General features: G+C 36.0%; 13 protein-coding genes and 2 pseudogenes across 29 annotated transcripts in view; 9 read left to right on the forward strand and 6 right to left on the reverse strand.

Annotated features, from left to right (window-relative positions):
- On the reverse strand, positions 3,939–12,879 carry LOC109707848 (ubiquitin domain-containing protein DSK2a-like). Its single transcript, XM_020229374.1, has 10 exons — positions 12,787–12,879; positions 11,499–11,605; positions 10,407–10,624; positions 7,150–7,875; positions 6,181–6,578; positions 5,993–6,106; positions 5,854–5,912; positions 5,401–5,429; positions 4,478–4,567; positions 3,939–4,389 (listed from the first exon to the last, which is right to left on the reverse strand). The coding sequence occupies exons 1-10, from the start codon at positions 12,877–12,879 to the stop codon at positions 4,244–4,246; spliced, it is 1,980 nt and encodes a 659-aa protein (XP_020084963.1). The 3' UTR covers positions 3,939–4,243.
- Positions 12,755–17,332, forward strand: LOC109707032. Its single transcript, XM_020228079.1, has 14 exons — positions 12,755–12,958; positions 13,068–13,146; positions 13,667–13,777; positions 14,255–14,352; positions 14,460–14,543; positions 14,646–14,782; positions 14,917–14,989; positions 15,087–15,132; positions 15,245–15,354; positions 15,442–15,549; positions 15,659–15,718; positions 16,046–16,107; positions 16,189–16,504; positions 16,658–17,332. The coding sequence occupies exons 1-14, from the start codon at positions 12,878–12,880 to the stop codon at positions 16,916–16,918; spliced, it is 1,626 nt and encodes a 541-aa protein (XP_020083668.1). The 5' UTR covers positions 12,755–12,877; the 3' UTR covers positions 16,919–17,332.
- LOC109707595 (cyclin-B2-1-like) lies at positions 20,808–25,228 on the forward strand. 5 transcript variants are annotated; one of them, XM_020228990.1, is made up of 14 exons: positions 20,808–21,115; positions 21,292–21,362; positions 21,476–21,566; positions 21,679–21,735; positions 21,814–21,859; positions 21,986–22,049; positions 22,083–22,150; positions 22,246–22,386; positions 23,257–23,346; positions 23,451–23,672; positions 24,002–24,100; positions 24,198–24,376; positions 24,543–24,629; positions 24,733–25,228. In XM_020228990.1, the coding sequence occupies exons 2-14, from the start codon at positions 21,302–21,304 to the stop codon at positions 24,875–24,877; spliced, it is 1,350 nt and encodes a 449-aa protein (XP_020084579.1). In that variant the 5' UTR covers positions 20,808–21,115; positions 21,292–21,301; the 3' UTR covers positions 24,878–25,228. The 5 variants fall into 5 exon arrangements, with proteins under 5 accessions (XP_020084579.1, XP_020084578.1, XP_020084583.1 ...); XM_020228989.1 differs by having other exon boundaries at positions 21,986–22,150; XM_020228993.1 differs by lacking the exon at positions 24,543–24,629 and having other exon boundaries at positions 20,812–21,115; positions 21,986–22,150.
- LOC109707596 (probable serine acetyltransferase 2) lies at positions 26,366–32,989 on the forward strand. The gene is made up of 11 exons (XM_020228995.1): positions 26,366–26,713; positions 26,823–27,062; positions 27,848–28,045; positions 28,157–28,216; positions 28,463–28,558; positions 28,682–28,706; positions 30,086–30,180; positions 30,406–30,572; positions 31,294–31,367; positions 31,470–31,520; positions 32,508–32,989. The coding sequence occupies exons 2-11, from the start codon at positions 26,850–26,852 to the stop codon at positions 32,531–32,533; spliced, it is 1,005 nt and encodes a 334-aa protein (XP_020084584.1). The 5' UTR covers positions 26,366–26,713; positions 26,823–26,849; the 3' UTR covers positions 32,534–32,989.
- LOC109707597 (protein GRIP) lies at positions 33,845–45,323 on the forward strand. 6 transcript variants are annotated; one of them, XM_020228998.1, is made up of 23 exons: positions 33,849–34,010; positions 34,179–34,303; positions 34,471–34,992; positions 35,298–35,413; positions 36,004–36,173; positions 36,932–37,025; positions 38,056–38,142; positions 38,282–38,362; positions 39,747–39,872; positions 40,301–40,409; positions 40,496–40,575; positions 41,222–41,350; positions 41,439–41,539; positions 41,940–42,073; positions 42,169–42,266; positions 42,355–42,474; positions 43,152–43,179; positions 43,276–43,334; positions 43,956–44,027; positions 44,093–44,140; positions 44,483–44,588; positions 44,707–44,765; positions 45,033–45,323. In XM_020228998.1, exons 3-23 carry the CDS (start codon positions 34,491–34,493, stop codon positions 45,087–45,089), a joined length of 2,376 nt encoding a protein of 791 aa, XP_020084587.1. In that variant the 5' UTR covers positions 33,849–34,010; positions 34,179–34,303; positions 34,471–34,490; the 3' UTR covers positions 45,090–45,323. The 6 variants fall into 6 exon arrangements, with proteins under 6 accessions (XP_020084589.1, XP_020084587.1, XP_020084586.1 ...); XM_020228997.1 differs by having other exon boundaries at positions 34,179–34,297; XM_020228996.1 differs by lacking the exon at positions 34,179–34,303.
- Positions 45,768–54,702, forward strand: LOC109707600 (protein LAZ1-like). Of its 6 annotated transcripts, none has more exons than XR_002215547.1 (11): positions 45,770–45,865; positions 46,289–46,555; positions 46,641–46,697; positions 47,417–47,525; positions 48,292–48,476; positions 48,557–48,645; positions 49,386–49,641; positions 49,879–50,127; positions 51,626–51,986; positions 52,407–52,511; positions 54,565–54,702. XR_002215547.1 is itself a non-coding variant. In XM_020229006.1 (10 exons), exons 2-9 carry the CDS (start codon positions 46,403–46,405, stop codon positions 51,962–51,964), a joined length of 1,437 nt encoding a protein of 478 aa, XP_020084595.1. In that variant the 5' UTR covers positions 45,769–45,865; positions 46,289–46,402; the 3' UTR covers positions 51,965–51,986; positions 52,319–52,818. The 6 variants fall into 6 exon arrangements, 4 of the variants coding, with proteins under 4 accessions (XP_020084596.1, XP_020084595.1, XP_020084594.1 ...); XR_002215546.1 differs by lacking the exon at positions 54,565–54,702 and adding an exon at positions 52,882–53,080; XM_020229006.1 differs by lacking the exon at positions 54,565–54,702 and having other exon boundaries at positions 45,769–45,865; positions 52,319–52,818.
- Positions 53,214–55,433, reverse strand: LOC109707602 (chitin elicitor-binding protein-like). Its single transcript, XM_020229009.1, has 4 exons — positions 54,582–55,433; positions 53,966–54,083; positions 53,637–53,830; positions 53,214–53,539 (listed from the first exon to the last, which is right to left on the reverse strand). Exons 1-4 carry the CDS (start codon positions 55,243–55,245, stop codon positions 53,445–53,447), a joined length of 1,071 nt encoding a protein of 356 aa, XP_020084598.1. The 5' UTR covers positions 55,246–55,433; the 3' UTR covers positions 53,214–53,444.
- On the forward strand, positions 66,199–72,075 carry LOC109707599 (uncharacterized protein At1g04910-like). Of its 3 annotated transcripts, none has more exons than XR_002215544.1 (11): positions 66,199–66,495; positions 66,616–66,681; positions 66,847–66,934; positions 67,218–67,294; positions 67,692–67,780; positions 67,877–68,063; positions 68,601–68,782; positions 69,312–69,414; positions 69,529–69,860; positions 70,264–70,866; positions 71,755–72,075. XR_002215544.1 is itself a non-coding variant. In XM_020229002.1 (10 exons), exons 1-10 carry the CDS (start codon positions 66,310–66,312, stop codon positions 70,712–70,714), a joined length of 1,761 nt encoding a protein of 586 aa, XP_020084591.1. In that variant the 5' UTR covers positions 66,199–66,309; the 3' UTR covers positions 70,715–70,867. The 3 variants fall into 3 exon arrangements, 1 of the variants encoding a protein (XP_020084591.1); XR_002215545.1 differs by having other exon boundaries at positions 66,847–66,922; XM_020229002.1 differs by lacking the exon at positions 71,755–72,075 and having other exon boundaries at positions 70,264–70,867.
- On the reverse strand, positions 72,687–82,683 carry LOC109707601. Its single transcript, XM_020229008.1, has 11 exons — positions 82,090–82,683; positions 79,378–79,469; positions 79,013–79,206; positions 77,073–77,112; positions 76,790–76,871; positions 76,226–76,303; positions 76,001–76,126; positions 75,258–75,379; positions 73,929–73,968; positions 73,228–73,302; positions 72,687–73,087 (listed from the first exon to the last, which is right to left on the reverse strand). Exons 1-11 carry the CDS (start codon positions 82,317–82,319, stop codon positions 72,922–72,924), a joined length of 1,245 nt encoding a protein of 414 aa, XP_020084597.1. The 5' UTR covers positions 82,320–82,683; the 3' UTR covers positions 72,687–72,921.
- On the forward strand, positions 84,899–92,416 carry LOC109707849 (probable polygalacturonase At3g15720). Its single transcript, XM_020229375.1, has 9 exons — positions 84,899–85,088; positions 88,456–88,535; positions 88,654–88,791; positions 88,898–89,071; positions 89,358–89,381; positions 90,814–91,021; positions 91,771–91,852; positions 91,971–92,079; positions 92,198–92,416. The coding sequence occupies exons 1-9, from the start codon at positions 84,899–84,901 to the stop codon at positions 92,360–92,362; spliced, it is 1,170 nt and encodes a 389-aa protein (XP_020084964.1). The 3' UTR covers positions 92,363–92,416.
- Positions 93,142–98,323, reverse strand: LOC109707850 (annotated as a pseudogene).
- Positions 111,682–113,493, reverse strand: LOC109707851 (annotated as a pseudogene).
- On the reverse strand, positions 124,563–125,244 carry LOC109707282 (auxin-responsive protein SAUR36-like). The gene has a single exon (XM_020228440.1). It carries the CDS (start codon positions 124,993–124,995, stop codon positions 124,708–124,710), a length of 288 nt encoding a protein of 95 aa, XP_020084029.1. The 5' UTR covers positions 124,996–125,244; the 3' UTR covers positions 124,563–124,707.
- Positions 128,790–129,189, forward strand: LOC109707283 (auxin-responsive protein SAUR36-like). The gene has a single exon (XM_020228442.1). It carries the CDS (start codon positions 128,790–128,792, stop codon positions 129,099–129,101), a length of 312 nt encoding a protein of 103 aa, XP_020084031.1. The 3' UTR covers positions 129,102–129,189.
- Positions 139,821–141,913, forward strand: part of LOC109707373 (lysine histidine transporter-like 8) — a 3,641-nt gene continuing 1,548 nt past the window's right edge. Inside the window, exons 1-3 of the mRNA XM_020228608.1 lie at positions 139,821–140,199; positions 140,958–141,091; positions 141,469–141,896. Coding sequence (XP_020084197.1) covers positions 139,883–140,199; positions 140,958–141,091; positions 141,469–141,896 — 879 coding nt within the window. The 5' untranslated portion in view covers positions 139,821–139,882. The remainder of the gene's footprint in view (positions 140,200–140,957; positions 141,092–141,468; positions 141,897–141,913) is intronic.

Genomic DNA, 141,913 nt, shown 5'->3' on the forward strand with positions numbered 1-141,913 from the left:
GTGACGTAATAAATCAATCAAAAAACTTTTTTTTAGAAATATATGTCCGATTATGATTATAAAAAAGTATTTTTATTATACTTTTATTTGAAAAGAAAAAATATGTTTGACTTGTTATTAATGACGTGGTGCAAGTGTGATAGTGTAGAATTCCTCACTCACAAGGAAAGGAAAAATTCTAGAATGCAATGGATATATTGGTGACGTGGCGTAACAAATCAATCAAAATTTTTCTTTTAAAAATATATGTCCCATCAAAATTATAAAAAAATATTTTTATTTTACTTTTGTTTGAAAAGAAGAAAAGTGATTGACTTATTATTGATGATGTGATGTAAGTATGATAGTGTAGAATTCCTCCAAGGGGAGGCATAGGATTGCGGAGACCACGCGAATGAGAGGAGGGGACATAAATAGATAACAATTTATTAAAGAAAGGAAAATGCTAAATATGGATGTAATTAGGCCAATTTACATAAAAAATTTATTAATTTTAAAATTTTGCTAAAGTAAATTACTTTTTTGAATTTTTCAGAAACGGACCAAAACATCATTATTTTTTTTCTCTCTCTCTTTTCTTCTCTCCGTCCTTCCTCCATCACTTCCGTGGTCATTCGCGACGGTAATAAAGGCAATGCCGCATCCTCCTCCTCCTCCGCCTTTACCTGTGCCGGAGGAGGACTCAAAACAACCATGAGTGAGACCGAAGCAAACAGAGTCGATGAGGTCGTGGCCGAGGCGGTACTCGCTGTCGCTTGTAAGGGTGAGGACGAAGATGCGTCCGCACTTCTTGTTCCAACAAGGGGGTGACTATGGTAGAGGGGGAGAAAAAATCGAACTATTTACCTATCTAGCCTCTTTACAAAAAAAATATTCCCTATCTAGCCTTCTTTTGAAAAATATTTCCCATCTAGCCTCATTTTCAAAGATTAAAGAAAAAAAGAGAAATTAATACCTTTAATATATATTAAGGGGTTAAGTGGGGGAGATTATCTTTTTTTCTCTCTCCTCTCCTATTTCTCGAGATCCCTTCTCACTCTCTAATTATTGCATATAATTTATCTCATATCGATTTATTTCAAAATAGAAAATTTTCATATAGCGCATCAACCAATTCCAAGTTGATTATAATGGTCCAGATCCAAAACTATTTGGATTTCTCGTACTTTAGGTTTTAATACATTAAAACGTGAAATTATAGGCCGAATGGGATCAAGATTATTTTAATATAAAAATTAATAGGAGAGGAGAGAGAAAAATATAATCTTCCCCACTTAACCCCTTAATATATATTAAAGGAATTAATTTCTCTTTTTTTCTCTAATCTTTGAAAATGAGGCTAGATAGGAAATATTTTTCAAAAGGAGACTAGATAAGAAATATTTTTTTGTAGAGAGGCTAGATAGGTAAATAGATTGAAAAAATCATGATAGCGAAAAAAAGATACTGATGGTATAAAAAAATAAAGAATAAAAAACGAAGAAAAATATTTTTTCTAAAAAAAATAAAAAAATTATAGAAAAAAAAGAAAATGATTAAATTGCACTGTTTCAGAAAAACGTTGCACTGTTTTAAATGAAAGTTATACTTTTGAGATACAAATTACATTTTTTGAAAAAAAAAAAAAAAAGTTGCACAGACAAATTTTACACTCTTTGGGTGATGTAATCTCCTCCTCCTCCTCCTCCTCCTTCCCCTCTCTTTCCTCGTGCTTTTTTCTTGTGCCCATCTTCTTTTCGCCCTCTACCTTTATCAGAGCAGATCTGCCACCTACCAAATCCACTTTTGGGGCCCTCCTCACCCGTCTAGCCGCTCACTTCTCCGGCGTCGCCACGCCCTCCTTTGTCTCCACTGTGTGCGTTGTCGTCCTTGGGTGGGCGCCGTGGGCCACATGCCCTCTTCCTTGCCGGCGAGCTTTTCGGCGGCGAGAATTGCTTTCTTTTCAGTGTCAGCGGCGGCAGAGGGGACGGCAAGTTCTCGGAAGTGGGTTCGGTGGGCGGCAGATCTGTTGCGGTGGAGGTGGAGGTGGAGGTGGAGGTGGAGAGCGAAGAGGAGATGGGTGCAAAAAAAAAAAGCATGATGAAGCTGAGGGAAAGGAGGAGGAGGTAGTAGAGGAGAAACGGCGTAATTTTCATCCAAAAAATATAACTTTAATCCAAAGAGTGCAACTTTTTTCTCAATAAGTGTAATTTTTATTTCAAAAAGTAAAACATTCGTCTAAAATAATAAAATATTTTTCTGAAATAATACAACTTTATTTTAATAGTACAATTTTATTTTTTTTCTTTTTCTTTTTGGTTCTTCACCTTTTTTTGTAGAAAACAAATATTTTTCTTCACTCTCTTTATTTATTATTATTTTTTTATATCATCTCTATCTTTTTTTTGCTATCGCGATTTGTCCTTCACCTTCTACCACGGCCGCCACCTTCACCAAAAGTGTTTCTTGAAGAAGCACGGGCACGTCTTCATCCTCATCCTCACGAGTGATAACGAGTACTGCCCCAACCACGATCTCATCGCCTCTGTCCGCTCCACTCTTACCCATGTTTGCTCCGAGTCCTCTTCGGCACCAATATTGGTGCCTGCGTCGGTAAAGACGGAGGAAGAGGATGCGGTATTGCTTTCATTACTATTGCAGTGGACTGCAAAGGCAGTGGAGGAGAGTTGGAGTGAAAAAATAAAAAGGAACAAGAATAGAAAAAAGAAGAGAGGAAAATGAGTAAAAATATTTGATCCGTTTTTAAAAAATCGGTCTGAATTTGCAAAATTTAAAAAGTTGACCTACTTTTACAAAATCTGAAAATTAGTAGATATTATTTATGCAAATTGGCCATGTAATTATTATTGCACTCAGATATTTTAGAATTGACAAAAATTTATTTGAATTTTAGTAAAAAAAAGTATAAATAAAAAAAAAAAGAAGGCTAGAGAGAAGAGAGGCCTTTGGACGAGTGCAGTATATATTTTATATCTGGTCTAGAGAGGAATGTAGATGTTTCAATTCGCACAATCAGAAAAAGAAAAAAAAAAAAAAAAAAGTAGAAAAAAGAATTTCTCCTAACGCATAATATGCCGTGACTATACTGGCTACCGACGGGCCGCGATACGAGGATCGCAATAATACCACGCATAATATGTGTTTTAAAGGCCCCATTTTTTTTCCCGTCCTCATAAAGCTGATTTGGTTTCTTCTGGCGAGTTATAAATTAGTAAATTGATCACCAAATTAATAGGAACAAAGAGAGAAAAAAAGAAAAAAAAGAAAAAAAAGAATCTTTCTTTTGGAAGAGAGAGCGAAATCACACTGCATGGCTCCTTGTGTACAGTAGGATAATCTTTGCATGCTCAACCACTCGTTATTTCTTCTTGGCCGGTACAGAATTTTCCTGAGCATGTTTATTGGCAAGTTGATAAACGTACACAGGTCTGTTGAAGAATATTATGAAATTAAGTACAGATAACCGACCTTTTTATCAAACCTCCTCAACAAAAGGCTCCCAAACTGTGAAGCAGATATTTGGGTCCAAAAATCACATTTCACCTACCCGCAGCAACAAAAGCTTCAAAGCTCATGTCATATTACAGCTTCCTAGACACCAAACAAGCACGCATTTTCAATTACAGCATCGATGGCTTTTAAGGCCCCATTTTGCCTCCCTTACCAGGAGAAAATGCCTATACTTTCTCTTTTTCCAAAATAATGCGAATTTGTTGAGTACAAAGGCAGTTCCAGAAACCAAGCCTCCATGGAAGTATTCGACTACTATTTTTGTATGATAAAGTTCCTTTTCTCCTTTTTTTTTTTCTTTTCTTTTCTTTTTTTTTTTTTCATTTTTTTGAGGGAGAAAAGGTTACAGCCTCTGATTCAGCGACAAAGGGAATGATTATCACGCTAAACAACAACAACAACAACAACAACAACAACAACAACAAAAATGCAGAAATCAAACTTGGTGCACATATAAAAACGGAGGACTTTAATATATGTATATACAACACCATAGTATAAATAAAAAACAAACATCGAAACTAAAAGGCACAAGAAAACCTCCACTATAGAAGTTCAAGTCTCTTCGACCAATCTCTCTATTTTTATTCCATGGGGGGAACAGAAGATGCATCTGTGATAAGACATCTTGGGAGCTATAAGAACGGCAAAACAGGGCTATCTTTGCACGCCGGAATGAAGGCTATCATAATATAGGAAAGGAAGACATGACCAATTCTTAAATATATATCTACTAACCGAGATTCCCTAGGAGCCGCTCAACTGCAGCATGTACATTACCAGAAGTAGCGGTCAGGGCTCGGATGTTCTCCTGAGTGTCCACGAAACCCATTTCCTGAAGCTGAGACAGCTGCGTCGCATAAAGCTCCTCTGGGGGCACTGAACAAATCATAATGCTTGTAAGTAGACAATAGAAGAAATATGATCATCCAAAAATGTAAGTACTTAGGGATGTGAGAGTGCCAACCGTTGGACGTATTAGGAACATTGAGACCTTCAGCCCCAAATGCATTAAACATGTTCATCAAGAATTCCATGCTAGAGTTTAATTGTGTGCCTGCATGACAAAAAAAAAAATGCACGTCTAGATAGGGAATAAAACTATATTGAGGAGAAAGATGAAGGAAAAGCAGATAGACTTCCTAATCACAACGCAAGTTCCGCTTAAGGCTATCGCAGAGAATATCGTAGCACACACCAAATTCTACAGCAAGTATTCATTGTAGTGACAAAGAAAGGAGAAGCATAACAGCATATGTATTGCAGATGAATAAAGAGCAAGACTGAAAAAAAAAAAAAAAAAAAAAAAAAAAAGGCTATTAAAAAAAAGAAGAAATAACGTGAACAGAAAAATAAAGCCCCAAACAGTGTGTAGCACACAAGTTGCTTAGCCTGGATACAATTTGCCTTGAAAATCCGATTTAACTTCAATTTATATTCCGCTCTAGGTATATCCATTGCATTTGGACCTATTTCAATCAAATTAGACAACTATTCCGCAATAAAAATTATTAGATACGACTCATCATACTGATGAAAAATAAAACAGGTCTCCCACATGTTGAGTTCAAATGGAGTTCTCTTAAGAAACCTATAACTCTCATTTATTCTCATTAATTGTGTGGTATTTTATTCAAGTCAGTAGTCAAATGATAGCAACAAAAAATTGGAGAACATTAAAAGAATTCCTACGAATTAGAAAATACAATACTGAGATACTTGGTCTAGCCCCAATGACAATTCATAGTTCCTAAGTAGGCTCAAATGCACAATCTGACAAATGTGTCGACATCAAAATCATTGAGTTTGTAAACATCATAAAGCCCAATAAAATGCCAAGAGAAAAGTAGATAATATTCCAAATAACAAACCAAAGTCAACAAATATTACCTGTTCCACCACCACTCTGGTTCTGTTCCCTGAAACAAACAGTAGTATCAGGTTTATCGCCCAAGAACAGCAATAAATAAATAACAGTGCGAATATGTAAATTAATATGTCACATTATCAGTAATACAAAAATCAAATGAATGAAAATAAAACTTTTTTTTTTACTATGTTAAGTAACATAGCTCCCAAAAAAAAAAAAGAAAAATGAAGGCGCTATTTTTGAACTCGTTGAGAAAATACAAACATATATAAAAGACTAGAGAGCAGGATATAAGTGAAGAAATTGAAGACAGAAGTTCGACATGGAACAACCAAAAAAAGTGGAAGGGTAATAATAGCCTGCCGCATGTGGGAAACATGGTTTTGATTTTACCTAAGAAATCACATTTAAATACAATATGCTGAAAAAGAGGGTACAACATCAAAGTAATTAGATGACACGTGATCACTTACTGGCTTGATTGCTGCCGCCCAAGCTGAGTAAAAAATGATTGTTGAAAGGACAGCATTTGCTGCAAGAAAAAGTTCATAAGTTCCTATCCAAGGCCCACATGTAAAATACCTAATATTATTCTATCAGATTAAAGGGTACCTGCAAGGTCTCAGGAGACATAAGTTGACGAAGAAATTCCGGATTCTGAAACATCTCTCTTAATTCAGTGCTAGAATCTAAAATGTTCCGCATATTGGGACTCATGCTAATAAGCTGGCAAAAATCATCAATTCACAGAATAAGAAACCTAAAATTATGGTTTCAACATATACGATAACTGCACCTACCCGGTTCAAAGCTTGTGGGTCAGTGAGGATATTCTGCATCATCTGCAACATAGCGGGATTTTGCCGGTTCATAGCTTGTGGGTCAGTGAGGATATTCTGCATCATCTGCAACATAGCGGGATTTTGCCGGTTCATAGCTTGTGGGTCAGTGAGGATATTCTGCATCATCTGCAACATAGCGGGATTTTGCCGGTTCATAGCTTGTGGGTCAGTGAGGATATTCTGCATCATCTGCAACATAGCGGGATTTTGTATAGCCTGACTAAGAAGAGATGAGTCCATACCACCGGTCATACTTTCCAAGTTGGGTAAACCGAGCCCTCCTAAACCTGCAGCTCCGGTCGCCCTCGCCCCACCAGCAGGACTCGGCCTGGTGCTCCCCGGCTGTGCTCCTCCGGCTGTTGAATTAACCTCTTAAGTGTTTTGGGAAAAGAAAAGGCAGAGACGGCAGAACAAAATGGAAGCTAGAATACAAACTTGGTATGGGTAATTCCAAGGAACCATAAACGAATGATATATTTGTGTAAAGTGAGATTCAGATGACTAGGGAAAAGATGAGAACAGGGAATATATCCCATATGTTACCTTATTCAATCAATCCATTGAAAATAAATGGAGAAATCAGGGTTTAAAGAAATTTACAAAAACAAGAAAGTTCCATGGTTCGTTTCAAATAATGGATCTTGCGAAGAAACTACCATTTATTCAAATATTGCTTAGCACATTTGTTCATTCTCCACTGGTGCAGATCTCATACCTTTCTCTTCAATTTGCTTAAAGCAAAGTACCAGAAAAGCCAACCCCCCCGTGTAACAACCAGGATTCGGGGAATCGACCAGTCTAGGCACCCCTTTCTACACCCCCCAGGTTGTTGGGGGCACAAAAAAAGAACTCAACTATAAATAAATATTTCAGCAATTAAATTAGGATTTGTGGTTTAGTATTTTGAAGTGGGTACATATAACTTACCATTTGTGCTCCAAGGATTGGGAAGTGGGTTAGTATTTGGAGCCGGAGACCCAGTAGTAGCTTCTGTGTTATTAGCAGGATGGTTTGCTGATTGATCCCTGGTTTGGGTTGCCCCCTGATTCCCCAAAAGAGCTGCAAATGGATTTGAACCTATATCACCTTCCCCAGCCATTGTCGTTGCATTCAGGAAAGGCTCCTGAACAGTCTCATACATACGCCTCAGCATGTTGAATCCTTCTGGAGAAGATTCAATGTTGCTCATAGCCCTGTCTGTGTTCCGCATCATCTCCCTCATGAGCTCGGGATTCCTCGCTGCTTCCAGAGTCTGCCGGAGGGTGGTTGGATCATTGAGGATGTGAGCAAGATCAGGGTTGCGGTCGATGATCTCGCGCATTTGAGGATTATTCATGATTATGTTGCGCATGATATCAGGATTGTTCAGAAGGCTCTGTATAATGGGGGTGTTCATTATTTCCCTCATCATGTTGGGGTTCTGTGTTAGTTGCTGCTGCATCTGTTCTAAGTCGGGAAATCCGCTCCCAAATAGGCCCGACGCCCCAGTACCGGACATCCCACCAAGGCCAGGAAATAATGAGCCGCTGCCGCCACCTGGCGGACTACTGTTTGGAGTTCTTGAAGCTCCCTGGTTCGTTGTAGTAGTTGGAGCTGGTGTGCTTGAAGGCGCAGCACCACGAACTAAGTGAATAGTATGATCCGACTCCACACCTACCATTATAAAAGGACAGGGAAAGATCAAAAAGCAGAAGCCATCAACACAAAAGATTATACCGCTAACACAATCAGTTCGTAAGTGCTGCATGTGTGCCCGAACATGTTCACTATGTCAATTAATACGCCCTAGGTCATAAGCAAGCCGAACTTGAACAAGGCTGAACATGTTCAAATTGAACGTCTACAGTAAATCAGAGCTCTACCTCACACATTTGATTTTGCACCAAACCTAATGAACAAGTTGATTAGTATCGCCTTCACCTTATCTTGCGAGTCTTTTATAGCCATATAGTTTGACCTCAGCTTTTTCATCGCTAGGTATTACATGCTTCTTGAGATATATATCACTCCAGAATGAGCTGTCTGTACGCTGCTTATAAGGCCGCATATGTGCATGTAGGCTAAGTAGTCCCTTAGCCCTAGACAAAGAATTTGCAGGGATCAAACATGATCTATATTTATTTATACCTAAAAGTTAGCCTTTGTCCCTGGTTTTTTTTTTAAAAAAAAAAAACCAAACCTGTCCAAGAGGAGCTGCTCTATATAGGGAATAACTGATGAATGTCCAAATTTAGCAATTAGCAAGCAAAATTAGTAATAGATGGCTCAAGGGTCATATGGAGTTCTAATTAGGCAATGACAAAAAAACATAGGCCAAGCAACAAATATACCAGCTTAGATATCATGGTAAGAATCAGACTCACGTGACTTGTGACATGAACTTACAATTACAAGGAGCACACTGTTCTGACACCACATTAGCCCAACAACTTCAAATTGCAATCCCGGTAAACAACCAAGGGAGATACTTTCCATTAAAAAAATATATAACAATCACATACTTTCTATTAAAAAAATATAACAAAAAAAGTAATGGTAAGAGATGAGCAGATTCGAATCTCAAGTTTGCCATCAATAACAAACTTAAAGATCCTAATTCGAAAAAATACTATAGAACATGAAGATATTAGATAAGAGGAAATATTACTGAGTATAAAATAGAAAGTTATCTGCAACAGTAAGCTCCTTAAAATGTGCATGGTAATGGGATCAGAGAAAAAGATACGGAAGAACTTACAAGACGGAAGAACTACAATAGCAATGAAATTTTACATAATAAAGACACTACTTAGGAGCTTGCAGTTACTAAGCTCTATTATGTTTCATATATAACAACAAACATTTCGATCAAGTTGAAAACCGAAACAAACTGTTAATGATGGACCATTCCAGACCTTACAAAACTCCTCGGAATAGATGCTTCTAACATTTTTCCACTTTCTATCAGTGAGGATGCCAGTTTGTCAACTCAAGCAATCAAATTACATACATATATCATTTAGCAAATGTACTTGAAAAAAGAAATGTCCATCAGTAGAATAACAGATATTGCCAATTATCCCACTAAGATGATTGAACAAACAACAAGTTCTTAACTTGAGAATGATAAGTCTAAGTCAAAGTCCAAGCCCAATCATTCTGAAGGAGGTGGGGGGAGCCCCTCGTACTTTCCGAAACTTATACATACAAGCACTAGACGACAGCCTAGTAATCTTTTCCTTCTTAATGGCGCCTCCAGTCGGCTAGTTTGAGATTGATAGGTCTAGCTTACGGTGGCGGGGGAGTCCCTCGTATTTTCCGGAACTTACACGTACACGCACTAAACGACAGACTTGCAGCCTTTTCCTTCTTCATGGCCCCCCTAGCCAGTTAATTTAATTGTTTTAGTTTTCTTTGAGATGCATGCCAACTTTGCATCACTTGCTATTGTTTTCACAAAAACCAAAAAGACAACCGGATTGAAAACTCTTATTTCAAACACATTGTGATATTCCCATGCTAGAACATTAGTCCATAATTATGCTCAGATTTATGAACTATGACTGCAATAAATACTACTCATCTAGTAGTCTAGTCTCCTAATAATATGTAAGTTATGCAATTTCCAGATATAACTGGGGAGTTAACTCCATGAACTCCAATTATCTGTGAGAAGCAAGCAGTCATATTCATTGAAAAGTTAACTATAATGAGATATGTTGAATAAGATCTACACAAAAGTATAGAAAAAAATTATGGAGGAAAAATAGCAGCTAAACACGGGATAATAGGGTATCATAATCTACAAGTCAATATTGGAATTTTATCTTTCATGCATTAAATAAAAATATTGTTTGCAGTAACTTGAATTTCCAGATATTCTTGCTAGTTCAGGATCTAGTAGGTTCTTTCAAAATGGATCAACAATCAGGAGGATTGAGCATTACGAAAATCACATGCTTCTTACATCTTACATCTGCAATTATTCCCAAAGTTCACGAAGGTGGGCCCCTGGCCAAGAACACGGCTATATCAATAGATCAATAGGCTCTTTTGCCAAATTTTTTCACTCATCAAACCAATGAGACCAAATCAGAGCAAGTGTTGGCTTCTTTAAGAGAGCACATCATGTAGAAAAACAGATCAAACATCAAAATTAACGGAGATTTCACAATAGCTGATGGGGAACGAGAGAAAGCGCGCACCGTAGCTAGCTAGGGTTTGATCGTCCTTCAAGATCCGGCCCTTGTAGATCAGGCGCTGCTGCTCCGCGGGCACGTCGCAGCTCCCGGCGACGACGCCCTTGAAGGCGCCGACGGTGGCCTCGAGATCCACCTGGACCGAGAACTTCGACCCGTTGGAGCACCGTATGTGGACGGTGACCGCCGCCGCCGCCGCGCCCTCGCCCCCGGCGCCTCCGATGCTTCGAGAAGGTCGTATTAAATCGCCCTTAACTTGTTTGGAAAGGGAGAGAGGAAAGGGATCGCGAGGGTTGGGACTTGGGAGCGGGGCGAGATGCTTTCGTTCGCCAAGCAAGAACGATTAAAAGAATAATAACGGCGAGCGCACGGCGAAATCCAATCCAAAGACCATCTCCACGACTCCTCTTCGGAGGAGATCGACACCGTCCGTTTTTGGTGGCCCCAGATACAAAGTCGGTGCGTGCGAGTTGATCTTGGGCTTTTTCTGTTGCCCTTGAATTTATCCAGCCAGGTAATAATAATAATAATAATAATAATAATAATGCTAATTAATTAAAGGCCCCCAAACGAGGGGCCCATGAGAGTTAAAAAAAATAAAATGAAACAGTCCGCATAAGATTATTTTGCGGGACACAAATCGGACCGTTGGTTGACGAGTTACAACGTAATCGAACGTCGGTGATGCGTTTGTCGATGTACGATGATGTTCATGCGATGCGACTTTGCGAGATAGGCCTGTTTTTTTTTTTACTTCGCGATAAAGTATTCGAGCTAATGGTGGAAGTGGGCCGAGGCGTAATGGGGCGAGCTTTGTAGACCCAAGATACAAATTTGGGCTATGTTTAGGGTTTTAAAATTTGTGCCCAAGTATTTGTTCCACGATTTATGCTATTATATTATTTGATTAATAATTTTTTATATTATTTTTTATATATTATAGCGCATATTATTTACATATTTGAATATTAATTTTTTATATTATTTTTTATATATTATAGTGCATATTATTTACATATTTGTATAGTAATATTTATATAGAATTTGCCTTCATAAATAGGCGTAAATAAGGCTTGGGAACTGGATTTGGGCATGGACCATTCGCCACTTTTGTGAAGCCCACCAAACTTGCTTGGACCAGGTTTTGAGACTGAGGTGCCCAATTCGAACCCCGCCTGTTTCCACCCTATGGTATTGAGCCTCATCTGAAAATTAAATATCATATACAAAAACAAATAGAAAAATTTGTATCATACTTTTTTATCGCATGTAACGTAATCTCTGTAATTCTAAATGGAGATTAAAACTTAGTTTGGTATTGAGTTCTATCTAACGCTAAAGTATATAGGGATATACTTCTGTGTTCTCCGGTGGGACCGTAGAAAATATATCGTAACCGACTCATCGCGATATGCAGAACGTAATATTATGTACGAAAATAAATAAAGTATTTTTCCAACGTACTTTCTCACTGTACATAACGGAATCTTTCTGTAATCCCAAACGAAGCCTAATTTGACTCTCTACGACGTGTAGAAACTTAGAATATTTTTAGAAACGAAAAAATCATTATAATAACTTGTGTTCCCATTCATAAGCTATACTGTACAACAATGAATAAATCCAAATTTCTACAGATGCTTTAACTATAACCCCATCTCTATTTATTTATTTAAATAAATAAGATACAATTATTTAAAAATGAATCGAATAAGTAATTTAGAAAAATAATTTTCAAAAGTTTCTGATATTTTATGGTTCTTTCACTCGCTAATTGCTGATATTTTTCTTAGTCATTCAGATTCACTGGTAATTTATAATAATAATATGAGGAAATTATGTTTTAATTGAAATTTTGACAGTTGAAACACAACTGCAAAAAAAGAAATATAAAAGTATGAACAAATAATAGTAGAAAGTAAAAAAGAACAAAAATCATTACCAAAAAATCTTTTAGGTGAAATGTTAAGTACATCACCCCAGCTATGTGCAATCAATAAAATAATTCTTTTGAGAGAAAAGTACAATTTTTATATAAATCATGATGAGAAGGATGAATGGGAGGTAATTTTAATTAGTTTTTAGGTTATAAATGTAGGATGTATCACGGGAGTTCGGTTACTCTATTTTTTATGAGTATAATTTTTTTTTTATACTCATAAATTTTCGACCACAAATTTTTTTTTTTCATAATTTTTATTTATTAGATTATACTATTAAACTAATTACTTACTCAATCATATGGTACCAGTATCATCCAAACTGTCAATCTCTTTATTATCCAATTTGCATAAAAAGGTATTACTTAGAAATTTCCGCCTTTTACAGTTATCTTTTTCGCTTAAAAAGCTTGTTTGGGTTTAAGCGAGCGCCGCGCGACACGCACACGCACAAGCACACGGCTCTCTTGTTCCTGTAAACAATGGGCGAAGCGGCGCAGGTTTGAGTGCTCATAAGATGACCTTCTCGCGACGCTCATGGCGATAAGCGGGCGCAACGATCCTCTTCTCTCTACCGCACTTTTCCGTCGCCTCCGATTCGTTCTCTCTCAACTCCAGGTCCGTTCCCGCCCTCCGCTCTCCGTGTTCCGTGTTCCGTCTCTCTCTCTTTATTCCGATCTCTCTGTGGCATTTCGTCGAACAACTCACCGGTGTGGTAACCACGCAGAGGTGGAGCCACACATCGGCGGGAGAGAACGAGAGCGCTACTCTCAGGGACTCGGGTTCGAATCTCCCACCGAAGAAGGGTAAAGTTTCTTCATTCCTGAAGCTTTTGGTTGAGAAGGTTTCGTTGAATTAGGAATATTTGATTTCATTTTGATGAACGATCTCTGTGTTTGATTTACATGCTGAGTGTTTTAATTTGTACATGAAGAAGTTTTCGAGATCTATGAAACAAATTACGATGACGCGCGTAAAATTCCTTATGCCATACAAAGTAGATTAGAACAGAGGCAAATTGTATTGTTTGGTTCATTTGGATTTAGTGCCACATTACATCATCATAGGGCAAAATTTGTATGACCTTTGGATGCACACTGAGGTTTTATTTGCTTATATTGAATGTGATTATTAACCTCCGGAAATAGATTGCATAATTTATGTTAATCACGTATGAGTATATAGAAAGTGTGTTAGTGTTAATGAGGCGGAGAAACTAAGATTAAAAGAATCTGAATATTATGTTGCGTACTTGCATTGCAACTTTCACTTTCTCATCACAACTCTAGATATGATTGTAAGTTGCTTAACATCTCTGAATTTTAGGTCCTTTCGATCCTTCAACTTGGAGGACTATGGATTCAAGGACTGTTGGTATTAACAAGTCGGCAATATCTTCTTCCACTTGGACAGTTTTGAAAGTTCTTCAAAAAAAAGGTGCATAAAATTTCCCTTTATATTTTTCTTTTCCAGGACTACTTTAATTAATATTTCCGCTTGGCCTATGCGGTTGATGATATTAAGTAACTTGAGGAGTAGAAGCTAGCTATGTTGCATAATTTGAGAAATGTTACTTTGTTTCTACAACATTTTTACCGTATAGTCCATGTTGTTAACTAAATGTTTTCTTTAACTTGTTGATGGTTCGTCGGTGCTTCGGTATATGCTTATCCTGGTTTTTTATCTGTCATGCACTGGCTAAACATATGCAGTTAGTATTAATACTTGTCAACAATACTTTTCAGTCTTTCAGATGAAAAAGAAGAAAAAGCACCTTATTTTTTTTAAAAAAAATACCAGATTGAACTTGGTATTTCTTTAGCTGATTTAGAGTAAACTGTAAATAGATCCTTGCGTTGTTTTTTCCTGCTATTTGATAAGGGTGCAATTTTTTTTGACAATTATTCTACGCAGGTTTCGAAGCCTATCTTGTTGGTGGATGTGTAAGGGACTTGCTTTTAAAGAGAACACCAAAGGATTTTGATGTGATCACCACTGCTAGTCTTAAACAGGTTCCAAATTCCACACTTATCTATACATCCATTTGGAGACATTTTTGGGAAATGTTTCTGACTAGTGAATATTCATTGTTATTGACATGATACTGCTACCATTGCAGATTAGGAAACAATTTCATCATTGTAGAGTTATAGGACGTCGCTTCCCAATATGCCAGGTTCAAGTTTTAGGCTCCATAATTGAGGTTTATCTAATTTGGCAACTATGCTTATTGGATCAGATTTCCTTCTGCTTTTGTTGTATGATAACCGACCTTGATTCAGTTACTACTTTCTCTTGGCACTAGGTTTCAAGCTTTAGCACCATCAATAAGAGCAACAAAGAAAGGCAACAAGTTGTTTTATCTGAAATATCAGATAATTGTGATGAGAAAGACATTCTTCGCTGGAAGAATTGTATGGAACGAGATTTTACTATTAATGGGTAAATTTCTGATGTGCTGGATCGTTTTCAATGGAAAGTTCAGAGATGCTTAGTTCATTTGTTGCACTTCCTTTTATTTCCTTTTAGTTGGGATTCAGCTGACCTATTCTAATATCATCTCTTTTGGGCAACAGTCTGTTCTTTGATCCCTTTGATTCTACCATCTATGATTATGTGAATGGAATAAGGGACATAAAGGCATCAAAGGTACCTGTTTATGCATGTTATTGTTATATCTTCCTGCATTTAGCAGTCACTATACAAATGCTTTGCCGCTATTTTGATTGTGAACTTGTATAAGCAGGTGTGCACTGTAATTCCAGCTCATATATCATTCAAAGAAGATTGTGGTAGGAATTCATTCCATGCAACTGCTTTCATAGTTGTCGTTCTTAATGGTTCAGACCAAGGTGATAGTTAATATGCCTTTTGACCAAGGTCTTATTATTAAATCAATCACAGCTAGAATTTTGCGTGGCTTGAGAATTGTTGCTCGCCTTGGTTTTCGATTTTCTAAGGAAACTGCAACTGCAATACGGGATCTTTCTTCATCCGTAATAACCCTCGAGAAGGTATTTGCAGTTTTGGCACATGTGAGCATGCCCGTCATCTTTATCCTGTTTGTCCTAACAAATGTATTTTTGTTCCTTGCTGTTTAGTCAAGGCTGCTGATGGAACTAAACTTTATGCTGGCTTATGGAGCAGCTGAATCCTCTATATATTTGCTTCAGAAATATCAACTCCTTCAGGTGTTGCTCCCTTTTCATGTAAGTATGCTCTGCTAGTTTCTTTGTGTTAGTCATTTTGATTGTAGTTGCTTGAAGCCTTGAAGCTTTCTCTCATAATTGTTCTACTAAAATCTGAGTTGAACTTCAGGGCGCATACCTGGCACATCAGACCGAAGACAAATCCACTGAAAGGACTAATATGCTCATGGTGAGAAGCTAATTCTTGTGAATATGTTGGTGATTATGCCGGTCCTTCTCTTCTAATTTGTGGCTTCTTTAAGTAAAAAAAAATCAGTTATATCCTGTTGGTTGCCTGCAATTCTGCAGTGTACTGGTAATAATGACATTACTTTTATCTTACTAAATTGATGACCATTTGCTGAAGCTGGCATGATTACTAACAATATATGTTGCTTATAGATTGTCGTTTCTTGTATTTCACTTTGATTCCTAATTTCCTATACTTCTTCTTTATAATTGTGGTCAACATATTTATAATGGCTATCTGATTCTGTGAATTTTTTACATTCTACAGAAGTTATTTTCAAATGTTGATAAACTATTTGCTGCTGACCGTCCATGTGACTGCACCTTATGGTGAGGAACTGTATATTAATCATTGTCAATTTGCAATTCTATCACTTATTGACTGATCAAAACTTTCAATGCCTTGAACAGGCTAGGACTGTTGGCCTTTCATCTGACGCTGGTAAATCACCCTCAAGATGCTCCCGTAGTTTGGGCTTTTGCCTCTATTATGTATTATGGAAGATGGACTAGAGCCATAGAGTTTGTAAGACAAAATGTTCAGTGTGCGGTTCAGTTTGTTCCTGAAATTCTACTGCCGGCTGAAACCAAGTCTGACGAGCTACTTCTAGAAGAAACATCACATTTTGCATCTTTGGTTAAGTCTTCTGTTGATGCTTTTACCTGCATAGACGCTCTTCAGAAGTCATTGGCTAGATATCCAGAGTCTTCTCCATGTTTAGGACTGGTAAGTATATATAATCTCTGTTAAATCTCAGCTCATAACTACTGTTTTCTAAAGACCTTAACTATTCCTCTTTACAATGCTGCTATGGTTTTCTTTGATATTTTCAGTCTCTTTTTCACTCCCGTGGAACACACATAATATTTAGAATTGCAGGTCATTGTGTCTGAGAAGATGGGAAAAAGTGTGTCCAAACTTTTTGATGGGCTGGAGACTGATATAACATCTTATGGTAAGAAAAGAGAAACATATGACATTAACTACGCTCTGCTCAAAAAGGGGGATCCTGATGAAACCAGATTTGCTATGGGAAAAATCATTATGGATACAATGAATGATGGGCTAAGTAACAGAGAAACTAGTAGTGGAATTTCCACGCATAGAGGCCATGTTCCACTGTCTTCATTATTTAAGTAGAGAAGATCTCACATATTTGGGGAAATTTCTGGAGCTAGTTTGGGCTTTGCTAAGGGGTGTTGAGATTAACTTGCAGAAGTTAGAGAAGGTCGGGATTAACCGTGCTTGCTCTCGAATATCATTCATCACCAGTTTTCAAGTAAGTTAGAGATTGTGTGGAGCTGCTCATAGGTTTCGCGAGAAGCATCCGATTAAACTGCATTAATTGTAAGTTAATGCATAACATGTGAGGACTAACTGAAAGAGTAGTTTATTTAGTCGTACACTGAATTGCTAGTTATCAACATCTAGTATTCTGTATATCGTGTTGTAGCCTCACTTACAGCATTGAAGAATGTATAATCAAGATCCTGGCTAATCAAAATTCTTTGCAGTTGTATGACTAATAAACTCTTTAATTTTTCATTGTTCTAATTGATAGATACATTTGGAACACAACTTGTTTGAAGTTAAATTTAAGTGTACTCAAACTGTACTAATAAAGTATATTTTATATATATATATTATTTCAACAAGTTGTTACGATTTTTTATTTTTGGTGGAGGGAAGTAAGTGACATCATTATCATTGTGCTTAGTTGGCCAGCCTTATATGCTCCTGAAAAATAGCCACACGTGCATTTGATACAATTTAGGATGTAAAAAAATTCCTTTCAATCAATTTGCTCTCTTAGGATCTTAGGACTTCTTTTATTATTATTATTATTATTATTTTTCCAATCACGCAGATATCTCAGGATGTAGGATCATTTTCTTCCATGTAAGTTTTGCCGACCCTTCACTCTCGATTTAGAATTTACTCTTGAAGGATAACAATATTTATATTGCTACAATCTACATTTACAGGAAATTTCCAACTCCGTTTCTTTCCTTGTTTTCTTTCTAAAATTTATGAACTTCCTTCGCGCACGTTGTGCACCTCCATGGAAGAGCCAAACTTATGGATATCTCCAAATATACCCGAGAGAATTCACTAATTACACTTTTTAAGTTACTTTATGAGATACCCTTGCAAATTCGCACAAGTCACATATTAGTAAGCTCCATGATCCCTGAGGCATCACCCATTATCGCCTTTAAAAGCGTTAAGATCATCTTGTAAACCAAAGCACGGTACCCAATTCAAAACATGCCAGAATGCATTTAACCAGTCAGATTTCAAATCTTACAAAAATCAACTCAACAATCAAACTTTGTTTTTTTTTATTTTTATTTTTATTTTTATTTTCGCGCCCCTCCTTCAAGGCCCTGACTGTCTCACCCATGTAGCTTAATTCATATTGTCAATGAATGAAGCAGGTAGCGGGCCACCTTTTCTCAAAAAAAACAATCGAACTTTGGGGTACCTTATACAGTATCCATTGCCACGGCACATTTCTCATTAATTAATAATAACCCTCCAACATCAATTGGTACACCTCATCCTGGGACGTCCAACGTTAAGATCGTTCAAATCAAATCAAACCATGCTTACCCATCGGTCAAATTCTGGACAGAGCGCCAGTAAAGCAGGAGGGTCTTCACTTGCTATTATTATTTTACTCCTAATCAACTCCAAAGGACCAAAACCAAGGAGCATTTTTTTTTTTTAATTTTATTTTTACACTTGTGTGTACGTGGCTAGGAAATACCCAACACTTTCACCTTGGACCCAATTTAAAGATGGTGCTCCTAATTATTGGAGTCTAAGTCGTGGTCCTTCTTTTGAGTGCCAAGGGATTTATTTCAATTTATTTTATTTTATTTTATTTTATTTTAATTACTGTGAAGTTGTCTCAGCACTTTAAATTTCAGCTCCGGCAATCGCACTCTACCATCTGCCGGCTGTCAGAACGGATCAAAATTATGGTCCCGACCAAAAAAATTATTGCATGCATGCGGTGTATTTTTACACTTCATACACCATGGTTAATATCTCATTATATATATATATATAGAATTCGGCTACTATATACTCTTAGGAGTACGATCACCCTCATACTCATAAATCGTTTTCGATGATAGAGCTTTCGAATCGACGATCCATACCGTTAAATATTATCTAGAGCATTTAAAACTTTTAAAAATTAAATTTTATAATTTTTTGACATCATTTACCTTACGATCAAAAGCTCACAAAATTGACACTTTTTAACAGTCGGTATGAGATATTTGGTAGTTTAACGGTGTAAAAGAATCGGAATTGGTTGAATTTTTGATAGAAAATTTTATTCATTACCTAGAAAAAGATCGATAACTCTGATTTTAAATAGAAAGATCCGATCATCCATTTTTAGGATGTCATTCGATTTCGACCGTTCATTTTATACCCACTTGATGGATTTTATTATGATTTCGAAAAATTACGAAATTTATTTTTTAAAAGTTTCGAATACTCTATATCATATTTAACGGTGTGGATCGTCGATTCGAAAATCCCAACATCGAAAACAACTTATGAGTACAAAGGACTCTATACTCATAAAAGTATAGTAGCCATACTCTCTCTCTCTCTCTCTCTCTCTCTCTCTCTCTCTTTCTCTCTCTCTCTCTCTCTCTATATATATAGAGTCCAGCTACTATGTTATTAATAGCACGAAGCATTTGGTGCTACCAAGTTTTTCACCGTTAAATCTACCATTTTGATCATTTTCATCCGTTAGATCATATTATTCAACCAACCACCCACTCAACCCTAGGGGGCTCACATCATCCTAACCGCACATCTTTTAATCCAATGGCCAAAAACATGTATATATGTTGAAGAAATTCGCATGATATTTGATGATTTGTGCTTTAACGTTAATGTTTAGATGTTAGATGTGATTTATAATATTTTAAAAAATCTCTTGATATAAAATTTAAATATTTTATTATCTAGATATTACATAGCTTTAAAATCATTATTATAGAGACGTACATGTTTCCTTTTATGAAAAATAAAAAGTATTATTAATAGATTGATGTCTGCATTTTGTAAATGACATATCTCATCCAGTAGATATAGTGAAATTCAATTAGCAATACATGAATATTTAAAATTATCTAGCCCTTTATCTATTTCATGCGTAAGAAATAAATATTCTCAATTTATGACTAACATTTACATCTTTTAATTAATAAATTCTAATTTCAGAGATTGGAATTAAGAGGTGTGGTATATAACATCTTCATATGCTCTACGCTGCACGGAATAATAATTTCAAGTTCCAACTGGTGGAGCGATTGGTTAAAGAACGATTGGAATGAATCCAACTGTCATGTGTCGAGCAGAAAGATCACGAATAATCGTGAAAAAGTAATTAAAAGAAGTGAAAAACATTAACACAATAATAACACCCCCGTAATAAATAAATAATAATAACTACAAATATTAGATATATATATTCATAATGTATGACTCTAATATTTACATCTTTTAATTAATAAAATTCTAATTTTGAGAGATTGGAATTTAGGGGTGTGGTACATTGCATCTTCATATGCACCCGGTGCACGGAATACTAGTTGTACGTTCTGAGCGGTGGGCTATTAAAAGTACGGTAAGGATGAATTCAATTGCCACGTGTCAAGTAGAAAGGTCACGACTCTTCGTTGGAAAGTAATTAAAAGAAGTGGAAAACCTTTGATAATAATAATAACACACCCCAATAATAAATAAATAAATATTAATAACTACGAATATTTTAATAAATGGGGGAGTGGTGCGAGTACGAACTCAAAAATTTGAACGCACATGGTGTGGGGGAGTAACCGTTAGGAAACCACGCGGACCGAGTTGGCCCCACACACCTTTTCCAGCTGAGAGATCCAACGGCTACCATTCACTAGCCGTTGGATTTAAAATTCGTCGGAGTGAGATAAAATCACGAGGCGTGGGTGAAACAACGCATCTACGGACACAAACCCGATTTTCTCGCCCCTCCCTTTTTTCCTTCGTAAAAATCTCTCCTTTAAAAAAAAAAAAGAAAAGAAATTTCGGGGCGCTTGTTGTCTCTACTCTCTCTCTCTCTCTCTCTCTCTCTCCCAAATCCCGAAGAGGAGAGAGAGTGTGGGAGCGGGGTCGAGAGTGTGCGAGACGCAGAAGAGGACGTGATAAAACCCCGGTGAAGGGTCCTCCAAATGGGGATCGTCTTGCCCTAGCGCGCCCCCCTCGCTCGGTTTGATCGAATCCCGGAGGGGGATCTGAGGACGATCGCGTTGGAGCGAGAGCGCGAAGGTTCCGATTCGTTTCCTCATTGCTTCTTTTGATTTGGGATTTTGATCACGGAGCTTGATGGTGTTGAGATTTTGGGATTTGGATTTGGGGTTTGAGGGCTTTGGTGTGGTTTCTTGGATGGGTTCCTTTTATTTGGTGCGTGGAATCCTTGTGAATTGCGAGTTGTTTTGTGGCAGGTGATTGGAGATGGAAGGAGTTGATGAGAACAATCGGATTGTGACGAAACCCTCGATTTTTCGAGGCAATGGTTAGTGGGTTTTGGGTAATCAAAGCAAGAAGTTGCTAAGCATGAATCTTAAGCTCTAAAATTTTAATTGTTTTTTTCTAAATCTTTTTCCTTTCTTTTCTTGTTGATTGCAGAGATGGGGAATCGTAGAGCTTTGAGGGATATAAGAAATTTGATGGGAGCTCCCCCCTATCCCTGTGCGGTTAGCAAGAGGCCATTGTCAGAGTAATGTATCTTATCTTTTGATCTATCAATTGACCAAGAACTAATGTAGCTTTTGCTAGCTCTTACAATCCTTTTTTCTTGGGGGGTTCTTTTGTTTTGTTTTTTATTTTAGAAAGAATGGCATAGATGATCAGAAACCGACCTTCGCAGGCCGACGGCCCATGACAAGGTCAGGGACGAACTATTTCTCTGTTTCTCTTTCTTTAACTTTTTCCACAATTTTTGCTGATGGGTTTTCCTCTTTTAGGAGATTTGCTGCTTCTTTAGCAAGCAGATCACAGCATTCTCATCAGGTGATTCTTAGACCACAAAAAAAAAAAAGAAAAAAAGAGATTACCCGTTAACTCATCGCCTATTTGCTTTGAAAAGTGATCTACTTTTTCGGCTCTTCCGTTTAGTGGTTTTTGTATCTCGCGTAGGAAGCTAGTGAAACAAGTGAGGAGTACATCATTGGCCGGCACAAGAAACCCAATCTATCAACTTTAAATCCATGCAGTTCTGATACTTCTTTGGCTATAGAAGTGGATGATTATACAGCTGCTAATGACTTAACATTGCCAATGGTTGAGGAAATCGAAGAAATGGTTTGATTTTATTGACTGTTATTGCATTTCTTCGCAAGAAGCCTTTTAGTCTTGGGATGAATATGTCTTGCTTACTTTGCATTCTAATTTTATAGGGCAACTGTGATCTCAAGGAAGTTGAAATGGAGGATCTTGTTGAGGAGCCTATTCCTGATATTGACGGTTTTGACTCCAGTAATCCACTTGCGGCTGTTGATTATGTTGAGGAGATATACAGCTTCTACAAACGAACTGAGGTAGAGCTTGACTCTTCGGATTAGATCTTAACAAATTGAAGTTGGCAATAATGAAGTTATAATCCTAGATTAAGAATCCTAACTCTGATTCCAGTAAGCAACTGTCAAAGTAAATTAAAATCACCTCTGCTTTTGAGGCACATTGATGCAGAAAATTCCCAGAAAGAATTCAAATTGTACAAGGAATAGATGAAAAAGGATATAATATCTTGGTTTCAGGCAAAGAAGCCTTTTCACTCAAAGAACAGCTACGATGAGCAAATGATCATATGTCAACATGACATTGATGATAAATAGTCTCTATCAAGAGCAATCTAATTGGTGCAGAGTTAGTATTTTCTGACTGATACGGAGTATTCGTTAATTTGCTTACTATTAAATAAAACCAACTACTGTACATTCTTCAGTTGAACTTTAGAAGCAACCTATTGGCATAGTTGAAGTCCAATGTGACGTAACATGTCTATGTTAGGCATGTTAACTTCTAAGGCCGTCAATTTATTGATTAATTATAACTGTAATTGATGGTGCTTTCCAGTTTAATGTAAACAATCTTCAATTTGATCTTTTGTACGGATATCATCAGTAATGTGCATATCATAACCTCTTCTCTAGAAAGTATTTAGGAAGTATGCTAGAAGTATTCGTTTCTTGTATTATCTCATGAATAGGCAAAATAACTGAAGTATCGATGCACCTCTGTGGAGCAATTTAAAACAGTTTTGTATAACATATATCTAAAAAAGATTGCAACAACCAAAATTTAGTTCAGAAACATAGCCACCATTGATCTACTTAGTAACCAACCTCGAAATACAGAACACAATCAGAATTTTGATACACTTAATCAATAAGCTTAAACTCATGCAGGTTGCCGGCTGTGCCCACCTCGATTATATGTCCAATCAGTTTGACATTAATGAAAAGATGCGGGCTATTCTCATTGACTGGCTGATAGAGGTAAAGAAAACTTACTAACCTAGCTCATTTTCCACAAGCATATCTTCCCATTACTACTCCCGGTCATGGAACTTCTAAGTAGTTTGTATAATTTTCTTTGACAGGTGCATTACAAATTTGAGCTAATGGATGAGACTCTTTTTCTCACCGTCAATATTATAGACAGATTCTTATCAAGGCAGACAGTGATAAGGAAAAAGCTTCAGCTGGTGGGAGTTACAGCCATGCTTCTTGCTTGCAAGTATGAGGAAGTATCTGTTCCAGTTGTTGAGGATCTGATTCTAATTTCTGACCGAGCTTACACGAGGCATGAAGTCCTAGAAATGGTAATAACCTTGAAGACATACATATGTATATCCTGTAAGACCTTGTATATCCCGTAAGACCTTGTATGTGCTTCATATGGTTTATAACTTTTTGGTCTATAGGGTGCATAGACTGAAATTTCTCCTACACTTCTTTGCCAATATCAGTAATGTTCATATTAGAGTTTGCTTATGTGCAATGAAATCCAGAGTTTACGGACCTGAATTTTACAAACAGACCTAAATTTTAGAAATGAAAATTTCAGACTGAGTTGAATCTGCCACTAGAGCAATTCACCCAATTAAAAATCTTTCTACTTCATGCTGACTCTATGCATCTACTTGAGCAGGAAAGTTTGATGGTCAACACGTTGCAGTTCAACATGTCTGTGCCAACACCTTATGTTTTTATGAGAAGGTTCCTAAAAGCAGCTCAGTCGGATAGACAGGTAGACAGCATTTAGATGGCTTGTTGGTAAAGAAACAAATTTTCTATTAAATGGCTCTTTTCTGATTGACGTACGTATTCCTTATGAAATGAGTTAGCTGGAGCTTCTCTCCTTTTTCATCATCGAGCTTTGTTTGGTTGAATATCAAATGCTCAAGTACCGTCCCTCTTTGCTTGCTGCTGCGGCAATTTACACTGCTCAGTGCTCTCTCAAAGGGTTCAAGCTTTGGACAAGAATTAGTGAGCTACATACCAGCTATTCCGAGGAGCAGCTTCTGTGAGTTCTTACATGTTCCTTATATAAGTGCCATTTGGCCTAGCTTCTAGATTAACTTTCCTATTCCAGAAAAGCAGAAGCTTTTAGAAACAAGTGTCTCTTAACAAATAGGCTGGAGCAAAAGCTTTTGCTCCTGTGTAAGCTAATACAGGCTTTTGTCCTTCAGAAACAGAAGTTCCAAGTTGAAGCTACGGCTTCTGCTTCGAGGGGCTTTACTTAAACAGCACTTATGCAGAAACTTCGGGCTAAACAAGTCCTAATTTCTTTGCAGTCTCTATCGTCAGTGGTGATTTCGATCCATTTTGTTAAATTCGTGACTATGCGTTTGTTTTCTTTTCTTGACTTGTGTTGTGCAGCGAGTGCTCTAGATTGATGGTAGATTTTCATCGAAAAGCTGGAACTGGCAAGCTCACAGGGGTGCACAGGAAATACAGTACTTTCAAGTTTGGATGCGCGGCAAAATCTGAAGCAGCTCTTTTTCTGTTTGATTCAGGAATTTAAAACAGACTAATGGGAGTGACTTGAATCTATTTTTCCCTGGATAGATTCTAACTTAACATAAAGGAGGGGGCGTACATAATAAGTGATGCGGGAACTCTGAGGGCTGCAACAGAAGTTGTGGGAACTTGCAACTCAAGTTGCAGAAGTATGGTCAGTGTTTGTGGGTTGTCAATTTGGCTTGTTTTATCAGATGGATTTGTGTGTTTTTGACTTTTAACATTACATTTGCTTGTTAACATTGTTCTCGGAAGTCCATGTTTTCAGATTTATGTTGAAATTGTGTAAAGAAACTATTGCCAAAGTGAAAAAATAATAAATTTAAATGGCTTGCAGCGTCTTAATTGAAGAGAATCTTTGGCTTTCTTGCTGACCTTTCCCTTGATTCTTCCAAATTTGTGAAAAGTAAGTTTACTTTTAAGACTCTGATAACCATGGTAGTTGTGAATATCAGAGTGAATGTTGTTTGAAAGTTATATGATTGATTTTGAAGATACATTGGGTAAACGATTTCCTCCTGGTTATTGTTTGATAGAATTCAGAGCCGGCCACTCCAATCGTGGTTTACTCCAGATTGTTTGAAGAAATCTTTCATGTGTAGAGAGACAGTTTACCCAAAATTTTGCTCTTGTTCTTAAGAAATTTCAAATTCAGATCATTTTTTTTTCCCCAAATGAGCATTTCGAAATGACCCATTATTCTGGGTTCTTTTACATTTTACCTAATGTTTCTGCAGGTAAGAGATTACTTATTGGTCTGGTAAAAATCTCAAAATCATTTTCTCGTCTTATATTGAAATTTTGAGAGAATAATTTTTATATTTTTTTACATTAGAACTTGGTTTACACCTATTTTCCTCTCTGTTGCTTTGATGATAGGATGACTACGCGGAGACTCCAACTAATATTCGTAAGAATATGCTACTTTACAATCCCATCAATATCATGCACATCAATCGACTCGATATAGTAATGTTACTTTTGCTAACCTCCACTGTTTAGGACGAAGGTGACGAATCCAGATATTGTATGGATGTTTCCGCTCTATTCAGGCTACAGGAATCTAGCCTCTGTTCTTTCTCCCAAACCCTGGTCCACCCCTGATTCTTTTTTGTTTGGTGAGTTTTTGGGTACATGGAAATTTTATGCACATTGTCGAATAAATTGTTATATACAATTTATGCTAACAATTTATTAGATCAACTTCTTGTGTACATAAATTTTTTGGCACCTTGTATGCTAACAACTCTATCCGTTTTTTCTAAATCTATTCGAATGGACTTGGTTTACCATTTATCGAAGATTTAGCTTAATTATAGAATAGAAGGAAAAAAATTTCTGTTGATAAAATTAACAACAATCCTATCTCGTCCACAAGTTGGACGTATATCGTGATGTCACACTCCACTAAATTGCGTACCGGGTTCCGTAATCGCCCATTATGCATACGCATTCGCGTCCGCATAATAATAGCAATAAATAAATAAAACAAAAACAAACCCTGTTGCACCTCGCCGTTGTCTTCTTCTCTGCCGCGGGCCCCGCGAATCAGAAGGCGGAGATTCGCCGTGGAAAATCGAACGGTCCATGTTGCACCGCCTGGGGGATCCCACATTCGGAGGGGCGGAATCGTGATTATCTCAAACTTTACGGGCCTTTGCACGGAGCAGCTCGTCCGGACGTTTTCAGTTCCCCGCGACCGCTCTTTTTTCTCCCTCGTCGCCTCGTCGGTTACTCTTGCGGGGCCGAGTCCGGGCGGCGAGCGACGAGTTCGAATCGGCTCTATCTCTCCACCCCACTCCGCCGCTTCCCCTCTCCGTCCCTTCAAAACCCTAGAGAGGTCGGGAGAACGAAACCCTAACCCTAATTTTGCGATCCTTGTTGTTGCTTCTTCTTCTTCTTCTTCTTCTTCTTCTTCCATGAGTTCTTGTGGATGCGTCGTTCTTCAGGAGGTGGAGAGGGAGAAGGCGAATTCGATGCCTAGGGTTTCGTATTCTTCGTCGTCTCCAGCGGACGCTGCTAGTAGTAGCATCAGTAGTCTCCGCTTGGGGCTTAGGAAGTGCCCCTCCGAGAGCATCTTCCCCATCTACGCGATGGAGAATGCGCGCCCCAACTCGATGTCGAGGGCGATCCTCGACTCCGCGGGAGATCCCATATGGGAGGCCGTGAGGGTCGAAGCCAAGTCCGAGGTCGTAACTATTCCTTTCTTATATCTTTTAATTTAATCTTTGGTTTATTTTAATAGGACGGTGTATATTAATTACCCTTTTAGGAGAAAAGACCCAATATGGATTTCATTTTCAAGGTTTGGTATTTATGACTGGGTCTTGATGGTTACTTCAGTTACTCTTTATTGGTCGAGTGGTGAGAGCTCTGTTTAAGTGTAGGGATTCTTGCTTTTGCTACTTCCTTTTAGTATTTCTATTCAATATGGTAGAATTGATTAAATGCAAGTATTGGAAAGGTAAAAGTTTGTACGGTGATCCCTCGGCTTTGTGCCATTTTGACATTGATCCCCCAGTTTTTCTTTCTTTTTGGTTGACACCTTTCAATTTTTAACTGTTCAGTTGAGTTTTTTTTTAAGCCTAATCGAATTGAGGATTTTTTTTGCAATAATGGGTTTTTTTGGCTATCAGCTGTTAACAATCAACAAGATCTTCCATTCCATCAGCTGAAAAAGTGTTTATAATAGTTAAGCTTTTACAAATAATTCAACAAAGACTCAAAAATTGAGGCCGTGTCAACAAAAAAATGTAGCTGAGCAGTTCATTCAAAAGTTGCTATTAATTGAGGGTCCTATAGGAAAAGATCAACAGGAAATTCACTAATATCTAGATATTCTGTAATGTTTCCTCTCATATTATATCTCTTTCTTTTGTTTTTTGCTCGGGTCTTTACCTGCTAATGATTTATATTGTTGGAAAATTTTCTCTCTTTCTATCTATTATATTTGATGTTGGCTTTTCCTGAGCAGGCAGAGAACGAGCCAATTTTAAGTAGCTTCTTGTATGCTAGTGTGCTGTCTCATGATTGTTTGGAACGGGCACTATGTTTTGTACTTGCCAATAGGCTCCAGAATCCAACTTTGTTAGCAACCCAGCTGATGGACATTTTTGATGATGTTATGATGAGTGATACAAATATTAGGCGCTCAATTCGCCTTGATGCTCAGGTGGTTAAATGTTCTGCAAATGTCACCTTCATCTTTTTTTTAATTTTTTTTTAAATTTTTACTGAGAGAATACAGATGGGTCTTATTGGTACCATTGATTTACTTTTACAGGCATTCAAAGATAGGGATCCTGCTTGCGCACAGTATAGCTGGGCTTTGTTGTACCTTAAGGTAAACATTTCTTTCTACAGTATCTTGCAAAATCTGGTGTGAACTCTTACATAGTTCAATATATTGTGCTTGCATTTTTTTTTTTTGTTTTTTGGTGGAAAAGTAAGATGTGCACTGCTAGCTGCCGAAATTGTCATTTTCTAGAGACATTAGCTTCTGTGTCTATGTAATGGATCTCTTATTACTGATTTTAGTTCGATCAAGTACATATCTATGAGATTTAATTATTTTTCTATATATTTTTAGGGTTACCACTCTTTGCAATCTTATCGGATAGCTCATGTATTATGGAATCGAGGTCGTAAAGTTTTAGCATTGGCATTGCAAAGCCGTATAAGTGAGGTGAGTTTTTGACAATTCCGTCGGCTGCAAAAAGGATTGGCTTCTTCAGTAAGCGTTAATTGAGCTAATAATTATTTTGTTCTATTACTGACATGAATATTTGATCTGTTTTGCCCTTTTTAGGTCTTTGCTGTGGATATACACCCAGGTATCTACTTTTTTCATCTATGCTGTACATGTTTCAAGAGATCCTTTGTTGGAGCTATCTTTCTTTAAGTTTTAGAGAATCTCCATTGGTTGTGGAAGTTGCTGTTGTTGTTTGGTAACTTTAAGGTTTACAAAATGTACTACATCACCATGAAAATATTTCTGGTTAACAGCATGCAGTAGCTGACGTAATGTAATGTAGCATAAACCTCCAGAACTCAGTCCAGGCTTCTAACTTAATCAACTTGTACGTCTATTCTCTTCCTCTTAAAACTGATTCCATTCCTCATAGATGTTTAACTTGTTTCTATCTTTGTATATTTACTTTTTCTGAACAACTATTTAAAGTTTTTTGGGTTATTCGCTAGAGTTTGCTAACTCCATTACCCTCAGGATACTGTTATAATTTGTTGGTTCACATCATGTAGAGGTTTGAGTGGAATGCTCTTCATTTGTAGGTTGGTGCCCTTAACTTTCAGCATATGAATCTTAAGTAAGAAACATTTCAATAAGAAAAGAGAATTTTTAGTGAGAAAACTTTAAGTTGATTTTTTTGCAATCTCATATATGTCTTATGATGCCTACTGCCATTATACTTGTTGCACTACTCGTCTTAATTAATAACTGGTGAACATTAGGCCTGTGGAAGTTATACTGCCACTTTTGTATCATAGGGATCAACACTTGATTAAACTTTGTACTTTTTAACCCTTTATGAGAATATCTTTTGGCTCATTTATTCTTAAATACTGCCTCTAGTAACCTGTGTTTTGCATATAGACTTGGGGAATATTTGGTGGTCCGTGATGCTGTTCTTATTAATTTCCAAATTTTTACTATGTAGATTATGTCAATTCTAAATTTATGCATCTCAATGTGCTGCCTCTAGTAAACCGATTATTTGGTGGTCTGTGATGCTCTTCATATTAATTCCGCAATTTCTATAATGTGTACTATTCCAATCCTCTAGTTATGATATAAGTAACTGGTGAACAAATGTAAATTTTCAACATATAATTGCAGGTTGCATCTTGTGGTAGTCGTAAAAGTTAAAAAATCAATGACTGTTGTAGGTTGAGTGGGGAAGACAGCACTTAAAATTCATAATTTGCCTTGTAGAAGTCTTCTTGTGGCATTAGTTTTTTGTCAGTCTATTTATCAGTTTGTAAAGGTTTGATGCTCTGGTATATTGTGTATCTGTCACCCAGTTCTTATACTTATTTACTGGGATAGCTGCAACTGCAAGAATCACCAATTTGGCATCTCTAGTCTCTACCAACAACTTTTTATCCTCTTGCTGCTATTTTGTTCTTCCTCTGATTCAAGATCTTTAATTTGGTTTTTTACAAGTTTGTATGGTCCTCATTATGTTACATGCAGCTGCGAGAATTGGCGAGGGAATTTTGTTGGATCATGGAACTGGTTTAGTTATTGGTGAAACTGCTGTTGTTGGAAACTGGGTTTCTCTTATGCAGGCAAGTATATATATCCTTTTTATGCTCTCACTTGTTACCAGGTTATTAAGTAGAATTGCTTATGTTTTATTTTCGACCTTTTTTTTTCCTGTTTCTGAAGTGAGGCCTCTAAATGCATTTCTTGTTGTTGGTTGGTTGGTTTAATTTAGTCTGCGGTAAGTATTTTAAATAAATAATGGTTTTTATACATGAATGTATGTAACCATTCTGCAAATTTGCTTACAGGGTGTTACCCTAGGAGGGACAGGGAAGGAACATGGAGACCGCCACCCTAAAATAGGACAAGGTGCTCTTATTGGGGCTGGTGCAACAATTCTTGGTAATATTGTTGTAGGTGAAGGTGCTATGATTGCTGCTGGTTCTCTTGTGCTAAAAGATGTACCTCCTCACAGGTTGGAGTTGTTTAAAATTGATTACATGAATTAGTTTTTATACAATTTCATTGAGATTTTTATATTGTAAGATTTGTTGGCACTTTATAGTTGTTACAATGAAGACTTTGGCAATTTCAGTTGTTTTTGTTGGTGTGTATAATAATCAAACTCTAAAAATGTTTTATTCTAAATTTTCTTTGAATATATGACATGTCTCACATAACTCTTCTCTGAAGGTAATGAGTTTATAAGTTGAGCTTCCAAGACTTTCATACATGCAGCTTGTGATGGAAATTAAATAATGTTACTTCTTGGACGATATGGATATGTACATAGCCGGACATGTATACTCAATATTGATATGAACCAGATTTGGATACGGATATGGATATGTACATCTGGATATGTACATAGCCAGACATGTATAGTCAATATATCAACATTTCTCTACCGGATTCTCACAATAATGTGTTCAAAATTTAAATTAACGGTACTGCTTGTAATGTTGTCCAATAATGTGTGTAGACTGCTCTGCTCTGCACGTCCAGAATGATTTTGCAGTTTCTGTACTCGGAATTATTTGAATTTAATCTTTGCTACTCTGGATATTTATATGTTCTACTAATTGTCTTCCTTTAATGTTATATTTTTATAAGGGTTTATTTCTTTTTCTTGAGTTGGTTAGGACTGGTACATTAATTGTAGTTATTTGATTGGATTTATTGTTTGTTTTGTGTAGCATGGCTGTTGGAAATCCAGCAAAAATAGTTGGGTTTTCAGAAGATGAAGATCCATCTTTTACAATGAAGCATGGTAAGTATAATATTATTTTATGTATTCTGCAATCTACTGCATCATTATTTTTAGTTTAGACTTATTTCACAATACAATGGCTCTTTCTTTGAATGATAACAGATGCTAGAAAGGATTATTTTGAGCATGTAGCTGCTTGTAAGAGAACTAATGGTGAGTAATTTTCCTTACTGTGCCAAGAATCATGAAGGTAGTACAAATTATTTTGACCATTTCTTGTTATGTTCGACTTTTCTGTTTAGATTTGTTTCCTTGCTCTGGCAGTAAAGGAAGATTACTTTTTTTTTTTTTAAAAAAACTAGTGGATAATCTATATTTCAAGAGTTGATCTGTTTTCAAGAGTAGGGAATAAGAAACACGGACACACCTAAAATGTCAAGAGAACCTATTTTTGACCCATGCCCTGCCATATCCTCCTTGAGTCCTGGTTAGGATTGGTATAGTACTGGGGACGTGATCAGGCCTGGGCAACTGGATCCAAGTAACAAATTTTTTTGGGGGGCTTTCTCTTTCCATTGCCTACAGCACAAGGGCTGTGTTGTATTTGAATTCGACCTACATGTCCAGAACAGTTGCCTGTTATTCCTGAAGGTTTTGTTTCTTGGTAGTGCATTACTTGCATGGATCTTCATCTAATAAGTAACTTCTTGAACTTACAGAAACCTCATCAAATCATTGATTTCTAATTTGTATACTGTAACTTTGATAGAAAATCTATTGGGATATGTTAGCATTTCATTTTGGTTATAGAATAGGTGCATGAACAGAAATATTTGATTTCCCTTACTGTACATTTCTGAGAATATTCTCTGAAGTTCAGGTAGGTTATACTATGCTTTTCCTCCAAATTATGTAGTCTGAACGAAGCCTACTTATATTCCAAATGTGACAATGTTTTTTTCACAAATCCAATCATCAATGTCAAGAAATCTGTTCTTCTTTAAAGCATGTCCATGTGAAAAGAAAAACTCAAAATACTTCTCATCTCAGGAATCTCAGGAGAAAAAGGAAATTATTATACAAAGTAGCCGTACAGAATCCTTGTTTAATTAGTCTCTGTAGTCATGTAATGATTACCGTTAAGTTGGTTTTCATCCAAAAAAGGAAAAAAAGAAGTGACTGGGTGCCCTTTTTCTGCAGGTTGCATTTACAATGAAAAGAAGTGAAGCTTGCAAATGTTAGATATGGTTATTTTGAAGCGCTTTCAAGAAGATAGGATCAGATGATTCTTCTTGTAAGTTATGTATCATTGTGAACAGGCAGAGGTTGGTTGTTTATATCAAGTTTTGGCCGCCGGTTAAACAAATATGCTCCTTATTTTTCAGGGGAGGTGGGATGAGGCTGGCCGGACATCAATTGTTCCGATAGTGTTATCCAGTATGTTGTAGTTGTATCTTATATTTATGTCTGCATTGTCCCTAATTCTTGAATTGTAAGCTTAATGCAGTATTTGGTACTTTACTGCTAGTTGCGTAGACATTGATTCTTGATTTTTGTAATTGATGTCTCAATTGCCTAATTACTTGTACTCGTTGGATATTGTGAAGATTAGAAAGAAAATAATCTCTAAAAGATATAGATCGGTAACATATGGTTAAAGGATTCCCGTAATTTTTTTGTTATGCCAGGTTCTGTTCCTATTTTTGTTTTCTCTGTTGTAAGCATTGGAAGACTTCAGTTTTTACACTTCTCCCATTACTGTGTGGCACCTGATATTCTGTTATATTGTCTCTTCTCTTGTAGCTTTGTTTGTTTTTTTGGTTTTTTTCCACCGTGTGTTATGATTTTCTATGATCTTATATTTAAGAGTTTACTTCAACTGGGCCTTTTCATAATGCAGATTTGGAATTATAAAGGTGGCTTGGATTTATCATTTGAATAAAATGTTAGGTCGCATCTGTCATCAATTCCTTGTATTTATTTTGTCTTCTCAAAATCACATAATTGGATGTAATGCTCGATGGTTTTTGCCTTGTATAAATGACTTGAAATTATTATTGGAAGGGTAGTTACTTTTATATTACAAGGCACATCCCCATTTTTCAAGGAGAATGGGATCTCGTGCTGTTCACATGATCCCCTCGTTGACCATTTTACGATTTGTTGTTGGAAAAGCCGTCAAATCTTAGATCTATTGTTTATGTTCGTTGAAAGCATTCATTCGCGGTGTTGTTTAATCGTTTTGTTTTATTTAATTTCTGCAAAACACTGCATTCTTTCTTTTTTTTTTTTAAAAGGAAAATTAGTATAATGTCTTTTTTTAATTTTTTAATTAAATTTAGTTAAAAATATAAATAATTAGACCTTAAACTTGAATCTTCTAGATGTAATACAGCGACGGTTGGCATGCATTTCCTTTTGTTAAACTGCCCAAGCTCACGTCTTTTCTTTCCATTCCCAGGTTGGTAATAAGCGTAAAACGTATGCGTATACATGCGGACAAAAACGCCCCTATCAAATTCCTCAATACCCAAAATGTTCGTCTTTTTAGCGGTGTGGAAACCCTCCCCTAATGCAATGCAATACAGTACTCCCCAGAGGTTTCGAAGTGGCGAAACATAAGCGTCGGAGAACAAATCTCTCGGTTTATTCATCTTCAATCCCTTTCCATTCTCATACGTCGCATTTAATTTATTCGATCGGGTAAGCCTTTTCTCAGATCTACAAGTCCTCTATATTCTTTCCTCCCAATTTCATCTTCGAGATCAATATCCGCTAAATTCGAAGATTTGGATCTAGAGTTAAATTATCGACGAATGAACTTAATAATTATCAAGAAATTCTCAATTTCCCCGATCATCAAACGTGCAGTGAGTGTATCTTAATCAGACACAGTCATTACGGATCTTGTAATGAGTGTTCCGCGGGTGCGAAATCATTCCAAGAATAAAAGATCGAGTATGGATCTGAACATTGCCTTGATACATTTGGTGAGGGTAATGTGAATTCTTGATTTCTCTCTTGGTCGAATAATCCAAGGTTGTGAGTTCAAATTTGTTGCTATGTTTTCGTTTCATCTATCACCGATCCAGTGGTTGTATTCATACTTGTTATATAATTTTATTTAGTCCTCGCTGATCTAGCGGCGAATGTTCTTTTGCAGGTTTGAAGTTTGTATAGGACATGGCTTCCAAAGAAAACACATCAGTTCTTGCTCAAGAAGAGAGGAGTAATGGAACAGAAGAAGGCATTGAAGAGGATGCTGCAAACCCATTAGATAAACAAGCTATTAAGAAGCACGAATTAAATGGCTCTTCTGTCAATGTTGATATGGAAAATGGCAATCGCGACGTTCCTGCTAGTAGTGATGACACCCACGATCAGCTAACTCTAATGGTTATGGAGCTAAGTTTACAGAATGAGTACTTGAAGTCACAAGTCAGAGATGTCCATGCTGAACTTCGAAGATCGAAGCATGTTTCGCAGACAGGTAGCGAGAATGACCGAGGGGAAGAAGCGTCTGAATTAGTAAACAGCTTACACGAACAGATAAAGATTTTGAATAAGGAAATTCAGGAGCATAGGGAAACTCAAAAGGCAGCAGAGGCAGCTCTGGAGCATCTGAGGGCTTCATACTCGGAGGCCGATGGGAAGGTTCAAGAGCTCTCTGCAAAGCTTACTGAAGGTTTGTACTCGCTTTTTTAAGTGTCTGGCCAGTCGTCGTGGTTTTTTGGGGCTCTAATAACTAAAGATCAAGTTGTATATAAATAGATTATGGGGTTGAAATATGGAGTTTGCTCAAGTGCGGCTTTGGTTCTGTACTATTTTGTTCCACCTTTAGCATAAATTAACGTGTAGTTTGGTGACAATGTTTTGGAGATGGAATTTATTTCTGCTTAATTATACTCTATTAGGGTCTTGTGCTCTTCTGCCATTCCCTCCTTGATCTCCTTTGAAATGTTAAACCATTATATAGTTTCATGTATATAGCTCAACAGAAGATGGAGCAGGAAATGAAAGAACGTGATGACAAGTATGTTGAGTTGGATACCAAGTTTGGGAGGCTTCACAAACGTGCAAAACAACGTATCCAAGAGCTACAAAAGGTAAATGATCAGAATGATTTCAGCGTTACTTTCTTCTTGCTTATACTCTAGCAACAACTGCGGTAGTTCACATGCTATTCTCTCATTTATGCATAGTTTCCAATAACATGATGAAAGGCTGTCGATCAGTTTGGTTGTTCTTTGCCGTAAGATTGAGAAATGATTGATATTCGTAGAGAATTAGATGACCTGCAATACAATCTTTAAACAATTTCTAGGTAGAATATTTTTGTTCAGTCCTGAATAGATTATATGGTAGAAAGAAATAATCCCCTGCATCTGGGTATTTGAGAAGCATTTTAGATGTACCTGTAGCATGCTTTATTTTGTAAAAACGTAAATACTGTCTAGTACGTATGCTGCATTTATCTGATGTAGAAATAGCTGGAGTATTGAAGACAGTGTGCGTCTGCAATTTAACTCAAATGCAAATTTTACTGGCAAACAATCATCACAGTAAAACCAATAATCAATATTGCTGCTTTAATAGCACATATTCCACTTTCTCTTTACCTTTTTATCAGCTGCTAGCTGCTGCTGTTATTACTGCTCTATATTGGTATCTTGATTCAATTTCTTCTATATTCCAGGAGAAGGATGACTTGGAAGCCAGGTTTAATGAAGTTAATGCAAAGGCTGAGCAAGCTTCATCTCAGCAAGCTTTAGTGCAGCAGGAGTTGGAACGGGCACGTCAACAAGCTAGCGAAGCATTGCGATCTATGGATGCCGAAAGGCATCAGTTACGGTCTGCAAACAACAAGTAAATCTCTCCTGAATAGCATTTCATCACTTTTTTTTTCTGTTGTAAATTACTATGAAATGGTATCGGTAGTCTTTTTTAATGCTGCATGGGTAAAACTTAATGTCACATTGCTCCAACCAGACTCCAAATTATTTCAGCCTACTATATATTTAAAAATCCTGTGTTTAGGCCTCGTATGTAACTAGTCTGATGCCGAAACAGATAAATTACCTTGAAGGAAGCAATGATGCTTAGGGAATTATTAGTTTAAACATGTTGAAGTGAGATCATAATTGATTGATAATTAATTAATGTGCATTCTTATTGCTAAATATTTTACATATTTAGCAACGTAAAACTAATTTTGCTCTATTCAAGCTCTTTAGTTGGGCTGTAGAGCCTTTTACTGCAGTTGTTGTGATGGATGAGGGAATTCCTAGATATCTTCAACAATTTTGTGTTTTTGTAGAGTGCTTTTGTTAGTGTCATACTCCACAATGCTTATTTCTAGACAATAAGTTCAATGTCAGCAGAATAGCTATGCTACTTTATCCTACCTTCATTTGCACTCTTTATCTTCTGCAGAGATCTTCCGCCTTCTGACATATATCTGATGTTGGTCTTTTTGAAAGTTCTTTTTGCCTGATACCTGCCATGCTGTTCATTTATGGTCATCTACTCTTATTCTTTCTTTGTTTAAAAAAAATGAATTTCTTGTCAAATCCATCATTTATCAGATGCTTTTGTACTTATATATTCATTTCAATATTGTATAGACTTCGGGAAAGCATTGATGAGATGCGTCGTTCCTTAGAAGCCAAGGAAAATGCGCTTGAAGGGTTACAGCAGTCTATTTTCGACAAAGAACAGGTAGATACCTGTCAGATCATTTTTATTTATCAATTGTAGCTCATATGCTCTTAGACATTAGTTATACTATGATTTTTTGTTTGAAGATCTCGTAAGGCATTACAGATGACACTATGGCATATAGGTTGCCTAAGAGTGCTTTCGACTGTGCTGCTGTTATTTGATATAGTTGACTTCTGTGTTTAGTTATTCTTGTTTCAGTGGTTCACAGGTTTGTCCATCACCCTAATATATCATTTGCATTTATGTTTTTTCTCCTACCCAGTCTTTTTTAATCATGTAAAGTTGCTTCTAGTTGGGTCCTGACATTATTTGCCCATTCTATGCGTTAATCTGCTTTTAAGCTGAAGACAGCAGCATCACTTAGCCAATGCAATTTTGTTGTTCACTTGAATTTTTTTTTCCGAAGAATCACTTTTGGACCAAGGATTTAAGTGCCTATCGGCACGGACCATATCCACCGTACCGTATTGTGCTAACAAGATATCGGCACGATACAATCCCCATGTTGATAGCACAATTTAAAACTCTATATTCTTTAAATTAGTCGGTAATTTTCTCAATAAAATTCAAAAGATTTAATAAAGATACATAATAAGCAATTAGAGTATGTTGTTGCTAAAGAAAATAAATATTTCATGCCATTATGTGCCGGCACATATGTATTTTTTGTGACCGACGCGCATCGGCACCATCCGGCACGCATCGTGCCGTACCGTGCTGGTAAGTTTACGGCACGACTCTGTGCCACGACACTTAAATCCTTGTTTTGGACACAGGAGCAAGCAAAAATGTCAGTTTGTATAGAGAGTATCAGGTTGAACATTTATGTACTTGGTAATGAGAAGTGGAAAAGGTCCAAGGATTTCATAAGCATCGTATCATAGAGAGTATAAGTACTGGTATCTTATGCTGATTTCAGCGTGGACATCTTAGTTTCCTTTTCTTTATCCGAAAGCATTACGCAATGATTATTGGGTCTGGTAAATTGAATACACTGAAGGTTTTCTTTTTATTGTTTTTATTGCAGATGCTGGAGCAAATTCAAGCTTCTTTGCATTCTGCAGAAGAGAAAAGACAAACATCTATAACAGAGCTTTCTGCTAAGCACCAGAAGGTTTCAACTAGTTATTTAAATGCCGTTTTCTTGCAGTATCCATGAAATAATATATCACAAATATTACAACCGCAGAAGTTGTTGAGTTACTGGATGTTTTATTCTATTATCTTAACTTTCTTTCTTGTTCCATATTTAGCAATTAGAAAGCTTGGAGGCACAACTTGCTGATGCTTTAGCAGAAAGAAGCAAAGCAGCTGAAACAATCTCTTCTCTGCAGGTGATGTGATCTTCTTAGTTCTTGTAGTCACGCTGTATGCTTGTGAGCTTGAGTAGTTTTCTACTTCTAAGAAATTGTAAGGTTGCATTCTCAGAGGTAACTCTGGGCCGTCTAGTCCAATCACCTGTTTGTTTAAGTGGCCAATTGGCCGTAAGCACTGGCTACGCGTATTGGCATAACCTTCCAAGTAGTAAAGTTGGAGAGTTTATGCCATGGATGGTAAGGGTTGCATCATGATCCCGTCAAAATAAAAATCACTTCTTTTCTTTGAAATAGATCTCCACGAGCAAAGGCTCCTGTCATGATGAACCCTGCAATGTAGTGGTGATGAGTATATAAGGCAGCTTGAGTAGTGAAGTCTTGTGCTATGCTACTTGGCTTTAGCTTGCTCACTACTGTGCTAGCACAGGATGATCAAAATGGTCAAGAAAAGCCAATATACTCAAATATATAGTAGAATTCTCAAGAAATCTGAAACTAGGTACACTAAAGAAGAGAAAAATAGTTAGCAAGACTAGATTACTCTGAACTAAAACTGCAACAGGAGGGGATTGCTATAGAAAGATAATTGACTTCTTGTGATATGAGATGTCGTTCCAGCTGAGAATAATTATTATATCCTACTACCATTTGTGCTCTTGACCAATTTAGAGTTTTTCATATAAGAGTGGTAATAAAACATTTTCCGAGTCAAACGTAATCTTCAGTTTGAGTCAACTTTATCCTGCCTAAAATTGCTTAATCTATTTCTTACAAGTGGAGCTTCTGCTTACTGACTCCAGAATATCTGCTCTAGGTTCTTATTATGCATTAATACTTAAGAACATGCAAGACATGTATTTTTGTTCTATTCCATCTTTGTGAATATATGGGTTCATGATGACATAAACAGTAAACTTAAGAACCAAGCGAATCTTTTGATTTGCATTTGAAGTTCCCGAAGATTCCAATTTTTATCCATGTGGATGTGGAGATTGCTAATCATGGACAATAATGCGGTTGTAGATGCAACTCCTATGGCACAAAAGATGATGTCACAGACACAGTATACATTAATTGTGTAAAAAGGTTGATCATCTTTAAGAGCCCACTCTACTTGATTAACATCCCTACTTATATGCAAACAACTAGGTGCATTAAACTGTGTGGTATATTCTTGAAACAATCAACTTCAGCTGTAAGTAGTGGCAAATACAAATGACAGCTTTACTGATCCCTTGTTTTTTTGGTTTGCAATCCTAATTTGATGGCAGGAGTCAATCTGTCTCTTGATTTTCTTTCATCGCAATTGTTTTATTCCTGTGTCAAATGCTGTGAAGCATAATATATGGTTGGTAGTTGTCGAGATGATGTGAATTCTGAAATTTTACCTTAACTTTTCCAGATGCTTCTGGTTGAGAAAGATTCAGAAATTGCAGAGATAGAGGCTGCTTCAACTGGTGAAGCTGTGCGACTTGGAGCTGCATTGGAGGAGATGAAAGGAGAACTTATTCATCTCAAGGACCATCATGTATGATCTAGAGATCTGTTTTACTTTGCTATTTAATTTGTGGAAGCAAGGAATGAACATTTTGCGAACAATTTTAGAGGACTACATAATTTTAGATGCCTTGAATGGGAGGAGGGATGAGAGAGATAAAATTGCCGGAACATCTAAAGGTGGGGTTCATGAGGTTGAGCTAGCCTCCCATAACAATGAATATGCAAGATTAATAAATTGAATACCAGCATAGATAGAGAAACCAATGGATAATAGACTATTTTTTTTTTTCCGTCTACAGTGGTTCTCTTTTGTTGATTACTACACTTGATGTGATTTTTTTTTTTTTCACTTGATGTGTTTTTTTTTTGGTTGATTAGTGGATGTGATGTTTGTCATGCTGAATCAGTATCTTATCTTTCTGTGATAAAGCTCCATTTCTGTGCAATGACTTTTAGGAAAAAGAAAAGCAGAGCTGGGAGGCAACTTGTCAAACCCTGAGAATGAAGCTGGAAGCATCTGAGAGTGCATGTCTTCAATCGGAGATAGAAATTGCTAGAATTAGAAGTATGTTATTTAACTTTTTCCTATTGTTAAATCATTAATTACCGCATCATGCTTTAATGTATATCATCATCATTGTTGATTTATAGGTCAGTTTGAATTAGAATTATCTGCACAAAACCAGTTGTTGCATACAAGAGATGCTGAACTAATGGCTGCTAAAGATGAGGTATGATAGAGCTATTAGTTTTTTGGAGTTTTAATTATCTGAATTTCGGCATTCTTTTCTTTCATAAATTTAGCAAAGAAGCTTCTTTCAGTTGATAAAACGTTATCTACTTGTTCTTGTTAGATCCAGACTAATGAAGACTCTTCTTGACTCGTCAGTTGGTGTTTATGTACTTATTTTGTAGTGGTCAGGATTATGGATCTTGTCCAATTTTCTTTGCCCAAACTCTTTATTTCCAAAGCGCAGATGGTTTGTATAAGTTTAATATTACATCTGCAATGCCTTTAATCCCATTTATTGGGGCCTATATGGATTGCATTCTTTGATGTAGCTTAGTTTTGGGAAATAAAAATGTGGCATCGCTTAAATGGAAAAAAGAAATCTCAACGCCTTTTGTACTTTAAGCTTAACATTTTTAGCTTTCAGTATTGATCTTCTATATTTGAAGTCATAAATTTTGCAGAACTAAGTGATTTGGATAACTGCTTGTGTTACCAATAAAATTTCAGAGGCCTCCACCGTATGGTTGTTTTAGTTTTTGATAATGGGGAAAATTGTTCTTTTGTCCAAGCTTTTAGATAGAAATCTTTGGAGTAACTTTTTCTGTTTATCTGGATCCACCAATATCACTTATTATTTTTTGCAGATCAGCCGTTTAGAAAGTGAATTTTCTGCATATAAGGTTCGTGCACATGCACTTCTGCAGAAGAAGGATGCTGAGTTATCTGCAGCGAAAAACTCAGATTTAGTCAAAGCTCAAGAGGAGGCCCTGAAAGTATGAAAATTCTTATTAGTAACTGTCCAATGGTGACTTTTGAGTTTTTTGAATGTAATTCATGTTTCTTGTCATTATTATGGTCTAGGAAGCTGAAAGTGAAGTAGCAGCAGCTCTGGCAGCAAGAGAAAAAGCCATCCAAGACCTTCAAGATGCTTTGACAAGATATGATAAAGAAATTGCAGCAAGGTAAATGAGTCTCTGCAGAACAACCTAGTTATAGGCAACTTTTCTTCTCATAAAGCCCCAATTTAAATATTGTTGTTTAAACTATTTGCGCACTTACATATAGTTGTTGCAGCCATTCCTATTGGAATTTCGGTAAATGTTTGATTTCACTTTTGTTTATTTAAAACTTCTTTTTCTTCCTGTCTTCGGTCACATCTAAGTTTTATCCCGCCCCTTCTTTTTATGCTTCTAGTGTTTTCTAGATTGTTGTTAGGGAAGCTGCCACAGATGTATTACAATTTGTTAAGCATTTCTTCAGGCATGTTTGATACAATTAGATTCTAGCTATGTCACTTGTTGCAAAGTTCTGTTATCGTGAACATTAAGAATGATATTGAGTTTTGTCCTCTCTTGCTTTCAGGGATGCAGCTCTTGCTGATGCTGATCAAAGGATAAAGAGCATTTCCACGAAGCTAGATTCCACTACTGCTGATTATCTGTCAGAAAAAGAATCATGGCAAAAGAAATTGGATAGTGTAGAAGAAAACTGGAAACGTAAGCTGCGTCAGCCGTTTTGACTACACATTAATTTTCTTTTTCTTGTTCTGATGCTGTGTTTAAGGTTTATAATTACAAGATAAATATTTCAGTGAAATATGTTGCGTTGGAGACACAACAAGACGATCGAATTGGAAATGATGTTCAAGAGGATTTAGATGAACTGAAGTTACGATTTGAAAAATTGAAGGTTTCTTTCTTGAAACTAATCTAGTTCAGGTTTGTTAATTGATTTTTTTTTTAAAAAAAAAAAACTAATGTTGTTAACTTACTTGTAGGAGGAGCATGAGGCATTCCGTGATATTGCTGATAGAATGATTGAGGAGAAGGAAAGGGAAATAGCGAAGTTAAAGGAGGACAATAAGATTCTTCATCACTCTTTGGATTCAAGGCCATTTGTATGTGACCTTTTTATGCTTTAGCTTTTCATATTTTGTTGGTTATTCTATTGTGTTTTTAGACTAGAGGCTGCTAACTTTTTTGTGTGTAGTACATTTACAAACTCGGCCATTGTACTTTTTTGGACAATGTATTGACTTATTTCTGTTGGTATGCAGTACCTGCATTAATCCATAATAAATGTTCCACCTGATAAGTTGAACCTGCCTATAATATCATATGCAGGCAAACAACTTTTTTTTTTGCCCTTTTTATGCATAGTAAATACTATTTTGGCTAGCCCTGTCATTTTTATCCATAAAGCCTGGAATGCTAGAATGACAATATATTTTGGTGTTGGATTACTGGGTGTGAGAATTAGCATTTCCTTTTACAGGGTTTAACGCCAAGCTTGCAATATCAATGTTGTTGACCAATGAATCACCTAAAGTATGGCCTCGATATAATTTGAATTGTTAAATTTGAACTCCCACCTGTCTATTTTTTTACTTTGTTATGGTTAGAACTTTTTCCTCTTCATCTCTAACTTGTGTTTTTTGGAATTGCTGCCTTTTTGTTAACTTTTCCCTCATTTGCTGTTGTAATCAACAGTAAGAAATCATAACAGAGGTATATGCTGACTCATTATTCTTTGTAAAGTAAGAATCTTCTGAAATAATGTTGTATTGTGTTCCAGGTTGACCATGGTGGTACAGAAAACTCAGGTAACTGGAGGATGACTTCATGTTTGTATCTCGTTATTTCATTTCTTTCCAACTTAGGTTTGGTATATATATTGGTTTATATTATTGTGCTTGCAGCATCTCTGAAACAGGATGCACAACTTTCAAGCATTGCAGCTGCTGAGCAACAAATTTTGGTAATTTCATTTTTTTAGAAAGTACTTCAGAGATAAGAGTTTTAGCACTATTTCTGATATATTGATCTATCCACAGAATATTACTATTTTTTTTTGTGTAAATGACCAAATTTCGGCACGGAGCTTGATGCTTATTCTACATTTATTTTGATAACTTGTTATAGCTTGTCAACTTAATTCCTATGAGATACCAAATTATAATAGTACTGAATATTTTCTGATATTAAATTGACGTGTTTTTATTATAGATGCTGATTTTTCACCTTGGTGTTTCTTTTGGTGTGTATATTCACTTGCCTAGCCCATGTAGTTTATCGGTAACTGGAATAAGTATGATCCTCCTAGGTGTACAGGTCAGACATGTTAGGAGGCAATGGGACATGAAAACTTGTATATTTTAACTAGATGTTCATATTTGTCGAAAGTTAGGTGCGATTTTCTCTGTCTGCAGCTATAACTTTCTTTAAGCTCCTAATATGAGATAGAATTTATTAACTCCTAGTCGGCCTTTTGATCTTAAAGATTTATCAGTTGCTTGATGATGCCTGAATTTAAAGTCTACTGAATCTGAAAGGGATGAGGATGAGCTGTTTTCAAGTGATAATTGGTGTTTAATTTCAGCTGTTGGCAAGGCAACAAGCTCAGAGGGAGGAAGAACTTGCGCAGTCACAGCGGCATATCTTAGCACTTCAGGTTAGTTTTAATTACTTGGTTATTAGCTTTCCCATGTCCATTAGTAACATCTAATCTGTTTTCAGGAAGAAATTGAAGAACTCGAACGAGAAAATCGCCTTCACAGTCAACAGGTCAGAAGCGTGCGTGTGCACTGGTTTAACATACCATTCTAATTGAAACTCCACACATATGCTTTATTTCTGTACAACATGACTGTGTTTGTTAAGGTTGATTAGTTAGATTTTAGCACCTAGTTTTAATATTTTCTGAAAGAGTGGACATGCTCATGAATTTGCTTTGCGATCTGCTGCGCCATCACTCTTAAGGTTTTTATTTACCCGCTATCAAACCTTACATTTGGTTGAACCCATTTATTGCTTTGTATAATCACCATCATTATTGAGACAATAAACATTGTATTTTGAGAAATCTGCTAGTAGATGTTATTTAATAACCTCTCCTGACTACTGTAGGAAGCAATGTTGAAGGCTGAGCTCCGCAATATGGACAGATCGCAAAAGCGAGAAGGGATAGATATGACTTACCTTAAGAATGTTATATTGAAACTTCTTGAAACAGGTGCTTGAAGAGTTAAAACTTAAATAAAATGCTTTCTGTGCTAGTTTGTATTATAGGCGACAACTTTAAATTTAGAGTGATTATATATAGAACTTGACTAGTACCTGGCTTGCGACAGGTGAAGTGGGGGCACTACTTCCTGTTGTTGCAACATTACTGCAATTCAGCCCTGAAGAGGTGAATTGAACAACGTTTTTATTCTTTTATATATATATATATATATATATATATATATATATATATATATTCAAGTAATATGTACTTCTATTCATAACTATAATTGTATGATTCACAGCTCAAAAAGTGCCAACAAGCGCACCTCGTCAAATGATATGCTTCAGCATCAATTTCTGTCGCCGAATCCAAATATTACTTTTATATTTTCGAGACTGTCAGTTTACTTATACTGCCTAAGAAACTATTCTTACCTGCTGATCTATTCAGATGCTGCTGGAGAAATGCGGAGTTCGAGTTTATCGGCACGTTACAGGGAATCCATAGACCTCTTATAATTCATTATTTAAGTATGACCCTTGTATGTGTGTAGCCTTTGGTGTATATAGGTCAAATATATATGTGAGATCAGTAATCCAATGCTTATCTGCAGGGAGAATGAGCAGGGCTTGTTAATGTTTAGTTGCGTGACATTTCGACACTGAAAGATAATATATTTGGATATACTTGTTATTCAAGTATCAGTGATAATTGAATAAGGAAATCTATTGTTTTTTTATATATATTGTTTGAACTTATACTATATGATTCTAAACCAATGCAAAACCTATGGCCTATGACTAATAAACATAATACTCGATGTTCAATGGTTTTGATTTCAATTTCGACATAGCAATCCTTTCTTAAAAAGAAAATATTTTATTTTAGTCGCTCCTAAGTGGCGAAAATAGATATAGATAGAATATTAATTGAGGTTGGAAATCTTTAGATTTCGGTCCTCTTGTGTGACACATTAAAATTTGATGACAAAATTTACGGAGTGGTGGTCCATGGTCCTATCCATCCCGGTTGGATACCCCTCCTGTCCTTTTTGTGTGACACGTCAGCATTTACGGTTGGGACTTACAAGAACGCCACTCGGAATAACCCGACTTTTCCAGTTTTCCTTCTGCATGTATGTTGACAAAAATGCCCCTCCCCTAATCAAAACGCGAGCGAGAGGAAATATAAGAGTAAAGATAAAGATGAAAAAAAAACGACCTCGCATTTCTCCCTCGTCCCCGACAATTTAATCCAGCGATCGCCCCACCACAGCCCTAGAGGTCCCTCCTCTCTCTCTCTCGTCTCTCTCTATTTCTTTTCTTTTTTTTTTTTTAATAATTCGCGATCGTCCACTACTAGCCCTAGATTTCTACTGGATTGAATCGATTCGATTCGAATTCAATTCGATTTCCTCGTTCTTGAAATGATTCCGTAGCTCTTGAATCCTTTTTTAGGGTTTCACAGTCGCCACCCGCTCTTCCTTCGACCTACCATTTTTTTTTTTTTTTGGCTATGAGATATACAATAATAGATTTGAAACCGTGTGCCTCTCAATTCCTGTTAATTTTGGCTTTTTTCTACGATTTAGAATAGAATATTAATTGGATTGCTTTAGCCCTCTTAAGAGCTATTTGGTTTCTCGATCTCTATCAATAATTCTTGAATTAACCTTCTTTATCTTGGTTTGTCATATTTGTCGATAGGTGTGCGATTGTCGATAGGTGTGCGAAAGCTGAAGCTGCTTTACGCAAATGATTTTGATTTTGGGTTTGCATCGATTGTTTGGATGAGAATGCGTGGAAGGATATTTAGGCACCATGAAGATAGAATTGGGTTATCCTTATCAAGTGTTGTCGTCGTATCCGGCCCCTCTGTGGGCCACGGCGATAGCGGGCTTTTTCGTGCTCCTCTCTCTTTCCCTTTCGATGTATCTGATATTCGAGCACCTTTCGGCGTACAAGAATCCTGAGGTTTTGATCTTTCCTATTGCAAGAGTTTTGCTTCTGTGCTTTTGCTCTAGCAGTGATATCGATGTTTTTTGCTGTAATTTTGCAGGAGCAGAAGTTTCTTCTTGGTGTCATATTGATGGTCCCTTGTTATGCAATTGAGTCGGTAAGCATTCTACTTTTAAGTAAAGGAATTCTTGGAATGCTTGTGCAAAGTACTCACGACTTTCGTGTAGCAAAGCGTAGAAATTATATCTACTTTATATCTACTTTAGACGTCAGAACATAGTTAGCGGACGTTCGAGCGGGGAACATAAGCCTGATTCATTTTGGTTACAAAAAGGTGGATATTATTACTGATATTTTTTTAAGAACATGTAATTATTGTTGTTAACTGTTAAGATGCTTCTAGGAAAATATGTATAACAATGCACTCAATAAGTGTTGTTTGTTTGTTCATTCCAAAAAACCTTCTGACATCCAGTTTCATTGATCGCGTCTGCTTATCTCTTCTTTTCTTTTTTTATGATCAGTAATTCGAATGAAACAGGGCTTGCAATTCAATTGAAGGATACAGCAATATAAGATTTTTAGGACTCTTTTTTGGCACACTCCTACTTGCAACCTTGTCCGTAAAGGACTATAGCATATCTTTAAGCTATCTAATGCTAGTTATTTAACAAACATATAATGTTATATTCCTTTTATTAGAGCTACTCTTAGCTAATACACAGGTGTGGAATTTTGAGTGAGTAGTTTTCTCTTCTATTTTGTAATCTAAATGGCATGACATGCTGACTATTAAAACTTAAAGTTCCTTATCAACAAGAAATTTGGCGTTTAAAAACCTATAGCTGATATGCTTAATTTGTTTCTTTGTTTCAGTATGTATCATTGGTGAATCCGTCACTTAGTGTCGACTGTGGAATCTTGCGTGACTGCTACGAAGCCCTTGCAATGTATTGCTTTGGAAGATACCTTACTGCTTGCTTAGGTATGCCTTCCATAATAATCTCTTTATCAATTTTTTCTGTAGAATATGATAAATCATCTTCTAACATCCTGTTATTTTACAGATTCATTTTTCACCTACACTAGTTTATATATCCTTTAAGGCATTGAAGTGTTCCTTTGTGGGCACACCACGAGGAATTGTTTCTTCTGCCAACACAATTTGTTAGTTTCGACTTTCTTTCACTTGTTTCATTGCTTAGTTCAGGTTTATGATTGGCATGCAATTGCATAAGACCTGATTTCCAAGTCGCGTTATCTTTTGTATCATTTTAAATGACAAAAGTACCAAGTTTACAATCAGACATCAATCTTTGCAAAATTCAATCAATGCTAATTAATACGTATTGTCATCTGCCATTCTCAATATGATAAATTACAGCAATCCTTAGTTGTCTATTTGCTCCCACCTAAGGTGAACACTAATGAGGTTGCTACTGCTCAAGCCGTTTTCTATAACAAATTTTGTTGCTTTTACTGATATATTTTTAAGATGCTCATTAGTACCTATTTCGGCAGATAAATCAAATTATTTTCTTGTGAGCATCATAGGAAATATAGAAAATGAAGAAGATGCAGCATCTACAAGTTAGCATATCTGCGATTTACAGACAATTAGTCGCGGCATCTAATAAGATGATCAATTCTTGTTGCAAGTATTTATTTTAAATGGAGAATAACCCTATTTATCACACTCTTGCTTTCTTCACTATCCGGCTTGTTCTTAATGTGGTTGCTTAAATATTTAGGTGGGGAGCAAAGAACAATCGAGTTTTTGGAGAGGGAGGGTGGTTCTGATTCTAAAGCTTCTCTTTTAGAGAATCCTTCTGAAAAAGGAATCGTACATCATCATTTTCCTCTGAATTACATTTTGAAACCATGGAGATTAGGCAAAGAGTTTTACCAGATTATTAAACTTGGAATCTTCCAATATGTAAGTCGACCTCTGATATGTGATTTCATCAACTTATTCATTGCAAACAAATTAAAACCTGGAAACGTGTCTTTGTGCAGATGATAATAAAGACACTTACAGCTATTCTCTCAGTTTTTCTTGAAGCTTTTGGGGTATATTGTGATGGAGAGTTCAAATGGGGATGTGGGTGAGTTAATTTTTAATGTTATTTAGTTTCCCATGGAAGGACTTTCAGCAGTAAAAACTGGTGCATTTATTATCTTCATTTTCTGTCGTATGGTAAGCATGCAACTTAATAAATTGGTAACACAGGATACAGAGTTCCGAAATAGGAGTCCATCTCGAAGGCCATGAGGAGAGTGTTGTTAATAGTTCTCAACTGTCAGTATAATAAAGGGTTAAAAACTGATTGGCTGGCATGACTGGCCTCTCGTTTATTAATTTCAGCCCTACTCATTGGTCCTGTGTCATTTGCGTAGTCAGGTCTGGTCCATATAATCTATCAACTTTTGGACTCTAATTATGTATTGGGGTTGATATTACATACTTTTTGGCCTGCTTGGATGCATGAAGTGGTTTTTGGTATATCTCCATTGGTTACTCAAAAGGCATAATGTGATAATTGATGTCCACTACAGCATATTATATAAATTCTCTAAATCATTTTTCTTAGAATATGATTACTCTCCTCGTACGGGAAATGCATTGCCCCCGAAAAATCATGATTATTATGACCTTGCAATGGCCTACAATCAAAATCAATATCGCAATCACAGAGGAAAATTGCCCATATTGCATAAGTAAGCACTGGATGATTTGCTTTGGTTTATATTTTTCATCTTGGACAATGTTAATCCTCTGATTTGGTGCTTCCCATGTCTGATCCTTTCTCTGCTGTATGACTTATTTTCTTATTTTATTCTGCAGATATCCTTACATGACAGTAGTTCTCAATTTCAGTGCATATTGGGCCTTGTACTGTTTAGTCCATTTCTACACTGCTACCAAGGATGAGCTTGCACACATAAAACCGCTGGCGAAGTTTTTGACGTTCAAGTCAATTGTCTTTTTAACTTGGTGGCAGGGTGTGATAATTGCACTACTGTATACTATGGGCCTGTTAAGAAGTGCCATTGCTCAACAGTTAAAATCAAGTATTCAAGACTTCATCATATGTATAGAGGTACATCAGTTTTCTTAGCAACTACTAATGGTTTGGAGTTTCTGAAATGGACTATTTTTTATATATTTATGCTCTTTGTTTCATATTTTGCCGGCAGTCATTGTTTCTTAGTCTTACTACTAGACCCAGCATATGTTTTATGGTATACATTGTGTCAAATAATTAAGTGGCATATACTTAAGTTGATATATGATGAATTTCTAGCTTCTGAAAATGTAATGTCTTCCTCCAGCACAGATGGGTGTCGCTTCAATTGTTCACCTCTATGTGTTCCCTGCGAAGCCGTACGAACTGATGAGTAATCGTTTCCCTGGAAATATTTCAGTACTTGGAGACTATGCATCTATTGATTGCCCAGTAGACCCTGATGAGGTATGGGAAAGCTCACGTCCTACTAAACTGAGACTTCCCCAGCCTGATAATGATGCGAGTGGTACAAGCATAAGAGAGAGTGTTCGAGATGTCGTCCTTGGTGGTGGAAAATATGTAAGCTTTCTCCTCCTCCTTTTGATAATACAGTCAAAGACACTACTTTATCTACCTTTTCTTTTGTACAAATGTGCCAGCCTTTTAGCGCATTTGGAAAAGGACACTGGGTTCTTGAGCTTTAATTGTGCTTTAGTAGTTTATACTTAACTACCTAACCTTATTGTTGCTTTAGTTTCATTAGGTTGTGGAATATAATTGTGCTTTAATAGTTNCTGAAGTAGAGACTAGAAAACTTTCGATTTTACTACCTAAACTTACATTGTTTTTCGATTTTTCATCAGAACGTTAATGGAATATTCTATAACCTTATTGTTGCTTTAGTTTCATTAGGTTGTGGAATATAATTGTGCTTTAATAGTTTTTATATTGCTACCTAGCCTTATTATTATCTGATTTCATTAGGTTATAGAATATTCCATTAACGTTCTGATGAAAAATCGAAAAACAATGTAAGTTTAGGTAGTAAAATCGAAAGTTTTCTAGTCTCTACTTCAGGTATGCTATAGTTCAGCTAAGATGCATTTGTACCTTTTTCTTTTGGTTTTGTTCAGTCATCAGTATTTATCTTTTATCTTTCTTGTTTGCCTCATGTGAACCTGTCATGATATTGTAGTGTGTTTGGAAGCTTTCTATGTTTGATTTTTGTAATAAGAGCTTTTATGGAGTGTCACTTGGTTTAGGGGTGGAGGGCTGCTACACGATTTGTTATGTTTCTGCCATAACCCTGAAACTGAAACTTCTCAGTTTAAGTTCAACTTTAGGGCGGTGCTATTCCAAAACTCCATTTAAAAACTTATCCATACTGAAACATCTGTTCCCAAATTGAGTAGGTTCATGAAATTCTTGGTTTTAGAATGTGTTACCTAATTGGGTGTACCTATTTACTCATTTCTAAATATTCACATCACTTTTTTTTTGTCATAGTTTGATACCTTTGATAGATAGCAACAGGGTTACCTTTATTGTTTATATGCATACATATAACACTTGAATGTGCCGGAATGTCATGAAATGAAAGTTCTATATGACTCTTGCAGCTCTTTATGTATATCTAATCATTTGAAATTCGAAGACTTTCTGGCCAATATTCTGCTGAAATCAAAACTCTAGGAGCCAGAACTGAAACTGAAATTGAAACCAATATTTTCAACTGTCACGCCCTACCCCATTAACACAGCGAAAGCTATGCGTGCCCATGCACAGACCCACCGAACGGACAAAATTTTTCCTCTCCGCCCAAGGTGTAAACAAAATCAGTTCGTCGCATTTCATCAGGAAAACAACATAACACATTTTGCATAGAGAGAATATCACGAGAGCGAGATAAATAAACTAAACTAATACAACTTAAACATTCACATTTATATACATTCATCCTCTCTATACATTTTACATCAACCTTGGTACTCTGTTCCATATCTCTTATAAGTCTTTTGTGTCTAATAGAGCCTAACTAGTTCAGCAAGTATATAGTTTTGATCTCCTTTTCTTGCAGGTGATAAAGGATTTGAAGTTTACTGTCAACCAAGCAGTAGAGCCCATGGAGAAGGGTTTCATTCGATTCAATGAGAAGCTTCACAAGATCTCCCAGAAGGTGAAAAAGCACGACAAGGATAGGAGAAGCAAGGATGACAGTTGCATCACTGCACCGCCGCCAGTACGTGGAATTGATGACCCACTTCTGAGTGGGAGCGCAAGTGACAGTGGGGTTGCTAGGGGAAGGAGACACCGGAGAGTAATAGGCTCGGTTGACGAGGAAAGTTGGGAAGATCGGATCGAACAGGTTCATGGTGATTATGAAATTCGGGGACGCAGATGGATTATGAGGGATTAGTGATTCATTCGTGGATTATTAGGTAAGTAGCAAATGATTTATTGTTCCATGCAAAGTACTAGTTACATATTGGATTATTGTTTGGACAATATTTCTACTCCAAGTTTACAAATATTTTCTCTTTGTATATAATTCAATACATTCATGCCCTCTTGAAGTCCCAGCATTGGAAGGGAGAGAGGTTTTGTGGTGAATTTCTCTAATTGATGTATGTATGAATATTGTAACATTTGAAAACCTATTGTATATTCTTTCTCTTGGTTGTTTAACAATGCTACTGGATGCTATTTCCTTTCTTTTTATTTGTGGTTTTGACAGAATACATGACCAGTATAATGCTTGTTCTCTATATAGCTCGAGAGTTTTACATGTCATTTGCCAAGAAGAGACTACATCTATTTGAAAGCGACTTGATAGATCTTATAATAAATCTGGATTGTAGGCTTCCAAGTTCCAGCTCAATGCGTACACACACATCACTCTAGAAGTGGGGCTCGAACTCCAAACCCATAGATTGGAAAGAAGAAGCTAACCAACAAGGCTACAGGTTAGTGTTTCCACTCGTTTCTTTTATTTATTTTCGTTCATAAAACTTAAAAAGATCAAATTCTTTCTATCCTGCATCATATAAATCAATCCATGTGTTTTATGTCATTTCTTGAAAACCAGACTCTTTGGCATGCAGTCCTAGATATTTTGAGAAACATTGGTTTTTTTTTTTTTTTGAGAGAGAGAAAGATAGCATATTATTGGTTTTGTTTATTTTTTAAAAAAAAGAAAAACTGAGCTGAAAATGTGAAGTAATTAGACTTCGAATTTGAAATCTAAGATATCAACCACTAAACCTTTTGACACTTGCGTTATGAAGAGTTGGTTATATCCCAAGTTTCTGATCTTTTTCACTCCTTTCTCGGAAGTTGTTTCCTCCATAGCATATAAATCACTTGGCATGAGCTAGGAGGTTTGTGAGGTCGACCCTGCTAACGCTCTCGTATGGTGAACCGGAGTGTAAATGCCTTCCAATTTCCATCCTTTTGTTTTTGCACTGTACATTTGTGAATGAGGACACAGTACTGGACCACTGAAGGTAACAGGACACCGTTTTTTTTATTATTATTTTGATATTTTACCGGCCCATACATATAATAACATCAAACTCGAAATATCTGAGCTGAGAATCCGCATAATGTTTGGGCACAATAAGTATGAAGTGTGTATTGTAGCAGAAAGGGAAGGTAAAATTAGCATCTAGGACCCGAAAACAGAAGCTCTTCAATTTAATTTCTCTAGCAGTAAGGTACTCTACTAATCTTACAAGACTATATTCGCTTAATACCGATATATAAAAAAAAAAAAAAAAAAAACACTCAGATTTTCTGCTTTTGCAAGGCATCCATACCCACAAAAGCTTATTCTCAACCAAATAAATCAGAAACCTACCAAACGGAGAACTACAAAATGCTATGGTACACCTCTCATGTCAAACAAAGCAAATCCCAATCAAAGCAATGTGAATCGAAGTGAGAAACGCCCTCCAAATCGAACCACGCAATCCCCGTTCCAGAGATCCTGCATCTGTTAGGCCGAAAGGGAACACAACCAAGTACATCCATTAATTCGCCTTATTTTCTAAATGATGAGAACAATTGAAGCCTATTAAATCAGTACTTACTGCTTGAACACTTCGTTTGGTTGGTGACGGGGTTGACGCTAATGTTGAGTCCAGTGGCATTCGTGTAGCCGTTGTAGGCGCACGTCGTGACGTTGCAACCGGAAGAGGATGTACTACCGAGGAATAAATTTCCAGGACACTTTGGCACGTCGCATTCCGAGGAGCTCTTGTTTTGTGCTATCGAGCAGTTTAACCTAAGTTATACAAATGAATTATTTATGAGGACAAAAACTTTGATTAAAACGAACTGATTCATCAATGTCGACTAAATGGGGAGTATAGTTTAGTGCACAATGTGTGTGACAGAGAGGAAGAGTAGGAGTTCATACTGGTACGAACTCGAGCTGCAGCTGCAGAAGATGCAGCCGTTAGCAGTAAGGACGTAACTTCCGTTGGCGAGGCGTAGGTTGCTGTCCAGTGAATTGCTTCTAATGGACGACGAACAAGCTGCAATACGAGAAAGAATTGGATAACTTTAAATGCGTGTTTCGAGTTCTTAGCTAGTTATTTGCATTCTAAAATGTACTTAGCTATGCACGATTTTGAAGTAGTACGCTACCTTAAGAACAACTAATATAGTTCATATGATGAAGTAGAAAAACTCTGCAAGTTTATCGAACTTCTTGCTCTTTTCAAACTTGCATCACATTCGCTGCAGGGAAAAGATTAACTCTGATAGCTTCAAGAGTATGATAATCAATATCATCCAAGCGCATGATCCACAAAGTTCATAATTTTCTGATTTTCTTAGCTAATCTCAATTAATTTGGGACCACTATTCACTTCCAGTAGAAAGTAAGTATGGTCGTAATCTAATAGAAAACGTTGTTCAGAGCATAGTTATTTACGGGGAAAGGTCCCCAACACGGGACTACTCCATCTGCCAAACTTCATGACTTTGAGATTTGTGCCATGAACATGAAATTAGGGTTGAGAGGTGCTCACCTCGAAGGGGCACGTCGAGGATCTGCTCGGCCTGTAGCTTGGAGGGATCGGCGATCCCGTTGATCTCCATCAGCGTCGCATTGTCGACCCCAAACTCCTCGGCGATCCCCTCCACGGTGCTCCCGTGGGGCACCGAGTACCCGAGATGCACCACCGCCTCACCCCCGACCGGGTCGCAGCTACAGGGGAGCGGGATCCACAGCTTATCCCCCACACTGATCACATTAGGGTTCGGTATCTGGTTCGCATCCGCGATCTCCTCGTAGGTCACGAACCCGCCGAACACGTTCCGCGCGATCGCGTCGAGGGTGTCGCCGTTCTTCGACGTGTAGGTCGGGGTCCGGTTCGATCGCCCCGTCCCGTTGGAGCACGCGCAGGGGAAGGGCACGCGCACGACGCCGCCCGCGGCGACCGGCGCCGCGGCCGGGGTGGAAGGGGGGAGGTCGTTGGCGCCGAGGAGCGCCGCGAGGGTCGAGACCTGGAACAGCGACCGCACGGCGCCGTACGTGGTGGCGTTCGCCGCGACGTAGCCGATCACTCCCCCGCACTCGGCCACCGCCGTGTGGTTGCACGTGAAGTTCGCCGCCGACGCCGGCGCCGCCACCGCGAGCGCCGCGACGACGACGGCGACGAGGGCGACGACGATGCGCGGCCCCGAGCTCATCTTCCTCCTCCTCCTCCTCCGCGTTCGCTAGCTCTTCGTAATGGTATGTATCTTCTACTGCTACTGCTGCTACTACGACCCTAAACCTATCTCTTCTTCTAAATTCATTATTAAGGGGGTGGAGCCGTGGAGGGGAGAGAGAGAGAGAGAGAGAGAGAGAGAGAGAGAAGAGAATGTGGAATGTGGTGTGGACGGGAGTGACTCGTTGACCGTGTTGACTCGTTGACCTGAGAGCCAATTTATTTATTAATATGGGACGGAGGGACGCGTGGGACTGATCGAATAATGGCCGTCGGATGGGTAAGTAGTGGAGATAAATGAAGGAGTTTTTTTCTTTTTCTTTTTCTTTTTCTTTTTAAACTTTTAGGTGCCGTGTGGAAGAACAACACTGGGGGTGCATGTACATAGAAGAATGCAAGTGGGAGCGGGGAAAATGTCGAAAAAGGACGGGGAGTAGTAAGAACTAAGAAGAGAAATGCTCTTTGCGCATTCACAAGTAAATTACAAATTTAAAAATATTTAAAAAATAAATTTGATAAAATTTATGTAAAGAAAATTAGGTCTTTAAATGAAAAAAATATATATAATTTATATTTACTTTTGACTATACAAAACTAGTCGTTTTTGGCGGCAATGATGGGAATTTCTAAGGATGAGTAGAAACCTGGGGTTTCGATTTATTCTTTAATAATTGGAGCGATACAATGGATTGGGTAATTTGGAAATTGTCTCAGGTCGCTTTTCCTTCGTACACTATTTAGTGACGTGTAATCATCGCAACTTAGAATATTCAATTGGGTTACGCTTCTTCTTCTCCTGGGTTAGAAGAGATAAGCCAACCTTTAGCCTTCTTGGTTCCCACCACCTGAGTTTTTAGTTTGGACTCTGCCCAACTTGCGTAGGCCGACATTTTTGGTTCAGCCGTGTCTGTTCTGGGCCAGTTTTACATTTCAATTTATTATTTCCTTCTTGGGCTTTCAATTGTTTTCTTTGGGCCTGTGTTTCGTTGGTTGTAGCCCAATTTGTGATTGGTACAACTCGGAATAGGCAGATATTCACCATTAACTAGTATTATTAGGATCGCATTATTTGAAGTAGCAGGAATAAACTCTAATAAATATATAGAATTCAAATTAAGGCTATGTTTGGATGTCGAAATAAGATATCTGGTAATAATATATTCGGCATAAATATTTTATTGTGTGATTAGAAGCCAAAAGTTTGATTTTTTCTTTTTTACTTTTTAAAAAGTCTTGGTATTCTTCATGATTTTGTAGGATATATATATATATATATATATATATATTTANTCCAAATATTTGATCATACAGTCCTCATTTATCAAATACTAAGCTTAATGGTCGGACATAACAATGAATGGGTTAAAACATTAGGATTTATAAGTCAACAAAAGCAATAAGAATTAGATAGCAAAAAGCAAATTTCTTGTTTGGTTGGGGGTTAAGGGGTTATTCCACCCCTTAACCCCTCCACCCCTTAACCCCCATTTTATCCCCAAACACTCCAAAAAATAAATGGGGTTAGCTAACCCCACCTCAAATAAATTATTCCTGATTAGCTAATCCCACCTAACCTCACCAAACTCCAACCAAACACTATTTTATATTCATAATAACTCGCAATCTTTCTTATCACACCTACTCCAACCAATCATTATCCTTCTTTATCAATTATTATCTTCTTATCCCACCTACTCCAGCCAAACACTATTTTTCATTATTCTAGACTAACTCCAATCCCCAACCAAACACAAAAAAATTTTAACCCCACTTTAACCCTGAACTTAACCCTATTCCTGGAATAGCTACTTTTTCCTTAACCCCGAACCAAACGGAGGCGTAGAATTCAGGGTTATTTCGGAAAGCTGTGTAGTTCATGTAAAAACTCAACATGTTCCACACTCGTCGGACTGTGTATGGGCCAGGTTTTGACATAAGCTCGACCCAAACCCCGTTAGCGTTCGGGTTTGGATCAAATGTTGAATCCAGTTTAGATCGGTGGCAGACCACAATACAATCCGATCCGACCCGAAGCACGACCCACTTTCATGGCCCAGATATTTATGTGGATTGGATCAGCAGGGAACCTGGTGAGTCGATCCACCATATGCATAGGCTTGTTTCTTTGTCCATAATTATGCAAGGACATATAATATCTACATAAAATATTAAAGGCTGAAATATATCTATCTTATATTCGGACCGAATCAGTAACATGTCCTATGGATCCTTGAATAGTTTGTGTGGATCATTAGGCTTTAGAATTCGTAATACATAGATGAGATCCTTTTTGGCGCATAAATTGATTGGAATGGTACCACGACGTCTCAATCAAAGATGAGGTTGGAGCTCTCATAATACATCAATTAGGCCAATGACGTGAACGTTCCTTTTATTGGTGTTCACCTCACCTGAGAAGGACTTGTAGCTGGAAAAGAAGAGTCGTACCACTCAAAAATCAAAAGCCTAGTGTTAAAGTTACTTAGCTAGGAAACCAGTGTCCGATCAATCTTTCAGATAGTATAATATTACGAGATGATCTGAAATATTATTAGTAGCAAATATACTATGTTGTCATCTATTTATTTTCGATCACAAAATTTTCAAATCGAGGATCGGTATGTTGAACGTGATTTATACCATTTGAAGCATCTAAAATTAAATTTTTATGATTTTTCGGTATTATCTTTTTGTCCATCAAGTGAACACAAAAATGAACGACTGAAAATAAATATACTTTAAAAAGTGATGATATGAATTTTGTAATCAGAATCAAGTGTATAGATCTTATTTTAAATAGTTTTTTTTTAAAAAATTTAATCAAAATTCAATTGATTTAAATTTTTTTACACTATTAAACGAGAAAACGTCTCATATTGATAATTAAAATTATAAAATTTGAAATCTTTTGATCATTAGGCCAATAATATCGAAAAGATATGAATTTTGATTTGTAAATGCTTCAAATGGTATAAAATTATGTTCAACGGTACCGATCGTCAATTTGAAGACTTCATCATCGAAAACAAATCGGGTGTAAAAAAGCCCGTTTGCTATTGATAGCATTCAAGCTCAACTCATAATATTACAACTAATTCAAATTCCTGCTGTTTCGTGAGGTTTTGATTCATAACAAAATTTGCTCCTTAAATTCTAATGGGATTTAAGTTTTGGATCTAACTTAGTTTACTTGATTGAAAATCCAATCCCCTTGCTTAGGTTCAAGTTGGAAATGTAGAGATCAGCTTATAATGCAAAAAAAAAAAAAAAAAGTTATTTGATCTGTCTCCTGAAATGACAGCCCAGATAGAAAGCCTCTTCGTTTTCTATCAGTGAACATAAAAAGATTCAAACCTATAATGATTAGGACAGAGATGTTTGTTTTAACTTTATCATTATGTGTATCTCTTATGGTACATCCACATTTACTTTACCTTACCAAGTTGGGATTCTGGGAGATTTTTTTTTTTGTTTTTTTGGGATAATTCTCACAGCTTTCGCTTATGTGCTTGTACATTTACAATCTCAGCACAAGTAAATTGAGGTAACTAAATGAAAAGGAGGTCTTGGGTGAGTTGGGTAGTGCTAGAATAAGATAACGAGGTACTTGTCAAAATGTCCTTGCTTATTTCTGAATCGAAGTTACGTGCACTAGGGATGATTTGCAAATACCTCTCTAGATTTTTAAAGTTTGAATTTCAGTGCCTTGTCATTTTAAAGGAAAATTTTGGTACCTCACAACTGTTCTCAACAACTCCGGAAACTATTACGCTTATCGGGTACACCTGTATATTTATACTCCACTCTATCATCTCTCATTCAGTTCACCTAATACTTCAAATTTCATTATAAATTTTATCTAATTGAAAATTTATGTAGTTGAATTTAAAATTAGGAGGTAGATAAAATTATTAAGGGACTTGGTTTTATGATGACCTATTTTATATATTAGAAAAGTCCAGGTCCCACGAGAGCTTCTCGGAGTGCGATCTCATGTTCTGGCGAGCATTACGTGGCTTTGCGTGTGGAGATCTGCTACGAGAGTTTGCAACCATTTTAGGGGTATTTTCGGAAAATTAGGATCATCTGAAAAAACAATAATAAATTAATACGTACAGTAATAACTGAGTTTTGGAATTATTATGACTACAAAAAGAACATATGCTTTTTTTTAAAAAAAAGAAAAAATTATTTCCCAGTAATATTCATTCTTAGTAAAGCATTTAAAAGATAAAAAAGAGTTTTTGCCAAAGCGCGAATTAGTGATGCGATTTTAGAGGGAAAAAAAAATAAAAGATTCATTATGTAACGTGTATTTGGACGGTACTTTGTCCGATAATACTATATTTTATTGCAAATAGTGCAGTTGAATAGTCGAACAAAGACCCCTTTGATAGTTTTAATTATAGAAAATTTTCAAATACCATCCCTCTTGTTTCACACTTTCTCACTTTAGCACTTTGTAGTGTAAAATGTACTAATTTAGTATTCTGTGGTTTTATTTTTATCTTTTATTATCAACTTCACTAATTTTTTTTATTAAATTAGTGGCAAAGTTAAAACTAAAGGGTACTAAAATGAATATTTGATAAACTTAGGTAGAGTTTTTGAAATTTTTTTGTATATAATTCAACGAAATGTTAACGAAAAAACTGATGAAAAGATAAAAATGAAACCACAGGATATTGATTTGATACACTTTAAATCACATGGTATTATAATGAGAAAGTGCGAAAATACATGAATAGTATTTGAAGTTTACCCTTTAATTATTGTAACTTAATTTTGGGCCACCTATATTAAAAAGGCTTAGTCTATGCCCCAGTTAAAAAAACAGCATTTATCCTTTAGATGAATTTATTGAAAAAAAAATTAAGGTTTTTAAAGTTTTTTTTTTTAAAAAAATTCTTTAAAATTAAGGTAGCGGGATAGTAAGCTGTCCGCTTTGTTCATTTTTTTTTAAACTAAATTTAACTAGACATATAAAATAATTAGACTTAAAACTTAAAATTTTGTATATCAATTATTAACTTTTTTAGTCAACTGTGTCACATGCGGACGATATATAAATCACTATATATTTTGATAAAGCGTTAATCAAACTATAGTTCTAAGGGGAGAGCCAGTAGGTACAAACAACAAATAAAAACAACATTTCGACGAATAAATTGTTTGGTAAGGTTCAAACGAAACACAATAATATGTTTCGAATAATTAGCTTCGTAGCAGTTAGAAGAAAATAATATAGAATTTATGATCCACCTACATCATAAAAAAGAAAAAATTTAAAATAGCGAATTAGGTACATTAAGAAATTAAGAAATGGGTGAGGTTCGTACAATAATAATTTAGATAATGAGAAAGCATGTGCTACCACATGAGCAGTGGCAATCACTCAACATCATGAAGAGTAAGTTGTAACATAATTTGTCACCAATTTTTTTTTTTTTTTTTGGTAATCTAACTAAAATAAGTGTTAAACAGTATAAAAAAACTGTTCATCTCTAGAATTCAAATTTAACAAGAAAAATTAATAATACTTAAAAGTCTCTTCTTCTACTTTGTGAAACAATCATTTATTTCTAAAATTTTAAACCGAGAGAAAATAATATTTTTAAAAAATAATTGCTTATATATTTCTGAAAAATTCTTGACTTTTTTACTTACCCCACCTAAAAGGCTTATATTAAAAAATACTCTTTTAATAAAAGGCTCTAAGTTTTTTCAAATATATTCTTAAAATTAAATTTTGTTTGTAAACTATTATGAATAGTCTTATCTCTGTGAAATTATTATTTTGCCCTTTTAAGTATATTTTTTTATAATCACCAAATTTTATTATTTGCTCTTAAGTTATGAGTAAAAAAAAGTATTTTTACTATTTCTTAACTACAGTGAAAATTTAACTCAGCTTTAATCCGAGATAACTTAAGACGGCTATATTTAAAACAAAAAAATAAAATTAAATAAGATATTTTAAAAAATTTTGAGAGGTACATAGACAATTAATATTTCTATATTTTTAAATATAGCAGCACTCTTCATGATAGTTGTTACTCGATCCCTTTCGCGTAGTAATTGCGATCCTACAATTATTGCCTCCATAATTTGTGTACCGGTCGTTGTTGTCTTCGCTTCTCAATCATTTTTTTTTTTTTTTTTTTGGGGAAGATAGATAGTATGCTACCCGCTTCGTTTATTTCATTTAGAAATAAACTTAGCTGAAAATGTGAATCAGGATTCGAACTTAGTCATCGAGTATCAATCATCAAGTTCTTTGCCACTTGCTTTACGGACGGTCGGTCGCTTCTCAATCATTTTATCAGCTATTTTTTGATAGCAAAAAGTGTACCAAACCATTATTTATGTCGTTGCGTAACAACTTGTCGTTGGAGATAAAGTAAAGTAATCCGCCCTTTTTCATGTAAAACAAGTCCTCTTGTTGGCAGCAGTACCTTTGAATACACCGCCAGCCAACTCACGCACCCACAAAAAAAAAAAAAAGGTCCCAGGTAGATAGCCTTCTCACTTTGGACCATTTGTATGATTGTATCTTCGTTCTTGTCGCGTCGACGACTACTCTATTTTATCTCTTCTTCTTTTTTTTTCTCCTTTTAATGTCACTATATGTCGCAAGGTATTATTTAGAATCTGTTTAGTACTGAGAATGTAATTGGCTCATTACAGTATGCTCAACATAACGAAATATTTATCAAGATTTTTTCTAATTTTTTTTTCTTTAGCAGAAGTGGGGAATTTTTAACTGAAATCTTAGTTTACTTTTACATTATTGTAGAAGCTTTACAATTATATTTTATTTTGTTGGAGGTAATTAAAACAAAAACAGATAGAAAAACAAAAGTAAAATTTTTGCTCTACTTCTACAATAATTTAGGCTTTATGTTTCCAAGCTATTTGTTTTTAATCTATCGAGCAGAAAAGCAATTATTATATCTGTGATCGGACCCAAACAACACCGACTAATCCCATAATTATTGCTTAAAGACCAAGTATATATATATATATATATATATATATATATATCAGCTAGATTCAGTGCATAATTAAAAATAAAGTTTGACTGGGCTACTATCGATAGTAAACTGCTCGGTTTACTATTGATTTGTTTTTGATGATAGAGCTTCAAAATCAACGATCGGCACCGTTGAACATGATCTAGACCATTTAAATTATCTAGAAATCAAATTTCATGATTTTTTGGCATCACTAACTGAACGATCAAAGGGTCACAAAATCTATAATTTTAATGGCCGATATGGTGTGTTTGCTCGTTTAACGGTATAGAAGAGTTCAAATCAACTAAATTTTTGTTAAAAAATTCTTTAAACTATTTAANTATATATATATATATATAGAGTTGAGCCAGAATACTCTCAAAATCATCAAAAGAGTGGTGCTTTTGAGTTTTTAGCCATTGGATTGAGAGATGTAGGATTGAGATGATGGTAGGATTGAGATGATGGTGGTAGGTGGTGGCAGGTGGAATAGTGTTTGATCCAAACACTATTAGTAGTCAAGGAATAGATCCAAGGGTTAGAAACTTAGAAGCATCAAGGAGTTGGTACTTCTAAAAATATTCTAGCTCAATTCTATATATATATATATATATAGAGAGAGAGAGAGAGAGAGAGAGAGAGAGAGAGAGAGAGAGTCCGGCTATGGTGCTTGTAAAAGCACAAAGTACTTGGTGCTTATAAATTTTTTACCGTTAGATCTAATCCTTTTATTATTTTCATCCGTTAGATTATACTATTCAACCAACTACCCACTCAACCCTAGGGGGCCCATATCATCCTAACCGCACATCTCTTAATTCAAAGGCCAAAAATCTACAAGTACCAAATTTGTGCTCCTAAGTTCTTAACCGCTTATCAAATTTGATGGGTGGTTAGGATGAAAGGGAGAAGAGAAATTGGAGAGAAATTGGGTTTCTCAATTTCTCATCTTTTTAAATTTCTCTCAAATTTTTCTTTTCTCTTTTACCCTAACTATCCATCAAAATTAATAGACGGTTAGAAACTTAGAAGCACAAGGGCTGCTGTGCTCCTAATAGCATAGTAGCCCTACTATATATATATATATATATATAGAACTAGGCTAATATACTATTAATAGCACCAAGTCATTGGTGCTACCAAGTATTTGGCCATTGGATTAAGAGATGTGCGGTTATGATGATGTAGATCCCCTAGGCTTGAGTGAGTGGTTGGTTGAATAGTATGATCTAACGGATGAAAATGATCAATAGGGTAGATCTAACAGCGGAAAACTTGGTAGCACCAAGTGCTTCGTGCTATTAATAGCATAGTAGCCGAACTCTATATATATATATATATATATATATATAGAACTAGGCTGGAATACTATTAACAGCATCAATGACTTAGTGCTATTAAGTTTTCTGCCCTTGGATTAAAAGATATGCGGTTAGGATGATGTGAGTCCCCTAGGGTTGAGTGGGTGGTTAGTTGAATAGTATAATTGAACGGATAAAATGATAAAAAAGGTAAATCTAACGGCAGAAAACTTGATAGCACCAAATGCTCTGTGCTATCAATAGTATCTCAGCCGGACTCTCTCTCTCTCTATATATATATAGAGAGAGAGAGAATTATGTTACTATACTATCAATAGTATGAAGTCCTTAGTACTATTAATTTTTCGGCCGTTGGATGAAAAGATGTGCGGTTAGGATGATAGCGTTTCCATAGGGTTGAGTGGGTGGTTGGTTTAATAGTATAATCTAACGGGTGGAAACGATCAAAGAGTAGATCTAACGGTAGAAAACTCAATAGTACCAAGGGCTTGGTATTATCAATAGTATAGTAGCCGGACTATATATATATATATATATATATAGGCTAATGCTACTATCCTATTAATAGGATATGAGCACTTGTCCTATCAAGTTGTTCTTGATGATCGAGATTCCGAATCGATGATCGGAGCCGTTGAAGTTGATCTAGAGTATTTGAAATATCTAGAAACTAAATTTCATAAATTTTGATAATGGTTTACATGGTGATCAAAGTGTTGTAAAATCGACAATTTTTGACGATCTATATGAGCCGTTTGCTTGTTTAACGGTGTAGAGCAATCCAAATTGCTTGAATTTTTGATAGAAAATTCTTTATACTGTTAAGATAATGTTTGATAACTCTGATTACGAACTGAGAAAGTCTAACCTCTATTTTAAGAAGGTTATTCATTTATGACCGTTCATTTTTCAACTCTTAAGATGAACTTGATAATGATTTTTAAATATTACAAAATTTGGTTTCTAAACATTTCTAATTGTGTAGATCAACTTCAACGGTGCCGATTATCAATTTAAAGTTTCGATCATTCAAATCGACTTGATAGAACAAGAGTCCCAATCTTATTAATAGAATAGTAGCCGGACCCTATATATATATATATATATATACATATATATATAGTATCAATAATATATAAAACAACTGTTGCTAGAGTGACAGCAGCCACTGTCTGAGGCCAAATTGGCGACCTCTCTTCAGTGAAAGATGACAGAGACATGCTAGAAATAGCAGTTAGAAGTGTCGCGAAATAAATTCTCCATTTTAGGACAACTGACTCATGGATAGAATTTAGGGCCAAAAAAGGGGGAAAAACTTATCTCGATTGTGACCGCGTCTCACTTTTGGTTGCTTAGACTTAATCCACTCTTAACTTTTTCCATCAATAGCCATTCACCTCAAAGTCTCCAACAAAGGCCCAGCTCATCTCCTCAACAATATATTGGACTTAATCTAAAGAGATCAGCTCACCTACTCATTGACAAAGTAGCCCTTCAAAGAATATGTAAATGCATTGGATAGAGACGCCAACACAGTAGAAATTGTTAGCGGTGAACTCGACATAATTATAACTCGGTCAGATCAGGCTTGTTATGCGAAGCATATATAATCTATATCTTTCTAATATCTCATTTTTACAGTTGAATTAAAAGCTCAAGAATTAGACCTTTTTTTTTTTTACTTTCGAACTTCAAAATAATATAGTCGTTTCTCACTATAAAGTATTTTAGTCGTAACATAACATATAATAATTGTATTAGTATAGTATTTGTTTTGATAATTTTACTCTTGCATCCTCTGATCGTTGGATGGGGCGTACATTGGGGGGTTACATTTTGTGCCTTGTGGTCCACCAGGAACTTTCCACGTGGCGGTGCTGGTCAACCACGGAATCACCCAGTTGCCACATGCCCACACCCCCTGCTTCAAAAGTCGCGCAACCTTATGAACCTGGAACGGATCAACCTTTCCCGAATCAACACTCATCTAAAAAATAAATTTTTTTTTTTTAAAAAAATGCGTCGACATACTCTAACACGCCATCTGTGACCTAGGAGAATTAAATGTTATTATTATGTTACGCACATTTAAAACATACAACAATAATACTCTCCACGGCGCAGAGAATCACTGCGTGAACCCGGTTCACGAAAATCTCCATTACATCGCCGGTATTAGTGCATGATTAATGCGGTGCACCAGGTGCAGGGGTTTACTTCTACAAACTCGGACCAGTTAATTCCATGCAAAAGTGTCTATCGTATTAAAGGCCCTTTTTAATGTAGTTTCCTTTTCCTCGTTTGAAAAAGTAGAAACGGTTCGGTAATGAATTAATTAAGTAGGACACATTGGACAAACCAGTGTACATATATAAAATAATATAATACACTTTGTAACACAAACGCCGCCCCAACCCCCCTGCTCACTGGTCCACGTGGCGGCACGGGAGAGGCCGGTGGCGTGTATTCTGATTTCTGAGTCCCTCCCCTCAAACAAAACCAAAACAAAAATTAACCTAAAACAAAAAAATATTACATAAAATAAAAAAAAACAATTTTTTGTTTTTCAGTTTCCAAAGCTTATTTATATTCATTGTTAAGTCAAAATGGAATCGTTTCCGTTGTCCTCCTCCTCCTCCTCGGCCTACGTGGTGAGAGATAACCCTCTCGAGAGCTAGAGAGAGAGAGAGAGAGAGAGAGAGAGAGATGGGGTTGCGGAGGCGGCGGCGCCATGGACGGTGGGTGGTTCCGGCGATTCCGGCGAGCTCCGCCGCGTGCGCCGCCGCGGTGATGATGCTCCTCGTCGTCGCGTTCCACTCCCTCCTCGCGCCGCCCACCTCGATCCCCGACGCGCCGCAGCGGAGCCGGAGCGCGACGGCTTCGTCTCTCATGGTTAATCAATCACTTCCTCTCTCTCTCTCTCTCCAAGTCGAACTTCAATCCTGTTGGATTCTCCTTGTTCGCTCTGAATCGATCGCTCATGGCGGTTTCTCCCAATGTCGGTGTTCGCAGGTGAAGAGGAACATTCCGATCGAGCTCCATAGGAGCCTATTCGGCGCCGACTTGTTCAGCGTTCCGGTTCGTAGATTTTTTTGTATTCTTTCTATTTTCGTTCTCTAATTCAATGCTTTGGCCAATATACTGCGTGAGTCGAAAGATGGATTTTGTTGGGTTTTGATTCATATGGGATAAATAATTGTTTGAAATGGTTTTAATTTGCTTCAATTTCTATTTGAATTACAGAGCGGAGGTAGCGCATCTCATGACCTCTGGGGTTCGAAGCTATCAGAGTTTTTCCACGGGTGCAGCAACGCCAGTAGTGAGTTCCCAAGTATGTGTCTAATTGTGTTTAATGGTGCTTAATAACTATGGCTAGTAGTTGTTCCTCTTTTAAGAATGGATATATCTCTTTGAATTGTATTTGAAGTGTAATTAGTGGTTAGTTACTTCTTTTGATTGTATGATATTGAAGGGAACAACGTGACTATGAATATATCGTTGTTTCTTCTTATGGTATGTTTAGTGTTTATGTTACATTCAGTGTTGCCCTTTCTGGAAAGGGCTCTCGTATCTCGTATGTCTGATAAAAAATTTCCACCAATTTTTAATTGCAGCAGCTGAAGCTGTAACCCACCCAAATAGGTATTTGATGATTGCAACCAGTGGAGGATTGAATCAACAACGAACAGGGGTAAGATAATCGACTGATGCCAATTTATCTTCTGCTTTAATTGGGAAGTGCTAGTGTTCTGCTCTAGTAATTAGCTATGTTTCTAACAACTTTATGAAGCTAGGTAAACCAAGATCATTATGTTTTGAATTTTTTTATTTGTGAACTTACAGTTTGTATTAGTAATTAACTGAATTCATTTGTATTTTATTTGAACTTTTCATTTGTATGAAAATCAAGATCATTTTTATTAGGTTCACTACGCTAGGCAATTATCCGATTATCTTAGGAGTAACCTGCTCTGCTATTAGAACATTTTGTAGTATGTAATTAGATTTTTTTTTTTTTTTTTGCCCCCTTTTTTAGTCAATATTCTGCTCAAGTTACATGAAACTTCTTCGGCTTATGGATTTTTCAGATCATTGATGCTGTTGTTGCAGCTCGTATTCTGAACACAACTCTTGTTGTCCCTAAGTTGGACCAGAAATCTTTCTGGAAGGATGCTAGGTATCGCCACGTATTTTATTTTCAATATTTTGCAGTAGATAAGTTCTAATTATAATGCACTCACTTTGCAAATTTGGTTCTTGTAACTTGCTGCAGTGACTTTGCTGAGATCTTTGATGTTGACTGGTTCATATCATCGCTTGCAAAAGATGTTAAAATTATTAAACAGCTTCCCAAAAGGGATGGGAAGATTGTCGCCACTCCTTACATAATGCGCGTTCCTAGGAAGTGTACCCCAAAATGCTACCAAAATCGTGTCCTACCTCTCCTCCTGAAAAAGCACGTGAGTATTGCTAGTAGTATATTTGCTTTTAATTTCTGAATTCTGTAGCTCATTTTATGCAGAATTTTATGGTTCCTTTCTATTTAATTATAACATGAATTTTGCAGTATTTTAATCAATCGTGATTAGCATTTGTATGCAGTCAGTTGAAAATTTGTAAACAGTGATACAGTATTTATACCAATAGTGAAAGTCCACCTTGCAGTTCTTATGAAGGTTATGTCATCACTACGAAGTTGCTTAAATTGTAAATCATGCAATGATGCAAGTCTCTTAGGAAGCAATATGTTATTCTGCAACAATTATGAATTTTTTAGAACCCCTCTCTGTCTCATAACTGCAAATGGGAACGAGGCATTATCAACTATTATTTAGAAGCATTCACTTCTGTTCTGTTGAACGAGTGAATTTGTATTGCTTTCAACTTATGCATTATACCTTTCTTTTGTTATAGATATTCCCTAGTATGAGTGTCGACCTTAGTATTTGGACCTACGATAATAGGCAAAACCAACGTTTCTTCATATTATAATGCAGGTTGTTCAGCTGACAAAGTTTGACTACAGGCTTTCAAATAAGTTGGAAACTAATCTCCAAAAGCTGAGATGTAGAGTCAATTATCATGCTTTAAAATTCACAGACCCAATTCTAGAAATGGGTGAGAAACTTATCCAGAGGATGAAGGCAAAAAGCCAGCACTTCATGGCCCTTCACCTCAGGTAATATTTTTTAGGATTTTATGCTTGTTTTTCTCTTAAGTTAGTTTAATCTGCGTATGTCTTCTGTAAAGTATTTCTTGGTCCCGTGAAAGAACTCTTGCTGCAGTGCGAGAGGGAATCATATTTCCATTGTTGGTCTAACTCTTTCTCCTGAACTAAAATAAGCATAAACAATGTAAGATATTTTGTTTCTGTAGTTACTAAATTCTCTCTTGCTCAAACTCTCTCTCCTGTTCTTCTGTCTACTCTTAAACTATGGAATATTGAGCCACTTAATAGAGAGATCAATATTCCTGGTGAAGTCAAGTTTGAAAGTTGAGTGAACATTTCCAGAATTTACAGTAGTACGGGGCTACTAATTTTATGGTTTTCACAAGTCCCTTCTAGGAAATGTTAATCATCAATAATTGTCTTCTTGGACAGAGTTGCATACCTCTGAATTAGAACGACCACTATTTAATGAAGTTTTATAAAAGAGAGCATGCAACAAAAGTAGTTCCTTTATCTATGAAACTGTAACTTCTGGCAGATTTGAGCCTGATATGCTTGCGTTCTCTGGATGCTATTATGGAGGTGGAGAAAAGGAGAGGAAAGAGTTGGGTGCCATTCGAAAGAGGTGGAAAACCTTACATGTAAGAACACACATTTCTTACTGTCTATTGATGACATTGCTATGTAACTAGTACATTGCATAATTGATTTCCTTGCTTATTTTTCTTTTTTCTTTTTTTTTTCTTTTGCTTTAGACAAGCAACCCTGAAAAGGAGCGAAGGCATGGTAAATGTCCTCTAACCCCTGAAGAGGTTGGTCTTATGCTTAGGGCATTAGGCTTTGGAGATGATGTTCACATCTACGTGGCTTCCGGTGAAGTATATGGAGCAGAGGAGACATTGGCTCCTCTAAAAGCACTTTTCCCCAACTTCCATTCTAAGGAAACATTAGCAAGCAAGGAGGAGTTAGCGCGCTTCTCAGCATTTTCATCTCGCATGGCTGCTCTCGATTTCATCGTATGTGATGGCAGCGATGTGTTTGTAACTAACAACAACGGAAACATGGCAAGAATATTGGCTGGTCGGAGGTATACTTTTAATCTCATTTTAATATATTTATGTATATACTGCCCTGAAATATTATCTATATACATATAGATCTCCGCGAACTACGAATTTCAATATAAGTGCTTTGAAAACTAAGTTCACATGCACACAAACATACACCCTTGTGTAAGAACCAATGCAAAACCAACATTCACCATGAATCAGATGACTCTCCAACATATTGAATGGGCATTTTGTTAAGAAAGTGCACTTCGGTGTGCTGCATATGATGAATCAAATTTTGGTGGGGTATATATGTGCTGATGTGCAGGTGATTTTGCTGGATATATATGTAACTGCTCCTTTTCTTTTCACCACAAATAAAATCATACTGATCAAAAGTAGTTCCCAACACGCTGATTTATCTTACCATGTTTAATGCAGGAGATATTATGGGCATAAAAGGACCATACGACCGAATGCTAAAAAGCTTTACTCTTTATTTATGAACCGAACCAGCATGACTTGGGATGCATTTGCATCCAAAGTTAGTGCATTTCAAAAGGGGTTCATGGGAGAGCCCAATGAGGTTAAACCTGGTAGAGGTGAATTCCATGAAAACCCTTTAGAATGCATATGCGAACATTCTCAGGTTTTACCAGAGTCTACTTCTCTTAGCCAGTCTGTTATAAATACCAAGATTGGAAAGAGTCATTTGAACAAGAGTAGGGGGCGTCCATCAGAATCTCGTTCTGGTGATGAAGTCTTAGATTGGAGGGAGCTGGATTATGGAGAAAATACACCCCTGAATGGCTTATCCAAAGAAAATGAATCCGAGTACAATCTATTCACCAGACCTGAGGACGTAGAGCTGGAGGAATTGATCTCAGACTAGTCAACTTCTTTTGTTTTTTTTGTTTTTTTATCATGGCACTCCAAAAGCATTGCTTCTCCAGAAATTTTGGAACAGCTGCTGCATTAGTTTCATTGTTCTGGTGCTTTTTCCGGAGCCAAAAAGAAAGGAAAGAGTGTGCAGAGGAGAAAAAGGTAAACATAAAAATACAACTTGAAAAATTTTCTGTTCTTAGTTTTCTGAGCCCAAATAAAAGATACCTTGGTCAAATAGAAGCAATGGCCAAGATATCGTCGTTGATTATTGCACTCAAAGGTTGTATTTGGGCTGAGTTCCACGGCTGGACCCCGCCACCACACTACGGTGTGGTGAGTTTGGAGCTGCGACGCAACATTTTTTGTAGTGGTGCACTGCTCCTGCAGAGGCTGGCCAAACAACTGGCTTCTGCCTTCTGCCTTCTGCCTTCTGCAGCTGTGCCACCCCTGCCCAAAAACCAGGCCAAATGGGACCGGAGAAACTTGGTTTTTATATGCCTCTACTTAGCAGGCATATCTGCTCCTAGTCATTGCTTCAGAAGCTTATGAAGTCAGTCTCTCTTGACAATCATAAAAACCAAGAATTTAAGTGCCGTGGCACAGGATCGTGCCCGAAATTTGCCGGCACGGTATGGCACGGTGCGTGCCGAGCCGTGCCGATACATGCCGGCTAAAAAAATTCTTATGTGCCGACACATCATAGCATAAAATATATATTTTTTTTAGCAACAAAATATTATAACTATTTATTATTTCTTTTTATCACATCTTTTGAACTTTATGGAAGAAATTACTTACTAATTTAAAGAATAGAGAGTTTTGAACTGTACCATCTGCACGGAGTCTGTATCGTACCGGTATCTTGTTGGCACGGTACAGCACGGTGGATACGCTCCGTGCCAATGGGCACTTAAAATCTTGATGAAAACGCCAAGAGGATTAATATATCGAATTTTTCTATCTCCTGAAATTATTAGACTTCATTCCGTTTTGTGCTCTAATAATCTCAGAAATGATCCTGATATGCTTTGTTTTTGTGGAATACAGGAGAAATACTTTGATGTATATGAAGAGTAGGTGACAGAATTGTACGGTTTTGTTTGTCTGCCGAAAGCTGGAAGTAAAGCAGCAAACCTAGAGAAGATCTTCTTTTTTGTGAAGGTTCGATGTACATTACTGAAGTTAGTTTCTTTGTTCTTTTTTCTTCGAAAAATATATTCCTTGGGATGATTTTTCCTTGGGATTCCTAATAGTATTTCTGTTTAAACCTCACCATTTAGAGGTTGATACCAAATTGTTGGAATAAGATGGGGAAACCGTTAGTTCAAATAATTTTGGCGAGTATATATAAGATGATTTGTTGTGCTATTTATTGAGTCTTATTGGATGATCTGGTAGGCGTAGTTCTCTGTATGTACGATCAAAATTAATGGCTTCTGTTGGTTGCCGGTGAGGTTGTAATTATTCTTAATAGTTGTCATATAATATATAATCAATGGACGTTCATGCTTCAGGATGGAGATAGGGTTCTTTTGACCTCCTCAAACATAGCTAATAAATAGATTCTAAGTTAGGAGATCGTGAACGGTTAGCTTAGAATAAGAATATTTACTAGTCTTAGAGAAAATAGTTAACGAAAGACAAAAAGTTATTTATTTTCTTGAGAGATTAGGTAGCACGCCACTCGCTTCGTTTATTTCATTTAAAAATAAACTTAGCTTGAAAATAATTTGATTGACCTATGAGACTATGGTCTACCCTATATAGTAGTATAAGCGCTGTGGAAAATAAAATCATCCATGCAACAAGGCAATCAGGCTTTTCTAAATAGCCCTTGAGCGTATTCTGTCTTGGCCGAGGCCAAGGATGTCGTAGAATTGTGCCAAAAAACTTGAGGCCGAATCTTCCCTGGTAGCCTTCAGCAAATAAAAGTAAATATCACATATATATATATATATATATATATAGATGAATGATAATAGTGAAAGCTGTAAAATGTGATATAGAAGTTTTAATTTTTCATACTGCTTCGTGCTGTTCTGCTGTCAGAGAGATCGAACGGATCAATCAGAAATTCAGAATGAGGGAGCAACAAAAAATGAATCAACAAATGGACTGAAAGAATGAACATAGCATGGTCTTTTCAACAACGCAATGTCCATGAAGCAAAACTCAAAAGAGTCCAAGAAAAAAGTTAGGACTCCCTCCAATAATTTATTGTGGAGATGCCGGCAGTGTGTCAGGTGGATCTTCAGTTTGTGGTAGCGAAGAATCAAAATCAAGGGTCGGGTATTCTCCCGGTGGCCCTTCCTGAGGTTGTATCAACAGTAACTGAGTCGAGTCTCCTACGACATCCGCCCATCCATAGTGAGCTTCGGCCCTTCCATGAACAATCAGTAGTACAGCAATTAGATTCATCGTTCGAGCAAGATAACAGAAACCTTATAGCATTGAAATTGTGCACAAGATTCATATTCTAGAAAGCATAGAGTTGCGAGAGAAGGTGTAGAGCCATCTTACTCATAATAGGTCTCCTCTTCTACAACGATGTCCCAACTTTCACCTGTCGTGCTTTTACCATATTTGTGAACTTTCCTGCAAAAAGAGAAAAGTAACTCGAAAGACTGCAGAGAAAAGTCTGTACTACCCGAAGCTGGTACATAACATGTTTAGATTGGAGGAAAATTACAGGCTTGCTTTGTTATTATCAAAAGAAAGCTCCTCCTGCAAACTCAACCATTCAATGACCTGGAAGTTTATTCCTAAGTTTCCCTACACTCCAAGCAAGTTATAATTGTCAAAAGTCCGAGGACTTGTGAACTCCTGTACTCCACATTGATCACCTTAATAAATATTTTATTATATTTTCTTATATAAACCTACCAGAAGACTTATGAAAAGGGATTTAGTAGCAGTGCACAGATGGTGGGTGTTTTCTCTAGTTTTTATTATTAAATGAGTACTATACGTAACTCGTAAAGTTCTGAGGAAGGTTTCTGCGGTGCAGCCAAAACGTACTAGAGAACAAAGTAGAACAGATATCACTTGTGCAGCTATATACAATCAGTATACACATAAACTGCATCCAAAAGCTCCAAAAGGGAAGGACAAACTGGAGTACTATACATATATATGAGAAAATGCTGACGCAATCGCTAATATGTTTATGACAGACGGAAAACCATCAAGAGATGTGAGCCAATAAGATCATCAATTCATACCCATTACCAAAGTGCTCCTCACCCCAGGTTCTTGTCCAACCTAGGAAAACCAAAAAACTAAGGATTAAATGTTTCAAAGAAAATAAACAGGGGATAAAAATACGAGAAAAATAAAATCAAGAGTTTTTAGCAAGCAAAAAACTCTATAAGATATAGAGACAGCTATATATAAGCATTCAGATTATGGTTTTAACATTCTTCCACACCTGTACAACACGTTATGCATCTACAGTAGTTCAAGAAAACTTATGGGCCACTTCGGAAAAGAACTTTCAAGAAGAACATATCATTGCACGAAACCAAAACAATCCAATGACACTTTTGGTGAGTAATGAAAAGTATTTATCTACATCTTATCTACAAGACTACAAAACAAGGTTTTTAACTGCTGGTACACATATGGGAGTCAGCAATCAGCATATCAAGCAGGAACTGAGCATGCGAAATAGATAGCAAAATGGCACAACAGATCAAATTGGAAGATGTTACGTTCTCATGGTTACACATCAAAAAAGAAAGGTGAATCGACACCAATATCCTTGCAAAATCATCATATTATATAGGGAAAACTTCAAATACCCCCCTTGTGGTTTCACTTTTTCTCACTTTAGTACCCTGTGGTTTAAAGTATATCAAATTAGTACCCTGTGGTTTTGCACTTTTTCACTTTAGTACCCTGTGGTTTAAAGTGTATCAATTTAGTATCCTGTGGTTTCGAATTTTCTCACTTTAGTACCCTGTGGTTTAAAAACCATAGGGTACTAACTTGATACAAAAATAAAACCACAGGGTACTAACTTGATACAAAAATAAAACCACAGAGTACTAACTTGATACACTTTAAACCACAGGGTACAAAAGTGAGAAAGTGTGAAATCACAGGGTACTAACTGGATACACTTTAAACCACAGGGTACTAAAATGAAAAAAATACGAAACCACAAGGGGGGTTTTTGAAATTTTCCCTATTATATATACACCCGTGAATAATAAATTTTCATATGTACCCCTCAAGTCTAGCTTCTTATGAGAATACCATATCTAAAGTTAGGGAATTATGGTATTTACGACGAAAAATTGATTTTACATTAGAAATTCATAAGTCCAAGGATACATATATGTCAGAATCAAAAAAAAAAATTCGAAGTGCGTATGTGATATTCAGCTTTGGCAGGGATACCTATGGAGATGATAATTTTGCAGGGGTACATATGTAAACATATGAAAAGAAAATTTATTGCATACTTGAACTTTGAGCGATAATGGCAAGTTAGGAGATCTCCATTATGGAAAGCTAGAGTATGTCCATAGTGAAATGAAAAAACCTACGTTCACCCGCAGGAGATACATGCCAAGTCTCCCCTTGCCGCGAACCAATTCCTGCAAAGAACTTTTCCTCCCATTTGTCTCCCCATCTGGTGCCTAATTTAGTCTCTGCCCATTTATCTGTCCTGTAAAAAGAGATTCAGATTCCATCTTTCTTTTTTCAATCTGAAAGTACTTGGAGAAGGCATGAAAACTAGGAGAGCAAGTCAGCTTATCACAGGCAAGGATAAATTATATCAGAAGTCTCGATAGAAGAAGTCTATATGCTTTGCAAGTTAAATTTTCAATAAAAGACAACAATATATTATAATCAGAACACAAATTGCATATATCTACCACACAGATTAATGTAACAAAGTGGAAGATGATTTGCTCAATACAAAAAGAGCTGAAGATGGTTCAACTTGATGATATAAGTGCAGAACAAAAGAACAGAGTGGGTTGTACATATCAATATATGTCTCACGATAACTTCTAACAGGGCATTTCAAGAGAAAAATGTAGAGCATTGAGCATGCCACATTTGCTAGTACAAAATTACAAGCAAGTGCACTTGCGTTTCCTTTTAAAATTCTGGTAATAAATTCTTAAATTTCAATCAAATATCCACTGATATATGAATTTAAGAAACATACCCCCATTCTATGATTTCTGTCAACAGAAGGTTAATTGGTGTATATGTTACAAGAAAGAATTTCGTAACAGGTGAGGGTGGATTGAGAAACAATGGACCACTTGAGACTAACCATTTGACTACGTAGCCTCTTCCATCATAGTGTTCTCCCCACTTCTCCCACCAGGACTGGTCATTCAGCCTCCCATACTTATGAGCTCCTTTCTCTGTCCAACCTTTAGCATCATACTTTTCCCACCTAGAAGCAATAGAGGATGTTGCAGGTAATGATTGATAAACAATAAGCTAAATGTGAACAAAAGAGCATGTCACAATCACAATAACTTCCAGTACTTACCATTTCTCGTACCATCCAGCATTTTCTTTGCCTGATTTTGCTTGTTTTTCTGCGCTCCTCCTTATCCTTGCAAGATTACTATAGATAGGTGTGAGGCACTTAGTGTACTATAGGATAATAATTGCAGATTTTCTCCAAGTAAAACATTGTCTAAGTATTACCAAGAATAGCTACAAAAGAAAATAAAAATAATGGATCTATCTGAAAAACACGATAATGTGCCACACATAGATACAAATCCTATCTATCATCGTCCAATTGTTCCAGTCTTTATCATGTTCCATAGCTACAGAAAAGCTTCTTATTGGAGTCAAAATGTGCCTACAAGATCTTTAAGCTTGTTCACTTTACTGAAGCAGGTATTCATTATCAACTTTTGAAACAAACATAAATTACACTTTCACTACTAGTAATTCTCATCCTGAAGCATATTGCAATTCTTTACTTTTTATATGATGTTCGCAAAAAGAAAAAAGTAAACAGAATAATTGCCAATTGATAACCATGCAGAAGTTGTTAATTTATAGCACCACAGCATTGAAATGAGACTAGATAGTACTACACCTCCATTCATCTTGGTACAAAACTTCTTGCCATGTTTCCCACCATGAATCTCCTTCAGCATTCTTCCCGGATTTTTCTGCGCCTATTAAAGAAAATGAAAGAAACTAAAAGGCCACCAACAGCGAGAAACTAAATGCCAACAATATGAGTTTGTAAATTTTTGTAGAGTAGATTGATTACAAGAAAGCATATTTTGGCCTCTTATCATCAAACAAGTAACAGTATAATCTCTTCGTTCAAGTAATTGCCAGTACAAACCCAACAGCCATTAAGGGAAACATACCTAACTCTTTATATCCGCTCCAATCACTTTTCTCCCACCACTGCCAAGTAAAATTAAGAGAGTCAGCCAAAATAACTCGCATAACATGATACTCAATCTGCTGTAGCAATGCATAAACATCGTTCTAGTATATTTAAAATGGTACAAGAAATAATAGGGCATCATCTAATGCCAAGTTGGTCATGACCAGAAGAGCTAGACTAATCACTTTCATCAAAGCCTTTACTAAGTGATAAGGGTTATTGGGTTCAACTGGGTATAACACTACATAGAGCAAGCGATCCAGGAAACTGGCAGTTTTCTGGCAAACTAGCCAACCTAGCAACCAAATTTAAAAATAAATGCACTGAAAAATTCAAAGAGCTAATAGAAGGTAAGATCATGGCTCATGCCATATTATAGCACTTGCTCAAAAGAGAGGGATTTATATGTGGCATGCAGAGGAATCATAACTACTATATAGTCATAAAAACCACATTACAAATTCAATGTTTCGTGCAGTCAGAAAACAGGAATAGATAGAACTCTTTAAGTAAAAATAGAAAATTGAACATCTTTTAGAATCTTCTCTTGAAAAGAATTGAAACAGATAAAAATAAACAAATTAAACGAATCCATGTAAATTAAATATCCAAGATCATGAGGATAAAGAGAAGGATAAAAGATTAAAGGGTTCTTTGATGCAAACCGAAAGGTTGCCAAAATTGAATTTTCAAGTTTGCTTTTGTTTAAAGATAAAACTAGGTTCAATTTATCAATTCCGATGAACTTTAAGCAAGAAAGCAAAAATTTCAGCAAGACAAAAATTAAAATCGAATTGAAGTAATACTAAGATGATGATAAACCTTCAATATATGAGATAATAACAACAAACTGAAAATACACATAATAGTTCCAAAAGGTAAATTCGGCTTTATCGGACTTAAAGCTTTAGGTTTGGTTGTTTGGCAAATATGGTTGGTAATAGCAGAAGGCTAGATTAAAAGGGAATAATAGGATATCAGGAGATAAGAGATACAAAAAGTGCACCATTCACACGATTGCGGGGGATCCACGATCGACGAGAAGGGCGGTACACAACGGGTAGAATTTCGGCAACGGGAAAGAAGATGAGGTAGTAACTTGGAAGAAAAGAAGAGGTAGAAGTAGAAGCCGATCTTGTCACGAGGAAGAAGCGACAACGATCAAGTCGAGGAAGAAAACGATCTTGGCGCGAGAAAGAAGCGTCGATGATCTCACCGGAAAATAGAACACCAAGGATAAAGAGTGAGAGTAGAATTTTCTATTCATCCAAATTATATCCCTTAAGGCTTTAAGAACCATGTATTTATAGTATTGAGAGCCCTCTGATAATAAATTATTGTCTTTTCGTTTTCAACACAACACGGTCACCCAAGAGTCATGCATAGAAAACGAAGCAACTTTGGGAATTTCAAAGATCTTTCTTTTATTTTTTTGGGAATTCCAAAGGTCTTTTTGGGATTGTTTTTTTGTTTATGAGAGAAAAGGATTTGGATTAGCCAAATCAACTAAAACCAAATGATTTAAGTCCGAATCAAACACTAACATACAAAATAAAAAAAAATTGCATTCGAAAATAAAACGAGATTTATTTGCTGCATCATTCTTTTGCATCTATATAACCTGCGAATATGCGAAGTAGCAAAAATAAATATGGAAAATTGCAAAAATACCACTTCAGAATTGGTAATTGAGCTCATGGCCCTGAAAACCGTATTTATTTGCGTTCATGCACCTGCCCTGATATAGATGAGCGCAAATAAGCAAGATTTTCAAAGTATGCATGCAAGTAAGGGTCTTTATTGGAAAACCACTTGTCATAACAAACCCATCACAATATATCTAGAAAATTGAACAATAGATTATCATGACTACATAGTATCGAGAAGGATCAAACTAGAGAGGTGGCGGAAGCATACAGTTTCTTTCCATTCTGAGGCACCATCGTGACTTTGGCCTCCCATCCTTGCCCAGCGGCACCTATATCCATTCTCGCCCAGATCTTCTCTGCTTTCTCTGTACCATGTACTGCCATCCTCATTTACGCCAGATTCACTCACTCTTTCATCTAGTAAGTTGATTCCCCAATCTTTCTCACTAGCAATACCAGTGTCTGTTGGAGAAGATCACAAGGAAGCAAACATTTCTTTACCAATTAGATCAATAAGGGCGAAATGTGACACAACAAAATATAGCGCCTGAAGGCATTTCTGAAAAAGGGTATTGGTGGAGCAAGCTTCCCACAAGAGAGAGAAACATGTAAGATGAGAAGTAGAGAACACACCTCTCTTAGGCGGAGTGTCACGGGACTGAGGAGCAGAATTCCTTGGAGTGCAACGGGGATAAAAGTTTTGTTGTTTGGAGAGCCTTTGAGAGCTATAAAAATGGATTCAGAAGTTATGAAAGACAATTTGAAATAGTACACCACAGTATTGAGTTTTGCCAGTTACAGTTGTTTTGTTAAACTTAATGGTAGGATAATAATTGATACCAAACATTCTAGCTAACATTGTAAAATTAGCTATTAACCTAACACATAAAAATAAGCTAACATATGACTAACCAATTGAGCTTCTATAATGCAATCAGTAGGCAAAAAAGTATTTCAGCATATATAAATATGGATGAATACTTACAAGCCGCAAAGCATACGAAGTTGACCTAAGTATACAGATTATCGTGAACACAACTGCCTTGATGCTTCGGATAAAGGTAGCAACGAAAGGTAACAATGTCTAAATCTTGTCATACAGTCGAATGCTACTACAGCAATAAGTAAATGATGGCTGATCTCACAGAAATCATCCAAGTAAGGAGTTGAAACTATGGAACAACTTTCGGCCTATAAAGTAATAAATATTCATGAAGAAATATCAAATTGATTTAACCATGAGTAGAACTTTTAGGTAAACACAAAAGATATGCATGATCGGATCTTTATTGTCTTATGACCACTGGTGCAGCTATCTTAGTGTTGACAAAGCATGTTTATGGAAGCAATTGAGTGCACTAGATAAAACCAAATTTACCCAGGCAACTTGCTTTAAGGTAATGGAGTTCGCTCATTGTTTAGTGCAGAGAAAAGCGGATGATAACTGAAAGGCATGTCACACAGAAAAGCAGTTTGGAAGAGGAGTGCTCAAATATTGGTTGTTGAGACCAATAAAAGTTGACCATACTCATAATACAAGTAGAAAGCTGAACTTTCAATGCAATGGTATCTGCATATAAAGAGTAGACAGAGTTAATGAGTAACATTACGAGGTTTGGATAATGATTGCATTTTGTACATCATTTAGTACATCATAGATAGCTTGTGCCTTTATGAAACCTAACCATTATGGTTTTGACATCTGAACCAATTAACAGACCAAGTTCACATTCTCACAAACTCTTGCTCCGAAGTAAAAGTTACAATACATTAATTGGTATTCTCAGTCTTGTTCTAATCTTTAAATCTTTGCGTTCATTTAGTTAGATATCACTTTAATATTCATAAATCTTTAAGAGAATATCACAAATTTTTCCATTTTTGGTTTTTTTTTTATTTGAGTTATTTTTAAGAATTTTACTTATGGATTAATTTCATCCAAGTTTCTGCAAACATAGTGAATGGCAAATATATCTTTATAAAGTTCAATTTTCATATATTGTCCCTACAAAAGTCCTAATGTTTTCAAATATGTCCCTGCCGTTAGAGTCCATTAGAAAAATTTAGTTAACTATAGATAAAATACTTAACCCTGGTTAGCTTTTGACATTTTTACTCCTTTTATATTATACTGCTATGGCTTTTGGAGGGACATATTTGTGATGACAAAATTGAAAAAATAAACAGTTCTCTAGCGGTAACAAAATAGAGGGACATATTTGAAGATATCATGACTTTTGTAGGAACAATATAAGAAAGTTGAACTTTGTAGAGATATATTTGTCATTCACTATATTTGCAGAGACCTGTATGAAATTAACCTTTTACTTATCTATTTACTAGCTAAAATGAAAAATGTTTAGAAGATGCATTTTATATAAATCTATAATCTTTGCGCAAGATGGTTGAGAAAATAGTGAGCAAAGACCCTATAGAAGAGACGGGCAAAGAAAGTGGTTCAGTTAAGGAAAAAGGCAACCTATGATAGATTGCTTGGCTAATGGCTAAAGATGAAAAGATATGAGAAAGAACATAATCCAAGAAAACACTAAGGATCATGTAGCAGATTCTAATTTGTTCAAAAATAATGTTTTGTTATTATTGCTGCTAATCTTTGGTGTGAATCTGGCTAATAAACTCAAAGTAGTGTTTGGTACTATACCTACCACCAATATAAAAAAGATTTAAACAGTTAGTACAATATAATAAGTCACTGTCATCCAAAGATAGGTGCCACTCTCTTAACATTGAATTGCTAACAGAAGTTATTAATATTCACAGCTGAGACATTAAAGAAGCCATAAATTCATACGCAAACAAAAATGTTGAGTCTTTAATTCTAATGGAATGTTATATTAGCTAATCATAGAATTTAAATCAAAGCACATGGTTATCAAATAAAACCCCAGAAAAACCCTAAAAAGAACAACTTTTTAATAGAAAAGAGGGTGCAGTTACAGGGACAAATCTAAGACTGCTCATCACAACGGGGAAAGTAAACTAGTCGACCTTACTGAGAGAGCAATGTAACTAAATTAAGATTTACACAAAAACGACAGGAAAGATGAAAAGAAGGACCACATTTGCATCTATTATTCCCGTCACCGGTGTAAAACCCTGAATAAGATTAAAGATTTGAAATTCCCCCCAAAACACCATCTTTAGATTAAAGATTTCAATTTTCCTCCAAATCCCGTCATTATACGCGATAAGAAGATTTTGAAATTCACCCAAAACACCATCATCCAACACGATCAAAGATTTCAAATTTTTCAAGAACCTAAGTGCGATTCATCCTAATGGAATCATCATCAAATGTTTGATCAAAATCAAATGGCGCAGTACCGATGAGACGGGAAGGGCAACCGGGGCGTGGCCTTCACGCGCACCCTCCTCGCGCTCTCCTTCCTCTTCTCCGCCGCGCCGCAGCACGTGACCGCGCACGAGCGACGCCTCGGCCAACGGAAGTCCGCCACGTGGAGCGGCGTCGGCGGCGCCACGTAGGCCCTCTTCGACGACACCATCTTAAGATCGAGCGGCGGAGCCACGAGCCCTCCTCTCGACGTCGTGGCCATGTCTCATTCCAAGGAAGAGAAAAGAAAAGAAAAGAAAAGAAAAAAAACCCCAGAGAAACAGAGAAGAAGATGAAGAAGAGATGACGAAGAGCTGTGAAAGAGTGATGGGAAGTGGAGAGGAGTTGTGCAGCGTATTTGAAAGCGCTTTCCGTTAACGGTGGGCCAGCTTTTCCCAGAAGCGCCTTTGTCGCTTCAAAGGAGGAGGAGGAGGAGGAGGAGGAGAGGGAAAAAGACGAAAAAAACAAAAGAAAAAAAAAAAAGGGTTAAAAAAAAATCGGAGGAGCGCGGGGGGAGACGAGAAGAGAGACGAGAAGAGGAAATAGGGTTGAATCTACCGTACACGTCAGCGGTGGCGTGAGGCCTGCGCCGCTTGTGGTTAGAGGGGTTCGAGCCGTCGCGCCGAATCTGCCACGTGGCGCCGTTGCCGTTGGATTAGGAGATACGGATTTTTTTTCGAATTTAAAGTAAGGGAAAACTTCAAAAACGCCCCTGCAGTTTCATATTTTTTCATTTTTGCACCCTATAGTTTAAAGTGTATCAAGTTAGCATTATGTGATTTTTTTTTTTTTTTAATAAAATATTAAACCATAGGGTACTAAAGTGAGAAAGTGCAAAACCATAGAGTACTAATTTGATACATTTTAAACCACAGGGTACTAAATTAATACACTTTAAACCACAGGATACTAAAGTAAAAAAATACAAAATTGATACACTTTAAATCATAAGGTACTAAACTAAGAAAAGGTGAAACCACAAGGGGGCATTTGAATTTTTCCCCTTAAAGTAACTACATTATTATTATATTATTATTATTGTTATTGTTATTCTTACTTTATTATTTTATTGGGTCACGTGACGAAGCTCGAAGAGGGTGGTGATTGGATGACCGGATCGTGTGCGTTGATGAAGGGCAAGGGAGGAGTTGCGGATTACGTGGCAACCGGTGATTGGATAGGTAAAGCGGTGGCTGTATAGGATGGATAACGGGATAAGACGGTCCCCTGAGTTCGGATCGGGTTTTTGTACAGAGCCAGGTCGGTGCGACCTGTGTTACGGAACATGGACTTTCGAATCCAACGCTTCGCAATTATAATTAGCTTCTTTTTTTTCTCCGGTTTTTGAAACATTTTTTTATCCTGAAACTAAAATTCTTACATTGAAACAGAGAATAATGCCACCCCTACTCTCAAAAATCAATAAATTAAACATTTATGATATTACACCTCTCACTTAGGGATTCAACCAGAACAGATTCAAGAAGTGGGAGGGGTTCTTTCCATGTCCAATCCTGTTTCTTTGATGAATCGAGATTGATTCGAGGTGAGTTAACTTGTATCTTTTTTTTTTGTCTTTACATTCAGAGGGATCTGAAACGGGAACGAATTTTTGACGGATCAAGACAGGTCATTTGCATCCTCACTTTGATTGTTCACTATCATTATTCATTAGAAATTAATTGATTTAAGATGTGTACATTAGATAGCTAGTGAAGTGTGAGATGCATATGATGCTTTCTATTAGCACGACCAATTAAACATCGACGTGTGGGTCTATTTAAAAAGTTTAAAAATTTTATAGATGGACAGTGTTTTTCATTCACCCGTAACGTACCCGTTTCATTCATTTATAAAATTTTGTAATTCAGCATATTATTGATCAGTAAATTTGAATAATGATAAATACAAGTGTATACGGTAGTACTCGTGTTCAAGCAAATCGTAGTACAGGGGATATGTGGTTGTTCTCAATTGACAAAGTAGGAAGGATGGTGTGGTTGGGGCTCAGGATCATCTAAAAACGAAAAGGAGTCTTCTTCAAATGGGCTCTTCTCCCGTTGGAATCATGCGCTTTTCCTTGACAGCTCTTTCTCCTGCTGACGTGGCACAATGGAAACGACTGCATGGACCAAGTCCGCCACATCAGCTGTAAGTCGTTCTTTCCACCTTACAAAGCAAATGCTTTAGGCTTTTCTTTTATTAAAAAAAAAAATACGTTACTTGGTAACTGCTTTGCTCATTTCTGTTATTGATTATTTCAGTTAAAAATATAAAGTAATCAGGTTTTGAATTTGATATCTCCGTTTTTTCTACTTACGTTGGAGACTGTCACTGATCACTATATACTTTGAATATTTATTCTGAAAAAATCTCGATGTATTAATCAATATATAGCATTTTTAGATATAAATGCATAAAATAAGTCACCATATCATACATACTAATACACCTATACTCTTTATTAGCAATATTTTTTAAATATGTAGCAATTTTTTTATTTTTGAAGTGAAATATTTTAGTTATCTCAGAATAATAACGTTATGAATTGTTAACATAACGACAAATTTTATTTAAATTACTACTATCCATTAAATCTCAATCTCTTAGAAATATGCTCAGATGATATGGTGGACCAGGCCTAGACAACGGTTTCTCGCTCCCGCAAGGCATTTCAACTTTTAATAGGTCCCTCGCACTCCAATCCGCCGTAGCACGAATCCTGAGACCAAAGCACGTCCACCTGGCGGTGCCACGTGTCAGGTTCTTGGTGGATAGCCGACGTGGCGTCTCCGAGCGGATATGGATAAAATCGACGAGGATTACGTGGATCTGTACAACGTGGCAGCAAACAAGCGGACGACATTCCTCCACGTCATCTATCCGAAATCGTGGACTCCACCGCAACACGTGTCACCTCATGGTGGTGTCATCGGACGAGGAAACGTAGAGAAAACGAGCGACAATGTGGCATTACGTTTTTCAGTCCCATGTTCTCGGGGTTTTATCTGGATCGGAATAATTCAATTTTCTTTTTTATTTTATTTTATTTTTTTTGGATTCGGTGGAATGGATAAGCTTGGACTTTGAGTCCACGTCACTACACGTGGCATTGCGAGGTTGAAGGAGGGGTTAATTTCATGGTGATTTTAATTTTAATAATCACTTTTGATCCGAAGAGCGGCTCCGAGTTGCACAAAAATGTCACGATCTATAACCTTTTATTGGGAGGATTCCACATGGCACGAGCGAGTTTGGATAGTGCCCTTCTATTTACTTTTAAGACTCTCAATAGTATCTATCATATTTACAACAGTTAATTAACAATTTAATAGTTAATATTTGAGGTCTGAAGTTCGAAATTATTGTACACAAGAGGCAAGAAAATAAAAGCCTTATGAGCCACGCATCCGAAGATGGTTCGATCATCTATGGAATGAATGGGCTGGATAGGGTTGATTTGTTGTACTCGGCAAGGATTAAATTGTCCATCGGCACGGACCATATTCGCCGTGCCATATCGTGTCAGCAACATATCGGCAGAATACTACCTCCGTGCCGATAGCACGACTCAAAATCCTCCATTCTTGAAATTAGTTAGTAATTTTATTAATGCAGTTAAAAAAATTTGATAAAAATATATAATAAATTATTAGCATATTTTGTTACTAAAAAAAATAAATATTTTATGGCATTATGTGTCGACAGATACACACATATTTTTTGTGACCAGCACACATCAGCACGACCCGACACGCACTGTGCCGGCAAGTTTCTGACACGACTCCGTGCCATAGCACTTAAATCCTTGGTGCTCGGGCTCGATTTGTGTTAGACATCAAAATCTTAGGCATGAGATAGAAGTCCGACCGAAATAAGTCTAGCTAACTCAGGCCCGTTCGGTACTTCATCACGGGTAAGGTGAAATCAACAAAGTTGAGGCAAGAATATATAAAATATATGTTTTTATTTTCTAATGGGATCATGTATAGAACATATATGTAAATCGACCCACTGCGATATGAGCCATGTGATACTATCTGTAAAAATAAATATATATAACATTTTTTCACCGCACATAATGTAACTTTTTTACAATCCCAAATAATGAAGCCTTTGAAGAATGCCACGGCATGGACTATACATCAAGTTTGGTTGGATTCAGACCCAATACTTTCAGGACGATCGTTAGAGACTCGACCGCTGCGAACCAATTTACCAGCTATGTCTATATTCAAATTTTCTTTTATTTCTGATGGTTTACATGGATAAGATGGGTCAATTCAACTTTCCGAATTTTCATAAAAAAGAATTTAGATTTGCATTTTCAAACTGCTCATAAGAATCACTGTTAGGAGTTAGGAGCTAATCGATCATTAATTCCTTTCGACTAAGCTAGCAATAATATAAGTGTTGCCGTCATCTTCGACCCTGATTTTTGGGCCATCTCTTGTAATCTTTCTCAATCCATAGCAAATTAGACTCTGTAAATAATCTGTAAATAGCCTTTTTTTCTGAACCATTTTCTCTAGCATGGCCATTCAAACAAATGTTTTGCCATATACAATCTCATATTCAAGATATATAGTTGATGAGTCAGCTTTTTCATACAGTAATTGCTAATTTTGCTACTTTGTTTTATAGGTCGCGGAAAGATACCTGCTACCTATACATTAATTCCCCTCAATCTGTAATTTCAGAAATTTTGTATGGGCATATGTATTAGGCAAACCTTAAAACATATGAAGGATTCAATTGCTATTTTGTAAATGCAATAAGCATATATCAACGGGTATAGCCAATTAGCCATTTGAAACTATTTCTCTATATATATTCATATGTTTATTTATTTCTTAATATATCTCATGATTAATGGTATCCATCCATTCATTAATTCATTAGCATTTTTTATAATGGAAATAGAATCATATCCTAAATATGAACAAATTAGGTGATGCCAAAATGTGTCTGTGACGTAATAACAAGTTGTATATGCATGCACCAAATGACCTATTGAAAAATGGGAAGAAGAGAGGCTCCAGATCATAGCAAATAATTCAAAAAATGGGTAGCAATACTTTTTGGCTCACAGGGGGAATAAACTGGAAATTGCAACTTATGGTTAAGCAAAAATCTAAGAATTAATACCACCCAAGAATAATATAATTACCCTTTATTTGCTGGTCGTAAAATGATATGTATATAATTACTGAGCAAATATGTGTGGTTGTGCACTTGCGAAGAGGTGTAACTTTTATTTTACTTGAAGTATATAATTACTAGTTAATTTCACCTGATTCTCTCTCTCTCTCTCTCTCTCTCTCTCTCTCTCTCTCTCTCTCTCTGTACACTGTTCACTGTTGGATGCAAGATGGTAAGGAACATGCGACTACACCTTTGCTGTGAGGTTTTTTTTAAAAATTTTTAGGAAAAGTGATTTCAAAAGTATCCAATTTTTGTGCAATTTTTAATTTATCATTTAAACTTTAAAATATTATATTAACACATATACAGTGACTCTATCACAATAATCCACCAAAGGTTACTATACTATCTATATTATCGACGCTCCAGTACTATAGTCTCTACTTTGATCTTAGAGTATTCAAGTCAACGATCTATAACGTTAAAATTCATATAGAGTATTTGACATTTGCAGAAATAAAATTTCACATTTTTTTCAACATCGTTATCCTACTAATCAAATTATGTCACACAAGAAATTGGCTATTTCACTCAAATTATGACTTAGACATAATTGTATAACTAACAAATATCTAACCAAAGTAAGGAGAATGAGTTTTTTTTTCTTTTTTTTTTTCTTTTTTTTAACTTTTTGGAGATCGAGTTGCCGCTGTAGCTGAATTCCTTTTCTTTTTTAAAGTTATATATTGGAGCTGTTTATTCTTTGCTTAATCTAGGGTTTGATAATAACAAAAGTTCCACTCAAACGGCACTCGCGTACGCCCAACGAGCTAGTTTGAGAATGCTTTATCCAAGTGACAAATTTGCTACTTTGTGGGGTTCAAAAAATTCAAAAGCGTTCCGATTCTTTAAAACGACAGTTTAAATTAATTATCAAAGAAGCAATTTAGCATTTTTTTCCATTTATTCAAAATCTCTAAAACATCAAATTAAACTAAGTATACGTTGGGACAATATATAGATTCCCACAATAGACCTTTAAAAGTAGTTAAGTTATTCCCCTTATTGCCCTTGTTGTCCCCAGTACAAATACTGTTTGATTTGTGATCTCATGCACTACACTCGGATTTCCTTGACATAATAATATTCTTAGTTTCTTCTACTGCAGATATTTATTACAATTTTAATCCTCCTATTAAGATTGACCTGTTCAGCAATCCCAGCCGCCGACGAAAACTTGTTCAATGTGATGGATTACGGAGCTAAAGGCGACAATACAACAGATGATACGGATGTAAGTAGACATAACACTGTATCTGATTAGCGTATTTGATCTAACACGTGTGATTTTCAAAGAAAAAGAAAAAGAAGTATGTGTTTATGCGAGATATAAAGTTTTATCGATGTCGAAGGCATTTAAGAAGGCATGGGCTGATACATGTGGTTCAACCGATTCCTCTCCAACTTTGCTCGTACCGTTCGGCCGAACATTCCTAGTTAAGCCCACGGAGTTTCAAGGACAGTGCAAATCCTCGTCCGTCAATTTTCAGGTACTTACATTTCTTTTTTGGAAGACACGAACATCGCAAAGTTTGCTTTCACCTGAATTAAATTTATGAAATTCATGTAACTATTTTTAAAAATTTTATTTTATAGATCATGGGTGACATTCTCGCACCGGATGGACCGAGTGCATGGGAGGGGATTGAACCTACTCTCTGGCTAGGGTTTCGTGAGGTGAACGGATTATCGGTCTCCGGTTCGGGTCGACTCGATGGGCGCGGCAACTACTGGTGGAGCCACAAATGTAACTCATTTGATAATAATGAGGTACTAATAAGTACAAATAAGGAATTAATCTTTATATATATATATATATATATATATATGTTGTTGTTATTATTTTATGTGAAGTGGAGGTTTCAAGTTAATCTCTGACCTCAAATTTGTCGTGCCAGGATTAGAAGTGCGAGGTGGATAGTTAATCTTCGCAAGTTTTACTTTTAATGTTTGAATTATTTATTTGATATGATTCTTAGAAATAAGGTGGATTCTTTTACGAATTAATGAAAGGTCACAAATGGTTATATTCTTTTGGTTTGATTTGATTTTGCAGGACTGCATCAAAGATGCCCCGACGGTGAGTTTTAATTAATTTGCTCATAATTACCAAAAGAAAACCTGTTAAAAACCAAAATTATTTTAAAAAAAATCTTATATTTTTCATGCTAAAATAATATAAAAGATTAAACTTTCAGAATAGTACTTTTATATTTATTATTATGTTCAATATTTCAGAATCTAATAATTAACTAGCGATTCATCACATGCCCACACCAAAAATGAACTAAATAATTTATATTTAACACTTCTTTTGTTTATTTATATTTAATATTAATTTTTGATGGTTTAATTACGCTCCATTGGGTATGAATAAGTACGGTGCGTCTTATCCGATCCGTTTACTGGCGTGCCCGTTAGCGAGCCGTTACCGAAAAGAATAACGGTTTATTAATTTATCCGTAAGCTTCAAGGCACGTGCTTTTTTCATACATGGGTGTATAAATATTTTAATAGATTTTGATTTAGATGTTTATTTGAAATCAAAATTATATTTTTTCTATTTTTTTTTTAAAATATATATTTAGTAGATAATAAATGCTGTAAAATTATAATCACTTTTCTGAAATAAAATAAATCACTTTGTAAGTAAAATTAGTTTGCTATCCTAAGAAATTATAAATTTCGAAATCTTTCAATTTTTAAGCAAAATGTATACTTCTACTTATTATAATAATAAAAGACGAATGAAAAATCTTCATAGTGAATAAGTTATTACTGGACATCTTATTCCGATATCCAAATAGATCGTAAGGGGACTCGAAGATTCGAGAGCGTATGAAACGGAGTTTTTGAACTACTAAGCGCTTACAAAATCTTTTAAATATAAAAATAAGTATCCAAACTTTTTATTTGTAAAAATAGACTGATATAAATAATGAATCATTTATCACTTTCTAAAAATAGTGAATTATTCACCGTTTTTATTCTAATTTATACATTTTTTATATCCAAACTTGAAAATATGTATAGTATTTAACACTAAAAATAATTTTAATCCTTTGAGACAAAAATGCTGAATAACTTATCATATTTACAAAGCGATAATTTATTCACCATATAGGCCTAATTTTGTAAATAAATTTTTAGAAAACTATTTTTATAATTATAATATTTTCTAAGTCTATTAATAAAAAAATTCTTCTGAAACTCTCCTCCTGTACTGCTATGCAATAACTACGAAAATAATCACTAGGTGTTAGGCTTATTTCTCTGGAGAGAAACTCTAAAATGCTTTTAGGTATTTTCGAAACTTCTAAAGCATTAAAATGTGTGCATTATTAGATCGACCATCACATTTATTTACCAACTAGACCTTCAACACCAAGAACAATCAGATTATGCTACCAATTAAGTGCAATAATATTAACTAAACATTCATTCAATATATATAATTCATGTGTAAATTAAAGGCAAGTGTTTTTCCATTCTTTAAATGATGGATCGTTTAGATGCTGAGGTTCTTGGCGTGCGACGATCTTCAAGTGAGCAACCTCAGTTTTGTAAATAGTCCACAAATGCACCTTGTCATCCACGGGTGCCAACGGGTTAACGTCACCGATCTCCGCATCACTTCGCCGGCGACGAGCCCCAACACCGACGGCATCCACGTGGACAACTCACAGCACGTCGGGATCAACCAATCGACCATCGCGACAGGTGCAAAATTACTGCTATTTAACCGATGCATCCTCAAGTATATATGCTTCAAATACTTCAGATCATGTCATTCTTTTATATATCAACTTCATTTAATAATAGAAAATAGCTAATGCAGTTTATGCAGATTGTTGTAAGTTGCAATTATCAATTTTATTATTATTATTATTATTATTATTATTGAGAATAAGGTATATAGTATGCTATTGCTTCATTCCATAAGAGTATGAACTGGACCACAAATTGAGGTAGCTGGACCTCGAAAGAGGGCCCAAATGTTTCTTAGTGAGCGAATCTCAATTGCAAAGTGGGTCGTCGTGTGTTTAGAATTTTAGAAAACTCTTCCGTTTCGTTCTAACCAAACAGCCCACCATGTAGAGGCAATTGTCGCTAGCTCCCTTACTCCTGTCGCTCCTCCTTTTCGTCTGCTCTCTTCCCAAAGCAAATAGCAAGAGGTACAATTAAGAAGAAATTGCTTGTTCGGGAGTAACCCTGCAAAGGGCTTTGGTACTCGGGCATTCCAGCAAGAGATGATCCACTGTCTCACATACATCAGAGCAGAAAACTATCAACTTTAACTGTTAAGTCTCTTAAGTTCATATATTTGTGAGTAGCTAATGTCCTATTACTCCAGAAATGTGGGTGTGATTCGTGAATTCGTTTCTTATACAAATGCCATCTAATTGTGCACGTATATTATACATGTATATATACGGCGGTGGTGGTGGTGGTGGTGGTGGTGGTAGTAGGTGATGATTGTATCTCAATAGGGGATCAAACCTCGGACATCTATATTACGGGTATCACATGCGGACCTGGTCATGGAATAAGGTAAATCATATCACACCATATGCCCCGATTTGTATAAGACTAATGAGATGGTTTATACAAATTGATCATCTATGTCAAATAATTAATTCTGTAATTTTCTTGGCTATAATTTATATAGTGTAGGAAGCTTGGGAAAGGATGGAGTGAGTGCTTCAGTGGAGAACATTCATGTCAGTAACGTAAACTTCTACAGTACAACCAATGGAGCCAGGATCAAAACTTGGCAGGTGAATTAAGCCATTATTAGCAGAAAATAATACATCTGCAAGATTATTACAGCTTCTGCTATGGTTAATTGGATGCTAATAAATCAGTTTACACGCATAATCTTTTACTGGTTTTTAGGGTGGCAAAGGGTTTGCGAGATCCATCTTGTTTGAGAATATAAATTTCACCGATGTGAAAAATCCCGTCATTATCGACCAATACTACTGTGATGGTTCTCACAACTGCCCAGATAAGGTATGTTCTTCGTACCATGCATGCATTGCACCTCAGCGCGTTTTTTGAGATAAATTACAATTCCTCTGATGGTGTATTTATGAAAATTTAAAGATTGAAATATTTCCATGAGAAATATATATATATATATATATATATATATATATATATATATATATATATATATATATATATATATATATATATATATATATAAGGGCCAAAGAACAAGATCGGGACATTACACGGATCATCCATACACTTTCAACCGAACATTTATCCAAAGAACTCCCCATGTTTTCACCTGAACAGTTATTCTGCATTTTTTTTTTGTGTTTGAGTGAGTGTTAAGTGTCGTCGTTCCATGTAGCCAGAAGCAGTGGAGATTAGCAACATAACATATGCTTATTTACAAGGGACCTCAGATGATCAAACTGCTGTTACCTTCAACTGTAGCCAAACCGTGGGTTGCTCCGACATTCGCCTCGGCTTCGTTAACATTTCATCGACGCCGACCGGAGAAGAGACTAATTCATACTGTATCAATGCTCATGGAGATACCCAAGGATATGTTATTCCTGATGTTCGGTGCCTCCAACGTTGATCGCTGCTCGGTAATTTCTAATTGAATAACCTAGAGTCTTAATATAGGCCCTTACTTGATGTTGTCACTAAAAGAAACCTTTCTCATACATGACATTTTATGAATCAATTTACACCAACTAATATGATGTTGACTTTATGTATGTTCAGAGGTTTAATGAACATATATATATTGGCAATGTTATAACCATATTATTACTAAACCAAATCTAGGTGACTTCACCTGGAGACCAAACACTGAAACATAAAACCAAGTACAATCAGTTTCTCCTTGAAAACACGAAATATACTCATCATAGACAAAATGCTCGTCGATTGTTGCCATTAACTTTACAAAGACATAATGCAACCATTTAAGTATGTTTCTAACTGAACTATATATATCAAAAAGTAAACAAAAGCAATTTAAATCGGCAAGGTAATTTACATTTAATGTACCTGACATTTCAAGGCTGATCATATTAGGACGCATTTGAATTCGGAGTTGTTAAGTATAACAACTAGTTCTTCAGTGTTAAGTCTCTCCATTTCTAGCCCCACTCACTTTTTTGGTGTGTCAACTCTCTTGTTTTTATTTCTCTTTTTTCCATTGGTGGTGATTGGGAGGTGGCTGGTAAAGCTTCACATCTCAATATATGTAACTGATACAAACGGCGCAACAGCTGCGATATCGATGGAACTTTCCACCAAACGAATATGAGGAGTAAGTCTTGGCGGCATAACAGCAGTCACCAGTAAGCACTTCCTTCCAATGTCTTATTCCAAAAGCACTCTATGACCATTAAGCTGTCTCATCTTAATCATTGGGTGAGAGCCAAATAAACTCTACATCTCTGATCTCTCCAATTACTTGGTAAGGGAAGATATCCTCCCAACTTATGGAGCTTAAAATCGAGTTGCTGACTAACAATGCAAATGATTCTTGCATTAGCTTTTACGGCACTTTTGCATTCTCTCTACCTACCCTTTCCTCTTCAGCATGGCTGTAGAGGTCCTCATAAGCTTGCAATGAACGAGCACTGAAACTCTCCAGGGCTTCAAACGCATGCCTCAAACTTACCTCCAAACTACTCGCTTCATGACCATGTACCCCATACAAGTGGCTGTATACAGGAAGACTGCTCTGGCCAGGTACTAGGGCAAGCTTTTTATTAAGCGCTTCTACTTCCTTGTGAATTTCTTGGGTGTTTCTCTCCATCACCTTAACCCACCTATCCATTTCCCTTATTGCCATAATCCTTTCTTGCTGCTCGATGTTTTGCTGCTCCCATAAATGCCTCAAGTTAGAAGCAAGAGCCTGCATCGAGTCAACCACTTCTTTCTCGGATATCCTATCCATGGCTTGAGACCAGCTATTACATATTACAAATACAGGTGGAGCACCTATTCTTCCCGGAGAATAGGGAGGAATCCCATCGGGGGTCTCTTTGGGTTCATAATTAAGACATAGTGCGAGCCATCCATTTAGTGATTTGACGAAGTTTCTCTGTGAACTAATCCACGAAGAGAAACTAACAATCCACTTCGTTGATTCTACTTCAAGTTCCATAGCAAACTCGCCAATATTCTTACCACCAGATATGATCGAGTCTAAGTTTTTAGCTTCTGATATGGCTTGGCGCTGTATTTGATGGCATTCCAGCATGGCTCTCCACATTCTCACAAACCTGCAATAGAATTTCTTTGTTATCGTCTGAGACGTAATAATAGTCATAACATCTTGAAATGAATGACTGTGTGGTAGAGATATGTCATTTCATGTACTTCTATTGTAGACTAACAATGTAACAGGTGATATGAGAACTGCCGGAAGATGATGGTTATGCAGTCCATTCAATAAGAAGGCTAGCTAATAATAAAAGAACTCCCGGAAATTTATATGCTCAGGCTCAGAAAACAAGTTCTTTGTGAAGAAATCATATAAGCTCCATTAAATAATCATCGAGAAATGTTACTCCTATAGAACTGATTAACCTCAGATAGCAACACACAGTTCTCATTCGCTCCCTCCCTAACTCCCTTCTGGGTCCTCCTGGACCAACTTAGATTTCTCCATGAAAATTCCCCTTATGAATACAAATCAAACACCTTCAATGAGTTAGGCGAAGAGCTACATCATGGTGTCAAAGTAATTGTATTGGTGATAAATGCAATGGAAATTACCAGACCCATCATACACGTCACTTAAAATTGGAAAGAAGTGATGCAACTGGTTAACACCTACAACATTGACAACTACGAAGAAAAACATTCAAAGAGACATAATTTTAAATCCATACTAGATTTCCTATTTCAAGTATCATCTTATTAGCGATGATTCAATTTAAGATTATACTTTATTTAGATGATGTTCTCAACTTCGGCCTGCCTTAATGAGACGATGCCTGTCTGAATCAAAAGAAATATTTCTTGATCTTATGCTGCTCTGTTTCAAATGCGTGCTGAGACGTGCATTTGTTCCAACATTCTAAATGAAGTTGTCATTGCAGTTCCACTTAAACCAACATAGAATATATGTTCAAATAACACAGGGGAAGTCACTAATACTTGTATTTAACATGCTCATCGCAACAAGCATAAATTCTCAAGCACAAAGGACTCAAATCACAAGTAAACACAAGCATAGAGGAAAACTTACCCCTGGATCAGTGCATATAGCTGCGGCCATAATTCTTCATCTCTGATTTTATTTATCTTCCTAGATATCTTGTCCACAACCTGAATAGCTATCCTTATCCTCGTCGATAACTTACTTATCAGCTCCCGCGTAGCGTCGATTTTATGATCTTCAGCGCCCTTTTCATCCAAATATTTGAGCCGCTTAGAGTTCTTTGCAAGAAGTAAGTGCATTTTTTCTTCAGCCTGGAGGAAAAATACATACCGAGAAAAAGAACATCAGAAATAGCATGCTAATGGAGTTAGCATAAGCAGCACGAAGACGACAAAACTCTTCGACAAAAAACAAAAATCTGTAAATGGCAAAGCAGAGTAAATCTTGGCAAGACCGCTGGCGACATGTTTTGATATTGCAAGATAATTTAAGTTTCAAAAAAATGTATAACCATGTGATAGTTTAAACACTACATCCTTTACACTAGATTGTCGTGAAACAAAAGAAAAAAAAAATGATTGGTGGTTTCTAATATTACAGTTAACACCAAATCAAGACGAAGCGAGCACAGAGGAAAGTTGCGCTCCAATAGAAGTTTCCAATTTGGAGACACTACCTACAACTACGAAACCATGTCTATCTATATATGCTGATTAGAGATAAACAGAGGATAGTGAAGCAGGGGAAGAAAAATCCAAGGAAAAGCACAAGTAAAATACCTTGACTTCCGCATGAAGCTTCTTCTCCCAAATGTAGAGCTTCTGTAGGGTCAAGGAAAGGCTTTTTGAGTCCCCACTTTTTTCCTCTTCGTACCCCACCAAACCCGCATTCCTTGAGGTGTGTGGAGCCATTGCGGAGACCATCCTCGACGAAACTAATTAATTACCCAGAACAACTTCAGTATTAATGGGAAGTAAAAAAAAAAAAAAAAAATTGAAATTTGAAAACTTGAAATATAGATAATAGAAAAGGAATTCAATTGAGCCCTAATTACCTTGGTACATGGAAGTAGAACTCTTTGGGCGGTACCTTCGTTTTCCCAACTCGAGGATGGGGCCGAGCTCGTTCGCGGCATCCGAAGCCCTCTCGAACTGTGCCCCGATCTCGCCCACGACGACCGAAGCGTCCCCGAAACTTCTTCTAGAAGAAGCTTCGGCCGCGCTCCCCCGTCCCGCGTTGCTCACCACCTCCTTGTCGACCACCTCGGCCCCGTCCTCCGCCGCGCTACTCGCCGCCACCGACCGGGCCTGGTGGTTGTGGTGGCGCGGGCGATCTCCCGCGCCGCCGCTGCGCCTCCCCTCTTCGGCCACGGACGAGGACGCGGAAGCTACGAACTTGGGGTCCCCGTACGCCTCCTTGATGACCTCGCGCTCGTGCTCGTCGTCGTCCTCCTCCTCCTCGAGCTCGGGGATCCCCTCCTCCTCCCGCACCTCCCTCGAGCTCCGGCTCGGCGTGTACGGATACGGCTGAGGCACGTAGTAGTGCTGGTAGGTGGCGAAGGGATTGAAGAAGTCCCACGCGTCGGCCCTCGGCGGCGAAGGCGGCGGAGGCGGCGGGGGCCGCGGCGCTGCGCGGGGGGGCGACGCGGCCGGGCCGGGCACGCCACCGTGGCCGTAGGAGTAGGATTGGGTAGGGTAGGGGTGGTGGTAGAATGGGTAGGCGGAATTGGAGTCGGAGGAGGCGTAGTAGACGGGCTCGGAGGTGGGGGGTGGCTGGGCGTAGGAGACGGAGGGGGGCGGGGGGCGCGTGCGGGCGTAGTACGCGCCGTAGAAGGTGGAGGTGGGAGGTTCAGGTTCGCCGGCGTAGGCTTGTCCGGGGAGAGGAGGGCGGAGGTGGTGAAGCGGGGAGGAGGAAGAGGACGAAGGGGAGTCGTGGTCGTGGTCGTGGTCGTGGTCGTGGTCGGAGGAGTCGGATTCATCGGATTCGTCATCGGATTCGTCGTCGTCGGAGGGTCGGAAGCGGATGTGGGAGTCGGCGATGTGGGGGAGGTGGCTGTTTGCGGCGCTCGTGGGAGGGGAGGGGAGGGAGGAGGCGCGGGGAGTTTGGGGGGAGGGCAGAGGAGGAGGAGTTTGGAGGAGAGGAGGGAGGCGGCGTAGGCCGCGTGGGCGTCGGGAGGGCAAGCGGTGGCGGACGGCGGCGCCAGCAGGTTCGACGCGGCCCCTGCAGTGCGCCACCGCCTGCTGCTCCTCCAGCTTCGACCCTCGGCACCCCATCCTACTAATCCCTACTTCCTACTACTCTTTTGCCTCCTGTTAATTTGTTTCACCAAACTTATATATAACTCTCTCTCTAAACACACGCACACAACCCCCACCCCCTACCCTCCCAAAAAAAAGAAAAAAAAAAAAATGCAATAGAGATAGAAAGAGAGGAAGCAGGAATCTTTTTATTTATATATATATATATATTTAGGGAGGGGGAACCGGGGAAGAGTGATGCTGCAGCTGCATCCGCGAATGTGATGTAAAAATGTGTATTAAAAACGAAACGAAACGAAACGAAACGAAGCGGAGGAGGAGCGGAGGGGGGACACGTGCTCTGCCAAACGTATTTAGGATTTAGGAGGGGAGGAAAAGGACGAAAAAGAAGAAGCAGAAGCAGAAGGAGAAGGAGAAAGAAATTACGGAAGAAGACGGAGGAGGAAGAGGACGAGTGCAGGGAATGTGAGAGCTCGAGAAAGGCGGTTCGGACTTCGGAGGCGGTGCGTGAGATGATGTGGTTCGAGGGGTTTGGTGTGTTGACGCCTGTCAAAGTCGTTTGGACAAATCCTAAGAACTGCTTCACCCCAAGAATTGACTCCTCATCCGCACTAGGGGTGTAAACGAGTCAAACACGAGCGATTTGGGGTCGGCTCGTGTTCGGCTCGAAATGAGCTCGAGATCGACTTGCTCGTTTAGTAAATGAGCCGAACACGAGCTGGGGTCAACTCGCTCGTGTTCGGCTCGAAATGAGCTCGAGATCGACTTGCTCGTTTAGTAAATGAGCCGAACACGAGCTGGGGTCAACTCGCTCGTGTTCGGCTCGAAATGAGCTCGAGATCGACTTGCTCGTTTAGTAAATGAGCCGAACACGAGCTGGGGTCAACTCGCTCGTGTTCGGCTCGAAATGAGCTCGAGATCGACTTGCTCGTTTAGTAAATGAGCCGAACACGAGCTGGGGTCAACTCGCTCGTGTTCGGCTCGAAATGAGCTCGAGATCGACTTGCTCGTTTAGTAAACGAGTCGAACACGAGCGAGCTGACCCCAGCTCGTGTTCGGCTCGTTTACTAAACGAGCGAGCCGATTTCGAGCTCATTTCGAGCCGAACACGAGCTGGCTCGCGAACAGTGAGTTGGATTGCCACCCCTAATCCGCACCTCAAGTCATCACCTCAAATTAAAAGAAAATTTAATTAAATTTGTTGCAAATTAGGCACTATTTGATTGAAAAATAAAGTGAGATTACTACTACTATAAAAAAAAATGCGTTTTCTTTTCCTCTTTTATGCATCTTTAATCTTTCGTTTTCATTACTCTATAATTACTCCAATTTTATCTCCTTAACCATCTCTTTTATTTATTCCATGAGCCTCACTCTCTAGTCTCTACACACACAATATTTAATAATTCATATAATAAAAATTGAAATTTAATTTAATAAATCATGCTTTTTTTTGGGCTTTATTTCATAGGCCTAACTAGTTGCTTTACATATATAGCTAAATTCATTATTATTAATGAATAATGCGGATAGTGTGCTATATTATTCTCAAAAAGAAATATGAAGAAAGAACAATAAACTTATTTATAATAAATAATATTTGAAAATCTATAATTTTTAATATAAAAAATATAGAAAAAGCCACTCAAAAAGAAAAAAGAAAAGGAAAACTCACTCTCTCCAACCTACACATCCCATATCTTTTTTATTTTTTTATTTTTCTTTTTGAAGATTTTGAAAAAAAAAAAAAAAAAAAGCCACTAAATTACAAAACTCACTACTGCTGGCACGTCTGTCTCCTGCTGATAAATTTCATTTACTTTAATTTTTGATTTGACAAAATGAGAAAGATTTATTTTATCTTATTTTATTTTATTTTATTCTTTTTTTTTAAAAAAAAATGTATAGATCTATTTATGACATTTTAATTAATCACCAATCAGAAAAAAATTTATTTAATATTTTTGGTAATTTATTTTAGTGTATGTGTATTAATTATTTTATTCTGTGTCATTGATTGATATGGGTATATACAGCTAATTTATATAGTTGCTAGCTAATTGAAAAATGGTGGTCACAAGTATTTTGCAAAATTAACTAATAGAGCCATTATACGTAAATAAAATTACAAAATACAACAAGTAATAAATGCTAAACATCATAATTAATAAATGATAAGCCTTATAATTGATCATATAAATATTTTTATTCTCTCCATATTTTTTTCTTCTTTCATAATTTTGCTAATTTAATTCAGTTCACCCTTAAACATTCAATATTATTTAGATGAAAAAAAATTATGTTAGTTAATCATATTATATCTGATTATAGTTTATAGCAAATATTCTGTATATATTTACTATTCCATTCTAAATTATGATCATATATATAGACATACTTGCTAACGTGCGTCATACAGATATGTTTGTTGGTAACTATATGGATATAAGCTCATTTACTTCTAGCCTCTGATAGAAAATAATTTCTCTTTTTTTCACAAAAAATTTTGGGAAAGATCGAGGGAGATAAGGCCGTATTCTGACTAATTTTATCATTTATGGCGTTGACAATTGCCAACAATAAAAAGATATGATTATATGAAATAGCTATGGGTTATACTTATCTCGGACTTTGCTAGTGAAATACATTTCCTTGTGATCATTATTTAATTTTACTCTGAGATATGCTATATATATATATATATATATATGTATATATATATATATATATATATATATATATATATATATATATATATGCATGCATNTTTAGCGTATTTGAAGTTTTTAGAAAATAATTTTTGTAATTTTTCGATATCATTTACCTAGCAATCGAAAGGATTCAAAATCAATAATTTTTAATGGCTGAAAATAAAAATCATATAAAAAGTGGTGATATAGCACTAAAATTTTCGATCAGAAATATTGATCTTGTTGTAGATAGTATAAAGAATTTTGTATCAAAATTTCATCTGATTTGAATATTTTTACACCGTTAAACTTGAAAACGGCAGATATCAACTATTAAAAATTATTGATTTTGAATCCTTTCAATTGCTAGGTAAATGATATCAAAAAATCGCAAAAATTATTTTCTAGAAACTTCAAATACGCTAGATCAAGTCTAACGGAGTTGATCATCGATTTGAAAATTCCATCATCGAAAACAGCTCAGGAGCACGGAGGGCTCCGTGCTCCTAATAGCACATAAGACCTACTCTCTCTCTCTCTCTCTCTCTCTATATATATATATATATAAATTGTGTATATAGCATGGACCACAGGAGTAAGCAATAACAGGGGAGGCTAACTGTATATGGCTTTGATTCGGATGCACGGTGTCCTTGGGAACAGGGAAATGTAGAGAGAGAGAGAGAGAGAGAGAGAGAGGAAGAGCTGGAGAGAATAAAAGTAAAACAAAGAATGATCATCCTGCAGCAGTGGTGAAAGCCCCACAAATCAAAGGAGTTAGGGTTCACCAGGATCTGTCCCTTTTATATTTACAACCCAAGGACCTTTAGTTCATGCTTACAGCAGGACCATCCATATCTCTACAGCTTGAGTTGTTGGATTTTGATAATTTCAAATTCATTACAAATAAGCAGCAGAATCGTTCAATTAATACACATAATTATTTAGCGTACGTGTGGGAATTGCATCTAATATATACGTACCCCCATATTTTCATAGTACGAAAAGAGTCGCACCTAATTAACGGACTCATAATGATGTATGCAAAAAAAAAGAGAATACAAAAGAAATTTATGCATCACGCAGAGACAAAAATAACAGCATAGATTTGTAAACTAATCTCTGTGTGCTTGTAATTTTGGGCCACTCTATTGAAAGGTGTATTTATTTATTCTTGGGCGCACTAGTCCTTCGCTGAGACTCCATTATAGCTACTACTCTATGGCTTTACTTGTTTAACTGTGTTGGCTACACTATAATTACTGTAATCATCAAGAGAGAGTGATCTCTGTGTACAATATCTTTTACTATCACTTTAAGGTTACATATCGTACTAAAATTTCATCAAACATGCCAATATTATTTAAAATTTGTCTACCCGGTTTTTGAACATTACTCTATGTTTGATAATTAGTAGAAGTGGAGATGGATACTACCATCAGGAAGAAAGAAAAGGAAAAACCAAAAGTTTCTTGAATCCCCAAAAAGCGAATCTAATATGAATTACTTGTTTTTACATAGATGTAGAAAATTATTAAGAAAAACATTAATGAAAAAGTTCTTAGTCCTTTTAATTTTCTTTCAGTAATCAAGCTCACGCTTGAGGCTGCAAGTAAAAAGCTTTTTATTTAGAAATAAAGAAGAGTGTTGAGTCTGTAGCAATTTCAACAGCCGATAAATATTTTAACAGTAGATAAGCAATCGATTCCTCCATTAGCATAATCTACGGGAGAGCTATGTTTCTAATACTATACATTCAACAATATTAATATTTGAGCTGGTCATATTAACATGGTTCCCACTGTAGAGTGGAGCTCAACATGGACATGAGGGGGAGGAAAAGGAGATCGCACTTCTCATTGTCGACCCTCGGAGCTGTACATGTATATATAGAGGTGTTGTGAACGTGACTCCACATGCACACGCACGAGCGAAGTATCAAATGATCGATATTCCATGCATGGGCCATGCATTAAATGGATTCCCCCCATACTTCTCTGTAAAAAGCTTAATTTCACGTGCGTGACAAAAAGAGGTCACATTTGTATCCTTTACTTGCAACGCAGTGGCTATAACAGATACATATATACATAGCCAATTTGCGGAGGCCAATTAATATACATAATCTGAACAGTGAATCTCACATTTTCATTCTCAAATTATTTTTGTAACTGGTCTAAATTTAAGATTTGAGTTAATCCCGGATTTAACCCGAGGAGAAATACATGAATAACTAATTAGGTGAAGCTTTTATTATATATGTAATATATCTATTTTGCTACTGGTTTGATTCCTTTTTTTTGGGGAGAATATATAGTTTTGCAAACAGCTGTTTTTCTATATGCAAAGATAATGACACTGTGTTCTTCCACTTAATTAAAAATTAAAACCCATCTACTAAATTTGAAAAACATAATAATCAAATGCACACTCATTGTGAGAAAAAGGCTACTCACAGTGGTTCCTTTTTTTTCTTTTTCTGTGCGCGCGCTTTTCTTAGACTCCATACTCCAGTGGGGGCAATCTTTTCTTTTCTTTTCTTTTCTTTTTCTTTTTCTTTTTCTTTTGTGGTTCTCATTAATACCGTTTAAGAGAAACCATTAATTAATCTTTTGTGGTCCTCACTTGACTAAGTTTAAATTTGGGGAACATAAGTTATAAGATCGATCAGATCAAAACCCAATATATCTTCTGCATTCGAAGCTTCAGAAACATTTGTTTATACAAGAGATCGATTTAATATTATTTAGGGTGCCCTTGTATATATATAGCCACTCTCCATTTAATGCTCTATTAATTTATTTTACATTCATAGTTTCCCTCTTTGAAAAATTAAAAAGAAAAAGGAAACCAAAAATTAATTAATGTTTGTGAATTTTGGTCACATGACATGAAGGGCGCATAGAAACTTCCTGCAATTAATCTATGGTTTCCATATAAATATGATGCACATTGACTTAGAAAATACATATATAAGGCTCTTAGATATTCAAAATTATATAAGACATTAATTAAGTTGATCGTGCGTGACAATTGATAACTGATTTAAATGTTTTTTTAATAAGCAGGAAGATCCAACTATTTAATTGTGTTGACAGACCCGAACAACACAACAATCCAATTCCATCCAATTGATTAAAAATGCAGTTTAATTATCTAGTCAAAACACGACCTTAATTGATATATATAATTAAATAGATTCAAATTCAAATAGTAGTATCTTGTTGTTTAATTGGAATTCATATCCAGTATACACGGACCGAATCTTAAGTAATAGAAAACATTTTGGTGTCGTAGCTAGGTAGCTATCTAGCTTATGATCGATATGAGGATTAATTAGGCTCGTCAAGTGTAACAAAAACTGTCACGTTCACGCACGCAAAGCAAAAGTAAATATATGTATACATTACATGCATTTAATTAGCACGCATATCGATGCATTTAGTCACTGGTTGCTGAGCATTTAACAAACTTATTACGGAAGGATGTGCCTGAAAATGGATTTTTACAGCAATGTAATACATATTGTAATTACCCAGCTTAAGTACTTATCACCATATTTAGGAGAATATGGTATTAAAATCATAAGCAGCCTTTTTTGTTTTATTTATGAGAAAAATTACATGTTAGTTTCATATTAGTGCATGGTTATGCTACACTGTATTATATATGAATAAGATATCTACATGAGAAAATAAATTATAAATATGAACATGATTTCTATTAAAGAGAAATTTAAGACGTATGGGACAGTAATGACTGTGAAACAACCGTTGTACTTTAAAAACTTAAGCTGTTAGAGAACAGTATTTTAAGCATTTTTATATTTAACACTCTCCCCATAACGTGGGCTTGAATTAAATGGGAGAAAATTAATATGCTAGAAGCCTGGCGTGACTCGAACTTAGGATCTCCTGCTCTGATATCATGTGAAACAACCGTTGTACTCTAAAAGCTTAAGCTGTTAGAGAATAGTATTTTAAATATTTTTATATTTAACAATGACCATACGCAAAATGTATCGTATCTCCTTAATGATAGTATTTAAAGCACCTCTTTTTCAGAAGTTAGATCAGCTATTTACATACGTACCTGGGGGAAAAAATAATAATCGTCATAAAAAAATGAAGTGTTCAGTGTGTTTTAATTGTTGCTAAAAGGACCATGTAAATCGTACGCTTCGACACGATGCACCCAACTAATGTATATATATGCGTTGTGACTCGTGAATACAAAATCACATTTGTCGATAGTGCAATTGGAATTTCTTTTCTTTAAGCCACCTTAAGTTTATTTTTTTAAAAACGATAAAAAGGGGATTAAATATCCAACACATGTAAAATATGTTATCTTTGTTGAGTATAAAAATTATAATTACCGTTCTTTTATAGTTGAAATTTTTAGAAATAAAAGAGGTCATGAATTTGAGCCCCTTTTACATAATTTTCGTGATGAAAACTGATCTTTCCTAGTATTTAATTTACCTGTGTAGTTCCTATTTCAAATCAACACTTCTATTATTTTGGACTTTTTTTTTTCTTCGTTTATTACATTTAAAAATAAATTTAGCTGAAAATATGAATCAACTAGGATTCGAACTTGGGACTTCGGATACCAACCGTCACTTGCTCTAGGGACGGTCAGTATTATTTTGGACTTATTATCTCGGATTGTTGGCATTAACTATTAATTTCAAAAGCTCGAGTTATTAGAAATATATGATCAACTTACTTAAAGCGTACAGATACAACATCCACGGGTCTCGATTATAATTTGGTTCAACCAGCCTCATGCCAATTCGAACATGACCTGGCTCAATCTAATATCATGCCATTTCGAACATGACTCGGCTAAATCTTACTTCCCGCCACAAGGTAGGACAGTGGCCTATTTAAGTTAATATTTTGAGATGAAAAATGATTACTTTTGTAGTCCTTAACCTAACATGTGAAATCCCTATTTCAAATCAACCCTTCCATTATTTTGGACTCTCTTTTTTTTTCCCCCTTCAAGCAAACATAGCACATGACACCTACTAACAAGTGTGTCCTTAATCTTAGCAACCACGTGGCTGTTGATCATTTTGTGTGGCTCCCTTTTGATCGAATCTCCATCAAAAGGCTCGTCGAGCCAGTCAAAAAAAGACCAAGATCCTTTCCACTTTTATCGTGCTCGATCGATTTGTTGCTCTAAGTTCTAATCTAGTAACTACACAAGGCGTGCATTGAGTAGATCACCTTTTCTTCTTTATTTCTCTACTTTATGCTTAATTGCAAAGTTCAATTGAGATTGCTGAACGATGATCTATCAACTTTCTCGCCAAAAAAAAAAAAAAACAAAACAAAATTTTCATTTTTTGTAAGGATGGTCACACGTCGTTAACTTTGTTATTTTGTAATTTTATGTTAAATTAAATGTTGTCAACAAACACATGCTTTTTTACATATTGTAAATTATCTATGTTTTAAAGTTAGGACAATAAACTATATATAACTCGAATAACACTCACATAATCTGAAAATATTATCAAAAAATAAAAATGTAGTGGAAAATCAACAGAAAATTTCTAAGTTATTGTGCTTTAGAGTTAACGCTATTAAATTCGAGTAGCAATGAGTTGAATACGAGCAATGGCACAGGAACGTACATGCCCCTTTTTAATTAAATTGATTTTAAGGGTGAGGCAAACTTTTAATCGACTTTGATGTGATTGTACGTCGTTTTAGTTAATGCAAAATAGCGTGCACGTGAAAGCAAATATTTAATCAACTTTAACTGCTGTTGAAAATCAAGAGTTTTCACCAATCATTTTCCTCCCATTTAATGTAATGTTTTAAGGTAAAAAAGGTACATAATTTATTTTAACTTTGGACCATTTTAAGTTGTCTATCAAATTTTCAAAATTTTTTATTTTGCTATCCAATCTTTTAATTTGTTTGATTTAAATTAGTTAATAGTATTATAATTTTAAAATTAATTAATTACTTATTTTAATAAATTTATAGTTACGAGAATTGCATAACGTATATTACTAAACATGTCAATACAACAAAAACGATATATAGCGACACTTTTAAATGTCGGTGCACATAAAAAAAAATGCTGCTGGAAAAATTACCGATACTTTTTAAAAGTATTGCTATATGTGGGGTCACTATAGGTAGGACCGCCTTAATATTTGGCATCCACTCCTCCAGCGACCTGTGGCGAGGGATATGTGGTGATTGTAACCCTCTACGGTCCCTATGAGATCATCACGACCAAACTCTAGCCATCGGAACCCTACCTCGTCGACTGCGGCGGCGGAGGAAGAGAAGAGGAGATGGTGATCAATTTTTCTTTTTTTTCCTTCCTTTTTATTTATAATCGGGCCGAGTGGACTGAATGCGGTTGGTTGAGTAGAAAAATATTTTATTTTTAATAGAATTGAGCTTTATATTTAGGCCTTAATAAATTTTTTAAAAAATTTTTGGCATAAATGGGACACTAGCTTATATAAAAATATTCCAAGAATGTGTCTCTATAATCTAATTCTATTGTTGTGTGTTAAGATAAACGATGTGTTCAAATTTTGAAGTCCAAGTACCATTGACTGATTGCAATTAAATGAAGTTAAAAGGTTGAATAGTAAAAATAAAATTTTGCAAAATTGAATAGCTAACTCAGAATGATCTATAAGACCATTATCAGTGAATTTTATAAATTTCTTTGTAATATAATTTTTATGATCAAAATTTTATTCACATTTATTTAAAGATAGGGCATAGCATCAAGCACGTACGAGGAAATTGAATAGATTGCTACCGCCCAAAGCTCTGGAATAGGGACTTTCTGAAAAGCCGATCCAAAGGCGCGCATAAAGTTGTTAGAAGCAAAAAATTTTGAAAAAAAATAATAATAATAGTTAGAAGCAGCATGAAAAGAAGCAGAAAACAGGATATGCTTATAGCAATACTTAGGGGCTGTTTGGTTGGATGTAGTTGCAGAAACAGTGTAGTTGGAAATACATGCAATTGCAAATGCTGCAGTTGTAACTACACCTAGTCTATTTGGTTTTACGCAGTTGCAACTGCTGCAGTTACATTTCTTCTGTTTGGTAATATGAAGCTGATAGTTGTATTTGTGAATTTTGTCACCTTTTCAGATAGAGTGGTGAGATTACCTTCACTAAACATAAAATAATTGTATAAGTTTATTAATCATTTAAATTTACTATTTATAAATAAATAAGTAGATATATATATAATATTCTTCAACTTATTAATCGACACATTTAAAATTTTTAATTTATTTAATTTTAATAGGTAAATCAAACTTTAAAATTTAAACGATTCTCTCATTTTTTTTATCAAATTTAATAATTATAATTAATTAAAACTTATTAAATTAACATACACGATCACATTCTATAAAAATTTTTTAAAAAAACTATATTTATATTTTAAATAAAATAAATTTAAAAAATTTAATTTTTTGCACAAAGCTTGTATTGTCTAAAAAATTTTATTAGTATGAGTTTATTTACAAGTATTTTTATTTACCTATATACATATATTATTTATTTATTTAGCTATTTATTTATTTATTTATTTATCATTGTTAATTTGTGGGTGATCCTATCCCTCACCAACTGCTGGAGTTGGAACTACGGCCAATTTGGATGTAGTTTCAACTGCAGCATTTGGACCTTCTTATGTAGTTGGAACTGCAGCAGTTGAACTCAACTACACTAAACCAAACAAAGGAATTGAGGCTGCACGCATTTGCAACTGCACTGCAGTTGCAAATGCATGCAACCAAACAGCCCCTTAATGAAAACCTCCAACACACCACCAAGTTCAAATTCAAAACTAAAGTATAATCTGACGCCACAAAAAAGCACAAAAGTAGAAAGTTATGTTTTTATCGACTGTCCATAGTGTGAGTGACAAAGAGTTTGATATCTAAGATTTTAAGTTCGAAACCTAATTATTTCACATTTTCAGTTAAATTTATTTTTTTAGAAAAATTAAGGAAGCGGATAATATACTACATTTTCTCTCAAAAAAAAAAATTACACACTGAAATATTTAAAAGCGCTTCCAATTGCTCTTCATCTAATGCTATAAAATTATTGTGTGAACTAGGTCTGGATAAGCATTGGGTCTAAATTTGGCCTTAATGTTGATGATCTAAATGAATATAAAATTGAGAGTTTGGATCATATGCAAAAGTATGAGGGGGATATTCTTATTGGCCTTGTTAGATCCATAACTAAATGGCTCTAATAATGACATGTATGGCCAAACTCAATCTTTATTAGACACCCCAACAACCCTAGGCTAAACAAGGACATACACCCATGCTTTCATCTTATCCTTTTGTGGTGTGTTTTGCTGGCTTAAGTACTTTAGAAGATTCCTCAAGCCACTGTAAAAGAACAACAAGGCACAAAAGTTGATTCAGCTTTGAACAACACAAGTAGGAGTTCCTGTAGCTCTTTTCAGTAAGTTCTTTGCAAGTCTATTTAAGTTTAGTTTGATATTGAGATCTTTCTAACGCTATTAGATAAAACGGAGTTGCGGAAAAAGTATATAGGGATATGTTTCTGCGTTCTTCGGTGGAACCGCAAAAAATATATTGTAACCGACTCATCGCGATATGCGGAACGGAATATTACGTACGGAAACAAATATAGCATTTTTCCAACGTACTTTTTCACTGCACGTAATGTAATCTCCCCGCAATACCAAACGAAGCCTTAATTTTTTGTGAAGTAGTACTCTGTGTGGGAGGTTGGTTTCAACCAAATGTAGGTGAACAATAAAGCTAACCAACTACACAACATTCATTATACTAAAGCTAACCATATGTACAGACGAGAAGATCATGGGTTCGAAGCACATCAGATGTTTTATTTTATTAAATAAAATATAAAAATACTGTACTCTAATAATTTAAGTTTTTTCAAAAAAAAAAATTAGTTTCACAACATTGGTAGTTCCTAAAGCACCGGAAAGATAATTTAGATTTGAAAGACAACCCAAATCAAAGCTGTTAAAGTCTCACTGTTGTATATATTTTCCTGGTTCTTATTCATTTTATAAGGTTTTTTTTTTAAAAAAAAATAACTATTGTAATCTCTAATATTCTTTCCCGTCTCTTTCCGTTGAATGCAAATATTAAAAGCATCATTTTTTGCCAACTTAAGCTTTTGGTGATAACATGGTTGTTTCATATTATTTCACATAATATTAGAGCTGTTTTAGATAAGAACGATTGATTCAAATTATTTCACATTTTGATATTTAGGTTTGTGATATGAACCGAAAAAAGCAACTTGGGCCAGATGTCTTAGCCCGGTCTAAAACAAACAATTTGGGCCCTAATTGAGACACTTTAGAAGGCTTCGAGTAACTTGGGCCCAGGCTGAACCCGGCCCAACAACTGAGTTTCGTATTTAATATACCAGCAAAAGTGGGCCCAATTAGGCCCATGAAAAATTAAATGATTGTTGTTTGGGGTTCGGGCCTGGAATGGCCCAGCCCAAACCAGACCCAGTTCCTGAAGCAATTCTTCGCTGCACCGGGTGTATAAGTACGTCTCGTACGCCAACGCCTCTTATACAAAGCATTAGTTTTAACTTTTAATCAATAACCATATAATTAAACCTAGTAACGACCGCCACTAAGTAAGCTCATCCTCAGTAGCCTTACGAGAAGATCTTGAAAAAAAAAGAAAGAAAGAAAGAAAGAAGAGTTTGCCTAATGATGACACATATACAGGACTACGTTGTGTTATGTGATCTGTCCTATAATTATTATTTACAATATAGATGCGTAAGTACGATAATGGTACAAGCTCAATGTAAACAAGTTCGCAGCTCAAATTTTATAGTTAAATAACGGTTGAAACTTGTACTGATGACGTGATTAGATATTTTCATTAATTTACCCGTCACGTTTTACTTGGAGCAGGTCCATACGCAGCCGCCCCTTCCAAGGCAAACCAATCTATTTTTTTAGTTTTTTTAGTTAGATTTGATTTGTCAAGAAAATTGGTAGGATTTGTATAATATTATTTTTTACTCTGGGACGGAGTTGAGTTGGAGCTGACCAAGGGAAAGCGAACTTGGCGAGCGCGACGAAGTTTGCTGTCTTTCGAGATCAGATGTTTTCCGACACTTCAGAATTGCGCTTCTCTGACTGAAGCCTGCAGGCATAGATGTGCTCCGAACAAAATGTAAGAGAAGGCGTCGAAATCTGATGCAGTTGAAGCCTGGGGCTTCGTTTTTCGCCCATCTAATATCGAAATCTACGTATAGCCGGAGCTTGTCAGTTTCACACTCTTTAGGAGTTCCGTGAAATAAACGGATCCTTCAGCTTAAGTTCCAAAGCCATAATTATTGTAAATGAAGATTCGTAATGTTTGAAAAATAATAGTTCTCTATGATTGAATCGATGGTTCGTAGAATAGTATAATTTAGATAATAAAATTGATAAAAAAGAATAAATTTAATAATAAAAAAATTATAAATATGAAGTACATGATATTTGTGAGAGCATCAGAATCAAACTCATTATTGTATTGCCAAATCTACACGGACGGATCAGTCGGAGTTATTGTAAGGATCTAGGGCATCTTTCAAATGGTTATCAAATAAATGGTTATGGCTTCGTAGGACATTTAGTTCGTGTCGCTGTTTCTGGAATCAGTCATTTTGTAAGGATCTAAGGCATCAGTCGAATCTCTGTCCTGTCTTCTTCTACACTGCAGATTTGTAACATATTGTTAGGATATATATATATATATATATATATATATCAGGAACGGGGACCTGCTCAATAAAAATGCGTGGGCCAGGTTGTTGCTGATTCTGGTAAATTATAATTGAATTAAATCCTCCTAATTTTGAGGCATTATAAATCTTTTCAACAACTTTCACGCCTCTCCTTTGGATCCTTCAGCGACACGGATTTCTCACCTCGAAACTGTACGCACGCTACAACTTTGGAAAGCAGAAGATCCATTCTTCAGTCTACAGACATCTTGAATTATTATTGATCCATCCTAACAAACGAAGAGAGCGGCGTGTTTGTTGTTTCGGCCGAATTTTAAAATTTATGTATACGTCTCATCAAAACATATATGATACATGTACGTACAAAAAGTTTGACATAGGAAACCGTAAGTAGTAAATATATATATATATATAAAAAGAAGTCAAAAATTAAAACTTAATAATTCTCTCTCTCTCAAAAAAAAAAAAAAAAAAAAAAAAAAAAAAACTTAACAAACCCAAATTCACCTTCCTTTCTCGCATCAAACACCGACCTCTGCGCTATACAATTAAATTACTAGCTGTAATCCTTCTTTTTTCTTTTTTCTTTTTTTCCTTCCGTTTTCTCGTCTTTATTTACCAACAATCAACGGAAAACTCTAGAAGCTTGGAGTTAAGATGTTGAGGAGGAAGACTCTGGCGTTGACCAGCGAGCGAAACACCTTCTCGGTGCTCGTCTCCGCCGCGTTAATGCACTCCTCCAGCTCCTCCAGCCTCTGCAACGCCGCTTTTCGCTCCTTCTCCTCCTCATCCTCCTCCACTTGCTCCTCCTCCTCCTCCTCCTCCTTGCTCTCTGCTTTCTCGTGCTTCTTCTGCGCCCATCTCTTTTTGGCCCTCTGCCTCCACCGCAGCAGAGCGCGGCCACGCCGGAGAAGACGGCGGCGGAGGCGGAGGCGGCGGCGGCGGCGGCGTCCCAGAGGGCGGCGGCGAGCGCGGCCTCGGCGGGGTCGGCGGCGAGGAGGAGGGCGGGGGGCGCGCGGGCGCGGGCGAGGGCGCGCGGGGCGGAGGCGAGGCGGGCGAGGGCGCGGTCGGCGCGGCGCTGGGCGCGGAGGGCGGAGGCGAGGCGCGCGGGGTCGCGGCGGCGGCTGCGGAGGGCGGCGCGGGTGTCGGAGCGGAGGTGGTTGAGGGAGAGGAGGGCGGCGCGGAAGGAGGCGTGGGCGTCGGCGAGGCGGAGCAGGGCGTCGAGCAGCGGGTCGGCCCAGGAGGGGCGGGAATGGCGGAGGAGGGGGTCGCGGGCGTGGGGGTGGCGGAGGAGGTCGGAGACGGAGGAGAGGAGGAGGGGCAGCTGGGCCAGGCCCTGGGAGAGCCACGCGGCGGAAGGCGAAGGCGAAGGCGAAGGCGAGGCGGGGGACGAGGACAGCGCCCAGGAGCGGAGGGAGGCGACGTCGTCCTNGAGAAAAAAAAAAAAAAGGGGAGAAAGAGAAAAACAACACAAGCTGACGTTGACGCTGTCGCTTGTACCACCACCCCAAGGCCGCGTGCCACAGCAAGGGCCGCGGCTCCTCGTGGGGGGAGGTGGCCGGGCCGAGGCGGCGGCGTCGTTTCCGTTTCCGGTTCCGGTTCCGGCTCCGGGTCCGCAGCATGGCGCGCGCGAGGCGCTCGGACGGCAGCGCCAAGGTGGGCGACGACCAGGTGGACCTCCTGCTGCAGCGGAGGGAGGCGAGGACCCGCGACAGGAGCAGGGGGCGGAGCGGAAGCGGAAGCGGAAGGCGGCGCACCGAGAGGGTCCCGGACCGGGTCGACGGGGAGGAGGAGAGGAGGCAGAGAAAAAAAAAGAGAAAGGGAGAAAAAGAGAACGGAGAAGGAGCAGCAGCGGCTTAAATTAAAAATAATAATGATAATGATAGTGATAATAATATAATTAAGTTTGGGGGTTTGTATAACGTAGAGGGTGGGAGGGAGGAATATATAGACCCGGGGGGTGGGATGGGTTTGAGAGTACGGGCGCACGTGCGAAACGCGAGAAAGGACGAACGAGAAGGTGATGCGGATTCGGGGTCTATGACTCTATCGCTATCTCTCTCCCCACCCCTTAAATAATAATAATAATAAAAGAACAAATAAAATTCTTAATAATAGGGGGAGGAGGGATCGAGAGAGTGGAGGGGAGTGGAATTGGGAGACACGCACACACGGAGCAAGTGAGCGACACGTGGGGCCAACGCCACCGCCACCGCCTTCCTCGAATAAGGACCGATCAGAACAATACCATTTTCAAAAGCTTGGGGAGCAAGGAGTCTGTGCTCCATTCTCAAAGCACGCACCTGTCTCACTGCCATGCTATTTTCCCATGCCTAATAAAATAATAATATATATATAAGATCTCAAATCTTATATCTTTTTATTCGCGTATTTAACTTTTTTTTTTAAAAAAAATATTGTATGCTGATAATAAACGGTTTTTTTTTTATAATATTTCAGCTTCATTTTCACTTCTAGACTTTGATTTTAGTATTTATGCATTCAACATTTTCACTATAGGATAAAGAAAAATGTAAAATAATTATTTACCTTTAAAACCTTAGATATGACTCATGAGAGAATATTGCCTTTTTTTTTCTAAAATATATATAATGTGTACATATTCCACAAGCTAGTGTAACTAGCATATGATATGTATTGTTAGGGGGGGGGAATATTCGATCTTTTACTTGAAAATTCGAAAATCTTGTGAACATGTTAGGATCGTAGCGTTGGCCGAGTCGTGTAGAATGAGTCAAGCTTCAATTTTCAAGAGAGGGGAATGCGGAGATTTTTTTATAAAATATAATTTTTTTTAATTTTATATTTTTTAAAATGATGCTGTCAAATTTATTTATTTTTTTAGAATTATATGAATAGATTAGTATGATTTTCAAGCGGTTAAGATTCTATAAAATTACATCGATAGATTTTTAGGATTTTTAGATTGTTAAGATTATATGAAATTATATGGATAGATTATTAGAATTTTTAGATTGTTAAGATTATATGAAATTGTACGGATAGACAATTAGGATTTTCAGACTGTTAAGATTATATAAAATTATATAGATAAATTTTCAGTTTGTTAAGATTATATGTAACTTGTTAAAATTTTTATATGCTTGTTAGGATTATATATGAGATAGAAAAAGAAACATAAATAAGCGAAAAACGGTGATTCATTCGCCGTCTTTGTGAAAAATTAAGAAGATTCACCATCTTCATAAAAAATATTGGCCCTCACACGTATGTGGCGAAAGAAGAGTTAATTTGACAAATATGATTTTAAGAGAAATGTTTTATAAATTTTAAAATTTTGGAGAATTGTTTTATAAAAAAGTCCAATAGGGGGGAGGAATCTTAAAGCTACGTGTGCTGCTCTTTCGAGCGTGCTCTGGACCATAACATAATATTAACATGTGCTCCACTGCTGCGCCAAATGGTGACTCAAACCTTTTGCCTCTTAGCAATATTTTTTTATTGGGAAAACTTTAAATACCATTTTAATTCTATTTTTTTCTTAGTAACAAATTACAATCATGTTAATATAAAAATTCGATAAATTATAGAATATTAAAATAAATATTTAATAAATCATAGATAGGATATATGAAGTTTTTTTATATGTACATGATTTAAAAAAGAGTTAACGGATACGCTGAGAAAAAGAAAAAAAAAATCACAAGACACTAAAGTGAAAAACCGTGAAACAATAAAGATGGTATTTGAAGTTTATCTTTTTTTTTTTTATTTCAAAACCATTTCAAAAAATCAATTATTGTCCGGTGTCTGATAGTAGTTCGACTAGTAAACCTATGAACTTTTTTTTTTTTTTGGTTAAATGGATACTTTTTTTCATCTGAAATTTATAGATTCTTCATTTTATTTCTCTAGTACGTTTAGATGGCCTGCAAAGTCTCACATAAGGAAAAAAAAAAATCATGCAATTCGCACGATTGTAGTGATTATTATTATTATTACAATAATAAGAGATGAAATTGAGGCGTCATAGATGCACGGTGTATGGATGAGCAAATGCACTGGCTCTAAGCAACATTTTATTTATTTTTCTCAAAAAGGGCCAAAAGAAAAATTCGCAAAGTGGGACCAACCATCGCGATTTAACTTTATTAACGAATTATATTCCACAAATTGCGGCGTGACTCCTCTAATATTTGCAACTTGGATGGCTCGTTTTTCCTTTCCAAAGTGACAAAGATCGCGACGCCACGTTTCTATTCACTTATTATTATTTCAAGAGCAACGCTACTGGTGCATAACCGACTGTCCTTAGCGCAAGTGACAAAAAATTTAGTAGTTGATATCCAAGCTAGGTTTTAAGTTCGAATTCTGATTGATTCATATTTTTAAATAAATTTATTTTTAAATAAAATAAACAAAGCGGGTAGTATGGTATCTATCTTTCAAAAAAAAAATTCTACTCATGCACTTCAATTTTACATTCTCAGTTTTCATGCACTTGTTTTATTATTTTTTTACGTTTTTACTAAATTTTTTTAAAAAATCAATGCTTAAATCTAAGAGTGTAAAATATATATTTTCCATAGAGGAGGTAAAGCACCATTTTCCTTCTCTTTTTAGAGATTACATTATGAAATCATATATAACTCCGCAAATTGTAGCTAGAGACTACTTTATTATTGTATTATTTTGTTTTGTTTTTTTTTTCAGAATGTAAAGAGGCTATTTATGGGGTGACAAAATGATTTATAAGAAAAATATATTGAGAAACATACGCAGATTTTACTAGATGGATGACAAATAGTGTGCTCTTCACAGTACCCAACGCCTATAACGAAACATTTCAACAGCAAACCATGATTATAATCCAATACTAGAAAAAGTTTGGATTAAGTAAAAAACTCGCAAATTTATATCGTTTGATTGACGATTTTATAGAGAAAAAGCTACTGCTACTGCTTTACATTGATTTTTCTATTGAACTGATCTGGATTTATAACACGTGACGTTTTCTTTTTTTCTTTTCTTTTCTTTTTTTTTTTTTTCGTAGATATAGATACCACGCTGCCTGTTTCATTTTTATTTTACTTAAAAATAAACTTAGCTGGAAATATAAATCAATTAGAATTCGAATTTGGGTCTCGAGTACCAACCACCAAACCCTCTGCCACTTGCTCTAGAAAAGATCGGTCCTGCAAACATTCNTAGCACGCTAACCGTTTCGTTTATTTCATTTAGAAATAAACTTAGCTGGAAATGTGAATCAATTAGGATGCGAATTTGGGTCTCGAGTACTAACCATCAAATCTTTTGCCACTTGCTTTAGAAACGGTCGGTAAAATCTCAGTTTCTAAAAAAAAAATTTATTAATGAATAGTTAGGTGTGGGGTTTTAGTATGGAATTTACAAGCTTGTTTAAAAAATAAATAATAGAAAAACTACAAAACTATATATATTTTCTGGGTTGTCGAAAGTTATTAAATATTTTTTGGAGTTAAATAATTTGATTGTCAAATACTTAATGCTTCTTCTTAAAATTTGAGGACTTATTCAGAAAAGTCAAACAAACCAAGCATATATTAATTCTAAGTTCTTTATTGGCAAAGTTCAATGAAACGAATGATTTAGATATTATAAAATTCGCGCCAGGCTAATAATATTCTGCGTAAGTATAAAACAACATTGAAAGAGATCTAATCAAAATTGTATACTCATGGAATCTCAAATTCTTACACTCTTAACAAGGACAGGTAACTTGGCAACCTTGCCAATCAATTATTAATAATATAAAATAATATTTAATATATATGGGAAAATTGGTCTCACAAACTGCGTGGACAATAACTTTGAAGGGAAAGAGTCCTTCGATCTAATTCAATTCCTGCTATGAAATTGTTGACTACAAACTTAGGAAAAGCATCTTCAAGGACAAATGAAATTTAGAATAATAAGTTCTATGCACAGTAATTATCATCATATTTTTTTTTTAGTGACCATTTCTTTGGCCTTATTATTGTTCCTGGCACGCGGTTAGGTTATAGTAATTTTAAATACCAAGAATCGCGGAATATTCCAGTGAAAAGATTATGTTGTTTTCTTGTAAGACCCCAAATAGTTCTATATATATATATATGATATAATCGGACTAATACTTTTAACCCAGCTCAAATATTTTGAGCGGTGATTAAGCCCAAAAGATTAAAAGAGTTAAACGTGTTAAGATAGAAGTAGTTTTAGAATCGATGGATGACCTCCCGAAGAGTTGGGACGTCACATTGCTAACACGTTTTGATTGGTTTGCATTTATTCCAAATTGACTATTTTATGATTGTAAATTAGCATCCATAGCCCTATGCGGTGCCTATGTCATTTTTTTCTCTATTTTTATTTTATGAGGATAAATTTAAAAATAAAAATAAAAGAGAAAAATACAACACGCAACCAAAGCGAAAACTTTAGTTATCAATGGAAGCTAGAGTACCTAAGTATATTGGCCTCTGTAATAAAACTCGTCCCAAATATGCACTCATTGTCCTTTCTCATCTTTCGCATTAGTCCATAAGATTAAGAATTATATTTATACTACTGGTTAAACCGTAAAGAGATAAGGAATGAGTGATATCCAATATTATTATAGATAACTCTTAACTTAACTTAATGAGCCAACTAGAATAAAATAGGATTTGAAAAACTTGTAGTTTTAAAGTTGAGACATGTTTAGCATTTTTTTCTTGAAGTACAATAGGAACACATTTTGTCAAGTCAATGCGGTAGTTAAGATGGATAATGGATGATGTTTTTTTATTACATTGTTTGTTGGATTATTGTTTATCATTCTCCGAAACGAAAAGTAATACTGATTAGTTAGTTATATTTAGGACAAGAAGGGTGGATTATGGCTAATGAATCACGCAATTAGCTTGGATTGAGGACACTTTGTACTTCGTTAGGAAGATCAAGAAAAGAACATTTAAAAAAAAAAAACGCTTCCGTGCACCACAATCCTGGGAAGGATCCTTTACTTTTGGAAAATGTTAAAGGGGGCCCATTATATGCTTCTTGTGTAAAAGTTGTAGAGTGTTGCTATTTGAGTTCATATTGGGTTTCTGATTTGCAAACAAAACCGCTATGTAGCTGTGGATCGGGTATGAGTCAAGATATAGGACCCGTTAAGTTTCGGATCCGGGTTAATGCTCATAAACCTGCTTTCTGTTCCACATAGAACACAAACACACACACACACACACAAAAATCACTTGTTGATACTTAATTTTTTTGGAGAACAGTGGTTTTATTGTATCTTTCAACGTAGCATTAGAGGGATGTTTAAATGCTTACTTTTGTTGGGAACCAGATGAATCGTCCGTCATGCGCTACCAACAAAGATGCACGAAAAATAGAGAAAATCGAACGAACGATAAAAAAAAAATAAAATACAAGAAGAATAAATCGAGATTTACGTGGTTCGGCAATTGTCTACGTCCACGGGGAGAGCGAGAGAGATGTATTCAACTATATGATGAAATAAAAGTACAAACTTACACCTTATATTTTCTCCGGATGAAAATCAAGAGCCTGATGGTGAATCTCATATTTCTTTTGTTCCAACGAAAACTAAAAAAAAATACAAAGAAAATTTTTCGTAAAATTGAGAAGACCAAATTAGAGAAGTATAGAAACCCTAATCAAAATCCTTTATGCCGTTGCTTCGAAAAATTCGAATCGCTCAGACAATTTGGTCGAGAACCGCCGCTCCGCCGCCGACTTCAATCCATTGCATGTAAGCAGAAGCCGCGCACCTTGAAGTACTACCGTACGGCTTCAAGAACTTAATTAATTAGCCTCTCTCTTTTTCTTGCTGTCGTACGGCCTCAAGAGGAAAAGACCGGCCACCCTAATTACAACTTCAAGCCGTACAGTCCATATATATATATATATATATAGAATTGAGCTAGAATACTTTTACAAGTATCATCCCCTAGGTGCTATTAGGTTTTTATCCCTTGGATCTACTTCTTGATTACTAATATCCCTTGGATCAAACACTATTCCACCTACCACCACCTACCACCATCATCTCAACCTCACATCTTCTCATCCAAAGGCTAAAAACATAAAAGCACCACTCCCATGGTGCTTTTAGAAGTATTCTAGCTCAACTATATATATATATATGGATGCATTAGCTCAATCTTATTCTAATTCAATGTGATCATTGAATATAGAGTCTTGTATGGAAACCAATCCTAGTCTAATTAGGACTCCAACTTAAACTAGGATCTACCAATAAAAAATTCAAATGAGATCTATTTTTTTATTCCATATATTCGGTGTATGAACCAAACCAATAAAAAAGAAGGCATAATCTTTAACAATTTTCGTGTTTGGTTCGAAGTCGGAGTCGGAATTGGAATCGGAATCAAAATAAGCTGAAATTGGAATCGGAATGACTCATTATCTAATTTTGTTTGGTTCATCACCTGAATCGGAATCGGAATAAATTATTCCCATTGTCGGTGTTTGGTTCAGGTGGATATAAAAAACGTAATCAAATTAATATACTATTTTATAATATTTTAATTTAAATTCAAATTAAATATTAAATATTAAAAATTTACGTTAGAATTTTGAAATAATGTCAAAATTTTAAATTTATTTTTTTTAAAAAATTAAATTTTGAAGTTGAGTGGATAATTCAAAATATGAAACTAAATTTTGATTTATTCAAATTCAAACTTAAAATTATAATTTAAATTTTAATTTGAATCCATAAATTTAATTTAAGTTTGAAATAAAATTTGAATAAAACTTTATATAAATTAAAATTTAATTTAAATTCAAATTCATAAGTTAGATTCGAAATACTTGCTTAAATTTTAATTTTTAATTTAAATTCAAATTAAAATTTAAAATTATATATTTAATTTTTAAATTTTAACTCATATTTTAGTTAAAAAAGTTGAAAAAAATAAATTTAATCCGAATAAATATATTCTGTCCGGATTCAACTTTCAATCCGGCCTAGAAGGCCGGATGGAAAAAAAAAGGTGATTGGGGGATTCCCATTCCATTCGGGAATCAGAATCGGAATGAGATTCCCGCGTACCAAACACCCACAAACGGATTCATCTATTCCGATTCCAATTCCAGGGTGAAAAAGAAGCGAACCAAACATGCTCCGATTAAAGGAATGTAGGAAATAACTCCCTAAAGCATGAGGAATTCTACACTGTCACACTTGCACCACGTCATCAATAATAAGCCAATTACATTTCTTCTTTTTAAACAAAAGTACAATAAAAATATTTTTTTATAATCATGATAGGACATATACCCCTAAAAAAAAATATTTAATTGATTTGTTACGCCACGTCACCAATATACTCGTTGCATTCTAGAATTTTTCCTTAAGCATGGATAGTGACTATTGTGTTTGGATCCTGGGAAAATTCATTCATTATAAAATGAGCTAATAAAAATACAACACGCTACTACATGGAATTAATTAAATTTCGCCCTGTATATTATGTTAAAAAAGATTTTAAAAGCATTAGCTTGAATTTGGATTCAATTTATGTATTCTAATATTGCATTACTCTCGATTCATCATTTTCGCCCCTCTAAATATGTTCGCTTACATGTCATAAATATTAAGTCGCCTCTATAGCTAAAAAGTAGTAATTGAGTGGTCGAGAATAAATAGACTTTTTCGTGTTAGAAATGTTGAAAAATTCACTCAAATCTCACAGCAAAATATACCTCAAAGTTATAGTTCATGGGTAAAAATGTAAAGGTTTTATTTGAGCTATGGATCATTTTAAGTCGACTATTTAATTAATTTTTTAAATTTTAATTTTTTTATTCAATCTTTTAATTTGTTCGATTTGAGATAATAAGCGGTACTTTTGACTTCAAAATTTAACATATCTATTTAATTTAACAAATTTATAGTTAGAAAAATTTTATAAAATATACTAATTAAATTTGTAAAGATAAATGATAAATTTAGATTTTAAAATCAAAATATTACTGCTTGATTCAAACTGAACAAATCTAATGTTTGGATACCCTACTCAAAATGATATATAATTCAAATAAATTTTGTGCATTTTTATTTATTTTATATTTCCTTTTAATTTCAAACGAAAATTTACCAAGTCCCTCCAAAATTAGCATGCAGTGGCCCATGTACGGTACCCGGCGAAATAGGACGGAACACGAATCTCAAAGTTGTACGTTGCAACGAGGGGGAGGTGAGGAACCCCGTCAGGGTTAGTTTGTTAACCAAATCATCATCATTGGATTTGGTCAACAAAATAAAATAAGAACGTTAGTAATAAAAAATGGGGACACAGAGAGTGGGGGCACCAGAGCTTCTAATAATAATTAACTACCATTTGCTAACCAAATTCACACTAATGCACATTTAATTGCAAATATCATAACAATTCTCGTGAAACATACAAAAATTATCTAAAAGTTTTGTAATCTCACGCTATTGCAACGCCTTGCTAATTTAAGACATATATGTGAAGAACGTCGCTTCGACATTAAATAACACACATGCTGAAGCAAGAAATTAAAAAATAAATATAAGAATTGACGAGCCCGTAGTAATTTAATTAAGAATCAAATGTATTATATTATATGATAGAACCATCGAAACCTAGTGTGTTTTGTGTAATATATTAATTTCCTGCTTTAGAAATTGAAAAGAAATAGATACTCAAAATTTCATGATTTGTTAATAAAATGAAAATCTAAATACAATTATTTGATTTCTTTTAAGTAAAAAATAATTGAAAATCTAAAGACGATCGAGAAAAGAATACGACCACTAATATCAGGAGCTTTCTCTTACTTCAACACAACATTTTCATCATTCGAAGGCCCTCTTTTTCTTCTTTAAATTCTTTTCCTTTTCTTTTAGTTTCTTTTTAATTCCAACACATCTTTGTTTCCCTGGCCCGATCCTAACATGTGGCTTTTTGGTTTCAAAATTGTTCCATCTTATTATTAAGGCAATATTTACGCTATAATTGGGAATTTGAAAGTAACATTGTTTTTTATAAAAAAATTTGGAAGAATAATATGTTGAGAGTTTACATGTAAATAGTCCCATATTATATAATTAAAAGAGAGTAAACGGTTTATATACATTAGTGGGTGCAAATCTAATAAGTTATATAGCATAAGTAATAAGAAAGTGAAAGATGGATTTGTACTAGTGGATTCAAATTTAATACGCTTCAGCTTCCTGGAATAGGCTCCGAAACTTTCTAACAAGTAGTCCCAGAATATGATTAGATGATTTTGAGCTACTCGTCTAAGTAGTGTAGTATGATCGAGTTAGTGACTCTTACAAACACGATGAGTTCATAAAGAGGAGTCATAGTTGCAATGTGATGGGTTTGGATTAATTCTTGAGTGGCGCAGACTAGAGCATATGATTTTGGATAAGCGAATTCACAGTAATGAGCAAAGAAGAGAGAGATAAAAAAAAGTAATTAATAGGAGAGTATAGAGTTGGTATATGCTAGGGCTCAATCCTAACAGACTTAAACTTTTAGATTGAATTGGTTCTATTAAATATGTTACATTCTTGAACTTATGTGGGTCTCGGCTGGACCCTGAAACTCTCTACCACTGTGCTCTTTTATGGTTTTATTTTTTTCCGCTTCTCTGGTATATGAGGTTGAGTTTCTTTTCTCTTTAATTGTCTAATTTCTTTTGATCTTCGTTGTCGACCAATAAATGCTAAGTTCTCCTCAATGCAAAGAAAACAAATCTAGAACATCAATGGTACACGCCAATCAATCCTCAAAGTACATGAGCATCTTAAGTACGAAGTAAACAAGACTCGCAAGTAAAAAGAAATGAGATTTTTTTTTTTTTTTGAGAGATAAGTAGCACGCTACTCGTTTCGTTTATTTTATTTAGAAATAAACTTAACTGGAAATGTAAATCAACTAAGATTCGAACTTAGATCTTGAATACCAACCACCAAGTCTTTTGCTACTTGTCTCGTGTATGATAAGATTACTCTGGTTATAAACAAAATAAGCTTCTTTAAATAAGTGCGACCAAAAGTGCACAAGTTCAAAACTTAAACCACGTTATATTGGAGCTAATTAGTTTATTAACTCAAAATCTTGGTGAACATAAGGTGGTGGGATCATCAATTATTGCATAATAAAATTGGTGAACATAAGGTGGTGGGATCATCAATTATTGCATAATAAAATATATTGCACAGCGAAAAATCGATCCCGTAGGATTGTAGGAGCCATCAATCATATCATATGCATCATAGATGCAACAGTGTAAAGGAGAGCCTACACTATTTACATGCACATAGACATAGATATTTATAATACGTTAGCTATAATGAAGGGAAAAGTAATATGTGTGAATCCTAATGTGATTCCATTAATAAGAAACCCTTTTGTTAAGGGGGAAACACTTCCTGTGAGAGTAAGTGTGGACTGGGCCGAGATGGGCCGGTTTTGGGGTGGGTCGGGCCGATTAAAACTAAGTTATGTGGGTTCGTTTTAAATTTATATATTGGGCCAAGCAACATCGATCCAATTCAAGGATAGGATTAATTGATAGGCCCGAGTTCTTTATTTCTGTGTCGGGTAGAGATGGTGAAAAATGAAAAAAAAAAAAAAAAAAAATGTGACGATTACATTTGTTCCTGTCCTTTCTCACTTAAACAACTTAGCCTTTGAGCTTTAACAAATTTTTTTTTTTGGTCAACGGTTTTTTTTTTTTTTTTTTTTCAACGGCCGTTCGAAGCACAAAATAATATATTATTATTATATATATTATATATATATTATATTAAATTGAGGTAGAATACTTTTATAAGTATTATCCCAATGATGCTATTAAGTTTTTAGCCCATTAGATCTACTCCTTGATTACTAATAGCTCTTGGATCAAATACTCTTTCAACCTACCACCATTCATCTCAACCTCACATCTCTCCATCAACGGCTAAAAAATTCAAAACACCACACACATAATACTTTTACAAGTATTCTAGCGCAACCTATATATAATATATATAATATATATATATATATATAGTATATATATATATAGTATATATATATATATGAAGTTTCAAGTTTCAAGTCTTTTTTTTTTCTTCTCTCTAGAAAGTCTTAGTTGCTTTCACCTTATAAGCTTAGTTCATTTCACTTAATGAATGAAGCAGTTTACTTGCTACCTTTTTCTCAAAAAAAAAGTTTTGTTGTTTTACTTTTTGAATTAAATTTATTTTATTTGAAAAAAAAAAGAAGAAAGTGAATAGTAATTATCTTTTTTCTCTAAAAAATAAAAAGTAAAAAGTAAAAAAAGAAATAGAACAACTTAATTAATACCAAAAAAGAGCTCATATCCGAAATTAATCAACTACACCTTCTCATTAATACTCCAACAAGTAGTTAACATAATCCACTCCCTTTGATTCAATGCATCACATACAGTGGAAAAAGGATAAGAAATTAAAATGAGAAGCACCTCCTCCTCTTCGTCCTCCTTTACAAGAAACTAACATGAATGGTGTGGTTCCTCAGTAGAGACACAACGTGCTCCATGAGCTCCTCCTCACAAGGCACCATGAGAGGCCCATCGCCATTGGTGCCAAACTCCTCCTCGGCCATTTCTAGCAACACCTGGAATATTGGGTGGTCCAAGTACTTCAGAGGCACCACAAATCTCTTGCCACCCTTTGAATACACCACAAAGTGCCCTTTGCTTCTCCTCTTCGTTCTTGCTATTACATGCCATTTTCTCATTATGAGCTCACTTAGCCTATTACTACTCATGGCCTCTCTCTCCTTCCTCTCTCTCTCTCTCTCTCTCTCTTCTATTTTCTATGGAGTGAGTTGGTTACTATATAGAACATATGTATGTGGGTCTTATGAGAGGGTTTGGTGAGGAAATAAATAGGGCAAGAAGGGAAGCGTGAGGGGAGTTGCTGGGAATCGCAGGGTGGAGCCAAGGGGTCATGTGATCATGTGGGATATTTTTCATGAAGTGTGTGCGCGTGTGTGTGTACGTATGTTGTGCTTTGTTGTTTATTTATTTATTTGTTTACATTCTTTAGTATATATTAGCTAGATGTTGCGTGAGGTTTTGTGTTTCGCAGGGAATCCCTCAGAGAGGAATATATGTGGCTCTGCTGCGCCTGTCATTTAGGTTCACAGGTAATAATATCTCAACAATTTTTTTATATATATATATTTTCCTAATATATTTAAATTGTTATCGTGCAGTTTAAACTTTAAAGTTGAAAAATTATAAGAGCTAGCGCAAGATTTGCCATTAACAACAATGTACTAGTTTCCAACAACTTTCTAACTTAAGTGACATGATAAATTTGTAACAAAATTCATATTTCTGAAAATAAAATATGAAATGCATAACTTACAATGAGAATCCCATTGGATACATTTATAGTTTTAATTTTTAAGTTTCGGATCCAAGACCAATTTAGTTTTGAAAGGTCAGAAGTTGACGGACGATACTTTTCTTGAGCATATGCTGTGCTGTGTAAATTAATTTGTGTGCGACACATTAGCGTTTATATTAGTACATGAACAGTTCCTAACTAAGGTGGTAGCAAATAAAAAGTAATTGTGAGTGTGATTTATTTTATTCTAAAAATTATAATTTGGACTCTAATTTAGGTCTTGGGCTTATATTTCGGCCTTGGTTTAGGCCGATATGAGCCTTAATATCCGTTCAACATTGGGCTCGGCTTGGTTCAAAGCCCATCAAACAGGCTCAAGAGCCCCATCAAGGCAACAATTGGGGAATCATTGTTTTTATTTAAATTTTATAAATATAAATTATTTTAAGCTGGTTTGGTTCAGGCTCCACCTATTTTCGCCCAAAAAAAAAAAAAAGAAAAAAAAAGAAAAAAAAAAAGAGGAGGAGAAACTCCAAACACTATCTCGTACAAAAAAGATTGAAGAGTAAAGAGATCGTATACATGTCCCAGGAGTATATATACCCCACTACATATAACCTCTAGTGCTAATATGTAAGCAAATTTAGATAGATCTCGTTGTGGCTATTCCGAGCCACACACCTTGATCCAACAGTTCAACTCTACCCCACCACGAGCAGGCATAATGAAGAAACCAACAACAAATTGTACAAGCAATTAGCTAGCTACCCAAAACTTTGACCTACGAATAATTGCATCAGCGTTTCCCAATAACTTCGAACCTGTTTGGTACATAAAACTATAGATAAAGTGAGAAAGCATTGTTAGCTTAAAAGAATCAGCATCTTATTGTATGACGGAATGTCAGGTTGGATTGATTCATATTTGAAATGACATCAAGCAAAGTTGGGCCGAAACATATTCAAAGTGGCGTTGTATCTGTACGCTTTAAGTGAAAGAACTGAGCATTTCTAACAGCTCGAGTTTTTAGTATTAATAGTTAGTACCAACGATCCGCCAACTGTAACAATTGAAAGGTTGAGTGTGTGTGTGTATATATATATATATATATATATATATATATATATATATATATATAATATAATTGAATTCAATTTTATTTTATTTAATTTTTTTCACTCTTTCTCGGGCCAAACATATATATGCACGGGCGTACAGTTGGTTTGTTAAGTCTTAACGGCGGAAACCCCACCGCACCACGCTCAATAAAGCACGGTTAGTGAGGGACATGCGCGGCGTGCAATGGACGTGAGAATATGTGGAGGGGAGAAAAAGCACATGAGGTGCTGGAGATGTTTGAGAAAGATGGGCAGAGCCCTGCGAGCCAGAGATCCTCCAATGCCCACTTGCTTACGTACAAGAGCCCATTAATGTCAATTGAGACACCTGCTCCCCCGCTAGCTCCATGTTAATGTTATCCGCCGCCTGCTGCAGTATTCTTATATATTCTTCCACGCCAACACCAAGTATATATATATTTACTGTTAGAAGAAGCACCACTCTATTGAAATACCTACATGTATCTTCTGTTTTCCCTACTGATCAAAAGCTCAAATGCTCTTTTGTGTGTGTGTGTGTGTGTGTGTGTGTGTGTGTGTGTGTGTGTGTGTGTGTGTGTGTGTGTGTGTGTGTGTGTGTGTGTGTGTGTGTGTGTGTGTGTGTGTGTGTGTGTGTGTGTGTGTGTGTGTGTGTGTGTGTGTGTGTGTGTGTGTGTGTGTGTGTGTGTGTGTGTGTGTGTGTGTGTGTGTGTGTGTGTGTGTGTGTGTGTGTGTGTGTGTGTGTGTGTGTGTGTGTGTGTGTGTGTGTGTGTGTGTGTGTGTGTGTGTGTGTGTGTGTGTGTGTGTGTGTGTGTGTGTGTGTGTGTGTGTGTGTGTGTGTGTGTGTGTGTGTGTGTGTGTGTGTGTGTGTGTGTGTGTGTGTGTGTGTGTGTGTGTGTGTGTGTGTGTGTGTGTGTGTGTGTGTGTGTGTGTGTGTGTGTGTGTGTGTGTGTGTGTGTGTGTGTGTGTGTGTGTGTGTGTGTGTGTGTGTGTGTGTGTGTGTGTGTGTGTGTGTGTACACCAAATATGCTTAATTTAATAAAGTATTGTGTGAAAGGTGCTATCAAAAGAAACAGTATAATATATTTTTGCACCAGTCTTTCTCTGTTGTAAAATCTGAAGTATAAAATTAGAAAATATGCTTCTTAGTCACTCCAAAAAAGTGTATACATGTTACACCCGCAATCCTATAGTTGATAAAAATCAAATTGACTTTTAGTAAAATTTTTTAAAAAAATAATCTTAAGATGAAGTAAATGTAAGATATAGACTCCACTTTAGAGTGCACCTTGTAGCATTACTTTAAAATTAGGCCTCGGAATTAAGTTATTATTTTTTGTTATGGTAAAAGCTTTGTAAATTTTTAAGCTTTTAAGAATTCGATCCGTTATAGGCGGCTGTAGGTAATTAAAAGCTGTACGTAACAAAAGCACGGCAAAACAGGACACGGCCATTTACTCATCTTTGTCCGTTTTGATGCGTGCACGGCCTATGTACTGTCCCTAGCTACTCGATTTAATGAGAGTGATATAGCAAAAGGGAATTTCGATAGCTCCTTCGATCACCAGTACTAGTCGCACACATTTTACAGCACGTTTTGCAGTGCGCATAACATAGGCTGTTATGTTAGATCGTTCTCGAATGATGAACTAAACGAATTTTGTAAAGCTCTGACATGTCTTTTCAAAATTATTTAATTATTCTATCATCGTTCTTTCTCCCCACTAAGTAAGTAAAGGCAATTAATTAATAAAGAGTTTGCTCCTCCATATATATAAACCTTGTCACAGCTTAGAAGGGAAATTAATTTGCCATTTGGATCCAAACATTACGTGACATTAAGTGACAGCTCACTCTTCTGAATCCCACATGCAAGTAATTTACCTGTCAAGTTAGAGTTTGTCCGGGTCGGCCGCGTACAATTACGTACACATAAAATCATATCATCCACACAATTTAAAAGGACACATCATGAGATTCATGCGAGTAAAAATGAATGACACATTTACTTTATGATTCAAAAGACGTAAGTATTTTTCACCGGCGCTTCACGCCCTCCTCCTCTATTTATAACCAACCCTTATCCTTGGCTTTCTCGGCGCAATGAAAAATGGTGAACCCAAAGAGGCTCGTGGAGGCTGCAAGGAGATGGAACAAGGTGGCGGCGCAGGGGAGAGGAGCCTCGCGCAAGGGCGGGCACTTCGCGGCGTACACGAAGGACGGGTGCCGGTTCCTCGTTCCCATAGACTACCTCAACTCCTCCATCTTCCGAGAGCTTCTCGAGAAGTCGGAGGAGGAGTTCGGCGTCGCGGGCGGCCGGCCGATCGTTCTGCCGTGCGACGCCGTCTTCATCGAGCACATCATGGCGACGCTTCAGACCACGGCGAGGTTTAGAAGAAACGTGTGCGATCAACATTGCTAACTTCTCTACCTCATGCTCGTCATCAGCTTCTTCTTTCTCCCTTACCTCCTCTCAACACTTCCATTTCATGCCAATAACCTAAGTTAGCGGCACTTAATATATATATATAGAACTAGGCTGGAATACTATTAATAGCACCAATGATTTGGTGCTATTAAGTTTTCTGTCCTTAGATTAAAAGATGTGCGGTTAGGATGATGCGGACCCCCTAGGGTTGAGTAGGTGGTTGGTTGAATAATATAATCGAATGGATGAAAATGATAAAATAGGTAAATCTAACGGCAGAAAATTTGATAGCACCAAATACTTCGTGCTATCGATAGTATCCCAACTGGACTCTATATATATATATATATTATATAAATAATATTCTTATTTTTATCTTTTTTGCTCTCGAGTCGTTTGACATTGATACTGCTTATGACTTATGAGAGTTCCTGCATTAATGTCTAGTGTTTATTTATGTAATTCGAGTATATATGTAATTGTGTTCTTTGGCTAGTGGTTGGTCATTTGTAGGTACGTACCTCGTATCAATATCATGTAAATATCTCTTTCTATAAGAGAGCCTAGTGGCGTGGATTTGATGATGCGATTGCACATCGAGTTTATTGTGATTTGTGAAGGAATAATAATTATATATTATATGAGAATTCGCAATCATAGACCGTGATGTGTCGTGGTGCTTTTGCATGAGAAGCGTCGGCCCTACAACCGGCATCGAACGGCTGAGAAAGGATTCGTCGACGTGATCCTCGCACATGACTTTTCAATCACAAAAAATAAAAAAAAAAGTTAAAAGAGAAAAGGAAGTTCTAAAAGAGACTAAAATATAATACTTTTAGAAGTTTGAAACATTTTATAAATGTCCAACTTTTAAAAGTGTACATGTACATATATTATTCAGAGAAATGCTAAATCTACAAGCTACTTTGGATTGTATAGTTTACAACTCTACCAATCCAAAAGCTATCTTTTTCCTGCAAATTTTATCCTTTTTAAACACAAAATTAAAATCACCCCTCACAATGTTTTATTATCATATAATTTGTCACCTTTGGTTTAATTTATATATATTTTAGGATAACTTTTTAGCGGAAACAAAATATTATAAATAAAAGTAATTAAAATAGCTATAAAAATTCTATATGAAATAAAAGTACGTATAGTAAGATAAATCAAAGCTAAGATAAAGAATTGACTTTTTCAAAGCTAAAATAAGGAATTGACTTTATGTAAATCGATCAAAGCTAAAATAAATAAACATACAGTATGGAATAGAAGTAAACTTTTTAACTCATTTCTTTGATTTTGGATCTTGGGCCAAATCGAGCCAAGCATTGTCTAATTGGGCCAATTGACACCAATACGAGTTAATGATGATTTGATGTACCTAAGACTTTTGACTTTAATAACAAATTAATAAACTATTCTAATTCTAATGACTTTTTCATGTGAATCTAAATCTTCATCTACATGAAAAAGCTACTAATTCACGACCTTCAAGCATAAGAAATATAATCTTCAAAAAAATACAATAATTCACCTCTCACAACTCTCGAAAAGCCAATCTGTAAACACCGACAATTTCTATTAAAAGTTCTTTTCTTACTTCGCGTCTACTTTTTCAGTTTACGCAATAAAAATTTCGGTTGCAGACGTGATCGCTTATACGTTAGCCCGATAAGACGGTCTCAAGTTGAACTCCTCCCTTTAAAACCTGATGTTGCGCCAATGTCTCCAGCTCCTTCGTGATGTTTAACTGCTTTTCCACTTTGATTCTTAACCATAGTAGGTGGAAGTGCTTTTAGGTCAAGTCAATAAAAAGAGGTTATCAAAGGAGGATTAGCTCTTCCCCTAATGATAAATATACCAACTGTATATCACTCCGCCCACCACAATCTCTATTGTGACCCTTTTTTGGGCCGGGGTGGACGAAAGGTAAATGGAGATCTCCATCAACTATATGCGATTCTAAAATGGATCCTTCATCTTTTAACTTTTTTAATTGAGATTTCTCTCTTTGGAGAGGAAAAATAGCATGTTACCGCTTCATCTGTCAGAAAAATAAATTTTGCTATAAAAAATTGACGCAACTAAACCTCTTGAAAGGAAAGTAAAAAAATAAAAAGGTTAACTTGACCAGAGGCCTCCGAGAGATCTAATCTCGCGCAAGAGTCGACCGATGTCCGCCTTTTTATTTTTAATTGGGATTTTCTTGACTTTATTTTTTGTGGAATCACTACAACAGAATTGGATTATAGGAACACATGTTTGGAACACTTTTGAATAAGTGTCATATTTATCCTAAAACTTAAAAAAACATCTAGTAATGCCTAAATATAAAGCCCAATCCAACCAAAAATAAAAGATTACTCTACTCAACCCACCACACCCAGTCTATTTGGCCCGATTACAAACAAAAAAGAAAAAATAAGAAAACGAAAAACAATATACCACATATTTTCATTCTCTCTCACTCCATCCACTAAAATTCCTAACGAAACCTTTCCTGCGTCCCTCCCCCAACCCAGCCATACGAGATAATTTGGCGTTGCAAATGCTTAAATAATGTTGGTAAATACTCACTTTTTATGTTTAAAGCACACTTCTTAATTGTCACTAATACCGATAGCGACCCCACCATATAGCACACTTTTTAAAAGTGTCGGTAATTCTAGCTAAGTCGACTTTTTTTACATGTACTACATTTTAAACTGTCTGCATAGGACGTTTTTGTGTATGAACAAGTGGATCATAGTCAAATAAATATTTTTTTAATTTGGCCCAAAGTAAATGGAACACTTGATAAATTTGATAACATTTAAGTACTTTTTGTTCAACAAAACTAGATTAATAACTGTCCTCATTAGCTAATAAAAACAGTTTATCTATATATTTTTACTTAAGTTTAATCTATAAAAACTATAAGAATTCGAGATACCAAATAAAATTGATACCTAAGGAGTCTAATCCGAAAAGGGTAGAGCTACCGCACATATTTGCTTATGTAAGAAAAGAGGAAGTAAATAAAAAATTTAACGACAAATACGTATCAAGTAAACAGATCTCGAATTTAGAACTTTAATTAACAATCTATAAAGTTAGTTAACTAGGCTAGCAAGGTCAATGGCATTCACTTTAATAAACTCTATAATACTTAATTTATGTAAACAACAATGAAGGCTCTATCTTTTCTTCATTAATCCTATAAATCGACAATGAATGTACAGAAAGATATATATTCGAGACATATAACTATTTATATATATATATAATAATAATATATATAAGAAGAGAGAGAAGAGAAGAGAGAGAGAGAGAAACGGAGAGAGAAATAGAGAGCGCGCTAGGCTGTATACTATTCCGATAGCGCCGGAGGCTTTCGTACTACCTAATGTTTCAATAACTAGTCTTCCAAATAACAGATCGCTCCGTAACTGAATCAACACATTAAAAGTATTTGAAATTAAACTTCATAATTTTCGAATATCTATATTGGAAAGTATCAAAATGTTCTCAATTGATAAATTACAATAGTAAAGTAATACGTTTTGAATTAATGTGATATATACAATTCAAATCTGATAAAAATTTTATAATTTTTTTTTTTACATTAGAGAAGACAATTAACCTAGTATTTTAAATTCAAAGTTTTTTATCATCATTTTTATGAGATTTTACTTTTCAAACCGTGATATTTAGACTACTCGTTTGATAGGTAAATGATAATCGAAAAATTATGACATTAGTTTTCAAATACTTTCAATATGTATGATCAAGTCTAATGGAAGCGATTTGAACCTGGAATCATTGAAAACCAACTAGATACACGAGGCCTCGGCTACATAGTATACCACTTTTATATAATATAATTATATATATATGAGTAGAGCTACTATGCTATCGGAAGTATAGAGAATCTGGTGCTTCCGATTTTTTGACCCTTAGATCAACTCCTTTAATCATTTCTAACCTTTAGATTAATACTATTAATCTGTGGGAACCACTCAACCCTTGGGGGACCGCAATCATCCCAACGTATAATTTTTGATCCAATGGTCAAAAAAGTTGGAACTATCAGATCCTCTATGCTTCCGATAGCATAGTAGCTCTACACTATATATATATAGAGAGAGAGAGGGGAGAGAGAGCAGGGCTGCTGTGCTCTCAGGAGCACGGAGGCCTCCGTGCTCCTGAGTCGTTTTCGATGATGAAATTTTCGAATCGAAGATCGGCTCCGTTAGACTTGATCTAGCGCATTTGAAGTTTCTAGAAAATAATTTTTGCGATTTTTTGATATCATTTACCTAGTGATCGAAACAATTCAAAATTTATAATTTTTAAAGGTTGATATCTGCCGTTTTCAAATTTAACGGTGTAGAAGTATTCAAATCAGATGAAATTTTGAGATAAAATTCTTTATACTATCTACAATAAGATCAATATTTCTGATCGAAAATTTTAGTGTTATATCACCACTTTTTTAGGATTTTTATTTTCAGTCGTTAAAAATTATTGATTTTGAATCATTTCAATTACTAGGTAAATGATATCGAAAAATCGCAAAAATTATTTTCTAGAAACTTCAAATACGCTAGATAAAGCTTAACAGAGCTGATCGTCGATTTGGAAACTCAACCATCGAAAACGGCTCAGGCCTCCGTGCTCCTGAGAGCATAGCAGCCCTTATATATATATATATAGTATAGTATAATATATTATAACATATTATATATAATTTATAGATATAATATACTTATAGGTCTTGGTGCGCTATTAGAGCACAGAAGCGCTCCGTGCTCTAAGCCATTTTTCGATGATGGACTGTTCGAATCGACAATGTCGCTCCATTAAGCTTGACTAACATGTGAAGTATCTAGAAAAAAATTGGATTTTCGATATCATTTACCGTAACTGATCGATAAGGGCTCAAATCAACCGCGAAAATAAACATCTCACAAAAATTTTGATAAGCTTTAAAATATTTCGATCAAAACATATTGATTGCTGTATACTAGTTAAAATAATTCTATCAAAACTCATTTGATTGAAATATTCTACACCGTTAACTGTAAACGATAATCATAACCATTAAAAAATTATTGATTTTTGGATCTTCGATCCTAGCTAAAAATGATACGTGAAAAAACACATAAAATGATTCTAAATACGGGATAAGTCTAAATCGGAGACCATAGCAAATCCAAGCTCCATCATCGAAACGGCTAGGACAGGAGCCTCCTAATAGCACACAAGACCTACTATATATAATATACATATATAAGTCAGCCTACATGCTATCGTATACGAGCGCTCCGTCTAACCAATGTTTTCGATGATTGCGCTTCCAAATCGACGATCGGCTCCGTAGACTTCATCTACACATTGAAAGTATTGAAACAAATTTCAATTTTTTCACTACATTTACTATGACAAAAGACCCTCAAAAATTGATAATATTATGGCCGATGTTGATGTTTGTGAGTTTAAACGTGTAAGACAATCCAACGATGCGATAAAATTTATAGAAAATCTTACACTATTTAGAATAAGATCAGTATATCTGATCTTGATGTTAAATCCTTTAAATCATCATTTTTATGAATTTTATTTCAGCCATTCAATTTTAGACACGTTTATAAGTAAATATTCATCGGTGGAAAAATTATGAAATTAGTTCAAAGACGTCTAATATGTTAGATCAACTCTACGAGCCGATTTCGATTGGAAGGCCACACATCGAAAACAACTGCTAGCACGGACGCTCCGGTGCTACGATAGTATAGTAGCTAGCTCTCTAATATATAACTATATATATAATACTATAAATAATATAATAGTCCGCTACTAAGCTATTGATAAGTATCAAGACGCTTGTACTTATCGAGTTTTCTACCGTGTAAGATCTACCTTTATCAATTTCTGCCCTGTTAGATTATATCATTAAACCAACCACCCACTCAACCCTAGGGGACCGCTATCAATTTAACCGGGGACCACTATCATCCTAACCGCACATCCTTTCATCCAACGGCTAAAAACTCAATAGTACCAAGGGCTTGGTACTATTGATAGTATAGTAGCATAATTCTATATATATATATATATATATATATATATATATATATATATAAAATAAAGCTATTATACTCTTATGAGTATAAAGTCCTTCGTACTCATAAGTTATTTTTAATAATGAGATTTTCAAATCGACGATTCACATCATTAAATATAATCTAAAATATTTAAAATCTCTAGAAAATAGATTTTGTAATTTTTGAAATCATAATAAAATCCATCAATCGTGCACAAAATGAACGGTCAAAATCAAACGACATTCTAAAAATGGATGTTCGGATACTTCAATTTAAAATCAGAGTTATTTATCTAAATAGTGAATAGAATTTTCTATCAAAAATTCAATCGATTTCGATTCTTTTACACCCTTAAACTAGTAAATATCCCACACAGACCGTTAAAAATTATTAATTTGAGATCTTTTAATTGCAAGGTGAATGTTCGGATACTTCAATTTAAAATCAGAGTTATTTATCTAAATAGTGAATAGAATTTTCTATCAAAAATTCAATCGTTTTCGATTCTTTTACACCCTTAAACTAGTAAATATCCCACACAGACCGTTAAAAATTATTAATTTGAGATCTTTTAATTGCAAGGTGAATAATATAAAAAAATTATGAAATTTAATTTCTAAAAATTTTAAATGCACTTGATAATATTTAATAATATGAATCGTTGATTCAGAAGCTCTATCATCGAAAACAACTTATAAGTACGAAGGCGATCGTACTCATAAAAGTGTAGTAGTCGAACTCTCTCTCTCTCTCTCTATATAATAACCCTTATTGTACGGAGAGCACCTAGGTTTAATTAAGGTGCGCTTGGTATTCAACTTTTTGTATTTGAATATGTCATAACATATTAATGTTCCTTCGATTGGAAGCGAAATGTGTATGTCTTTTTTTTTGAAAGATAGATAGCATGCTACTCACTTTATTTATTTTATTTAAAAATAAATTTAACTGAAAATATGATTTAATTAAGATTCAAATTTGGAACCTCATGTACCAACCACAAACCTTAACCTTTTGGCACTTAAGAAACGTGTATATTTGTGTCTCAACTCTTTATTTTATTTCATTTTTGTTCCGCACTCCTCCCTTTTCCCTAACTCCCCTCATCTCCCTTCTGCTTTGTTTTTTCGGTTTTGGCTCATTTCAGAGGCCCTAACTGTTTCCACACTGTACGCTTAGTTTATTTCGCTTAATGAATGAAGCAGGTAGCTCGTTACCTCTTTCTCAAAACAAAGAAACGTGTTTGTCGTTTTGGCTTTTTGACCTAGTGGGTCAAAATTATGTCGCTTGAGATCGAGTGCTTGTCCATTTCAGTGTCTCCGAGGACTTTGCATGGATGCTTCGCGTTTCTTCTTTTCCTACCTTTTAAAACTTAAAACGATAATAGTTTTTAAAAATGTGGGGGGTTGGAATTGATTTTAACATTTTAACACTAATGATACAAGCTAATTAAAGATGGATTTTCTCTCAGTATGCGCACTTACCGTATATTAGAGAGATAATCGAGAAGGCACAGTAAAAGATATGAGTTTTAGAGTTAAGGACCTAGGAGGTTTGGAATTGTCTCTAAGACCAATAAACCTCGCAAATTAAGTGCTCGATCTAATAAAATACTACTCAAGAACATTCTTACCTAATGAAATCAAGTTATTTTAAGATCAACCATTAAGCCAAATTAAGCCAACAACATCCAATCTATGCATGATTCATAATATAAAGGATTAGATGCTCAGGCCACGCCGATAGAACCATACCACGCATATCAATAAAATGTCGGCATAATACAATTGCTGTACTGCTGGAAAGACTCAAAATTTATTAAAAATTTAATAAAAATATATAATAAATAATTATAATATATTAATACTAAAATATATATATTTTGTATTATTATTTGTCAGCGAATAGATATATTTATAAATAATACACGTCGATGTATTAGAGCACATACTATATTGACAAGTATTGGGCATGACTCTGTAGACTATAGGATGACGTTTAGGGTGCGTTTGGTTCGCGCTATCTTTTAAAGATTCCTAGTAATCCAATGGGAATAAAAAAATATGACGGTGTTTGGCTAAACGCACTAAGTAATCTAGTTGGTAATATTGGATTCACTTGGGAATAAGATTCACCCCAAAGTACTAATCTCATTTCCTTGAGGGAGGATGGGTATCCTCATATTAATGGATTGGGATAATCATAATATATCTAATCTCTTTCTTTCTTCCTACCCGCCGGCTAATTGATATTATTTTTCTTTACACTCTAACCTTATATCTCTCTCTAAACTTATTTTTCTCTCTAAAATTCAACTTTTTTTTCCTCTCTCTAAACTAAGCTCTCTCTCTCTCTCTTTCTAAAATTTCAACTCTCTCACTCCCTCTAATTTTGACTATATTTTTCTTTCTATTTTTTTAATTATGCTCTCTCTCTAACTTATACTCTCTCTCCCTTTTTTCTAAAAAGATGTTGAAACTTTTGGTAACATTATCTAAAATTAATTAAATAAATAAATAAATAAATTGTATATTTTTTGTAATATTAAATAACATGGCTAATTAATATTACCGTGCGAACCAAATACAGGAATTCCACATTCTTAGTAATAGGATGAATAGGAATAAGATTCTCGGATATCTTTTATTCCTAGTAATCTTTCATAATGCGAACCAAACGCACCCTTAAATCCTTGCATAATATGGTCCCCGATAACCAATAATTCAAGCTACATGCATGGCTCTATCACCAAAGGCATCATGTCACACACCATAAACCCATAAGTATACACAAAAAGAAACTTATTGGAATGAGGAAGTTCAAAACGTACATTGCATGATAATTTGCGAAAAGAGGCACATCTATTTCTATTCTACCACATTAAAGGAGGGTTACATTAAAGAGAATTTTGGAGACCAAAGATTGACACGTGTCCCCTCAAAACCCTCCTTTATTCTTTCTCTCTCATTAAAGAAGGGTTTGGAGGGACCAAAGATTAACACGTGTCCTTTCAAAACCCTCCTTTATTCTCTCTCTATACATATAATTATATATTATATATTAATATATTATAATATATACTATGATATATATAGTATATATATCTATAACTATATAGTTATAGATTATAATTTAATTATATAAATTTAAATTTTGATACTTTCAAAATTTTAAAGTTTAAATTTTATAATTTTATATTTAAATTCTAAATTTGAATTTTAATTTATAACATTTATTTTCAATTTTAAACTTCAAAATTTAAAATTTAAATCTCTAAACTCCATAAAATTAATTAATTTTTATTAATATAGATGCAATTTAAATCACGTAAAATATTCGATGTATAAAAAAATACAGAATTTAAATTTCAGGAGTAAAATTTATAAAAATATAATGTATACTAGGGGGGGTGTGTATACTACTCATGTAATTTTTATTAAACAGTTTCTTTTACAATTTTATTTTTCTTCTATTTATTGAAAATTATTTTGATAGATTTATCTCAAATCCTTTTCATATAAATTTTTATAAAATAAATTGTTGTATAAATTTATTTTGCGCATATACGAATTTTAATAAATTTTATTTAAATAGATTTAATTATTAAATTATTTTTATATAACTTTTATTTAATTAATAATTAGAGTTATAAAACTATAATAAAAATATTAAAAAAATAAAATTTATTATAAAAATAATTTTATATCCACATCATCGCGTGGTATTTCACTAGTTTTATTGAAGGCATAGCTTTATAATGAGGACAAAGAGATTCTTATTAGTTCCTTCACTGGGTGGTCCAAGTCCACTCCCATGAAACCTAAGCGCAAGTGGTATAAACCTTTTAATCTAAGGCCCCGACACCCTGACCCATCACACCAATCGTCTCTAGAGCAAGTAGCAAAGGGCTTGGTGGTTGGTACCCGAGACCCAAGTTCGAATCCTAGTTGATTCACATTTCCAGTTAAGTTTATTTCTAAATGAAATAAACGAAGCAGGTAGCGTGTTATCTATCTCTCTCCAAAAAAAAAAAAAAGAAAAAGAAAAAGAAAAAGAAAAAACGCCCTAGCCCATCACCCGTCCTATATGTCTATATATCTAGCACTTTTGACTAAGAGTCTGATGATTAACATTCGAAATTTTAAAATTAGAGTTTAATTGTTTCACTTGTCTAGCTAACGGATCAGTTTATTTCTAAAATATGAACGAAACAAATAAGTTGTTTTTTTTACTGAAAAGAAAAACATCATGTCCAACCAAAATCTTTTAAAGAGAGTAATATGTGGCCTAATTCCACATTGACTCTAAGCCACCGTTTGGTTCGGAATTAAGTAAAAATTTGTTATTTCAGGAATAGAGTTAAGTTCAGGATTAATATGGGGTTAGAGTAATTTTATATTTGATTGAGAATTGGGTTTACTTCAGGTATAGATAAAATAGTGTTTGGTTAGAACAGGTGTGATAAAAAGGATAGTTGGTAAAATAGTGTTTTATTTGATTGGAATAGTGGGGTGGGATGGAATTAGCTAACCCCAAATAGTGTTTTCCTTAATTACTAAGTTTATATATATATATATATATATATATATATATATATTGGGGCTCAACCGACTCTATATATATAGGAGGACTCGATCAGGTGCAAACAAAGAATAAAATCAAATAAGAGAAACTAGCAAAGTCATGTTGAGAGAGGCGACTGATGACGTGCATTCGACCCCTCGTAGTCCGCCGCCACTGCCTGTCTCGGCTCCGCCCTCGCAGATCCGCTCACCGTCGGTGGCGGCATCGTGGTTTGCGAGGACGCCGTCGACGAGCGTGAGAGACTACCTGGAGGAGGTGGGCCACCTCGCCGGCGGTGGTGCCGACAATCGCGATGCGTGGCTTCCGATCACCGAGTCGAGGGACGGGAACGCCTACTACTCGGCGTTCCACATCCTGAGCTCCGGGATCGGGTTCCAGGCGCTGATGCTTCCCGTGGCTTTCACTATCCTCGGATGGTATTAATATTTTCTTTTAAAAAAAAAAATAAATTTAGAGGATCTAAAATATTTTCACACCATTAATTACTCTATTACGATGGACAGTAGAAATAAGTTCTCGAAGATTTAAAAACAAAACAACAAAGGAAGTCGAAGAAGTTTTAATGTTATACATCTTCTAATATTTACTAAAGTGACTCGGAGTTGTATAATATTATTGGCCCCTTACTTTTGTATAGGTTAGATACAAATAAATCATGCAGGGTTGTGCTATGTATGAAGTTACAAAAAAACAACCAAAGGAATGGAAAAATATTTCTATCCAAAAGTTATTTTCAAAAGTTATTTTAAATAAATAAATAAATAAATATTTTTATATACATATATATACACTTATCCGAAAAGGTTGAACAAAAAGCACTCATCATGCGCGTTAGTGGTGTCCCCTACATACTCTATTATGTGGCTTTAGGTGACGGGAGCAAGATGACGCCATAAACACGTCCCAAAAGGCAAAACAAAAAAAAAATTCACAAAAATATACTAAAAGAAATTTAAAAAAAAAAAAAACAGTAAATTGCATGGCCAATGTGGGGATTTGTCCTGTAGTTAACCCAACTCAATCCTTTCCGACCGAGTCACTGTTTGACCCGAAGTAATCAATCTCAATCAAATCCGCAAAGTACCAACCAATTAAATGATCCAAAATGAATGAAATATCATTACTAGTAGCTACAACAATTTGAGCCGTATGATGACGAGTTTAATATGTGCAGGGCATGGGGAGTAATTTGCCTCACCTTGGCATTCGTATGGCAACTCTACACCCTTTGGTTACTCGTCCATCTCCACGAATCCGTCCCCAGTATCCGTTACTGTCGTTATCTCCACCTCGTCAAAACCATTTTCGGTAATAAGCCCCTCCATTCACTCTACTTGTTTGGCCTGATTTATATGATGTTCAACAGATACTTTGATAAGGTGCAAAGCTATTATACTTTCGAAAGTATAAAAAAAGTTGGTGCTTTCGATTTTTTAGTCTTAGAATCAAAAATTATAGAATCGAGATAATGGTGTTCCTTTTACTCTAGGATAATGATATTAATCCAAATATCAGAAATGATCAAAAGGATTAATCTAAGGAACAAAAAATTATAAGCACCAACTAGTTTATACTTTCGAAAATATAGTAGCTCTACTCTTTTGATAAACAAATATTTTTCCTAATTAGTCATATTTATATAATATTTCTGTAGAAACTTCTGCTTGATCATCACTCGTATACAGGCCCAAAGTTAGGGAAGTGCATGGCCCAGTTCCCGATCATGTATCTCTCCGCCGGGACGTGCACCGCCCTCATCGTCATCGGCGGCGGGAGCATGAAGCTCTTCTTCGAGATCACGTGCGGTCCGGCACGCGTCTCGAGGCCGCTCACATCCGTCGAGTGGTACCTCGTCTTCGTGTGCCTGGCGGTGGTCCTCGCGCAGCTCCCGAACCTCAACTCCATGGCTTTCGTCTCCCTCGTCGGGGCCGCGACCGCCGTCCTCTACTGCACCATGATATGGGTAATATCTGTGAGCAAGGGGAGGCTGCCGGAGGTTTCTTACCATCCTGTAAGGGGCAAGTCGGACGTTGATGGAATGTTGAACGTGCTCAATGCTCTCGGGATCATTGCTTTCGCTTTTAGAGGCCACAACCTTGTCTTAGAAATACAGGTATTCAATCTATCGTC

This window comes from Ananas comosus, linkage group 3 (assembly GCF_001540865.1).
Source record: "Ananas comosus cultivar F153 linkage group 3, ASM154086v1, whole genome shotgun sequence".
Lineage (NCBI taxonomy): Eukaryota > Viridiplantae > Streptophyta > Magnoliopsida > Poales > Bromeliaceae > Ananas > Ananas comosus.

Excerpts from the sequence above, each read along its gene's own strand:
- LOC109707032 (XM_020228079.1), top strand. The coding sequence starts at position 12,878 with ATGGCGATAAGCGGGCGCAACGATCCTCTTCTCTCTACCGCACTTTTC. Across the intron at positions 14,990-15,086 it reads GGGACATAAAGGCATCAAAG|GTGTGCACTGTAATTCCAGC; the intron begins GTACCTGTTTAT and ends TTGTATAAGCAG. Across the intron at positions 16,108-16,188 it reads CCATGTGACTGCACCTTATG|GCTAGGACTGTTGGCCTTTC; the intron begins GTGAGGAACTGT and ends TGCCTTGAACAG.
- LOC109707848 (XM_020229374.1), bottom strand. The coding sequence starts at position 12,879 with ATGAGCGTCGCGAGAAGGTCATCTTATGAGCACTCAAACCTGCGCCGC. Across the intron at positions 10,625-11,498 it reads CTTCACAAAAGTGGCGAATG|CATCGGAGGCGCCGGGGGCG; the intron begins GTCCATGCCCAA and ends ACCTTCTCGAAG. Across the intron at positions 5,430-5,853 it reads GGGCGGCAGCAATCAAGCCA|GGAACAGAACCAGAGTGGTG; the intron begins GTAAGTGATCAC and ends TGTTTGTTTCAG.
- LOC109707595 (XM_020228989.1), top strand. The coding sequence starts at position 21,302 with ATGGAAGGAGTTGATGAGAACAATCGGATTGTGACGAAACCCTCGATT. Across the intron at positions 21,860-21,985 it reads GATCACAGCATTCTCATCAG|GAAGCTAGTGAAACAAGTGA; the intron begins GTGATTCTTAGA and ends TATCTCGCGTAG. Across the intron at positions 23,347-23,450 it reads TCATTGACTGGCTGATAGAG|GTGCATTACAAATTTGAGCT; the intron begins GTAAAGAAAACT and ends TTTCTTTGACAG.
- LOC109707596 (XM_020228995.1), top strand. The coding sequence starts at position 26,850 with ATGCCTAGGGTTTCGTATTCTTCGTCGTCTCCAGCGGACGCTGCTAGT. Across the intron at positions 27,063-27,847 it reads GGGTCGAAGCCAAGTCCGAG|GCAGAGAACGAGCCAATTTT; the intron begins GTCGTAACTATT and ends TTTCCTGAGCAG. Across the intron at positions 28,559-28,681 it reads TGCAAAGCCGTATAAGTGAG|GTCTTTGCTGTGGATATACA; the intron begins GTGAGTTTTTGA and ends TGCCCTTTTTAG.
- LOC109707597 (XM_020228998.1), top strand. The coding sequence starts at position 34,491 with ATGGCTTCCAAAGAAAACACATCAGTTCTTGCTCAAGAAGAGAGGAGT. Across the intron at positions 34,993-35,297 it reads CTCTGCAAAGCTTACTGAAG|CTCAACAGAAGATGGAGCAG; the intron begins GTTTGTACTCGC and ends TCATGTATATAG. Across the intron at positions 43,180-43,275 it reads TGGTGGTACAGAAAACTCAG|CATCTCTGAAACAGGATGCA; the intron begins GTAACTGGAGGA and ends TTGTGCTTGCAG.
- LOC109707600 (XM_020229006.1), top strand. The coding sequence starts at position 46,403 with ATGAAGATAGAATTGGGTTATCCTTATCAAGTGTTGTCGTCGTATCCG. Across the intron at positions 46,556-46,640 it reads CGGCGTACAAGAATCCTGAG|GAGCAGAAGTTTCTTCTTGG; the intron begins GTTTTGATCTTT and ends GTAATTTTGCAG. Across the intron at positions 46,698-47,416 it reads CTTGTTATGCAATTGAGTCG|TATGTATCATTGGTGAATCC; the intron begins GTAAGCATTCTA and ends TCTTTGTTTCAG.
- LOC109707602 (XM_020229009.1), bottom strand. The coding sequence starts at position 55,245 with ATGAGCTCGGGGCCGCGCATCGTCGTCGCCCTCGTCGCCGTCGTCGTC. Across the intron at positions 53,831-53,965 it reads TGCAGCTCGAGTTCGTACCA|GTTAAACTGCTCGATAGCAC; the intron begins GTATGAACTCCT and ends TGTATAACTTAG. Across the intron at positions 53,540-53,636 it reads CCAAACGAAGTGTTCAAGCA|ATGCAGGATCTCTGGAACGG; the intron begins GTAAGTACTGAT and ends TCGGCCTAACAG.
- LOC109707599 (XM_020229002.1), top strand. The coding sequence starts at position 66,310 with ATGGGGTTGCGGAGGCGGCGGCGCCATGGACGGTGGGTGGTTCCGGCG. Across the intron at positions 67,295-67,691 it reads TGAATCAACAACGAACAGGG|ATCATTGATGCTGTTGTTGC; the intron begins GTAAGATAATCG and ends TGGATTTTTCAG. Across the intron at positions 68,064-68,600 it reads CTCTCCTCCTGAAAAAGCAC|GTTGTTCAGCTGACAAAGTT; the intron begins GTGAGTATTGCT and ends ATTATAATGCAG.
- LOC109707601 (XM_020229008.1), bottom strand. The coding sequence starts at position 82,319 with ATGGCCACGACGTCGAGAGGAGGGCTCGTGGCTCCGCCGCTCGATCTT. Across the intron at positions 76,127-76,225 it reads GCTGGATGGTACGAGAAATG|GTGGGAAAAGTATGATGCTA; the intron begins GTAAGTACTGGA and ends TATTGCTTCTAG. Across the intron at positions 73,088-73,227 it reads GAAGAGGAGACCTATTATGA|GGCCGAAGCTCACTATGGAT; the intron begins GTAAGATGGCTC and ends TGTTCATGGAAG.
- LOC109707849 (XM_020229375.1), top strand. The coding sequence starts at position 84,899 with ATGGATAAAATCGACGAGGATTACGTGGATCTGTACAACGTGGCAGCA. Across the intron at positions 88,792-88,897 it reads CCTCGTCCGTCAATTTTCAG|ATCATGGGTGACATTCTCGC; the intron begins GTACTTACATTT and ends TTTATTTTATAG. Across the intron at positions 91,853-91,970 it reads GGACCTGGTCATGGAATAAG|TGTAGGAAGCTTGGGAAAGG; the intron begins GTAAATCATATC and ends TAATTTATATAG.
- LOC109707282 (XM_020228440.1), bottom strand. The coding sequence starts at position 124,995 with ATGAGTAGTAATAGGCTAAGTGAGCTCATAATGAGAAAATGGCATGTA.
- LOC109707283 (XM_020228442.1), top strand. The coding sequence starts at position 128,790 with ATGGTGAACCCAAAGAGGCTCGTGGAGGCTGCAAGGAGATGGAACAAG.